Raw genomic sequence first — 144179 nt, 5'->3', positions numbered from 1 at the left:
AGTCCTGGTCGTTGCAGTACTGTCGCTCCGCCACTAAGGGGAGTGATGGTATGTCTGATGGCACTTAAGGAGTTCACCTGACCAGGTACCACAGTCACACATTACACTTCACACTCTGGCCACCAGGGGGAGCAAAGGGTTCTATGTATTAGGCCACTCCTCACAATCTGGTAAAACTGGGGGCTGGATAGGAAGTTAGGAAGAAAGCTGACTGGGTTTTGCCCAGGCAACACCTAGTGAGAGAAGAGGTTGCTTGGGAAGATTCAGGGGGGTCCCTGTCAGGGGTGGGATCCTGACAGAGGCCTAGCGAAAAGGACAGATCGTTACGGAACCGCGCCTGCACTTCATTGCGGCGGTATCTTAAGAAAGGATAAGAAGCGAGGTTTATTGTGGAGAATAGGGTTGAGCGAAACGGGTCGATCATTTTCAAAAGTCGCCGACTTTTGGCTAAGTCGGCGTCTCATGAAACCCGATCCGACCCCTGTGCTTGTCGGCCATGCGGTACGCGACTTTCGCGCCAAAGTCGCGTTTCAATGACGCGAAAAGCGCCATTTCTCAGCCAATGAAGGTGAACGCAGAGTGTGGGCAGCGTGATGACATAGATCCTGGTCCCCACCATCTTAGAGAAGGGCATTGCAGTGATTGGCTTGCTGTCTGCGGCGTCACAGGGGCTATAAAGGGGCGTTCCCGCCGACCGCCATCTCACTGCTGCTGATCTGAGCTTAGGGAGAGGTTGCTGCCGCTTCGTCAGAAGCAGGGAGAGCGTTAGGCAGGGTCCACTAACCACCAAACCGCTTGTGCTGTAGCGATTTCCACTGTCCAACACCACCTTCGGTGTGCAGGAACAGTGGAAGCTATTTTTTTTTTTTTTTCCTCAGCGCTGTAGCTCATTGGGCTGCCCTAGAAGGCTCCGTGATAGCTGTATTGCTGTGTGTACGCCACTGTGGAAACCAACTGCTTTTTTCAAAGCACATATCCTCTTGTTCCTTTCTGCACAGCTATCTTTTTTGTTTGTCCACACTTTTTATTTAATTTGTGCATCAGTCCACTCCTATTGCTGCCTGCCATACCTGGCTTAGATTACTGCAGGGAGATAGTAATTGTAGGACAGTCCCTGTTTTTTTTTTTTTTTTTTTGTGGGAGATTAAGATTGGCATTTCTGCTACAGTGCCATCCCTGTGTGTGCCATCTCTCACTGAGTGGGCCATAGAAAGCCTATTTATTTTTTCCGTGATTTGTGTTCTAAATTCTACCTCAACACAAAAACACTACATCAATCAGTGGTAGAAAAATATTGGCCTCAGTCAGGGCTTGTGTGCCACTGCTGTGTGTGCTATCTCTTATTCAGTGGGCTATAGAAAGCCTATTTATTTATTTATTTTTTTTCTTATTATTTGGTTTCTAAAGTCTCCCTGAAAAAAAATAAAATAAATAAAAAAACAGTGGGAGAGTAATATTGCCCTTTCAGCTTGTGTGCCAGTCTTGACTCCTGGGTGTGCCACCTCTCTCTCTAATTGTGGGCCATAGAAAGCCTTTTTTTTTTTTTTTTTTTTAAATATTATTGGGTTTCTAAAGTCTCCCTTAAAAAACAAAAAATACATAAAAAAACAGTGGGAGAGTAATATTGCCCTTTCAGCTTGTGTGCCAGTCTTGACTCCTGGGTGTGCCACCTCTCTCTCTCATTCAGTGGGCCATAGAAAGCCTTTTTTTTTTTTTTTTTTTTAAATATTATTGGGTTTCTAAAGTCTCCCTTAAAAAACAAAAAATACATAAAAAAACAGTGGGAGAGTAATATTGCCCTTTCAGCTTGTGTGCCAGTCTTGACTCCTGGGTGTGCCACCTCTCTCTCTCATTCAGTGGGCCATAGAAAGGCTATTTATTTTTTTGGTTTTTTTAATATTATTTGGTTTCTAAAGTCTCCCTGAAAAAAAAAAAAACATAAAAAAACAGTGGGAGAGTAATATTGCCCTTTCAGCTTGTGTGCCAGTCTTGACTCCTGGGTGTGCCACCTCTCTCTCTCATTCAGTGGGCCATAGAAAGGCTATTTATTTTTTTGGTTTTTTTAATATTATTTGGTTTCTAAAGTCTCCCTGAAAAAAAAAAAAACATAAAAGAACAGTGGGAGAGTAATATTGCCCTTTCAGCTTGTGTGCCAGTCTTGACTCCTGGGTGTGCCACCTCTCTCTCTCATTCAGTGGGCCATAGAAAGGCTATTTATTTTTTTGTTTTTTTTAATATTATTTGGTTTCTAAAGTCTCCCTGAAAATAAAAAAAAAAAAACTTAAAAAAACAGTGGGAGAGTAATATTGCCCTTTCAGCTTGTGCGCCAGTCTTGACTCCTGGGTGTGCCACCTCTCTCTCTCTAATTGTGGGGCATAGAAAGCCTTTTTTTTTTTGTTTTTTTTTAATATTATTTGGTTTCTAAAGTCTCCCTTAAAAAACAAAAAATACATAAAAAAACAGTGGGAGAGTAATATTGCCCTTTCAGCTTGTGTGCCAGTCTTGACTCCTGGGTGTGCCACCTCTCTCTCTCATTCAGTGGGCCATAGAAAGGCTATTTATTTTTTTGGTTTTTTTAATATTATTTGGTTTCTAAAGTCTCCCTGAAAATAAAAAAAAAAAAACTTAAAAAAACAGTGGGAGAGTAATATTGCCCTTTCAGCTTGTGCGCCAGTCTTGACTCCTGGGTGTGCCACCTCTCTCTCTCATTCAGTGGGCCATAGAAAGCCTTTTTTTTTTTTTTTTTAAATATTATTGGGTTTCTAAAGTCTCCCTTAAAAAACAAAAAATACATAAAAAAACAGTGGGAGAGTAATATTGCCCTTTCAGCTTGTGTGCCAGTCTTGACTCCTGGGTGTGCCACCTCTCTCTCTCATTCAGTGGGCCATAGAAAGCCTTTTTTTTTTTTTTTTTAAATATTATTGGGTTTCTAAAGTCTCCCTTAAAAAACAAAAAATACATAAAAAAACAGTGGGAGAGTAATATTGCCCTTTCAGATTGTGTGCCAGTCTTGACTCCTGGGTGTGCCACCTCTCTCTCTCATTCAGTGGGCCATAGAAAGGCTATTTATTTTTTTGTTTTTTTTAATATTATTTGGTTTCTAAAGTCTCCCTGAAAATAAAAAAAAAAAAACTTAAAAAAACAGTGGGAGAGTAATATTGCCCTTTCAGCTTGTGTTCCAGTCTTGACTCCTGGGTGTGCCACCTCTCTCTCTCATTCAGTGGGCCATAGAAAGGCTATTTATTTTTTTGGTTTTTTTAATATTATTTGGTTTCTAAAGTCTCCCTGAAAATAATAAAAAAAAAACTTAAAAAAACAGTGGGAGAGTAATATTGCCCTTTCAGCTTGTGTGCCAGTCTGGACTCCTGGGTGTGCCACCTCTCTCTCTCATTCAGTGGGCCATAGAAAGCCTTTTTTTTTTTTTTTTTTTAAATATTATTGGGTTTCTAAAGTCTCCCTTAAAAAACAAAAAATACATAAAAAAACAGTGGGAGAGTAATATTGCCCTTTCAGCTTGTGTGCCAGTCTTGACTCCTGGGTGTGCCACCTCTCTCTCTCATTCAGTGGGCCATAGAAAGGCTATTTATTTTTTTGTTTTTTTTAAATATTATTTGGTTTCTAAAGTCTCCCTGAAAATAGAAAAAAAAAAAAACTTAAAAAAACAGTGGGAGAGTAATATTGCCCTTTCAGCTTGTGTGCCAGTCTTGACTCCTGGGTGTGCCACCTCTCTCTCTCATTCAGTGGGCCATAGAAAGGCTATTTATTTTTTTGGTTTTTTTAATATTATTTGGTTTCTAAAGTCTCCCTGAAAATAATAAAAAAAAAACTTAAAAAAACAGTGGGAGAGTAATATTGCCCTTTCAGCTTGTGTGCCAGTCTGGACTCCTGGGTGTGCCACCTCTCTCTCTCATTCAGTGGGCCATAGAAAGGCTATTTATTTTTTTGGTTTTTTTAATATTATTTGGTTTCTAAAGTCTCCCTGAAAATAAAAAAAAAAAAACTTAAAAAAACAGTGGGAGAGTAATATTGCCCTTTCAGCTTGTGTGCCAGTCTTGACTCCTGGGTGTGCCACCTCTCTCTCTCATTCAGTGGGCCATAGAAAGGCTATTTATTTTTTTGGTTTTTTTAATATTATTTGGTTTCTAAAGTCTCCCTGAAAATAAAAAAAAAAAAACTTAAAAAAACAGTGGGAGAGTAATATTGCCCTTTCAGCTTGTGTGCCAGTCTTGACTCCTGGGTGTGCCACCTCTCTCTCTCATTCAGTGGGCCATAGAAAGGCTATTTATTTTTTTGGTTTTTTTAATATTATTTGGTTTCTAAAGTCTCCCTGAAAATAATAAAAAAAAAACTTAAAAAAACAGTGGGAGAGTAATATTGCCCTTTCAGCTTGTGCGCCAGTCTTGACTCCTGGGTGTGCCACCTCTCTCTCTCTAATTGTGGGCCATAGAAAGCCTTTTTTTTGTTGTTTTTTTTGTTTTGTTTTTTTTTTAATATTATTTGGTTTCTAAAGTCTCCCTGAGAAAAAAAAATAAATAAATTAGGTGGGAGATTAATATTGACATTAGTGCTTGAGTGACAGTCCTGCGTGTGTGTCATCTCTGTGATTTTGTGCCACAGAAAACAGAGTGTGTAACATTGTGCCTGATTTTCCTTGTGGTCTCACCAACCTGTTAAGGGATATTGAAATCATACTGAAGTTATAGCTCACCGTGTAAGTTGTTTGACAGCAACAAATAAAGTTACTTTGGTTAAGATTTTAAAACAATGAGGAAGTCTGGTGCAAGAGGTCGTCGTGGGCGTTCATTGTCAGCTGGTAATGATGGTAGTGGTAGTGGAGCATCAGGTGGTCGTGGGGATAAAAATATTCCACCTAAGTCTGGAGCTGTGGAGCCAGTTTCGTCGTCAGGCTACACAAGGCCTCGAACGCTCTCTTTTCTGGGAGTAGGAAAACCGCTTTTAAAGGCGGAGCAGCAACAGCAAGTTTTGGCTTACATTGCAGACTCAGCCTCTAGCTCTTTTGCCTCCTCTTCCGAAACTGGTAAATGTAAAAGCAGCGCGTCGCTTGTGGATGTTCACGGTCAGGGACAAGTCGCTTCCTTGTCCTCCTCAGCAAAAACTACAACAAGAGAGAAGGATGCAGCAGGCGACACAACGGGTCACTCCATGGAGCTCTTTACACATACCGTCCCTGGCTTAGAAAGTGAAACATTTAACAGGCCATGCCCATTACAAGTAGATTCTGACATGGAGTGCACTGATGCACAGCCACAGCCAGAGTACTATGCTGCTCCTTTGACTCAGACCACCACATTGCCCTCTCAGGGTACAGATCCACAATCAGACCCTGATGAGACTATGTTGCCCCGCCACGAACGCTATACCACCGACCGACACAGTGACACAGACGAAGTTGCACACGAGCTCGAAGAGGAGGTAATAGATGACCCAGTTATTGACCCCGATTGGCAGCCATTGGGGGAACAGGGTGCAGGCGGCAGTAGTTCAGAAGCGGAGGTGGAGGAGGGGCCGCAGCAGGCATCAACATCGCAACAGGTTCCATCTGCCGGGCCCGTATCTGGCCCAAAACGCGTGTCAAAGCCAAAACCTGTTGGAGGACAGCGTGGCCATCCGGTTAAAGCTCAGTCTGCAATCCCTGAAAAGGGATCCGAGTCTAGGAAGAGTGCAGTCTGGCATTTTTTTAAACAACATCCAACTGATCAGCGCAAAGTCATCTGTCAAAAATGTTCAACTAGCTTAAGCAGAGGTCAGAATCTGAAAAGTCTAAATACTAGTTGCATGCATAGACACTTAACCACCATGCATTTTCAAGCCTGGACTAACTACCAAACGTCCCTTAAGGTTGTAGCACCCTCGGCCAATGAAGCTAGTCAGCAACGCAACATCCCTTCCGTCACTGTAAGGCCACCATTTTCCGCACCACCGGCAGTATCTGTGCAGGTTTCTTTGCCAGCCAAAAGCAGTCAGGGTCAGGGAACCACCAGTTTTGTAGGAGGAAATATTGCATCTAGGGCACCGGCGGAAACAATACCGTCTCCAACCGTCTCTCAGTCTGCCATGTACACCGGCACACCCGAAAGTTCCACGATCTCCAGCTCTCCAGTCCAGCTCACCCTACATGAGACTCTGGTTAGAAAAAGGAAGTACTTATCCTCGCATCCGCGTACACAGGGTTTTAACGCCCACATAGCTAGACTAATCTCGTTAGAGATGATGCCCTACCGGTTAGTTGAAAGCGAAGCTTTCAAAGCCCTGATGGAGTACGCTGAACCACGATACGAGCTACCCAGTCAACACTTTATTTCCAGAAAAGCCATCCCAGCCCTGCACCAGCATGTTAAACAGCGCATCGTCCATGCACTCAGGCAATCTGTGAGTACAAAGGTGCACCTGACTACAGATGCATGGACCAGTAGGCATGGCCAGGGACGTTATGTGTCCATCACGGCACACTGGGTGAATGTGGTGGATGCAGGGTCCACAGGCGACATCAATTTAGGGACAGTTGTGCCTAGCCCACGGTCTAGGAAACAGTTGGCTGTAGGCGTTCGCACCCCCTCCTCCTCCTCCTCCTCGTCCTCCTGCAGAAGCTACAGCTCTTCCACAGAACGCAGTCTGCCAACCACTCCATCGGCAGATGACACTGTTGCACACCAGTTGTCCCATTATGGGCCAGCTACTGCCAAGCGTCAGCAGGCTGTATTGGCTATGAAGTGTTTGGGAGACAACAGACACACCGCGGAAGTTCTGTCCGAGTTCTTGCAACAAGAAACGCAGTCGTGGCTGGGCACAGTAGATCTTGAGGCAGGCAAGGTAGTGAGTGATAACGGAAGGAATTTCATGGCTGCCATCTCCCTTTCCCAATTGAAACACATTCCTTGCCTGGCTCACACCTTAAACCTGGTGGTGCAGTGCTTATTGAAAACTTATCCTGGGTTCTCCGACCTGCTCCTCAAAGTGCGTGCACTTTGCTCACATATCCGACGTTCGCCTGTACACGCCAGCCGTATGCAGACCTATCAGCGGTCTTTGAACCTTCCCCAGCATCGCCTCATCATAGACGTTGCAACAAGGTGGAACTCAACACTGCACATGCTTCAGAGACTGTGCGAACAGAGGCGTGCTGTTATTTATTTGTGGGAGGATACACGGGCAGGCAGTAGGATGGCAGACATGGAGTTGTCAGGTGTGCAGTGGTCTAAGATACAAGACATGTGTCAAGTCCTTCAGTGTTTTGAGGAATGCACACGGCTGGTTAGTGCAGACAACGCCGTAATAAGCATGAGCATCCCCCTAATGCGTCTGCTGATGCAAAGTTTGACGCACATAAAGGAGCAGGCGTCTGCACCAGAGGAAGAGGAAAGCCTTGATGACAGTCAGCCATTGTCTGGTCAGGGCAGTGTACAGGACGAGGTAGCGGGCGAAGAGGAGGTGGAGGACGAGGAGGATGATGGGGATGAGTATATTTTTAATGCCGAACCTTTCCCGGGGGCACAGGAAATTGGTTGCGTGTCACGGCCGGGTTCTGGTTTTTTGAGGGACACAAGTGACGTAGATTTGCCTGCAACTGCCCCTCAACCAATCACAACCGGAGATTTGACAACTGGAACTTTGGCCCACATGGCGGATTATGCCTTACGTATCCTAAAAAGGGACACACGCATTACGAAAATGATGAACGATGACGATTACTGGTTGGCCTGCCTCCTTGATCCACGCTATAAAGGCAAATTGCAAAATATTATGCCACATGAGAACTTGGAACTAATATTAGCAACCAAACAATCAACTCTTGTTGACCGTTTGCTTCAGGCATTCCCAGCACACAGCGCACGTGATCGTTCTCACACGAGCTCCAGGGGGCAGCAGACTAGGAGTGTTAGGGGTGCACACATCAGAAGTGGCGTTGGACAGAGGGGTTTTCTGACCAGGTTGTGGAGTGATTTTGCTATGACCGCAGACAGGACAGGTACTGCTGCATCAATTGAAAGTGACAGGAGACAACATTTGTCCAGTATGGTTACTAACTATTTTTCATCCCTTATCGATGTTCTCCCTCAACCGTCATTCCCATTTGATTACTGGGCCTCCAAATTAGACACCTGGCCAGAATTGGCAGAATATGCATTGCAGGAGCTTGCTTGCCCGGCAGCAAGTGTCCTATCAGAAAGAGTATTCAGTGCTGCAGGTTCAATATTAACCGAAAAAAGGACTCGTCTGGCTACCCAAAATGTTGACGATCTAACATTCATTAAAATGAACCACAACTGGATTTCGAAATCTTTTGCCCCACCTTGCCCGGCCGACACCTAGCTTTCCTATGAAAAGCTCTTGCCTGTGAATTACTTTTCTAATGTCTAATTTGCTGCAGCTGATTGTACAGCATACGACATGTTTACACCTCCCTAAATGGCAAAACTCCCCACACGGGGCCGTGGTATCGCGACTTGGCGCAAGCACCCGTGAGACTGCTGTTTGTCTGAAGAGGTGGGTGTGCTCGCTTTTGGTTGACGGCATTGCTACTGGGTCCCTCATAGTACAATGTAGTGTCTCTGGTGGTGGCGGTGCGCACCCAACGTCAGACACACCGTTGTAACATGAGGGGCCCTGGGGCGGTCCCGCCGGCCTCAAGAGAGTTCCCCCCTACCCCAGCTCAAAATGTGCTCTACCACGTGCAAAATTATGTCGCACAGCTCCACCAATCTTTAGTCTATTCGCTGACATCATTCAATGTCTGGCACTGACAATACAAATTTGTAGACATCTATGATGCAACTTAAAGTAGTCTGTGTCTGTGTCCTATATTGGCACCATTAAATAGTTACTGCCAAATTACTATGTCAGAAACTCAGTAGATGAGCCCACCCCTGTACCTAAGTATGCCACCTTTTTTTTTGTTTTGGTTGTTTTGCGAGACATTAACATCTATTTATATTTTGGGAGTACTGGGACAGACACTCCTTGCACTACTCCTCCACTCACCACCAAGCTGCCCGTGTATCCATGTAACCGCTGTAAAGCTGCCATGAGCCTATTGTTTGTTATTTTAGGCCTTTGATAGCCTGTCTGCGGTCCCTACTTTAAATACTCCTCCACTCATCACCAGCTGCCTGCCCGTGTATCCATGTAACCGCTGTAAAACTGCCATGAGCCTATTGTTTGTTATTTTAGGCCTTTGATAGCCTGTCTGCGGTCCCTACTTTAAATACTCCTCCACTCATCACCAGCTGCCTGCCCGTGTATCCATGTAACCGCTGTAAAACTGCCATGAGCCTATTGTTTGTTATTTTAGGCCTTTGATAGCCTGTCTGCGGTCCCTACTTTAAATACTCCTCCACTCACCACCAAGCTGCCTGTGTATCCATGTAACCGCTGTAAAACTGCCATGAGCCTATTGTTTGTTATTTTAGGCCTTTGATAGCCTGTCTGCGGTCCCTACTTTAAATACTCCTCCACTCATCACCAGCTGCCTGCCCGTGTATCCATGTAACCGCTGTAAAACTGCCATGAGCCTATTGTTTGTTATTTTAGGCCTTTGATAGCCTGTCTGCGGTCCCTACTTTAAATACTCCTCCACTCATCACCAGCTGCCTGCCCGTGTATCCATGTAACCGCTGTAAAACTGCCATGAGCCTATTGTTTGTTATTTTAGGCCTTTGATAGCCTGTCTGCGGTCCCTACTTTAAATACTCCTCCACTCACCACCAAGCTGCCTGTGTATCCATGTAACCGCTGTAAAACTGCCATGAGCCTATTGTTTGTTATTTTAGGCCTTTGATAGCCTGTCTGCGGTCCCTACTTTAAATACTCCTCCACTCATCACCAGCTGCCTGCCCGTGTATCCATGTAACCACTGTAAAGCTGCCATGAGCCTACTGTTTGTTATTTTAGGCCTTTGATAGCCTGTCTGCGGTCCCTACTTTAAATACTCCTCCACTCATCACCAGCTGCCTGCCCGTGTATCCATGTAACCGCTGTAAAGCTGCCATGAGCCTATTGTTTGTTATTTTAGGCCTTTGATAGCCTGTCTGCGGTCCCTACTTTAAATACTCCTCCACTCACCACCAAGCTGCCTGTGTATCCATGTAACCGCTGTAAAACTGCCATGAGCCTATTGTTTGTTATTTTAGGCCTTTGATAGCCTGTCTGCGGTCCCTCCTTCCACTAGGCCTCCACTGACCAGACCACTGCTGCCCGTGTACCCCTGGAACCAATTTTAAAGTGCCTACAGCCAGCCCATTTTATTGTGTTAGGCCTTCGAAGCCTGTCTGCGGTCCCTCCTTCCACTAGGCCTCCACTGACCAGACCACTGCTGCCCGTGTACCCCTGGAACCAATTTTAAAGTGCCTACAGCCAGCCCATTTTATTGTGTTAGGCCTTCGAAGCCTGTCTGCGGTCCCTCCTTCCACTAGGCCTCAACTGACCAGACCACTGCTGCCCGTGTACCCCTGGAACCAATTTTAAAGTGCCTACAGCCAGCCCATTTTATTGTGTTAGGCCTTTGAAGCCTGTCTGCGGTCCCTCCTTCCAATAGGCCTACACTGACAAAGGTACACCTGACAACAGACACATGGACCTGTAGGCATGGCCACGGAAGGTTACGTGTCCTTTGTGGCTCAATGGGTTAATGTATTGGATGCATGGTCCACACAGGGGACAGCCTGCTAAGTCTGTATGCAGTCCCTAATTCAAGTTGTCCTCAACTGAATAAAGCTGAGCTTCTACCTTCTGGCTCTCATTAAGTGTTTTTTAAAAAACAAAATGGTGGTTCCGGCCTACTAACGGTGTCTGCCCCTGCCTGGTGTTGCCCTCAACTGAATAAAGCTGAGCTTCAACCTTCTGGCTCTCATTAAGTGTTTTTTAAAAAACAAAATGGTGGTTAGGGCCTACTAACGGCTTCTTCCCCTCCCTGGTGTTGCCCTCAACTGAATAAAGCTGAGCTTCTACCTTCCGGCTCTGATTAACTGCTGTTTTTAAACAAAATGGTGGTTCCGGCCTACTAACGGTGTCTGCCCCTGCCTGGTGTTGCCCTCAACTGAATAAAGCTGAGCTTCAACCTTCTGGCTCTCATTAAGTGTTTTTTAAAAAACAAAATGGTGGTTAGGGCCTACTAACGGCTTCTGTCCCTCCCTGGTGTTGCCCTCAACTGAATAAAGCTGAGCTTCTACCTTCCGGCTCTGATTAACTGCTGTTTTTAAAAACATTGCTGGTTCCGGCCTACTAACGGTGTCTGCCCCTGCCTGGTGTTGCCCTCAACTGAATAAAGCTGAGCTTCAACCTTCTGGCTCTCATTAAGTGTTTTTTAAAAAACAAAATGGTGGTTAGGGCCTACTAACGGCTTCTGCCCCTCCCTGGTGTTGCCCTCAACTGAATAAAGCTGAGCTTCTACCTTCTGGCTCTGATTAACTGCTGTTTTTAAACAAAATGGTGGTTCCGGCCTACTAACGGTGTCTGCCCCTGCCTGGTGTTGCCCTCAACTGAATAAAGCTGAGATTCAACCTTCTGGCTCTCATTAAGTGTTTTTTAAAAAACAAAATGGTGGTTCCGGCCTACTAACGGTGTCTGCCCCTGCCTGGTGTTGCCCTCAACTGAATAAAGCTGAGCTTCAACCTTCTGGCTCTCATTAAGTGTTTTTTAAAAAACAAAATGGTGGTTAGGGCCTACTAACGGCTTCTGCCCCTCCCTGGTGTTGCCCTCAACTGAATAAAGCTGAGCTTCTACCTTCCGGCTCTGATTAACTGCTGTTTTTAAACAAAATGGTGGTTCCGGCCTACTAACGGTGTCTGCCCCTGCCTGGTGTTGCCCTCAACTGAATAAAGCTGAGCTTCAACCTTCTGGCTCTCATTAAGTGTTTTTTAAAAAACAAAATGGTGGTTAGGGCCTACTAACGGCTTCTGTCCCTCCCTGGTGTTGCCCTCAACTGAATAAAGCTGAGCTTCTACCTTCCGGCTCTGATTAACTGCTGTTTTTAAACACATTGCTGGTTCCGGCCTACTAACGGTGTCTGCCCCTGCCTGGTGTTGCCCTCAACTGAATAAAGCTGAGCTTCAACCTTCTGGCTCTCATTAAGTGTTTTTTAAAAAACAAAATGGTGGTTCCGGCCTACTAACGGTGTCTGCCCCTGCCTGGTGTTGCCCTCAACTGAATAAAGCTGAGCTTCAACCTTCTGGCTCTCATTAAGTGTTTTTTAAAAAACAAAATGGTGTTTAGGGCCTACTAACGGTGTCTGCCCCTCCCTGGTGTTGCCCTCAACTGAATAAAGCTGAGCTTCAACCTTCTGGCTCTCATTAAGTGTTTTTTAAAAAACAAAATGGTGGTTAGGGCCTACTAACGGTGTCTGCCCCTCCCTGGTGTTGTCCTCAACTGAACAAAGCTGAGCTTCCACATTCTGGCTTTCGGCCTATACTATCAGATATTAAACTGCATTTGGCCTACTAGTGTGGTTAGGCCCTTGAAACAGTGTCTGCTGCTCTTGGGTTTGCTACTCCACTGAACAAAGCAATGCCGCCTGTTTAGTCCTGTTACCAATTTTGATCTGCATTTAGCCTACTTTATTCTTTGGCCCTATATCTGTTTCCTCATCATCCTGCCCATTGCCCAGCCACTGCTAGATGAGTCTGCTGGTACATTGACCTAGACCACTACATTCCCCTTGTACTCTACACAGCCAGAATCTGACCCTGCTGAAAGTAAGGTTCCCCTTCCCGCATATTATACCACCTTACACAGGGACAAAGAGGAAGGTGCAGATGAAAGTGCAGGTTCCTTCATCAGGTGGGGGGGCATACTCGTTGGCGACGTCACTGGCACAGGGCCACTCAGAGTACGCAAAAGTGTCGCTGCTGGTGGGAGGCGCCCCCGCCATGCAAACACACCGCCGTACTTTGAGGGGCCCTGTGCCAGTGCCAATGCGAACGAGTGGGCCCCCCCTGCTTGCTCAGGATCACAGCACTTGCAACGTTGAAATACTTACCTCTCCCTGCTCCACCGCCATGACGTAGTCCATGTTTCCTGGGCCCACTAAAACCTTGAACCAGCCCTACCCCCACAACTTTTGCCAAATGACCCCCAATTTCCAGTGCCCAACTATTATTATAAAGTTAATTAAGATTGACAAGCTTCAGAAAACAAGAATGGATGTTTTTGGCAGTAAAATGTGCACTGTAGGTGTTTTCCTGGCCTCCACTCACTGCCGGCTATGCTTCCCCATTGACTTGCATTGGGTTTCGTGTTTCGGTCGATCCCCGACTTTTAGCGATAATCGGCCGACTTCACTCGACTCGACTCTGGACTAAATCGGGTTTCACAAAACCAGACTCGATCTTAAAAAAATGAAAGTCGCTCAACCCTAGTGGAGAAGTGAGAAACGAGATCACAGCACAAAGGCGAAAGAACCAGTAGAAGTCGTGCCCCGAGATCGGCAACATCCTACTGAGGCGCGTAGCCGGTGGCCGGAACGCTGAGGAAGTATTTGGCTCCACGCATTACTTCAAACCAACGGCAGAGCAGTTAATTATAGGTTGGCTGCTTCACCTAAATCACCTAATGAAGACAACGGAGTCAATTGTGGGAGAGGGGCGTCTCTAGGGTCCTTATAAAATTACTCCAGGCCTACCCCGTCATACGGGTGCGTCCTATCCATATTATCTGGGGGACGGAGAGAAAGAACAGAAACATACACGACAGTTGTGAGGACTATCCCGTGGTGCTCAGCAGGGAAGTACTACAACACACAGGTGCTAGTAGGTAGGCATTGATTTCCACCTGCAAAGGGAACTCTGGATGTGCCTTCAGACCGTCCGGTCTCAGCCTGCCCAGTTAACAGTGCTCTGGATTGCGGATGCCAAAGCCTTCAGTAAAGAGGTAAAGAGACTGCAACCCTTGTTGCCCTGCCTGCCCGTGTATCCATGTAACCGCTGTAAAACTGCCATGAGCCTATTGTTTGTTATTTTAGGCCTTTGATAGCCTGTCTGCGGTCCCTACTTTAAATACTCCTCCACTCACCACCAAGCTGCCTGTGTATCCATGTAACCGCTGTAAAACTGCCATGAGCCTATTGTTTGTTATTTTAGGCCTTTGATAGCCTGTCTGCGGTCCCTACTTTAAATACTCCTCCACTCATCACCAGCTGCCTGCCCGTGTATCCATGTAACCGCTGTAAAACTGCCATGAGCCTATTGTTTGTTATTTTAGGCCTTTGATAGCCTGTCTGCGGTCCCTACTTTAAATACTCCTCCACTCATCACCAGCTGCCTGCCCGTGTATCCATGTAACCGCTGTAAAACTGCCATGAGCCTATTGTTTGTTATTTTAGGCCTTTGATAGCCTGTCTGCGGTCCCTACTTTAAATACTCCTCCACTCACCACCAAGCTGCCTGTGTATCCATGTAACCGCTGTAAAACTGCCATGAGCCTATTGTTTGTTATTTTAGGCCTTTGATAGCCTGTCTGCGGTCCCTACTTTAAATACTCCTCCACTCACCACCAAGCTGCCTGTGTATCCATGTAACCGCTGTAAAACTGCCATGAGCCTATTGTTTGTTATTTTAGGCCTTTGATAGCCTGTCTGCGGTCCCTACTTTAAATACTCCTCCACTCATCACCAGCTGCCTGCCCGTGTATCCATGTAACCACTGTAAAGCTGCCATGAGCCTACTGTTTGTTATTTTAGGCCTTTGATAGCCTGTCTGCGGTCCCTACTTTAAATACTCCTCCACTCATCACCAGCTGCCTGCCCGTGTATCCATGTAACCGCTGTAAAGCTGCCATGAGCCTATTGTTTGTTATTTTAGGCCTTTGATAGCCTGTCTGCGGTCCCTACTTTAAATACTCCTCCACTCACCACCAAGCTGCCTGTGTATCCATGTAACCGCTGTAAAACTGCCATGAGCCTATTGTTTGTTATTTTAGGCCTTTGATAGCCTGTCTGCGGTCCCTCCTTCCACTAGGCCTCCACTGACCAGACCACTGCTGCCCGTGTACCCCTGGAACCAATTTTAAAGTGCCTACAGCCAGCCCATTTTATTGTGTTAGGCCTTCGAAGCCTGTCTGCGGTCCCTCCTTCCACTAGGCCTCCACTGACCAGACCACTGCTGCCCGTGTACCCCTGGAACCAATTTTAAAGTGCCTACAGCCAGCCCATTTTATTGTGTTAGGCCTTCGAAGCCTGTCTGCGGTCCCTCCTTCCACTAGGCCTCAACTGACCAGACCACTGCTGCCCGTGTACCCCTGGAACCAATTTTAAAGTGCCTACAGCCAGCCCATTTTATTGTGTTAGGCCTTTGAAGCCTGTCTGCGGTCCCTCCTTCCAATAGGCCTACACTGACAAAGGTACACCTGACAACAGACACATGGACCTGTAGGCATGGCCACGGAAGGTTACGTGTCCTTTGTGGCTCAATGGGTTAATGTATTGGATGCATGGTCCACACAGGGGACAGCCTGCTAAGTCTGTATGCAGTCCCTAATTCAAGTTGTCCTCAACTGAATAAAGCTGAGCTTCTACCTTCTGGCTCTCATTAAGTGTTTTTTAAAAAACAAAATGGTGGTTCTGGCCTACTAACGGTGTCTGCCCCTGCCTGGTGTTGCCCTCAACTGAATAAAGCTGAGCTTCAACCTTCTGGCTCTCATTAAGTGTTTTTTAAAAAACAAAATGGTGGTTAGGGCCTACTAACGGCTTCTTCCCCTCCCTGGTGTTGCCCTCAACTGAATAAAGCTGAGCTTCTACCTTCCGGCTCTGATTAACTGCTGTTTTTAAACAAAATGGTGGTTCCGGCCTACTAACGGTGTCTGCCCCTGCCTGGTGTTGCCCTCAACTGAATAAAGCTGAGCTTCAACCTTCTGGCTCTCATTAAGTGTTTTTTAAAAAACAAAATGGTGGTTAGGGCCTACTAACGGCTTCTGTCCCTCCCTGGTGTTGCCCTCAACTGAATAAAGCTGAGCTTCTACCTTCCGGCTCTGATTAACTGCTGTTTTTAAACACATTGCTGGTTCCGGCCTACTAACGGTGTCTGCCCCTGCCTGGTGTTGCCCTCAACTGAATAAAGCTGAGCTTCAACCTTCTGGCTCTCATTAAGTGTTTTTTAAAAAACAAAATGGTGGTTCCGGCCTACTAACGGTGTCTGCCCCTGCCTGGTGTTGCCCTCAACTGAATAAAGCTGAGCTTCAACCTTCTGGCTCTCATTAAGTGTTTTTTAAAAAACAAAATGGTGTTTAGGGCCTACTAACGGTGTCTGCCCCTCCCTGGTGTTGCCCTCAACTGAATAAAGCTGAGCTTCAACCTTCTGGCTCTCATTAAGTGTTTTTTAAAAAACAAAATGGTGGTTAGGGCCTACTAACGGTGTCTGCCCCTCCCTGGTGTTGTCCTCAACTGAACAAAGCTGAGCTTCCACATTCTGGCTTTCGGCCTATACTATCAGATATTAAACTGCATTTGGCCTACTAGTGTGGTTAGGCCCTTGAAACAGTGTCTGCTGCTCTTGGGTTTGCTACTCCACTGAACAAAGCAATGCCGCCTGTTTAGTCCTGTTACCAATTTTGATCTGCATTTAGCCTACTTTATTCTTTGGCCCTATATCTGTTTCCTCATCATCCTGCCCATTGCCCAGCCACTGCTAGATGAGTCTGCTGGTACATTGACCTAGACCACTACATTCCCCTTGTACTCTACACAGCCAGAATCTGACCCTGCTGAAAGTAAGGTTCCCCTTCCCGCATATTATACCACCTTACACAGGGACAAAGAGGAAGGTGCAGATGAAAGTGCAGGTTCCTTCATCAGGTGGGGGGGCATACTCGTTGGCGACGTCACTGGCACAGGGCCACTCAGAGTACGCAAAAGTGTCGCTGCTGGTGGGAGGCGCCCCCGCCATGCAAACACACCGCCGTACTTTGAGGGGCCCTGTGCCAGTGCCAATGCGAACGAGTGGGCCCCCCCTGCTTGCTCAGGATCACAGCACTTGCAACGTTGAAATACTTACCTCTCCCTGCTCCACCGCCATGACGTAGTCCATGTTTCCTGGGCCCACTAAAACCTTGAACCAGCCCTACCCCCACAACTTTTGCCAAATGACCCCCAATTTCCAGTGCCCAACTATTATTATAAAGTTAATTAAGATTGACAAGCTTCAGAAAACAAGAATGGATGTTTTTGGCAGTAAAATGTGCACTGTAGGTGTTTTCCTGGCCTCCACTCACTGCCGGCTATGCTTCCCCATTGACTTGCATTGGGTTTCGTGTTTCGGTCGATCCCCGACTTTTAGCGATAATCGGCCGACTTCACTCGACTCGACTCTGGACTAAATCGGGTTTCACAAAACCAGACTCGATCTTAAAAAAATGAAAGTCGCTCAACCCTAGTGGAGAAGTGAGAAACGAGATCACAGCACAAAGGCGAAAGAACCAGTAGAAGTCGTGCCCCGAGATCGGCAACATCCTACTGAGGCGCGTAGCCGGTGGCCGGAACGCTGAGGAAGTATTTGGCTCCACGCATTACTTCAAACCAACGGCAGAGCAGTTAATTATAGGTTGGCTGCTTCACCTAAATCACCTAATGAAGACAACGGAGTCAATTGTGGGAGAGGGGCGTCTCTAGGGTCCTTATAAAATTACTCCAGGCCTACCCCGTCATACGGGTGCGTCCTATCCATATTATCTGGGGGACGGAGAGAAAGAACAGAAACATACACGACAGTTGTGAGGACTATCCCGTGGTGCTCAGCAGGGAAGTACTACAACACACAGGTGCTAGTAGGTAGGCATTGATTTCCACCTGCAAAGGGAACTCTGGATGTGCCTTCAGACCGTCCGGTCTCAGCCTGCCCAGTTAACAGTGCTCTGGATTGCGGATGCCAAAGCCTTCAGTAAAGAGGTAAAGAGACTGCAACCCTTGTTGCCCTGCCTGCCCGTGTATCCATGTAACCGCTGTAAAACTGCCATGAGCCTATTGTTTGTTATTTTAGGCCTTTGATAGCCTGTCTGCGGTCCCTACTTTAAATACTCCTCCACTCACCACCAAGCTGCCTGTGTATCCATGTAACCGCTGTAAAACTGCCATGAGCCTATTGTTTGTTATTTTAGGCCTTTGATAGCCTGTCTGCGGTCCCTACTTTAAATACTCCTCCACTCATCACCAGCTGCCTGCCCGTGTATCCATGTAACCGCTGTAAAACTGCCATGAGCCTATTGTTTGTTATTTTAGGCCTTTGATAGCCTGTCTGCGGTCCCTACTTTAAATACTCCTCCACTCATCACCAGCTGCCTGCCCGTGTATCCATGTAACCGCTGTAAAACTGCCATGAGCCTATTGTTTGTTATTTTAGGCCTTTGATAGCCTGTCTGCGGTCCCTACTTTAAATACTCCTCCACTCACCACCAAGCTGCCTGTGTATCCATGTAACCGCTGTAAAACTGCCATGAGCCTATTGTTTGTTATTTTAGGCCTTTGATAGCCTGTCTGCGGTCCCTACTTTAAATACTCCTCCACTCACCACCAAGCTGCCTGTGTATCCATGTAACCGCTGTAAAACTGCCATGAGCCTATTGTTTGTTATTTTAGGCCTTTGATAGCCTGTCTGCGGTCCCTACTTTAAATACTCCTCCACTCATCACCAGCTGCCTGCCCGTGTATCCATGTAACCACTGTAAAGCTGCCATGAGCCTACTGTTTGTTATTTTAGGCCTTTGATAGCCTGTCTGCGGTCCCTACTTTAAATACTCCTCCACTCATCACCAGCTGCCTGCCCGTGTATCCATGTAACCGCTGTAAAGCTGCCATGAGCCTATTGTTTGTTATTTTAGGCCTTTGATAGCCTGTCTGCGGTCCCTACTTTAAATACTCCTCCACTCACCACCAAGCTGCCTGTGTATCCATGTAACCGCTGTAAAACTGCCATGAGCCTATTGTTTGTTATTTTAGGCCTTTGATAGCCTGTCTGCGGTCCCTCCTTCCACTAGGCCTCCACTGACCAGACCACTGCTGCCCGTGTACCCCTGGAACCAATTTTAAAGTGCCTACAGCCAGCCCATTTTATTGTGTTAGGCCTTCGAAGCCTGTCTGCGGTCCCTCCTTCCACTAGGCCTCCACTGACCAGACCACTGCTGCCCGTGTACCCCTGGAACCAATTTTAAAGTGCCTACAGCCAGCCCATTTTATTGTGTTAGGCCTTCGAAGCCTGTCTGCGGTCCCTCCTTCCACTAGGCCTCAACTGACCAGACCACTGCTGCCCGTGTACCCCTGGAACCAATTTTAAAGTGCCTACAGCCAGCCCATTTTATTGTGTTAGGCCTTTGAAGCCTGTCTGCGGTCCCTCCTTCCAATAGGCCTACACTGACAAAGGTACACCTGACAACAGACACATGGACCTGTAGGCATGGCCACGGAAGGTTACGTGTCCTTTGTGGCTCAATGGGTTAATGTATTGGATGCATGGTCCACACAGGGGACAGCCTGCTAAGTCTGTATGCAGTCCCTAATTCAAGTTGTCCTCAACTGAATAAAGCTGAGCTTCTACCTTCTGGCTCTCATTAAGTGTTTTTTAAAAAACAAAATGGTGGTTCCGGCCTACTAACGGTGTCTGCCCCTGCCTGGTGTTGCCCTCAACTGAATAAAGCTGAGCTTCAACCTTCTGGCTCTCATTAAGTGTTTTTTAAAAAACAAAATGGTGGTTAGGGCCTACTAACGGCTTCTTCCCCTCCCTGGTGTTGCCCTCAACTGAATAAAGCTGAGCTTCTACCTTCCGGCTCTGATTAACTGCTGTTTTTAAAAACATTGCTGGTTCCGGCCTACTAACGGTGTCTGCCCCTGCCTGGTGTTGCCCTCAACTGAATAAAGCTGAGCTTCAACCTTCTGGCTCTCATTAAGTGTTTTTTAAAAAACAAAATGGTGGTTAGGGCCTACTAACGGCTTCTGCCCCTCCCTGGTGTTGCCCTCAACTGAATAAAGCTGAGCTTCTACCTTCTGGCTCTGATTAACTGCTGTTTTTAAACAAAATGGTGGTTCCGGCCTACTAACGGTGTCTGCCCCTGCCTGGTGTTGCCCTCAACTGAATAAAGCTGAGATTCAACCTTCTGGCTCTCATTAAGTGTTTTTTAAAAAACAAAATGGTGGTTCCGGCCTACTAACGGTGTCTGCCCCTGCCTGGTGTTGCCCTCAACTGAATAAAGCTGAGCTTCAACCTTCTGGCTCTCATTAAGTGTTTTTTAAAAAACAAAATGGTGGTTAGGGCCTACTAACGGCTTCTGCCCCTCCCTGGTGTTGCCCTCAACTGAATAAAGCTGAGCTTCTACCTTCCGGCTCTGATTAACTGCTGTTTTTAAACAAAATGGTGGTTCCGGCCTACTAACGGTGTCTGCCCCTGCCTGGTGTTGCCCTCAACTGAATAAAGCTGAGCTTCAACCTTCTGGCTCTCATTAAGTGTTTTTTAAAAAACAAAATGGTGGTTAGGGCCTACTAACGGCTTCTGTCCCTCCCTGGTGTTGCCCTCAACTGAATAAAGCTGAGCTTCTACCTTCCGGCTCTGATTAACTGCTGTTTTTAAACACATTGCTGGTTCCGGCCTACTAACGGTGTCTGCCCCTGCCTGGTGTTGCCCTCAACTGAATAAAGCTGAGCTTCAACCTTCTGGCTCTCATTAAGTGTTTTTTAAAAAACAAAATGGTGGTTCCGGCCTACTAACGGTGTCTGCCCCTGCCTGGTGTTGCCCTCAACTGAATAAAGCTGAGCTTCAACCTTCTGGCTCTCATTAAGTGTTTTTTAAAAAACAAAATGGTGTTTAGGGCCTACTAACGGTGTCTGCCCCTCCCTGGTGTTGCCCTCAACTGAATAAAGCTGAGCTTCAACCTTCTGGCTCTCATTAAGTGTTTTTTAAAAAACAAAATGGTGGTTAGGGCCTACTAACGGTGTCTGCCCCTCCCTGGTGTTGTCCTCAACTGAACAAAGCTGAGCTTCCACATTCTGGCTTTCGGCCTATACTATCAGATATTAAACTGCATTTGGCCTACTAGTGTGGTTAGGCCCTTGAAACAGTGTCTGCTGCTCTTGGGTTTGCTACTCCACTGAACAAAGCAATGCCGCCTGTTTAGTCCTGTTACCAATTTTGATCTGCATTTAGCCTACTTTATTCTTTGGCCCTATATCTGTTTCCTCATCATCCTGCCCATTGCCCAGCCACTGCTAGATGAGTCTGCTGGTACATTGACCTAGACCACTACATTCCCCTTGTACTCTACACAGCCAGAATCTGACCCTGCTGAAAGTAAGGTTCCCCTTCCCGCATATTATACCACCTTACACAGGGACAAAGAGGAAGGTGCAGATGAAAGTGCAGGTTCCTTCATCAGGTGGGGGGGCATACTCGTTGGCGACGTCACTGGCACAGGGCCACTCAGAGTACGCAAAAGTGTCGCTGCTGGTGGGAGGCGCCCCCGCCATGCAAACACACCGCCGTACTTTGAGGGGCCCTGTGCCAGTGCCAATGCGAACGAGTGGGCCCCCCCTGCTTGCTCAGGATCACAGCACTTGCAACGTTGAAATACTTACCTCTCCCTGCTCCACCGCCATGACGTAGTCCATGTTTCCTGGGCCCACTAAAACCTTGAACCAGCCCTACCCCCACAACTTTTGCCAAATGACCCCCAATTTCCAGTGCCCAACTATTATTATAAAGTTAATTAAGATTGACAAGCTTCAGAAAACAAGAATGGATGTTTTTGGCAGTAAAATGTGCACTGTAGGTGTTTTCCTGGCCTCCACTCACTGCCGGCTATGCTTCCCCATTGACTTGCATTGGGTTTCGTGTTTCGGTCGATCCCCGACTTTTAGCGATAATCGGCCGACTTCACTCGACTCGACTCTGGACTAAATCGGGTTTCACAAAACCAGACTCGATCTTAAAAAAATGAAAGTCGCTCAACCCTAGTGGAGAAGTGAGAAACGAGATCACAGCACAAAGGCGAAAGAACCAGTAGAAGTCGTGCCCCGAGATCGGCAACATCCTACTGAGGCGCGTAGCCGGTGGCCGGAACGCTGAGGAAGTATTTGGCTCCACGCATTACTTCAAACCAACGGCAGAGCAGTTAATTATAGGTTGGCTGCTTCACCTAAATCACCTAATGAAGACAACGGAGTCAATTGTGGGAGAGGGGCGTCTCTAGGGTCCTTATAAAATTACTCCAGGCCTACCCCGTCATACGGGTGCGTCCTATCCATATTATCTGGGGGACGGAGAGAAAGAACAGAAACATACACGACAGTTGTGAGGACTATCCCGTGGTGCTCAGCAGGGAAGTACTACAACACACAGGTGCTAGTAGGTAGGCATTGATTTCCACCTGCAAAGGGAACTCTGGATGTGCCTTCAGACCGTCCGGTCTCAGCCTGCCCAGTTAACAGTGCTCTGGATTGCGGATGCCAAAGCCTTCAGTAAAGAGGTAAAGAGACTGCAACCCTGTGTCCTCGTTATTTATTGCGACCTGCACCACCACCTACACCTTATATTGGGCGCCCCTAAGCAGGACCACGGACCGGGTCAGGCCACCGTGACATCCTCAGAACTGATAGACCCGGTACCGAGTACCCCGCTGTCCTGCATCTGGGGGCCGCTCCACATGCAGATACAGTACATGTATACACAGAGAACATACAGTGGGTGTGGAAAGCATTCAGAACCCTTTACATTTTTCACTCTTTGTTTCATTGCAGCCATTTGGTAAATTCAAAAAAGTTCATTTTTATCACATGAATGTACACTCTGCACCCCATCTTGACTGAAAAAAACAGAAATGTACACATTTTTGCAAATTTAATAAAAATGAAAAACTGAAATATCACATGGTCATAAGTATTCAGACCCTTTGCTCAGACAGTCATATTTAAGTCACATGCTGTCTATTTCCTTGTGATCCTCCTTGAGATGGTTCTACTCTTTCATTGGAGACCTGCTGTGTTTAATTAAACTGATAGGACTTGAATTAGAAAGGCAGACACCTGTCTATATAAGACCTCACAGCTCATAGTGCATGTCAGACCAAATGAGAATCTTAAGGTCAAAGGAACTGGCCAAGGAGCTCAGAGACAGAATTGTGGCAAGGCACACATCTGGCCAAGGTTACAACAGAATTTCTGCAGTACTCAAGGTTCCTAAGACCATAGTGGTCTCCATAATCCTTCAATGGAAGAAGTTTGGGACCACCAGAAGTCTTCCTAGACCTGGCCGTCCAGGCAAACTGAGCAATTGTGGGAGAAGAGCCTTGGTGAGAAAGGTAAAGAAGAACCCCAAGATCACTGTGGCTGAGCTCCAGAGATGCAGTAGGGAGATGGGAGAAAGTTCTACAAAGTCAACTATCACTGCAGCCCTCCACCAGTCGGGCCTTTATGGCAGAGTGGCCCGACGGAAGCCTCTCCTCCATGCAAGACATATGAAAGTGCTCATAAAGTTTGCTAAAAAACACATGAAGGACTCCCAAACTATGAAAAATTAGATTCACTTGTCTGAAAAGATGAAGATAGACGTTTTTGGTGATAATTCTAAGCGGTATGTGTGGAGAAAACCAGGCACTGCTCATCAGCTGCCCAATACAATCCCAACAGTGAAGCATGGTGGTGGCAGCATCATGCTATGGGGGTGTTTTTCCACTGCAGGGACAGGACGACTGGTTGTCATTGAAGGAAATATGAATACAGCCCAGTACAGAAATATCCTGGATGAAAACCTCTCCCAGAGTGCTCTGGACCTCAGTCTTGGCCAAAGGTTCACCTTCCAACAGGACAATGACCCTAAGCACACAGCTAAAATAACAAAGGAGCGGCTTCAGCTCTGTGGCCATTCTTGACTGGCATAGCCAGAGCCCTGACCTAAACCCAATTGAGCATCTCTGGAGAGACCTGAAAATGGCTGTCCACCAATGTTCACCATTCAACCTGACGGAACTGGAGAGGATCTGCAAGGAAGAATGGCAGAGGATCCCCAAATCCAGGTGTGAATAACCCAAGAAGACTCATGGCTGTACTAGCTCAAAAGGTGCTTCTACTCAATACTGAGCAAAGGGTCTGAATACTTATGACCATGTGATATTTCAGTTTTTCTTTTTTAATAAATTTGCAAAAATTACTACATTTCTATTTTTTTCCAATCAAGATGGGGTGCAGAGTGTACAATAATGAGAAAAAAATGAACTTTTTTGAATTTACCAAATGGCTGGAATGAAACAAAGAGTGAAAAATGTAAAGGCATATGAATAATTTACGTACCCATTGAACATACAGAGACATGCATACGCACATACATTCATATACATACTTGTATGTACAGAGACATGCATAGACAGAGAACATACAGACACATATATACTGAGCATATATGGTTATAAAGAGCACATACATACCGATACATGTATACACAGAACAAATACATACAGTAAATATAGAATCATACAGAACACATGCATACAGATACATGTATACACAGAGCACCTAGATACAAAGACATGAATACACAGTACAAACATACAGAGACATGCATACACAGAACACATAAACATATACACATGTATATGTGGAGCACATACTCATGTGTTTGTATGTATTTGCTGTTAGTACTTGTAGTGATGTGTATGTGCTCTGTGTATACATTTCTCTGTCTAAATGTGCTCTCTGTATACATATGTGTATACGTATTTGCTTTGTATATACATGTGTCTGCATGTATGCGTTTTGTGAATACATGAGCACATACACACAGACACGTATACACAAAGCACATACGTACAACATATGTATACACAGAGCACATACATACAGAGACATATATACACAGAGAACGTGCATATATATACACAACGTATACATACAGATACGTGTATACATATCACATACACACACACATATTTACGCACACTATAGAGGACTTACCAGCCTTTCTAATCTTCAACTGTAAATTTGAGGCGTTACCGGTAAGTCACTGGATTTACCATAGACATCTACAATGCCCCTACAGTTGCTCATATTAGCTATGTGATATTACCTGTAATTTTATAATTTTTCCCAATACTAATTTACACAGTTTCTAATTTCCTACTTGATATGGTTTCCAGGTTTGTCGTGATAATTTCTTTTTTGCATTCTACTTTTTAAACACAAGGTGGCAGTGTAGTACAACGCGTGGCCGTATTTTTTTTATCCGTCTTCCAATAATTAAAATCTCTGCCATTTTTTCTCCAAGTGACTAAAAATGTGAGCTGATTATGGCAGTCCCTGCTCTCGCTGCTCTTTAGGTGGTTCTTGTTGCTACGGAAACTCACCCTGTGATAACCAGATGTTCAACTTGCCTGGTGCTCTCGCTGGAAAATTAATAAAATGTCTGAGTATCAGTCAGAAATTCAATCAAATAAACAAGGAGCTGATCGCTCAAATTAGTAGCAATTACGGTGGCGAGTGCAGCCAGGAAGGAGATGTAACTGCACCGAAGATCATTACAAATATCACAATGTTGATAGAAATGGGATTTAATGGATCGAAAGGAAAGTTTAATCATCATAAGTATAGTAAGCAGATAAACTGTACTTGTATCTATTACAGACGAGCAAAAAGATTGAACTACCCTGGTCCCACGTACAGATCGGTATTCGGTGGCAGTTGAATCAAGGTATTGATCTTCAGATCCGGCAATTCTCTGCTGAAATCCTGGGCTCATCTGATCACTAGGCCTCCATGATTTCTTGGTGTGGTGCGAGGCCTCTCTTGATGTCATGACGTACATTCTGGTGCCTGGTAAGTGTCATCCCCGGCAAAGCACCCAAGATTGCCGGCATAGGATTGCCGTGACCTCATTGCCATTGAGGGCCAAATTGAAAGCCAGACCATGAAAGTTTAAAATAAATATACTGTATATGTATGTATATATTGTATGTCAGCTCTGGCATTTGAGACTGTGATGGACCATTGGGAGGGTGCCAGATGTTGCCGAGGGGCCAGCTGGGACATGAAGTTCCACTGCCAGCAGATTTTAATGTCATGGTAGCTGAAGTGGGTGCTGGACCCCTCAACACTTCCCTCATGTCCACAATTGTCAATAGCCTGGAGGTGGCACTTGTGAAGATGGTATAAGACCATCCAGGGGCATGTGTGTAGTGTTATCTAGGTACAGCTGGTGGGGCGCCCGTGATGTTTGTGCATTTACAAGCAGCCGTACACATGGGTAAACTTACATAGTAAAACTTTACTGAAGGAGAAAACAGGGCACAGATTCTATCTTAGGCCGGGGTCACACTTGCATGTGTGATGCGAGAAACTCAAGCGAATCTCTCACATCAATACCCGGAACTCGGAACCGGAGCGTTCAGCTACATAGAAATACATGCAGCCGCAAGCTCCAATCCTGAGTGCAGGCAGCAGTGCCGGGTATTGATGCGAGAGACTCGCTCGAGTTTCTCGCATGACACTCGCAGGTGTGACCCCGGCCTTAAAGGAAAAGTGGCGGTAGTTCACAATATAGGATGCACTGTGTATTGTGCTTATGAAAGAAGGTTTAGGACCTCTAAGGGCGGCTGGAGCACAGTTCTCTTCTATTGCTAATGGAGGAAATATCATGCAGAGTCCATGTAATGTTACAGTGATGGAGGGACCCTCTCAGGTTGTCTCCCTGTGGCGACACCCCAGAACTATGGAGTTACTCATGATTTTGGCGCTACTATTTCTTATTGCAGGGGATGGGGCAGACAAATTTTGTAGCATTTACGTCATGTTGAACTGGTTTTGGCTAGAAACACATAGAAAAAACAGTATGCAGGAACGCACGTTGAGTTTGTTGCTGATTTTTTTCAGCAGGCAAAGCCTGCTCTCTTGCAGCTTACAAAAAGCAGGTTTTGCTGCGTTTTTTTGCTGCATTTTTGTTGCCTCTTGTGCATGCTGCTAAAGTTTAGTGCCCCCCCCAAAAATCATGATGCAACTTCCTAAGGGTATGGGCACACGTTGTGGATTTTGCTGCGGATCCGCAGCGGTTTTGACGCTGTGGATTCACAGCTGTTTTCCCTGAGTAAACCTATGGAAAACAAAATCCGCAGTGCACATGCTGTGGAAAAAAACACGCCGAAACATAGCGTTGTTTATTCCGCAGCATGTCAATTCTTTGTGAGGATTCCGCAGCGGTTTACACCTGCTCCATATTAGGAATCCGCAAGTGTAAAACCGCATGTGAAATCCGCACAAAAACTGCAAAAAAAAACCGCGGTAAATCCGCGGTAATTCCGCAGGTACTCCACAGTGCGGTTTACCTGCGGATTTACCAAAATCAGTCCGGAAAAATCCGCAGGAAATTCCGCAACGTGTGCATGTAGCCTTAAGGTTTTTTTCATCAAAAATGTAGCAAAACCTGATATCTGCACTTTTGCTGCTTTTTTGCACTTATTGCTTTCTGGTACTGTAAAACGCAGAATAAAATTTGCATAAAAAAGCAGCAAAAAATTGCAGCAAAAACGCTGCATGTGAACATAGCCTTATCTTTCCTGACTGTATGAAGATTCACACTTTTGTGGAGGCAATTATGTGGAGAATGATGTTCCGTCAGCCAGCGCAAACTGGAAACAATACTGTATGTGTGTGGTGTTAGTACCCCTGAAGACACAAATGGCATAATATGCATTGTGTCATGCGTCTTTGTAATTATGTCATGTGAGATTTGTAGTAGAGTAATAAGTAATCTACAGTATAGTTTGGGTAATGACATTAGGGTAAGATAGGGTTAAAATTTGGGACTAGCCCATAGTGGGAAGGGTATAGTATTAGGGCAAGTGACTGCTTCCTGTAGTGAACGAGAGTGAATAGAGCAGTGCTTCCTTGTAACCACAACATCTACAGTAAAAGGAGAACTGAGGACAAGGATAATGTGACTGAAGAAGGGTCCGTGGATAGGACGTCGAGACAGGAACCCCCAGAACTTGCAACACTGAAAGTAATGGGCTTAAAGAGGACCGAGTTGTGTGGGACTAGTAGGGGTCCTGAGCGGTAGATCCATGGCACCAGTAGTGGAAGAAATTGGATGCGGAACCACTGAGCAATTCGCTGATCAGGACTGTGATGTTGAAGCTGGGTTGTGGTGAAGTAGGGAAAACCAGTGTTCCTCACTAGCCCTGGAGTAGACTACAGAGGTTAGACACTTTTTGAAGGAGAATGCTTTATGCTTTAGAGGAAATGACTTTGTGCTGTCAGATGTTATAGTTCAGTTAAGACTCCATGTTTGATTGACAATCTCCATTAATAAACTGTGGAACTTACAGTTCCGGCCAGCCAACATCACTGGCTACAGGCAGCCTGCACGGTGTGTGATGCCCTGTGAGCACACGTCCACACACCCAGCCAGGACCCACACTTTCATGTAGGGCGCAATGGTGTAAAGGGAGATGAGTAACTCGCCCGATGCTACCACCGTCTGCCACACTACACATACATTGGCCAGCACATGGCAGCAAAGCACATTTTTGAGTCATCATCAGTGTATGCACATGAAATATATTATACATCTCCCAGTCCTAACTAACCATGCCCAAATAAATTCTGGCACACTGGTACAAATTTACTGCCACACAATAACTGATTAATTCAGCCGCAGTACACTGGGTACCAGATACCACAAAAGCACACAGTCCCATGCTGCCTGCTCCCTTTCCGTAGCTGAGGTCTCTATTACTAAGTTAATCTGCCTGTAGGAAATCGAAATGTACTACATGACCAATATGACCAATAATACTACTATATAAAATGTATTAATAATCCTATATTATTTCAAAACACTCTTTTTCGGTGATTACTTTGTATCTCTGTTCATACTGCACCTACACACACAAATGATACGCCATTTGAAAGGTAAACTTGCCCCCTTCAGGAAGAAAATAGCCTAACAAACCACACATTCACGATGTAATCACAAAATACATTTTAAACATTAATTTTCATAAAACTGCAGTAAGGAAAAATGACCTGCAGGTGGCACCACACTACCCCAAAGCATACTGCCACAAAGCTGAAACAAATCCTAACATTTGGCTTGGGGGCTTTCCAGCTTGCCGAACTCCTTGCCCAGCCAATTTCAGGCAGGTACATATAAAATATTTGCTACATATGTGGAAGTAGAATAAAAGTAAAACTTTACCAGTTTAAAACTTCAGCTTTAAAGCTGAAGATATAAATGAATGTAGCCTAAAAGGGATCGGACAGGCTCTGAACCATAAGATTTTCCACATTATTGGACAGTCATTGAAAAGTCTATCTTCCTTCTAAGGTTGCAGCTTATTGGTGACCTGGAGTCACCTCTGGTTCCAAGGAAAAAACTGCAGCGTTGACATAACTCCGACTGTACATTGTTTCCCGATGGGAGAAATGGATGGAAACAACTTTGCAAAAATAAAAAAAAATAAAAATCCAACCGTAGAGAAAAAAAGGTAAAATAATCTGCAGATATTACTTTTTTTTTTAAAAGGGATATTCCCAATTATTATACAATGGGGTAAATACGCTCAGTTATGGGGTCAATTCTCCTCCATCATTTTTACTGTCAAAGTGGCACTGCTGTACAGGGAGCTGCTCCGTTCACATACATAGGGCTGTGTTGCACTTCCCTACACTGAAGATAGATGGCAGTGCTGCTGTGGAGGGGAAAAAAATGCTGCTGCCCCTGTTCTTTTGCAAGGTCCTGACAATCAGACCCCTTCTGATCAGTAAGTAAAATACCATTATGTTTAATGTTGGGGGATCTCCTTTAGGCTGGAGTCACACACAACGTATAAAAAAATCGGTGCATTTTACACGGATGACAATCGCAGAAATGTTCCCTGAACAGTGATCCGTATGTCATCTGTGTGCAGAGCGAGGATGCGATTGCTCGCATGTAAGCATCCGTGTTACATCGGTATGGCATCCGTATGACGAGATTTTCTCCCCTGCTTGAAAAATGGACATACAATGGATCCATAGGCTCAAATATTCGTGAAAACATATATACAGTCTATATATACAGTATGTCAGTGAGGCACATAACTCTCTGTGTTCATCATCTCATTAAATACATTTAATTTTCCTGAAATTGCCTGCGCCCCCGACAACCAATGTGCGAAAATTTTGCACGGGCCAATTAATACTACCATAATAATATTACAACATACCGGACAAATACAACCAGACCATAACCAAATATTACCAGCATATACAGTAGTGATAAAGCCGCCATTGAGATCATCAATCAAAACCACTGTACTCAGACGTACAGTGGCCATATAATAGTAACAGGAGATTTAAACCAGTGCTCTGCAGACTATCTGCAGTATGAGAACAGGTTCTCACCAATGACGTTCTTGATGATTGCAGACATTAATTTTCCCTTTTGTTGTCTGTTTGGCCAAGGCCACCAAGATTTATTAATCTTTGGATAACTCATCTCTGCACACTTTAACACCCAGACATCTTTGTACTACAGCTATAGAAAGAAATGCAGTGACAGACAGGAGACAGAACAATAAGTAATCAGGTCAGGAGTGGTGTACTCTATATAATGCTGTGGTGCTCAAAGGAAAACATTCAAAATATAGTAAAGAAAACCTTAGGCACTCAACAAGTCCACAGTTCCCAACATAAGTCTACTATTAGGTGCAAACGCACCATGTTACCAGTCCCGTTTCATTTTATTTCTGCGGGACACTCTATTTCTCAATTAAAGTTTCAAGTACTTGAGAGTATTTCTTCTTCCAGGCGTGGGGGAGACAGGATTCAGAAATTAAAAGAGAGAGAAGCGTTCTGGATTTTCACTCTCCAGACGCTTCATCCACGAGGCATGAACAGGGAATATGAGGCTACATACTAGTGATATATGTTTAAATGTCTGATCTGTAAGGTATAAAATATTACACAATGCATTTGCCTCTTTGATTCCCTTTTTTCTAGGTGCCAACGTGATCTCATTTTCCTTTCAAACTGGTTCTCTTGCGGTGGTATGCCTCTTCCCACTCTCTCTACATATTACATCATATGTATATCTACTATGGGATCTTCATGAGCACGAGTTTTTACTAACTGAAATATTGGCTATTTCTTTGGTGTCTTTCGAGATTAGGCACTATATGTACATAATATATGTGGTATGGGTGTTGCTTTCCTTTTTCTGCTAGATACGGTGTGCGTCATATTGTCCATATATTTATATCATCTTCTCTTTTTTTCATAATATCTGGGCAGGTACCCCTATTCTTAGATTTTCTCCCCCATATCTCTTACCGCTGATCCTGAACGGTTTTGTGTACTCACCAGACTTTAGTGCGCATGCGTCATGATACGATGCTTCTTTAGTTGTTTACATTCTACTCAAACTTGCTTCAACATATCTGACGTACTTTGTGTGCCTTAGCATGCACACACGTTCGCTTTTTTTTTCTTCTCTCGTTAGTACCCTCATTTGTGTTATTAGTAGTTTCATTATACGTGTCTAGTGCGCATGCACCGTAATATGGCGTTTGCCTAATCTATATTAGTCTCATTTAGTTTGGTTTCAACGCACTTTGCGTAGTAACGATAACATGGTGCGCATGCGCCCACTCTCATGTTCGGCTTTTCTCGGTCCCGACACGAGTCCTCACTCGTGTTACCGGAAGTTACATCATACGTTTTACGGTATTTATGCCTGACCTACGGCACTCTTGTGGCATCTCGCTCTGGGCCACGGGATACATGCCAGCTCCGCATTTTCTACAGGTAATCAGTAGTGTTGAGCATTCCGATACCGCAAGTATCGGGTATCGGCCGATACTTGCGGGTATCGGAATTCCGATACCGAGATCCGATACTTTTGTGGTATCGGGTATCGGTATCGAAACAACATTAATGTAAAAATGTGTAAAAGAGAGCATTAAAATAAAAAATATTGCTATACTCACCTCTCCGACGCAGCCTGCACCTTACCGAGGGAAGCGGCAGCATTCTTTGTTTAAAATTCGCGCTTTTCTTTCCTTTACGTGAAGTCCCGGCTTGTGATTGGTTGTGTCGCAGTCACATGGGCGACGCAACCAATCACAGCAAGCCGTGACGTAATTTCAGGTCCTTAAGGATTTTAAAATTACGTCCCGGCTTTGTGATTGGTTGCGTCGCAGTCACATGGGCGACGCAACCAATCACAAGCCGTGACGTCACGGGAGGCTGGACACGCGCGCATTTTAAAATGCGCGCGTGTCCAGCCTCCCGGCTTGTGATTGGTTGACCGCGACGCAACCAATCACAAGCCGGGACGTCACGGGAGGCTGGACAAGCGCGCATTTTAAAATGCGCGCGTGTCCAGCCTCCCGGCTTGTGATTGGTTGACCGCGACGCAACCAATCACAAGCCGGGACGTCACGGGAGGCTGGACAAGCGCGCATTTTAAAATGCGCGCGTGTCCAGCCTCCCGTGACGTCACGGCTTGTGATTGGTTGCGTCGCCCATGTGACTGCGACGCAACCAATCACAAAGCCGGGACGTAATTTTAAAATCCTTAAGGGCCTGAAATTACGTCACGGCTTGCTGTGATTGTTTGCGTCGCCCATGTGACTGCGACGCAACCAATCACAAAGCCGGGACGTAATTTTAAAATCCTTAAGGACCTGAAATTACGTCACGGCTTGCTGTGATTGGTTGCGTCGCCCATGTGACTGCAACGCAACCAATCACAAAGCCGGGACTTCACGTAAGGAAAGAAAAGCGCGAATTTTAAGCAAACAACGCTGCCGGTTCCCTCGGAGAGGTGAGTATAGCAATATTTTTTATTTTAATTCTTTCTTTTACACATTAATATGGTTCCCAGGGCCTGAAGGAGAGTTTCCTCTCCTTCAGACCCTGGGAACCATCAGGAATACCGTCCGATACTTGAGTCCCATTGACTTGTATTGGTATCGGGTATCGGTATCGGATTGGATCCGATACTTTGCCGGTATCGGCCGATACTTTCCGATACCGATACTTTCAAGTATCGGACGGTATCGCTCAACACTAGTAATCAGCGATTTTTGTTTTGTTTTTTTGTTTTGTTCTTTTCTAGGTGGTCTCCATACAGGAGATTTGTTGTTTTTTCTTATGCCTTCTCTATATATGCCGTTATGGACATGCCCAACGTTGTTTGGGATTCCCTGTCTTTTCGGTGTGCTAATGTTGTTTGGGTACTGAATTTACCAATATGATATATTTTTCACAGGTATGCGTCCTTTTCCCAAGTCATGTCTGACAAATTAACCTAATAGGAACGCTATATACTACATGCAGGTATATTCTTTATTACTAGACCTGTTATTTCCTCTTATCCTTTTGTATGTATATGAATGGACATATGGCCTTATGCACCCTTTTATAAAAATATATATATATTTCACTGGCGCACGCCCTTTCCTTTAGTCACGTATTTAAATGTGATTCCCGGGCTTGGGATTTACTTTATTCATACTTTCTTTTGTACATCCTTTCTTCTTGCTCCCTAGATTAGTTTGGAACTCTAGCTTATTCCTAATAATAAAAATATTATTTTTCCACGGTGTCTTCTGGGTCTCACATAACTTCTACCTCATATAAAATGAATTTTTTCTATTTCCTGCACTTTTTCTGGTGGAGTTTATCCAACTAATTTCGCGGTCAGTTATTTTCTGATCTTTGCAAATGCAAATTCATATAAATCATGTAAATTTTTGTCTTGTTATTATAGACTACCTTGAGAAAGGCAATGTATGCCGAAACGTTGGATTTTTTGTCTGTTATACAGTTTTGCTGGCTGCCAAAATAAATTTGAATCTAAGAGCAAAGAATTGTGGACTTGTTGAGTGCCTAAGGTTTTCTTTACTATAGGAGACAGAACAAGGCTTAACAAATTTAACAATTTAATTTAACAGAGTATAAGCTCCTCGCAGGGAGATTAAGAGTTAACGAGTTAGTGCAGGAAACAAAACAGAGGGTAGAGGATGCAGAATAGCAGCAGCCCAATTGTCAAAACTTATTGTGTTCTTTAGGATCCTCCTCAGCTGAAGCCGCAGGGGTTGTAACGCCAGCAACGAACGGGGAATTATACACAGATAGGGTCCTTTAAAGGATGGTCTGTCTTCTAGCGGCAACAGTTCGTCTCCGGTACCTTCCGCTGAGCCCCCAGTCCATAAACTTGTGTGGCCAAAGTAAAGAGGGATGCAGTTCTTCCAGGTACCGTCGTGGGCTGAAGTACAGCAACTGACGAGGCAGGCCGTGCGTGCACCCGGCTTTCTCCCTTCCACACATGCGCGATAGTCTCGGTCATGGAGCGCATGGAGCCTCTCTCTCCAACTGCCCCGCTAAAGATGGCGGGTGCCGGCAGGCATGACTGGTCACAGCACCGGTGCTCAGGGGATGGAGCACACTATTCACCCTGCCGCACACTGCTAGTTCGCACCAAACTACCTTCCGCTGCATGCGCTGTTGATTTTATCTGGCCCCTCCTACCCAGTTCATGAGGATGGTCCGGTCCCTCATCTCTTCCCCCAGGCAACATGGGAGGCAGCCTCAACAGTTCCAGACCTGGCTCGGTACAGGTACCTGCAGCATGGTCCACCTCCTTACAACCGCACATCAAAATCATACAACATGAGGTTCTTAATTAAACATTTTGATGAGACTGCATGAAGCCCACTGCCACATCACGGTGAGTCCATAACTTTTAATAGACTTAAAGGAGCAACATCATCTTCCAACCACTACAGCAGCAACAAAGCACCAGCAGTGTTTGGTGACCTGACGCCTCACAGCACCCTTGCTGAAAGGCACAAAACAACAGCAACAATTGCCGCCACACTGCACCAATGGCAAATGAAAGGAGCAAAAAAATGATCTTCCGCAACCTCTCAGACTGTGATCTGAGAGCAAAAATGTGCCAAATTGTAGGAGTGCTGGTCCAAAAAAGCACACAGACATCTTTGGTTCACTGCTTTTCCATTCCCCTCTTTACATTTCACCACCTTTAAACACACCATATAGTGCCCTAGACAGAAATAATGCACTTTGTGTGTACTGAGTAATAGTAACATTACAATTAAATAAATATATATATACATATATATATATATATATATATATATATATATATATATATATATATATATATATATACATATATACAGGGGTTGGACAAAATAATGGAAACACCTAACGTTTTGGCATCATAATCTTCGAACATGTGATAAACATGCAAACCGTGACATATGGTAATGTTTTGTAGTTGATTATTTGTGTTATGTGATATGTGTATGTAAATTAACTGTTTGTTTTGCATAATTGTAAGAACATTGATGAGAACCTGATACCAATGGCAGACCTCTCGGATTTTCAAAGAGGCCAAATTGTTGGTGCTCGTATTGCAGGCGCTAGTGTAACAAAAAAGTGCCCAAATGCTTGGCGTGTCAAGAGGTACTGTCTCCAAAGTAATGACTGCGTTTGAAAGAGAAAGAAAAATGTCAGCAGCAAAGCACAGGTTTGGCCGAAAGTCAAAGTTAACTGAGAGAGACCATCGGACTCTAAAGCGAATTGTGAGAGAGGATCGCAAGACCACGGCTCCGAAAATCACTGCTGAGCTCAATGAACACCTTCAGTACCCAGTTTCAACGAAAACTGTTAGTCGGGAGCTGCACAAATCTGGATTCCACGGAAGAGGTGCAATTAGAAAACCGCTGCTCTCAATGACAAATGTTTCCAAGCATGTAGAGTGGTGTAGAAACCTCCAGAATTGGTCCCTTGAGCAGTGGAAACATGTGATGTTCTCAGAGGAATCATCGTTTACCCCATTTCCGACCTCCGACCGAGTGTACGTTTGGAGACAGCCGAAAGAAGCATTCCATCCAGACTGCCTTCTCCCAACCGTAAAACATGGCGTAGGTTCTGTGATGATCTGGGGTGCTATTTCGTGGAGATCCGCCGGGCCAATGATATCCCTTCATGGAAGAATTAACAGCTGAGATTATTTAGGCATTTTGGGCGACCAAGTGCATCCAATCGTTCAAGCACTGTTCCCGGAGGGGAACGCCATCTTTCAGGATGATAATGCACCAATTCATACAGCTAGAATCATTAAAGCATGGCACGAGGAACATTCTAATGAAGTTGAGCATCTCATTTGGCCCCCACAATCCCCAGACCTCCACATTATTGAACATCTATGGTCAATTTTAGAGATTCAAGTTAGATGTCGATTTCAGCCGCCATTGTCGCTCAAAAAACTGGAGGGTGTTTTAACTGCAGAATGGGCTAAAATTCCTTTGGAAACAATTCACACCTTGTATGAATCCATACCTCGGAGAATTTAGGCTGTAATTGCCGCAAAAGATGGACCTACACCATTTTAAACTAACTTTTGTTGATGTTTCCAGGTGTTTCCATTATTTTGTCCAACCCTTGTATATATATATATATATATATATATATAGATGAAAAAAGGATAAAGATATCCGAAACGTCGCCACGCCGTTCAGGCATTAAAGCCCTTTTTTTTAAATTTTTTTTGTGCTGTCTTTCTTTTTTTCATCTATTACCAAAGACCATTTCAACAGTGGTTGGGAAGACGCTGCACTACAGTTTGGTAATGTGAGATGCTGTTCCGATTTTGAACTATATATATATATATATATATATATATATATATATATATAGCGACAATAGTAACATCCCCACCCCTACTTCCCCCCTCATCTTTCCTCCCCCCTTCCTCATCTCTCTCCATCTCTCTATATCCTCTACCTGGAGCCCCCTTTCCTTGCCTCTTCTACTTTATTTCTTACTCTGGTGCTTAATATACATTTATAAACAAGAAGATAACCGTACATCATTAAAATACGGTGACCTAGTTTAATAGCGACAGATACTTGATGTATACTATACTTGTACTACATTTAACTGACTTTACACTGTCACAGTTATTATAATGGAATGTTTGTAATACGCTATTTTTCTCAATAAAAAAAAGAACATTGAAAGAAAGAGTAATAGTAACCTCCCACTGTTGGTCCCCATACAGTCCCCCATACAGTATGATGATTACCAAAGAGCTCCAATTAAAGTATAATGGTCTCCCTATACTCTTAGAGTATTATGGTCCCCACACAGCCACCATAGAGAATGTTGACCTCTTCCACACAGCCACCATAGAGAATGTTGACCTCTTCCACACAGCCCCCCATAGAGTATTATGACCCCACACAATCCCCCACAGAGTATAATTGCACCAATACAGCCCTTTGAACAACATGATGGTCACCACAAAGCCTCCAAGGGTATAATAGTCTGCACACAGCCCCGCAAAGTATGATGGTCTCCACACAGTCCCCCACAGAGTATGAAGGTCCCCACAGCCTTTCCCACTATAGTATATGATTGTCCTAATACAGCCCCAATAGAGTATGATTGTCCCCATAGAGTTTTATGTTCCATACACAGCCCTCCATAGAGTATGATTATCAAAAAAGACCCCATCCTCCAAAAAAAACCAAAAAAACCTTATACTCACCTAATCCATTGCCCTGTCCACAACAGACTCCTTCTTCTCTTCTATCTTTGGCTTGCAGTGGATACAGTCGGCATGATGCCGTGATGTCCCCGAAAGGAGCCTGCATCCTGCTGGTGTAAAGTGATGGAGCACAGAGCTGATACTGGTAACATTGTTGCAATCAATGCAGCCCACGGCTGGACATGCCCATCTGGCATTTGCTAGATTTGCCTAATGGTTGGCTTGGTCCTGCACAACATCATACATTGAGGAGCATTGCAAGGGATGTGGTGCAGATTTTCAGGTTGATGACTGATGTATGCAGAGTAGGATCAGAAATGGTTCCTCAGCTGGTCTAGTGATGGTCACGGTCAGGCCCTCAATTAGTGATGTGATGTGAGGTTTACTATAATGGTTCCATGTGACTCTACTGGTCAATCTCACACTAACCCCTTATTCAGACCCCAACAAGTCCACACACTCATGACATAGGGTATACGTGAGTTCTGTGACCCAGAAAATTCCCCCATCCCTTTTAAACAAGCCACCCCTTTTACACTTAACAACCTAAAGATTAAACTTCTTTTGTACGCAAATCAACAGACTGAGACATATGTTGGATTTAATTGGCCACAGCAGCCATTTTATTAACATAAATGATAACAGAACTTTCTTAACAACCCATAATAGGAGGGGCGGTCCTCGAAGCCCCAAAGTTATAAACCTCAGCATCCCAAATTCCACATTGTTCAGCCCAGGATAAGTCTTACCCCCAGTCATAGAGCACCAGCTCAGGGATAGATAACAACCAATCCTGGTCCACCGAACCCGCCCCCATGCTAGGGGCCCATAAATCCACCTCACGTGGGATAACCAAACCACGCCTTGTTAAATTCTCTCATGGGGGGTCCAGGACCTCTCAAGATCCCCCCCCATTGAACCGCCATTTACCATTACCACCGACTTCGAGGACCTCCAACCCCGCCATGAACACGAATGGCCTGACACCTTAGCCGTTCATGTCCCTCCAGACCTTCAGACTTAATTCGATGCCACTGAGAATAGCCAAACACCACATATCATTTCCCACCGCATTCAGGTGCACGCCATCGGCTCTCCGGTAAGCTCCTTGACCCGATTCCAAGTCCACATGCCTCACAGCCAACGCACCATTCTGAACCATAAACCTTGATATAGCCCTGTTCACTTTGATCCGAGCTCTGTTCACCCCTTCAGGGGATCTAGCACCTCGCCATACTTCACGCGGAATGATGTCAGACCAAACCAACAATACCTTTGGAAACATGACCCAAAACCTCAGGATATCAAATTTAATATCCTTAACCAGCTCCCTACAAGGCCGTTTAGCCAAATCATTCCCCCCTAGATGAATAACCACAATCTCAGGCACTCTATCCAATCTAATGAAACGATGGAATTCAGGTAACTATTCCTTCCACACCATCCCCCTTTTACCGATCCATCGTAATGTTACTGTCTCTCTGGAAAGACCTAATTGACGGCCGTCAGGACGAACCGCAGCCCGCAACGCGGCCCAAAAAATGTACGAGTGCCCCATGATCCAGACGAGCACCGGATCTGCCCCTGCAATAAAGAAAGAAAGGCAACAAACAATTAACTCACCACAGACCTGAAATCACAATAAGGTTGGGCAAACATATGACCGGAACCTAGAAGATTCCCACCTCCCAATTCTCCGTACCACATCCTCACCCAGGCCCAACTTGGCTGCTTCGGCCGCTGCCCCGATCCTGAAGGAGTGACCGCTATATTGTGTTAAAGGTAAACCAGCTGCTGACAAACATCTCCTAAACACCGTAATAAACTGAAAACGGGACAAGAAAGACCCGTTTTCATGCACCAGAAATGGCTCGTTTAACACACCGCCCTTTGACATGTACTTCTTCACGGATGCCACAGGGCATAAAGGGGAGCCCTCAACACTGAATAGCACCACTTTGCACCCCTTCCCATACGCGTCCGCTTTCGAGGACTTAACAAACACCACCACCCTATCCCCTTCAACGTTTTCTCTTAACAAAGTACCTCTTTGACTCCTGGACGGGCTAACCAATTCTCCTAGCCAAAACGCCCCAAAGAAAGCCAAAGAAAAGGCTGCCCAGAACAAAACCACTTCCCATTCAGAAAAACACACTTCCTGCAACTTATGACCAATGGCTGAAAGCACCTCAAAAGACACAGGACGCCGGCCATCAGAGGCCTTCCAACCTTTCTTCCAACCACGAACTACTTGCCGAGCCAAAAAGGATTTCGTTAAATCCTTACCACCCCTGAACTTAAGGTTGAAAGCTAGCCCCGCCAAAAACTTATTCAAACGTGTTACTGACCATCCTGCTTCCCAATGATGACCAAGGAACAACAACAAACCATACTCCTCCTCCATATCTTGATCCATACTTAACTTCCAGGATTCCCACAGGCACCAAGCCTGATTATAGTAGGACCAAGATGAGTCTTCGAGCGATTTGGCAAATAACTCCGTTACGGCCCTCGCGGCAGGTTCCACAATTCCGCTGGACAATCCAGACCCGAACTCTCCGCCTGAGGTGCCAGTTCTCGGAAAAGCCGCCACTGAAATTGAGAAAGAGCAACAACTGTTGGCTCAGGCGCTAACAAACCAACTTCAGATGCAATCCATAAATTGTACTTAAGTCCCAGGAAAACCAACTGCTGTAAAACCTTCACTACTGCGGGCGTAGCGGCTGACAGCGAGTTTACAGCCGTTACTGTTCCTACATGTTTGCAAGGAAAAGAGATCTTCAAATTCCTCAATTTGTTGCCCCATAAGGCCAACGCAACAACTCTGGGGAACAAATGCAGCAATAACCGGTTATTTGACCAACCTTCCTCTTTCCATTCAACTGGCCAAGCCGCTGCTGACCAGCTCCCGCGAAAGAAAAGACCAAAGCCACTGTCTTCGACAACATGAACCAAAATGCCCAATGAGGCGGCATATGCAACAGGCTGAATCCACAGAGATCTGCCATTGTACTCATCAAGAAAAGCCGCCCACACCTTCAAATCGTCCCAAAATTCTTTCTTTATCCTGATGAAATGCAAAGGGGACTTTACCCCTACTGTTGCCAATGATAGACGATGACAGAACACTCGACCCATCGGCATGATCCTGCAGGCAAAGTTCAGTTTCCCTAACAGCGATTGCAAACCGCGCAAACTTATCTTTTTCAAACCAATCGCATTAACCACATCCTGACGCAACGCCGTAAGCTTATCTGCAGGTAGCCTACACTCCATTGCTACCGTGTCAATCTCAATGCCTAAGAAGCTCAACAACATCACTGGGCCCACTGGCTTTTCTTCCGCTAATGGCACACCAAAGTTTTTTTCCAAGCTTTCCATTGTGTGTAACAAGATCGAGCAATCTGCTGACTCCGCTGGCCCTATAAACAAAAAATCGTCTAGATAGTGGGAACATGAATGAATCCCAGACACATCTTTCACCACCCATTCTAGGAACATACTGAAGGCCTCAAAGTAAGCGCAGGAAATTGAGCAACCCATGGGAAGACAACGATCGATAAAGAAACCGACATCCCAGAAACAACGCAATAAATGCACTGTCGGGATGAACTGGCAACAAATGAAAAGCCGATTCAATGTCGGTTTTCACCAACTTAGCCCCCCTACCGCATACTCGAACCCACTCCATCGCTGAATAGAATGATATGTACATCACTGAACTCAATTTGGGGTCAATACCATCATTAACCGAAGATCCCTTCGGAAAAGATAGGTGATGGATCAGCCTGTATTTATTAGGTTCTTTCTTAGGGACCACACCGAGAGGTGACACCCTCAGATTAGCAAAAGGGGGGTCAACATACGGACCTGCCATCCTTCCCAGAGCCACTTCCTTCTTCAACTTATCTGAGACTACTTCCAGGAATTGTAACGCTGATATCAAATTTTTTCTTTTCAAACAAACATCCTGCTCAACAAAAGGAATTTTGAAACCTTCCTTAAAACCTTTGCGCAATAAAGCCGCAGCTGACCTATCAGGGTATCTACTTAGAAAGGCCTCCATCATGACCCATTGCACCGGAGTCACTCCTTTTTGTCAGCTGAATCTCCTCCTTTTTGCTTGTTACTTCTGAAACATTTTGCAGCGCTATGCACCCCCCCATACGATGAACACTCGTGCCTGAATTTACACTTACTACCGAATCTGCATACTCCATCATTGAAGGCAAAACACAGTCCTTTCTGCAAAGCCGCCGAGTGTCCTGACTGTCCTGAACTCCCGGCGCCCCCATGAAAAGGCTGGCTGGTCTGACTTAAACAGGATGGGACCATAACTCTCATCCACAATGCTATATCCTTGTGATCCCACTGGATATTCGGTCTAAAAGCCTTCCGCTGACGAAACTGTTCGTCATAGCGTAGCCATCCCTGTCCCCCGTAAATCTGTAAGCCTCCCCTATGGCGTCTAAATAGCAAAATAGTGCCAAACTATTTTCCAGGGCCTTCTCCCCAATTACGCTAGCCAGAATAGCGAAAGCTTGCAGCCAATTTGAAAATGATCTGGGAATCAACCTATATCTCCGTTTCTCCTCATCCTCTTTTTTAGAGTCCTCCCTTCTAGGTCTGTCCAAGTTAAATCTCTCCAGGGGTAAAAGAGAAAATATTTCTATGTACTCCCCCTTCCAGATTTTTTCCCTAACTTCTTGCTTTAAGTGAGCCCCTAGCGGGCCCTCAAAGCATACATAAACCTCCCCACTGGCCGCATCGTCCAGCTGAGGCACGTCCTCTTTTTCTTTTTCCCACGAAGCTCCTTCAACTGAGGCATCTAACCCTGACCCGGGCCCTACGGACAAATCTGTAGCAGCTCCGCCACTCTCCCTTGAGGAGCCCCCAGTGTTTGACGTGGGCCCTGCACTGCCGGACGCACCCGTAATCTCCGCCAACACTCTAGACCCCTCAAACGACCCCGCATTCCCCAACCAAGCTGCTGACGGCAAAGCCCCCCTGCTAAGCCCGGACCCCCACAAGCCCGCTAGCTCACCTAAACCACTAAGGATTAATCCCATACTCCCACTAGTGACTCCCGAAGTTACCTCATTACTCCTAGCATCAGGGGAAACTATGCCTGGCTTAATTAATTAATAAAAGGAAAAACATTCTCACCTAGCTGCCTGGGTGCTGTGAACCCAGCAGCCGAAGATCCTGCTCCCAGCCAAAGGTGTCCTGGTTCAAACCCGGTCTGATCTGTTATGTTGCCTGATGAACTCCTGGTGGCCGTATGCGGGGACTGCCGTCCTAGCGATGCCGCCATCTGACCTGCCATTGCTGGTGAAGAATAGCCCCGGCCAGTGTCCTGCTGCCCGCTGGAAGATGTGTGGCTCCTTGCCGCCAATACGTCCCTGGCAGTGCCACCCAAAGCAACCACCGAATGTCGCCTGCCAGACTCCGGTAACCCCTGCCCCCTACCAGCAGAGGGTGCTGCTGCACTGTGCCTGCTGGAACTGTGTGCTGCTAAGGGCCGCACGTTGTTGGCAGAGCCAGCCGCCTGCCGCCCGCGTTGTCCCTGGCGCTGAGGGGCCGCGGTACCTGACCCCCGCCTCCTAGGCTCTCTCTGCCTCCCATGCTGAGCGGTGCCAGCAGACGTGCTGGCGCCCGCTGTACCTGCTCCTGCTCCAGCCGCACCTATCCCCACGCTCATAGATGGAGGGGAGGAAGGCTCCGCCCCCCGGTGTAGGCCCCGCCGATCTGGAGGATTCCTCCCGGTGCAGCGCCGCAATGCAGGGGGGCCAGCGCTGCTTACCGGAGGGTCCCCGGAGGGGCTCCTGTTTCGGCACCGAGCCCTGGGGATCACATCGGGGCTTAGGCGCGCCGGAGGCCTGGACCTCCGCAGCCGGTGCCCATCGTGCTGCGCCTGCAATGCTGCGTCCGCTGTCCCCTGCAGGAGGCTGTTTACGGACGCTTGCGGCCAATCTGTCCCCTGGGAGCTGGCTGCCAACCGGAGACGCTGGAGGATCGCTTCAACCTCCATGTAAGTGGTGCCTGCAGACTCCACAGAGATTCCTCACTTGTCACGCAGGCACCTAAAATGGATGCTTTCGTGAGGAGCGTGCCCCCTTTTATGTTCCCCCTCCCCCCAGTCCGTTAGCCCCACCTCCTCACAATTCAAAAAATGCCAATAACCCCCCCTCACATCACATCTAACCCTCACCTCACTACCTCAACTAAAAATGCTCCAGCTCCCCAGGTCCCACGTAACCGCGTCATGGCGGCCTCCCCTTAAGTGCTATGGGCCCCCCAGTACAGCCTTTCTAGACCCTCAATGCTGACACAACTTACTGAAAGAGCGGTATGTCCCAATGTCAAGCACAGAGTATACTCACTGTCAGCAGACAATACACAGGTCACATGCACAGACTATTGCTTAGTCTTTATGGAGACATTTAGGGGCTTTAGGGCAACAAGACAAAGTTAATAAAGTTTTAGGCTTTAATACACAAAAGGTATTATAGGCTTAATATGTATAAATAATAGAGAAATAACAGACATACATAAAAGGTGCAAAAACAGTTACAGAAACAAAAGGTGAAAAAAACAGGAAAGTTTTGTACTTAGCAGCCCTGTGTAAGAAAGTTGCTTTCATATTTCAGGTGCATGGATCAGAATATGTGCACATGTACCATTGGCTTTGGTCACCAACTTGAGTCACATCAGGTAAAAAATACAGTCCATTATTGGGGATGAGGTGGAACATTACTCTCCTCTTTAATAGGTTCACCCATGGAAAGGGTTCAGCATTACACATGCACACCGCCACCTACCGCCATCAGTTATTGCATAGGATATATTACACATATGATATGAATCTTGCCATGAAATTGATATAGTCACATGAAATCCCCAATGTCGCTCATTTGATGTAGCAGCCAAATACTTCTACTAAACTACACTCTGAATTACTATACTAAGGTGGTGAGTGAGGTGTCAGATAAGGAAGTCATGTGCTAACTGTGTTTCTACAAGCCTGGATGAGGGAGAGATTTACATTTCACAGGGATCATTAGACATTACGGAGTCAATGGAAGATATGTTGACTTAGACGGGACAGATTCTATACAATGCATAGGAATTACAGTGGTCTGTCTTGACCACCACAAACAGGCTTGGTGCAAGCTACTCTTTTTCCCAGAGTCCATGGGTTGACCTGGCCTTCATCCTTTAATCCCTGTACAGGTATCTGAACTTACAAAGGGTCCCCTGGGAGGGGCCACAGAGTCAGCCAATATTCAATGGTGCAAGCTAGTAAGAAGGATAGTCTAGTAGCCAGGTGAGATCCAGGAGGTCACGTCAGGAGTATCATCATAAAATAAGTGTGAAATATCAAGTGTTACGGGGTTACCGCAAGAGTGTGAAGCCAAAAGACCACAGCATCCAATTGCTCCTTCTCCAGCACTGACAAGAAGCAGTTCTCCTTCATTTTAATGGTGTTTATTCCTTCTAGCAGAACAGGGGCTAATCGGCCATGCTAGAAATCTCTGTGTTCGCAGGTGAGTGTTGTGAATTCCGTTCTCGGGCTCCCTCCTGTGGTCATGAGTGGTACTTTGTGAGTTCTGTTCATGGGCTCCCTCTGGTGGTTTTGAGTGATACGGCTGGTCTGTAGCTGGCCCAGCTGCCTCGTTTTCTGCTATGCTGGATGCCTATTTAACTCCACCTGGACCTTTACTTGTTGCCTGCTGTCGTTGTATTCAGTACTGGTTCAGATCTCTCTGGGACTTCCCTTGTGACCTGTCTCCTCTTGGAGAAGCTAAGTTTATGCTAGTTCATTTTTGCTCATTGTTTTTTTAAAATGTTTCTCAGTATATGATGAGTTCAGTCCAGCTTGCTTATATGCTATTTCCTAGCTAGCTGGAAGCTCTGGGGTGCAGAGTTGCGTCCCTCACATCGTGAGTCGGTGTGGGGGTCTTTTGTATTCTCTGCGTGGATAATTTTTGTAGTATTTTATACTGACCGCACAGATTCCTTGCTATCTTCTGACTATTTAGTTATTAGCGGGCCTCATTTGCTAAAACCTGTTTTCATTTCTATGTTAGTGTTTTCCCCTTAACTCACCGTTATTATTTGTGGGGGGCTGTCTATACTTTTGGGGAAATTTCTCTGAGGCAAGTGAGGCTTTGTTTCTCTCTAGGGATAGCCAGTTCTCAGGCTGTGAAGAGGCTTCTAGGCAGAGTCAGGAACACTCCACGGCTGCCTATAGTGTGTGTTGATAGGATCAGGGTTGCAGTCAGTAAAGTTTCCACATTCCCAGAGCTTGTCCTTATTTCTGGTTTACCTATCAGGTCATTTCATGTGTTCCTAACCACCAGGACCATAACAGGTGAGCTCGGTTAGCCTCTCCTTTTCCCTTTATAATCTGGGATCTGTGCAAATCCTTGTCAGAGCTAGCATTTGCTGCATGGCTAACATAGGGAGAGGTGTTCATATGAGAAGGAGAGTTGGAGGAGTTATCTGTGATTGTTGCTTGGTTTGTATGTGTGATAATTCCATAACCTTCTCTATTTTGGTTTATTCCCCTACCTCCATGCCCCCGTGCATTCCTCTATTATATGTGATTGAATTTTTTGTATGCCTGGATATTTCCGTTAACTATTGTTTGTTTTCCCTTGTTTCTCAGGTTGGTGTAATATGGTGCACAGTAATGCCCATCTTCCCTGGATTGGGGGAAGAAAACAGATGGAGAGCTGACTCAGGAGATAAGGCAAGGGTGAGGGCTCCGGCATCTTCACCTTCAGAAGTATCCCAGGGAAGAGGGTGAGCTATTGTGCCCCCTAGTGTTAGGGACAGGAAGGAGCCCCTGCTCCTGGGTCACCAGACAGCTGTGTCGTGACATCAAGGTGTAAAAGAACAGGAATAATCAACAGAACACAGGAGCACTGCATAGAGGTCCAAACCAGAATAGCAGAACTATTAACTGACAGTAAAACCACTTCTCAGGGGTCTATATAGTAGGAAAAGCCTCACCCTGTGCAGACAGCTGATAGAGATTGAAAATGATTTATCGCTGTAGCTTAATAACTGGCCGGAGCCACAAGTACCAGAAATAATGCAGGACTGATGCTGTTAAGCATCACCCATAACAAAGGTGCAGCTGTCATGAATCCCCAATGGCTAGGGATAACACAGGACAAACAAAGTACAAATAAATAACGGACGAGCTCTAGGGTGATGGAACCTGGGCTGACCGCTGCCCTACGCCTGACAAACGCAACTAGAGATAGCCAGGGAGCGTGCCTACGTTGGTTCTAGACGCCACGCACCAGCCTAAGAGCTAACTAGTACTGCAGAGAAAATAAGACCTCACTTGCCTCCAGAGGAATGAACCCCAAAAGATATAGTTGCCCCCTCACATGTATTGACGGTGAAATGAGAGGAAGGCACACACATAGAGATGATATATATAGCTTTAGCAAATTGAGGCCCGCTGTAAACTAGAAAGCAGAAAGATACAAAAGGGGACTGAGCGGTCAGCAAAAAACCCTAATCAAAAATACCATCCTGAGATTACAAGAACCCATGTGCCAACTCATGGCACATGGGGAGAACCTCAGTCCACTAGAGCTACCAGCTAGCATAGAGACATAATAAGCAAGCTGGACAAAAAACCAAACAACTGAAAATCAGCACTTAGCTTATCCTGAAAGATCTGGGAGCAGGTAGGCAGGAACCAAACAGAGCACATCTGAATACATTGATAGCCGGCAAGGGAATGACAGAAAGGCCAGGTAAAATAGGAAACACCCAGCCTCTGATGGACAGGTGGAAACCAAAGGCCGCAACCCACCAAAGTCACCCAGTACCAGCAGCAACCACCAGAGGGAGCCCACAAACAGAATCCACAACATGCAGCACTGCCTAGCAGCCAAACCAGAAACCGCCACAGATTAGTTGGAGTGGGGAAATGGCCATGGCTCCTTGTAGGTGGGGAAATTAAATAATTTTTCCTTGATGTAGTCAGATTTATGCAGAAGAGGATTAAGGAGGCCTAGACAGTTGATGAAGGTCTTCAGCCTTTACAGACTTCATGGCTGCCTTGTGGTAGGTGGTTAGCAGCCCAGGGAGTTAGAGTAAAAAGTGATAGAAAAATCTTAGCTCATTTTCACTCAAGCCAAGATTGGGATGGCACATGACAATAACTCCTGGCTGCTGATTTTGCTGCACTGTTATGGTTCATAGCTCTTTTACCCCACTAGTTGGATCATTCGCTTTTTGTAAGAATTTGGTTATTATTTATTATCATTATTTTTATTATTTATTATTTTAGCGCCATTTATTCCATGGTGCTTTACATGTAAGGAGGGGTATACATAATAAAAAACAAGTACAATAATCTTTAACAATAAAAGTCATGATTGCTACAGGAGGAGAGACGACCCTGCCCTCAAGGGCTCACAATCTGCAAGGGATGGGGAGGATACAGTAGGTGAGGATAGAGCTGGTCGTGCAGCGGTTTGATGGTTACTGCAGGTTGTAGACTTGTTGGAAGAGGTAGGTTGAAGGTTTCCATGGTGGGTGAGAGTCTGATATGTTGTGGTAGAGAGGTAGGGGGATGTGCGAGAGAAATCTTTTATGTTATTGTGGGAAGAGGAGATAAGAGGGGAGTAGAGAAGGAGATCTTGTGAGGATCGGAGGTTGCGTGCAGTTAAGTACCGGTAGACAAGGTCACAGATGTATGGAGGAGATAGGTTGTGGATGGATTTGTATGTCATGGTTAGGGTTTTGAACTGGAGTTTCTGGGTAATGCAGAGCCAGTAATGGGATTGATAGAGGGGAGAGGCCGGGAAATAGTGGGGGTATAAGTGGATTAGTCAAGCAGCAGAGTTTAGAATAGATTGGAGTGGTGCAAGACTGATAGAGAGGAGGCCACAAAGTAGGAGGTTGCAGTAGTCAAATCGGGAGATGATGAGGGCATGGACTAGGGTTTTTGCAGTTTCTTGCTTGAGGAATGCTATGAAATTATGTTATATATGTCAGTCAATAACCACCTTGGCCTTTTTCATCTAATCAAATGTGTGGTTATGATTATTTGGGTTATTGGAAATAAAGGACATTATGTTTGGCACGACACTGGTTAAGGAACGTGCCACTGACTGTGGTGCCCTTCCTCCCCCCCCCCAGCTTTCCTTGTGGTCCCCTCTCCTCCCCCTTCCTTGTTATGCTATTTGATACTGTCATGTCGGACGCTGTTCACACTAGGGCATCCAACAGACAGCGGTAATTCCTCATTCGTCCACTATATGCTCAGTGGTGCTGGCTAGATTGATCCAGATTGTCCGGGGTTAATCTGGCTGGTACTCGGGTTGGAGGCTTAGTCACGCCCATTGCCTTTAAATAGTTTTGCTGGGCTTTGGGCGTCGCCGATTAGAGCTTGTGTCTTGTGCCTGGTGATCTCGGTCTGGAGTGGTGGTCTAGGAGAGGAAACATCGTATCCGGTGGTGTATTATCCTTCGTTATATTTCTCCTTCCTATATTCGTATTGTTTTGCCCTGTGCACATTATAGTGTTTTCCTGTGTGTCTGCGGCATGGTGCGTTTTTAGTTTTCCCTGTCTGTGCTTTCTGTAGGGGTTGGTGTGAGGTCTTATCACTGGGTGGCGGGTGGAGGTTTCAGCTTAGAACTGAAACAGGACTTAGGGTCAGGCCTGGCGGCCCAGACATGCACACCTTCAGTGTAAACTCTGGGAGAGGGACAGACAGGGTTTCCCTAGTTTGAGGGATATTGCAGGGACCGGGGTAATCAGCTGTAGTCTACCCAGTACCCCCGTGACATTATAATCGGCCACATTTTTTATATTCCATGGATCCCATGACTTCCATAACCCGCCAGTTGGAGGCGCTGTCCCTGCAGGTCACTGAGCTGAAGGGGGCAGTTCAGCAACAGGGTCTAGTAGTATCTAATGTGCAAGCTGAATCTGCAGGCAGAGTTGCTGAACCAAAGTTTCCTTTACCTGAAAGGTTTGCTGGGGAACGCAGTAAATTTGTTACTTTTCGTGAATCTTGTAAACTATATTTTCGTATGCGCCCGATCTCCTCAGGTAATGAGGCTCAGCGTGAGGGCCTGGTGTTGTCATTACTGAACGGGGATCCTCAAGCATGGGCGTTTTCTTTACCATCTGATTCTGCTGCATATAACTCAGTGAAGAGTTTTTTTTCTGCTCTTGGACTCATTTATGAGGATCCTGACAAAATGGGTCTAGCAGAATCTAAAATTTGCGCTATCCGCCAGGGGGAGCGTATGGCGGAGGATTACTGTTCTGAATTTCGCTGCTGGGCGGTAGATACGCAGTGGAATGATCCCGCACTGCGGAGTCAGTTTGTTCATGGGGTTTCAGGAAGGGTTAAAAAAGCCCTTCTGATGTACGAGACTCCTGCTTCTCTAGAATCCGCTATGAGTCTTGTTATCCGCATTGATTGCCGTCTGCGTCAGGGGGTGCTAGAGACTCCGCCTATGGGAGAGAGCGTAGGTACATGTAAGGTTGCTGCAGGTGAGCCCACAGAGCCTATGCAAATCGCAGGGGTGTCACATGTGAAGCATTGTGCCCCTTTGCTCAGGAAGCAGAGAGCCTGTTTTTGCTGTAGTAAAACTGGTCATTATGTTAATACTTGTCCTCTGCTATCTAAGAAAAGCGCAACAGCGGAAAAACTACTAAGCTCAGAGGGTGTGGAGGAGGCCAATCTGAACTTATGCATATCCTCCATTGTGGTTTCTCAATGCATGCTGCCTGCCAAAGTTATGGTCGCTGGCAGAGAGCTGCCAATCACTGTGTTTGTGGATAGTGGTTCTGCCACTAATCTTATTGATGAGGAGTTTGCGCACACAGCCGGTTTCAGGATCGAAAAACTGCCTCATCCTATCCGGGTGGTCACCATCAATGCCGCTCCTCTCCCACAGGGGGAGATTACTGAGTTTGTGGCGGAGGTTAAACTCCACATTGGGGTCCTACATTCGGAGCAAGTTACATGTAGGGTGCTAAGTAATCTTCCTGCACAAATGGTTCTGGGTTTTCCATGGTTGGCTATGCACAACCCGGTGATTGACTGGAAAACCCAGGACATCATCCAGTGGAGCGGATTCTGCCAGGAGAATTGCCTGGCCACATGTGTGTCCGCTGTGACTCTTAGCATTCCTGAGTCACTTCTGGATTTCGCAGATGTGTTTTCTGAGAAGGGTTGTTCAGAATTGCCACCACATCGTCCCTATGACTGCACTATTAGGTTAAAACCAGGGGCCAAATTGCCGAAAGCTAGGATGTTTAACATCTCTGGTCCTGAGAGGCAAGCCTTAAAAGACTACATCGCTGAGAGTCTGAGCAAAGGGCACATCAGACCTTCGTCCTCGCCTGTGGTAGCAGGGTTCTTCTTCGTTAAGAAGAAAGATGGCGGTTTACGCCCATGTCTGGATTTCAGGGAGTTAAACCAGATTACGGTTCGTGACCCATACCCTATGCCGCTGATACCCGATCTGTTCAATCAGATGGCTGGTGCTAGGTGGTTCTCTAAGCTTGACCTCAGGGGGCGTACAACCTCATAAGAGTCCATCAAGGTGATGAGTGGAAGACGGCTTTTAATACTCCTGAGGGTCATTTTGAAAATTTGGTGATGCCATTTGGTTTGACAAACGCGCCTGCAGTATTTCAACATTTCATAAACGATGTGTTCTCTCATGTCCTGGGAAAATTCGTTATTGTGTACCTTGATGACATTCTCATCTATTCATGCGACCGTGATACTCATTTAGAGCATGTTAGGCAGGTGTTACAGCTACTCAGAGAAAATAAGCTCTATGCTAAATTGGAGAAATGTGTATTTTCAGTTCAGGAGTTGCCTTTCTTGGGTTATATTGTGTCCGCTTCTGGGTTTAAAATGGATGCCGCTAAGGTGCAAGCGGTGCTGCGTTGGGAACGGCCTGATAACCTAAAAGCGCTCCAGCAATTCCTTGGGTTTTCTAACTATTATAGAAAGTTTATCAAAAACTTTTCTACCATTGCTAAACCACTCACTGACATGACAAAAAAAGGTACCGATTTCTCCGCCTGGTCTGAGCCTGCTGTGCGCGCATTCGAGTTTCTGAAGAACAGTTTTGCTTCAGCTCCCATTCTGGTGCAACCGGATGTATCGAAACCATTTACCATGGAAGTCAATGCGTCTGAGGTTGGAGTGGGGGTGGTGCTGTCTCAAGGCTCATCCTTGAGCGAGTTGCGTCCATGCGCCTATTTCTCCAAGAAACTGTCGCCCGCCGAACGTAGCTACGATATCGGCAAGAGGGAGTTGTTGGCTATCAAGTTGGCTTTTGAGGTATGGTGACACTTTTTGGAGGGGTCGGTTCACCAGGTTACTGTTATTACCGACCATAAGAATTTGCTTTATTTGGAGTCAGCCAAGCGTTTGTCCCCCAGGCAGGCTCGCTGGGCATTGTTTTTCACGCGGTTCAACTTTTTTGTTACTTACCGACCTGGGTCTAAGAACACTAAGGCGGATGCTTTGTCCAGGTGTTTTCCAGGGGGAGAACCTCGGGAAGAACTGGTACCCATCCTCCAAAAAGGTGTAGTGGTCTCGGCTCTCATGACAGAGGTTGAGGCTGAGATTGCCGAGGCTCAGGAGGAAGTACCACCAGAACTTCCCGTTAACAAATCATTTGTACCGCTCCATCTTTGCCTAAAGATATTGGCAGGGCATCATGATGCTGTCCTGGCTGGTCACCCAGGGGTTAGGGGTACTTTGGAGTTGGTGTCGTGTCGGTTTTGGTGGCCCAAAATCCGACAGGACGTGGTCTCATATGTGTCAGCATGCACCACGTGCGCTAGGGCTAAGACGCCCTGCTCCCATCCTACTGGCACACTACTTCCTCTCGAGGTACCCAGTAGGCCATGGATGGAGATCTCCATGGATTTTATCACGGACTTGCCCTCCTCAGCTGGGAACACGTCATCTTGGTGATTGTTGATCGGTTCTCAAAAATGTCGCACTTTGTGTCTTTGCCTGCATTGCCTAATGCTAAGACTCTGGCTCAGGTATTTGTGCAGGAGGTGGTCAGACTTCACGGGGTCCCGTCTGACATCGTGTCTGATAGGGGTACTCAGTTTGTGGCAACATTTTGGAAAGCATTTTGCTCACGGCTGGGGATCAAGTTGTCGCATTCTTCGGTATTTTATCCTCAGTCAAATGGTCAGACCGAGCGTATGAACCAAAATTTAGAGCAGTACTTACGCTGTTTTGTTTCTGACAACCAGGAGGAGTGGTCGACGTTCCTTCCTTTGGCTGAGTTTGCCATAAATAATCACTGCCAGGAATCTTCTGTGGAGTCTCTGTTCTTTTGTGTTTACGGGCAACATCCTCAATTTTGTACTTTAAGTCAGGGGGGCTCCTCCAGCGTCCCAGAGGAGGACCTGTTAGGAGCACAACTGTCTCCCGTCTGGAGGAAAGTGAAACAGCGCCTGTTGAGCGTGGGTGCAAGGTACAAACGTGTGGCTGACAGTAGACGTGTGCCAGGTCCGGACCTGAGTGTGGGTGACTGGGTGTGGTTGTCCACAAAAAACATAAGACTCAAAATACCATCCCTTAAATTGGGTCCTAGGTTTATTGGTCCGTTTAGGGTCGCCGCCATCATTAACCCAGTTGCCTACCGATTGGAGCTCCCTACGGTATAAGATTCACAACGTGTTCCACAGATCGTTATTAAAAAAGGTGGTGGGTTCTGTGGACGCGGCGCCGATGCCTCCTCCAGTCTTGGTGGATGGCAGTTTAGAGTTTGAAGTCTCCAAGGTGGTTGACTCTCGAGTGGTGCGCCGCACGTTACAGTACCTGGTACACTGGCGTGGTTATGGGCCAGAGGAGAGGTCTTGGGTACCAGCCTCGGATATACATGCGGACCAGCTGGTCATTATGTTTCACTGCCGCCATCCGGACAAGCCAGGTCCTATAAGTCGTGAGGGCCCTGAGGTCCCTCGTAGAAGGCGGGGTACTGTCATGTCGGATGCTGTTCACACTAGGGCATCCGACAGACAGCGGTAATTCCTCATTCGTCCACTATATGCTCAGTGGCGCTGGCTAGATTGATCCAGATTGTCCGAGGTTAATCTGGCTGGTACTCGGGTTGGAGGCTTAGTCACGCCCATTGCCTTTAAATAGTTTTGCTGGGCTTTGGGCGTCGCCGATTATAGCTTGTGTCTTGTGCCTGGTGATCTCGGTCTGGAGTGGTGGTCTAGGAGAGGAAATATCGTATCTGGTGGTGTATTATCCTTCATTATATTTCTCCTTTCTATATTTGTATTGTTTTGCCCTGTGCACATTATAGTGTTTTCCTGTGTGTCTGTGGCGTGGTGTGTTTTTAGTTTTCCCTGTCTGTGCTTTCTGTAGGGGTTGGTGTGAGGTCTTATCACTGGGTGGCAGGTGGAGGTTTCAGCTTAGTACTGAAACAGGACTCAGGGTCCGGCCTGGCGGCCCAGATATGCACACCTTCAGTGTAAACTCTGGGAGAGGGACAGACAGGGTTTCCCTAGTTTGAGGGATATTGCAGGGGCCCAGGTAATCAGCTGTAGTCTACCCAGTACCCCCATGACAGATATGGTCCGGTTCGTTTTGACCAATGGTAGCCTGCTGGGTTGGTTCCTCGCCCTAAAACCACTCCTTCACCTGATATAGGTCAGGGTAATAGCCTGGTTCCTCCTCTTCCCTTTTGGGTCCCGGAGGTGCTCGTCCCACCCTCTCTCCCTTTGTATAGTTAATATTATTTAGTCTTTACAGGTTAAAGTCACAGTTTATGCGTTTTGCAATAAAGGAAGCACTGGAATACTGCGGCTATGTAGGCTGACTTGCCTGCAGCATTGCAGGGCATTTGCTACTGGTCTTTTGTAAAGTTTTAAATGCTTCAGTTTATTATTATTGTTAAAATTGTAACACAGAATTAAAGCTGTGACCGACTTCACCCATCAACTATCTGTGTTTGTCTGGTTATTTAGTGGGTTGGTTTTTGGGTGGCTTAGAGAGGGGATTCCTTGGGTTAGTGGGGCGTGTTATTCTGGAGCGGTCCCCGCAGTCTAGAAATTGTGATGGGATTACTCCCTTTAACAATATTTGAAATCATGTATTTTACCTTAGTGCCTTGCCTAACCACCACAGGAAAATGTTGTGCTTTGCAAAACAGCACAGGTTGCTTCTACACAAAAGAGAGCTCCCTCCCTCTACAGCAAGGGTGGACAACCTCAGGCCCCAGGGCCATTTATACAAGAAACACCGTGTGCACAGCTAAGGGGTGGTGCTAAGGTTAGGCTCCCAAACCGTCAATATGGTAGAAGTAAACCTAGCGCTCAACTTAAATGCGTGAGAATAAGTTTATTGTAGCACATGAGATAAACATTTCGGTCCACATGGACCTTTGTCAGTAAAGAATTAGACTGCACCTAGTAGTATATTTAAACTGAGAGAGGGAGAAAGGGCGGGTGGCCCTCGATGACCTTTTATCAGGCCTCCGAGCAGATTCTCAGGGACCGCATTCTTGGGCAAGAAGCTGTATTTTGATTGCCACAAGCTCATTAATTTCTTCTTGCTCTGTTAGCAGACCCACACAGTGTTCACTACTGAACATTGAAGGGCATGCAATGAAAGATTACGTCCTGAAACCAGTGCCAGAGTCAGGATGTACTTTATGGGTGGAGTTTGTACGGCCCCCGAAGGATGGTATAAATATCCAAATGGCCCTTGGCAGAAAAAAAGATTCCCCACCCCTGCTCTACAGGGTCGATGACATGTATGAAGGGGACTGTCTGACTCGCACAATTCAATTGCATTGCTAAGCCAGCCCCTTTTGTGAACTTTTCAACAAGTTTGATAGATAACGGGGCTGTTAACAGTACCTAAGAGGGGCCAATTCACAATTTACTGAGCTGTGGTGTCTCAGATCTGATCACTGTTTATATCCAACTGCCAGGCGACTTTGCAGAGAGATGTTCTTGGAGGTAGTGGGTGGCGGACAACACAAATCTAAAAATGATAACCAATCCTGATAAGGATAAACTATCAGCATTAATAGCCTTGGACAATCCTTTTAAACCCCAGTGCCCTGAAAGAATATTTTAAATTGAATTAATCAGCACATTCTTAGATGATAAATCATTCCCTGCTATGCAAAGTCTATAATACAATATTTATGTGATAAAATTAAACTTTATTTCTTCATGGCAGTAGTACTTTTGGCAAAATTACACTGCAAGTCTAAGGAAGTTCTGGAATATTTCCAGAGACATGAAAGTGTAGTTAGCTTTCGGGCTTTGCACGCAATCACTTTGTAAGCATCTTTGCATGTTCCATTTGGCATCCAATGCAAGAACCACGTTCCAAAAATACCACAGACACTCGTAACATTGATCCCCATCAGAGATGTTAACATGGGAAACCGGACCTCATTGAGTGTCTGTCAGCTCAAAATGCCGTGGAGTGCATACTACAGGAATCAACACGTGTCCAATATTTGAGTTTATGTATTACCAAGATGATGTCTGTTTATATGACAAAGCTTTAGGTTTAAATTAGTAATTTAAATGGAATTTGTTAGAACGTTTTTATGTAATCTGAGCAGAGCATGATGTAGGGTCAGAGACCCTGATTCCAGCGATGTGTTACTTGCTGGGCTGCTTGAAGCAGTTTGATCGTCCTTGTTTTCCATGGTGTAGATGTAGCAATGGTCAGATTTCTGAGCTGTGTATAACCCCACCTACACCATTGATTGGCAGTCTCCGATGTACACTGTGTAAGTGCAACCTGCCAATCAGTGGTATGGGTGGGGTTAATAAGTGATACATACCTGGAATCAGGGTTTCTTCCTCTTCATGATGCTGCTCTCTGAATAAATGGCGAGGGTGGGGATGCATAGCCAAATAAGTGATACATATCTGGAATCAGGGTCTTTTCCCTTACATTATGCTGAATAAATAGCAAAGATCTGACAGGGACCACTGGGGCCGACGGTGATGCAGCTAGGTTGGTCCTGCTCTCCCCAGGTGGAGTGGGGCCCCAGGGCTACCAGGCCAGTCTATGAGGGATTGTGGATGTTGGGGTGCAGGATTAATTGGAGGACACAGGGACTGTAGTTTCTTTACCTTTAATTGTAGGTGCAGTCCGGAGCACAGGTAACAGGTGGTATTGGAGATCCGGGCAGCCTGGAAGCAGTTCAGAATCCCCCTAGCCAGGTGGGGTTGGAAGCCTCCCTACTGTGCTGCTCTGTGGGTTCCTGATGCTTGTAGTTCTTCTCAAGTCCCTCTCTCAATCTGTCCAATTAATGAAACACTACCCGCATGGCAGGCAGCTTCAGCCTGTTCATAGTGTCACTCCCTTGTGGTGACACTGGGCTCTGGTCTGTGGCAGTGCCTTCGAGTGTCAGTTGTGGCCGGGAGACCTGAAATCTCCTGACCTCTGGATTTGGCTGCGGGGCTTGTAGTTCCCACACAACCACGGACTCAGGTGTCCACTCTGTTGCGCTCAATCCTGGGGTGAGCTCAGTCACAGCTCCACAACCCAGGCTTCTCCTCACATGCTTCACCTCCCTTCGCTGTCTCACGCTACACTCTCTAACCCCGCCTCCAGGCCAGAACTTGTAGGGAAGCTACACTGAAACTGGGTTTAGAGCTCACCTTCTGGTCTGGAGTCAGGAAAGGTGTTGTATGCCAGCGTACCTGCTAAGGGAATCCCATCTTTCTTCCAGGTGTGACATCACCCCCTGTGAGGGAGGCAATGCCACTGTGGTAACCAGACTCCTGGTGTGCCACACATGCTGCTATTGGCAGCATACATCAGACAACGCTCACCCATACAAGTCTACGGGTGCATGCAACATCGGACTGCACTCAGGTGTCATCCGATCAGAAGCGATGTTTGCTGCTCTGTTATGCACATGACATCTTGGCAAACATTGGATGTTCGGGCCCCCCATTAAAGTGAATGGGGTCTGGGTTTGGATCCAGGTGCTGTTCTGGTGCCAGAACCTGAACTTTTGTAACTGTTCGGCCGAACCCGCTGGATCCAAACACCGAGGTGTCCGTTCATCTCTATTCTTCTTTCAAAATGGCCATGCGAGGGCTTGTTTTTTTGTGGGACAAGTTGTACTTATGAACGTCATGATTGGTTTTAACCTATCTTGTACTGGAAAACGGGAAAGAAATTCCAAGTGCAGTGAAATTGCAAAAAACTTTTTAATGGATAAATTAAAGGTATATTTTACTCTACCATTGGACTGATTGCTGGAGAAACAAAAAGTTTTTTCTACATATATATGTGTATATATATGTATATATATATATATATATATATTTTTTTATAACCTTTTTTTTACTTTTTGGATGCTTCAATTGCGTCCTCTCCTACATACAGGCGATGATTAGATGTATGTAGCAGAAATGCTCATTTGCTATGAGCTCCAACCACAGGAGGAACTCATAGCAATCTGGCTATGACAACCATAGAGGTCTTCTGGAGATCTCTGGTTGTCATGCCAACCCATTGGTGACCCGCAATCACGTGACGGGGTCACAGATGGGTGGGATTTCCGGCATGCTTGCCGGAAGCATAAGTTAAATGCCGCTGTCAGAGATTAACAGTGACATTTAATGGGTTACTAGCAGTGGGTGCATCGCATTACCTCATTGCCTCATCAGAAGTTATAAAAGAACCTGCACAACCATGCTCAGCACACTGATGCCATTGCACAGCTAAGGAAGAGGTATGATTAGAGGGAGGGAGTAGTTATGCTGCCTGTGTGTGCACAGTTTAACTAACCAGAGTCCTCTTGTGTTGATATTGATGCTGAACCATTATACTAACAGTCCTTTTAAAGACTAATCATTTGCTTTGCTATTTGTATCAGATTCTTTATTTAGCCTAGGGACAGTTGCAGGAGCAGGGAGAGTGGCAGAACACAGCCTTATTGAAGGTTTTAGGGCTTTGCAGTCCATTGCTAAATATATAGCTGCTGCACATGACCACATTGTTTTTTAGAGGGGTGAATAACTGACTATATTGCCATCCATATAGTTTAACATGTTTAGTGTTACATTATGGTGGTATATAAAAGTTATTTTTTTTTTCTGGATTCAATTAGTCATCCATATCCTTTTACGCACTGCTTAGTGTTTTATTACAGGGTCATATATAAAACTTTAATAAAAAAGTTAAGATTTTTGTCTGGATTCAATTAGTCATCCATACAGTTTAACATGGTTAGTGTTACGTTAAGGTGGTATTTAAAACTCCAAAAGAGAGTTTTCTGGATCAAATTAGTCATCCATACATTTTAATGTGCTTTGTATAAACTTACGGTGGTTTAAAATTATTAAAAACTGCTTTGTCTGGTACAGTTCACAAAATATTTTTGTTCCAAAAATTGACTATTCTCATTCATACAGTTTAATGTGCTTTGGGGTAAATTACAGTGGTTTAAATTTTTTTAAAACTGATTGCCTGCTAAAGTTCGCAAAATATTCATTCATACTGTTTAACCTGCTTTGTGTGAAATTTTGTTGGTTTGAAATAAAAAAAAAATTGGCCTGCTACAGGTGTACAAATTTGAGTGTTTAAAAATTGACTATTGTCACAGATATTGTAGAACCTGGCTTGTGTGAAATTCCATTGATTTGAAATAAAAAGAGAAAAATTAGCCTGCTAGAGGTGTACAAATTTGTTCCCTCGGTACTCGATTCCCAGCCTTCACTAATTCTCAGTCAGTCAGTAGAAAGGTGCACCTCACAACAGATGCATGGACCAGTAGGCATGGCCAGGGATGTTACGTGTTCATCACGGCACACTGGGTTAATGTGGTGGATGCAGGGTCCACGGGGACAGCCATAGTGGGACAGTTCTGGCTAGCCCACGGTCTAGGAAACAGTTGGCTGTAGGCGTTTGCCACCCCTCCTCCTCCTCCTCCTCCAGCAGAAGAGAAAGCTCGTCCACAGAGTGCAGTCGCGTGACCACTCCATCCGCAGCTGCCAGTATTGCACACGAGGTGTCCCATTATGGAACTGCTAGTGGTAAGCGTCAGCAGGCTGTGCTGGAAATGAAGTGTTTGGGTGACAACAGACACACCGCGGAAGTTCTGGCCGAGTTCTTGCAGCAAGAAACTCAGTCATGGCTGTGCAGTGTACATCTTAAGGCAGGCAAGGTAGTCACTGATAACGAAAGGAATTTTATGGCTGCCATAGCCCTTTCAGAACTGAAACACATACCTTGCCTGGCTCACACCTTGAACCTGGTGGAGCAGTGCTTCCTGAAAAATTATCCGGGGATACCAGCCCTGCTCCTGAAGGTGCAAAGACTTTGCTCGCACATCCGCCGGTTGCCCGTACACTCCAGCCGTATGCTGAACCATCAGCGATCGCTGAATCTTCCCCAGCACGCCTAATAATCAACGTTGCAACAAGGTGGAACTCCACACTGCACATGCTTCAGAGGCTTTGCGAACAGAGGCGTACTGTAATGTCTTTGTGGGAGGATACACATACACGGGCAGGCAGTTGGATGGCAGACATGGAGCTGTCAGGTGTGCAGTGGTCAAAGCTACAAGACCTTTGTCAAGTCCTTCAGTGTTTTGAGGAATGCACACGCCTGGTTAGTGCAGACGATGCCATCATAAGCATGAGCATTCCCCTAATGCGTCTGCTGATGCAAAGTTTGACGCACAATAAGGAGCAGGCGTCTGCAGCCGAGGACGAGGGAAGCCTTGATGACAGTCAGCCATTGTCTGCTCAGGGAACTCTCCTGGACGAGTTGGCGGAAGAAGAGGAGGAGGAGGCGGATGATGGGGATGAATATTTATGGGAGGAGGATGCTTCTCAGGGGGCAATAGAAACTGGTGGCGTTGCAAGGTCAGGTACAGGGGTTTTGCGGGAGACAAGTGATGTTGATTTGCAAGACAGTGCTCCTCAACCCAGCACAAGCAGTGAATTGACACCTGGAATATTGGCCCATATGGCTGAGTATGCCTTGCGTATCCTAAAAAGGGACCCCCGCATTATCAAAATGATGACCGATGACGATTACTGGTTGGCCTGCCTCCTGGATCCACGATATAAAGGAAAATTACAAAATATCATGCCACATGAGAACCTTGAGCAAATATTGGCTACCAAACAAGCAACTCTTGTAGACGTTTGGTTCAGGCATTCCCAGCACACAGTGGCGGTGATGGTTCTCACACGAGCTGTAGGGGGCAACATGGCAGAGGTGTTAGAGGTGCACAAATCAGAAGTGGCGTTGGAAAGAGGGGTTTTATGACCAGGTTGTGGAGTGATTTTGCAATGACCGCAGACACGACAGGTACTGCTGCATCAATTCAAAGCAAAAGGAGACTGCATTTGTCCAGTATGGTTACGAACTATTTTTCCTCCCTTATCGATGTTCTCCCTCACAGGTCATTTCCCTTTGATTACTGGGCATCTAAAATAGACACCTGGCCTGAATTGGCAGAATATGCATTACAGGAGCTCGCTTGCCCTGCTGCTAGTGTGCTATCAGAAAGAGTCTTCAGTGCTGCTGGTTCAATACTGACCGAAAAAAGGACTTGTCTGGCTACCCGAAATGTTGATGATCTAACCTTCATTAAGATGAACCAATCATGGATTTCAAATTATTTTGCACCACCTTCCCCTGCTGACACATAGCTTGCCTGAAAAATGTCTTGCTTTTGGCCTCCTCTTACTGACTGCTCCAATTCCTCCATTTGCAGCTGCTGAATGTGTCCACCATAGGCCATTTTTTTACCTCCCTAAATGGGCTGATTCCCCCCACAGGGCCGTGGTCACCACCTAGCGCAAGCACCCGTGCAAGTGCCATTTGCCTGAACAGGTGGGTGTGCCCACTCTTGGGCGACGGCACTGGCACAGGGTCCCTCATAGTACAATGATGGTGATGGTGCACAACCAACATCAGACACACCGTCGTAATATGAGGGGCCCTGTGCCAGTACTGCCACCCACGAGAGAGTGTCCCCCCCAGGTCGAACAGTGCTCTACCACTTGCTAAACTTACCTCTCCCTGCTCCACCACTGTGTAGTCTGTGCTGTTAAATCCTTCAATGGCACTGTCAATACAAATTTGTTGAAATGATAGATGGTAGTAAAAATATACAGGGGCCCTGGCCTCCATTTAGATCAGTTAATACTTTGTGCAAACTACCACTGTCTGCTACTCAGCAGAGGAGCCCACCCCTGTACGTAGCTATGGCACCTGTTTATTTATGAACATTTTTTTGGCAGACATTTACCTCACTTTATTATTTTGGCCTACTGTGTCAGCCACTCCTTACAGTTGTTCTCTGCTGAACAACGCTATGCCGCCTGCGTACTCCTGTAACCAATTTTGAACTGCATTGAGCCTACTTTTTTATTTTAGGCCTACTACCTGTGTCTGTCTGCGCCACTCCTTACAATCATACTCTGCTGAACAAACCTATGCCGCCAGTTTACTCCTGTTACCAGTTTAAAACTGCATTGAGCCTACTTTTTTATTTTAGGCCTACTACCTGTGTCTGTCTGCGCCACTCTTTACAATTGTCCTCTGCTGAACAACGCTATGCCGCCTGCGTACTCCTGTAACCGATTTTGAACTGCATTGAGCCTACTTTTTTTCTTTTAGGCCTACTAAATCTGTCTGCGCCACTCCTTACAGTTGACCTCAACTGAACAAACCAATGCTGCCAGTTTACTCCTGTTACCATTTTTGAACTGCTTGGAGCCTACTTTTTTAATGTGGGCCTACAAACTGTGTCTGCACCACTCATTACAGCTGTCCTCCACTGCACAAAGCTATGCCGCCTGTTTACTCCTGTTTCGAATATTAAACTGCATTTGGCCTACTTGTTTGGTTGGGCCTACTAATGGTGTCTGCCGCTGCTTGTTGTTCTCCTCCACTGAACAAAGCTGAGCTTCAATTTTCAGCCTATATCAAATATTAAACTGCATTTGGCCTACTTGTTTGGTTGGGCCTACTAACGGTGTCTGCCGCTGCTTGTTGTTCTCCTCCACTGAACAAAGCTGAGCTTCAATTTCCAGCCTATATCAAATATTAAACTGCATTTGGCCTACTTGTTTGGTTGGGCCTACTAACGGTGTCTGCCGCTCCTTGCTTTTCTCCTCCACTGAACAAAGCTGAGCTTCAATTTTAATCCTGTTTTGGATATTAAACTGCATTTGGCCTACTTGTTTGTTTGGGCCTACTAAAGGTGTCTGCCGCTCCTTGCTTTTCTCCTCCATTGAACAAAGCTGAGCTTCAATTTTCAGCCTATATCAAATATTAAACTGCATTTGGCCTACTTGTTTGTTTGGGCCTACTAAAGGTGTCTGCCGCTCCTTGCTTTTCTCCTCTACTGAACAAAGCTGAGCTTCAATTTTCAGCCTATATCAAATATTAAACTTCATTTGGCCTACTTGTATGGTGGGGTTTACAAACGGTGTCTGCCGCTGCTTGTTGTTCTCCTCCACTGAACAAAGCTGAGCTTCAATTTTCATCCTGTTTCGGATAGTAAACTGCATTTGGCCTACTTGTTTGGTTGTACCTATTAACGGTGTCTGCCGCTCCTTGTTGTTCTCCTCCACTGATCAAAGCTGAGCTTCAATTTTCAGCCTATATCAAATATTAAACTGCATTTGGCCTACTTGTTTGGTTGGGCCTACTAACGGTGTCTGCCGCTCCATGCTTTTCTCCTCCACTGAACAAAGCTGAGCTTCAATTTTCAGCCTATATCAAATATTAAACTGCATTTGGCCTACTTGTTTGGTTGGGCCTACTAAAGGTGTCTGCCGCTCCTTGCTTTTCTCCTCCACTGAACAAAGCTGAGCTTCAATTTTCATCCTGTTTTGAATATTAAACTGCATTTGGCCTACTTGTTTGGTTTGGCCTACTAACAGTGTCTGCCGCTGCTTGTTGTTCTCCTCCACTGAACAAAGCAATGCCGCCTGTTTACTCCTGTTACCAATTTTGAACTGCATTTGGCCCACTTTATTACTTGGGCCTACTAACTGTGTCTGCCACTCATTACAGTTTTCCTACACTGAACAAAGCAATGCCGACTGTTTAGTCCTGTTACCAATTTTGAACTGCATTTAGCCTACTTTATTATTTAGGCCTATATCTGTGTTTCCTCCTCATCCTGCCCATTGCCCAGCCACTGCTAGATGAGTCTGCTGGTACATTGACCCACACCACTACATTCCCCTTGCACTCTACACAGCCAGTATCTGACCCTGCTGAAAGTCTGGTTCCCCCTCCCGCATACTATACCACCTTACACGGGGACAAAGAGGAAGGTGCAAATGAAAGTGCAGGTTCCTTTATCAGGTGGGGGGGCATACTCATTGGCAATGTCACTGGCACAGGGCTCCTCATAGTATGCAAAAGTGTCTCTGCCGGTGTGAGGCGCCCCCACCATCAAACACACTGCCGTACTTTGAGGGGCCCTGTGCCAGTGCCAATGCGAACGAGTGGGCCCCCCTGTTTGCTCAGGATCACAGTACTTGCAAAGTTTAAATACTTACCTCTCCCTGCTCCACCGCCGTGACGTAGTCCGAGTTTCCTGGGCCCACAAAAAAACTTGAGCCAGCCCTACCCACCCACAACTTTAGCCAAATGACCCCCAATTTTCAATGCCTAACTATTATTATAAGGTAAATTAAGATTGACAAGCTTAAGTAACAAGAATTGATGTTTTGGGCATTAAAATGGGCACTGTAGGTGTTTTCCTGTCCTCCACTCACTTCCGACTTTGATTCCCCATTGACTTGCATTGGGTTTCGTGTTTCGGTCGGCCCCTGACTTTTCGCAATAATCGGCCGATTTCACACGAACCGACTTTTGAGAAAGTCGGGTTTCGCGAAACACGACTCGATCCTAAAAAAGTAAAAGTCACTCAACTCTAATGACTAGTATATCAGGCAAAATTTTAAAAAAAGGATTTTAAAATATATATATATAATTTAAGTAAACCAAAATTGACTTTTATAAAAAATATTGGAAATTTGAATGTAATTGATGAAGGAATCAAGAACTTCCAAAAACTATGGACTCAGATACATCCTGTATAAGACATAAATGAGGGCCTTATACACATTCTGTTCAAATTGTCATGTATTGGTTCTCCTAGACTTATAAAGGCTATGCACTAAGTGCAAATTCTGCCAAAAATTAAAAGCAGGGTCAGCTATACACCCTTAAAGGCACCAACTATATTGCCTCATTCAAATATTGTGAACAAATTGTACAGTGGGGGAAATAAGTATTTGATTCCTTGTTGATTTTTTAAGTTTACCCACTGACAAAGACATGGACAGTCTATAATTTTAAGGGTAGGTTAATTTTAACATTGAGATACAGAATATCAAAAATAAAATCCAGAAAATCACATTGTATAAATGATATCAATTTATTTGCATTTTGCAGTGAGAAATAAGTATTTGATCTCTCTGGCAAACAAGACTTAATACTTGGTGGCAAAACCCTTGTTGGCAAGCACAGCAGTCAGATGTTTTTTGTAGTTGATGTTGAGGTTTGTGCACGTCAGGAGGAATTTTGGTCCACTCCTCTTTGCATATCATCTCTAAATCATTAAGATTATGAAGCTATCACTTGGAAACTCAGAGCTTCAACTCCTTCCATAGGTTTTCTATGGGATTAAGGTCTGGAGACTGGCTAGGCCACTCCATGACCTTAATGTGTTTCTTTTTTAGCCACTCATTTGTTGCCTTGGCTGTATGTTTTGTGTCATTGTCTTGCTGGAAGACCCAGCCATGACCCATTTTTAATGTTGTAGTGGAGGGAAGGAGGTTGTCAATCCGGAAATCATGGTACATTGCTCAATCCATTATCCTATTGATGCGGTGAAGTAGTCATGTGCCCTTAGTAGAGAAACACCTTGAAAATAATAATGTTTCCACCTGCTTGCTTGACAGTGGGGATGGTGTTCTTTCATTCATAGACAGAATTTCTCTTCTTCCAAACACGGCGAGACAAGTTAATGCCAAAGACCTTAATTTTGTCTCATATGACTACAGCACCTCCTCCCAATCACTCACAGAATTATCCAGGTGTTCATTAGCAAACTTCAGACAGGCCTGGACATGTGCCTTCTTGAACAGGGGGACCTTGCAGGTACTGCAGGATTTTAAACCTTTACGGCGTAATGTGTTACCAATAGTGTTGAGCATTCCGATACCGCAAGTATCGGGTATCGGCCGATACTTGCGGTATCGAAATTGCGATACCGAGTTTCGATATTTTTGTGGTATCGGAAATCGGAATCGGAAGTTCCCAGTGTATGGTTCCCAGGGTCTGAAGGAGAGGAAACTCTCCTTCAGGCCCTGGGATCCATATTCATGTAAAAAATAAAGAATTAAAATAAAAAAATATGGATATACTCACCCCTCCGGCGGACCCTGGACCTTACCGATTGTAATGAGGAGTTAAGGACCTGCGATGACGTCGCGGCTTGTGATTGGTCGTGTGAGCGGTCACATGAGCGGCATGCGACCAATCAAAAGCCGTGACATCATCGAGGGTCCAAAACTCTTCATTCTTAGGAACGGAGGCTGCCGGTTACAATCGGTAAGGTCCAGGGTCCGCCGGAGGGGTGAGTATATCCATATTTTTTATTTTAATTCTTTATTTTTACATGAATATGGATCCCAGGGCCTGAAGAAGAGTTTCCTCTCCTTCAGACCCTGGGAACCATCCAGGATAGCTTCTGATACTTGTGTCCCATTGACTTGTATTGGTATCGGGTATCGGTATCGGCGATATCCGATATTTTTCGGGTATCGGCCGATACTATTCAATACCGATACTTTCAAGTATCGGAAGGTATCGCTCAACACTAGTTACCAATAGTTTTCTTGGTTACTGTGCTGATGATGGTGCATGTAGATGCCTAGGACGTGTGGAAGGTGCGACTATGCCTGTTGCTGGAGCACAAGAAATACATCAATCCATGACACACAGGTTCCTGTCGTACTTTGCAGAGAGGCACAGTACATCGCTTCTTTAGCCAGAGCAGTGCGAACAGGTGTTCGGTTGGAAAGCAGATAATGCATTCAGCAGGCTTGTCAGCACCATCCAGTCTTCCACACGGTTCACTCTCACCAGATTCCAGTCTGGATCACTTTATAAATTGGAGATTCTTATTCTGTGGCCTTTATAAGAATCTCCAATTCATTAATTTTGTTTGCAACACTTCTTGCATTTGGCAGCAAACATTTAATACTATTAGCACATTTGTTACTCCTCCTCATCTCCCTACTTTCTCTGCATACCCCAGCCCCCCTAAATCCCCATTAACGCAAACTGTCTCACTCTCTGTGTACTCTTTCTTCCTATTAGCACAACTAACCTCCCTTCCCCCAGATCATAGTTTAAAAGCTCCTCCATTCATCTGATCATTGTTTCCCCATCACAGCTGCACCTTTCCCATTGAGGTGCAGCCTGTCCCTACTTTAAAGCATGTAGCCGACACAAAAGTTGACCCAGTTCTCCATGAACTCAAACCATTCCTTCATGCACCAATTCCTAAGCCACTTATTTATCTCTCTAAGCTCCAGCTGTCTTTCTAGTGATGCTCGTGGCACTGGCAGTATTTCTGAAAATACTACCTTGGAAGCCCTGGCCTTCAGCTTCTCTCCTAGTTCCCTGTAATCATTTTTAAGGACCTTGTATCTCCCTGTAAGTTTGTCATTGGTACCGATGTGCAGCATGACCACTGAATTTTCCCCAGCTCCACCCAGAAATCTGCCTATCTGATCCACAATATGCCGAACCCGAGCACCCGGCAGATAACACACTGCTATTCATAGTCTTGGTGGCAGATGAACTTGTCTGTTCACTTAATTATAGAGTCCCCTGCCACCAACATCTGTCTTGCCTTTGCTGCATTCCTATTTAGATTCTTAAAACTATCCCCTTTTACTTTGATGACAGCTTTATAACCCCTTGGAATTCTCTTAATCAGTTTCATCAGTAAGTCCCTTGGAATTGCTTCCAATGAACAGGTATGTCTCATCAAGATTTCACTTGTGGAATCACCGACCCTTAGGGTACTGTCACACAGTGCAATTTTCATCGCTACGATGGTACGATTCGTGACGTTCTAGCGATATTGTTACGATATCGCTGTGTCTGACACGCAGCAGCGATCAGGGACCCTGCTGAGAATCGTACGTCGTAGCAGATCGTTTGGAACTTTCTTTCGTCGCTTGATCACCTGCTGACATCGCTGGATCGTTGTGTGTGACACCGATCCAGCGATGTGTTCGCTTGTAACCAGGGTAAACATCGGGTAACTAAGCGCAGGGCCGCGCTTAGTAACCCGATGTTTACCCTGGTTACCAGCGTAAACGTAAAAAAACCAAACAGTACATACTCACATTCCGGTGTCTGTCCTCCGGCGTCTCAGCTTCTCTGCACTGTGAGCGCCTGCCGGCCGGAAAGCGAGCACAGCGGTGACGCGGTGACGTCACCGCTCTGCTTTCCGGCTATGGTGCTTACACAGTGCAGAGAAGCAGAACGCCGGGGGACAGACACCGGAATGTAAGTATGTACTGTTTGGTTTTTTTACGTTTACGCTGGTAACCAGGGTAAACATCGGGTTACTAAGCGCGGCCCTGCGCTTAGAAACCCGATGTTTACCCTGGTTACCCGGGGACTTCGGCATCGCTCCAGCGCCGTGATTGCAAAGTGTGACCGCAGTCTACGACGCTGGAGCGATAATCATACGACGCTGCGACGTCACGGATCGTGCCGTCGTAGCGATCAAAATTGCACTGTGTGACAGTACCCTAAGAATGTGTTTGAGACAATCAAGTGTATTTTACAGCTGCAGTGTTTGTACACAGCTCAATACAGTGTGGAGCCCTATTCCTCAAATATTTTGAGCCATAATATGGCAAGAATCAGTCAGTTAAGTAGAAAAATAACATGAAGGTCAGTCAATCCAGAAAATTACTATAAATTTGAAGGTATGCTCAAGTGCAGTCATGAAACTATCAATTGCTATAATGCAACTACCTATCATGAAGACCACTACAGGAAAGTTCATAAGATTGCCTCTGCTGCAGACGATAACTTCATCACCGTTACTAATTTCATAAACCAAAAATTAGCATAATCTCACATAACACCACTCATAAATTATTCACAGCCATAAAGCAGGCCTTCATGGTTGAATTGCTGCAAAGAAGCCACTATTGAGGACTGCAAACAACTTGTTTAGGCCAAACAACACAAGGACTGGATGTTAGATTAGATAATAATTAGATAAGATAATAATAATAATAATAATAATAATAACAATAATATCTGTGGAAATCTGTACTGTGGTATTATGAGTCAAAATTGTAGATTTTTAGTGACCTTCATGATGTCTTTTTCAGACAACAATGGTGAGTGGTGAATGAATGGTTTCTACATGTTTGGTAGCCACAATGAGTCATGTAGGAGGAGATGTGTGATAGTGTGCAGTTGCTATATTAATGACACTATTGTTGATTTTTTTTCCAAATTCAAGGCACACCACAACATTCTGCATGACATGCCCTACCATCTGGTTTGCACTTATTGGAACCATCATTTAAGCCGCAACAGAACAATGACACAAAACACATTTCCAAGCTATGCAATGGGTATGTGACCAAGAAGGAGAGGCATAGAGTGCTGCATCAGATGATCTGGCCCAAACAAACACCCAACCTCAACTCAATTTAGTAGAGTCACAATGAGTTTGACCACAGAAAATGACAAAGCAGTCAACAAGTGCTCAGCATCTCTAGGAACTCCTTCAAGACTGTTGAAAAGCCATACTAGGTGAAAACCTGATGAAACAGTTTGAGAGAATGCAAATAGGGTTTAAAGCTGTCATCAGCGTAAAAGGGGGTGGGGTACTTCGTGGAATTTAAGGTTCAATATATATTCAGATTTTTTTCACACTTGTTTCTTTACTCCTTGTTTCCATGTGTGTTCCTTTATGGTTTTTCTGCCTCCAGTCTGAATCTACAATGTTCACATTTCTATAATCTGTCATGCAGGCCTCTAACCAGACTGGGGCTGCACTTTTAAGAAAAAAATGACAGCATAACACAGATGATTTATCTAAATAAGACTTAAGCAAAAGTGATTAGAAGGGTCTTATATGCCCCTTTGGTCCAAACATCTGGAATGCCGAATCCCTGGATGCAGAATGGATATCACAACCCAAAACACATCGATGTTGTGTTACGTCTAACCTATACTGCTGACTTTGTGTGTCTTCTTTCAAACACTTTTTCAGAATAAAAGCCTGTTCACAGTCCATTGAGCCAGAAACTTCTACTTTTTGATTGCTTCACGCCTTGACACAGAATTTTCCGAGCTCCGAACACCACCAAGATGTCTCTGATGGTAAGTTGGATTTAATCTCATTTTGTACAGGCAATTTATTAGTATATGGAAGGTTTGCCAAAGGTAAATCTAAAAGTTAATGTCCACATCATTTAATTAAAGCAGTCAATCGAGATTTACATTTTGATGACCTCTCTATTGGTCAGGTCCCTAGGTCAGATTGGTGGGGATCCCACATTTGTCACTTGTACAGATATGATAATATCTGATCTAGCAGTTGACAGTAAAAAGTAATGTTGCTTGATTCTGCTGTGCTTCATAGTTAAGTAGACGTTGTTGGGTACTTCACTTTCAATAGCAGATCTCGTTTTGGCCACCGTGCACAGAAGGGTCTGGTGTCTGTTTGCCCCTTTCATCACCCAATGAGGCACTTTCTCACCCTTCTAAATGCTAACAGCCCAGTTACTATGGAGAAGGGAGCCCTTCACAGATTTCTCCCACTTATTTATAAAGCGGATGGGTCCAACCCAGACTTCTCTTCTACAATGCCCCATAACACTTGATCCCACTTTCTTGCATATCTGCCCTTGCTCAAAAGGTCTTCCCTATATCCCTATATTCAGCCAAGCTTTTCCTTTTAATTGATTTGCATATTATTCAGATGTAATGAGAAGGTCTCAATCAAGCAAAACAATTATGTAATTGCGATAATTTCTTTAGTGCCATTGGTGAGTTCATCCCCAGTTGTTCAGCAAGCGATAACAGTAATTTTATTTTTGCTGAATAACGAGCAAAAGCTTTTTGTCTGTGGATGTTAAAAAAAAAAATTAGGAAATAGATCAGGCAAATCATAAGTAAAAGCCTAATTGCTCTCCCAAGCTGCCCTGTGCTGTGCGGCTGATTGCTGCCACATTTCACTGATTTCCTGTGATAGTCACAATGGACTGAAATGTCGAAACCTAAATAGTAAAACAAAAATATCAAATCTTATCAGTCATTCATCGTATTTTCCATTACCCGTAAGAGGTGGTTATATATTAGTCTCACAGAACATCTGAAATGATACAGCTTGTTTCCCTTAAGTACCTTCCAGAATTTGTTTATGAGGAAAGAAATCTTCCTCACAGTTTTTTTTCCTCCTGTATCCATGGAAACTCTACCGAGGCTACATCTAACGAGGGAGCGAGACGAGGTTCATTAACTATGAGCAGCCAAAAAAATGTGCAACGTGAAACCCTTTAGTCTTCTCTGTTTCAGTTTTTGGATATATCATTCATTATACCAGAATATAATATATCAGGTTTTAGGCAGATTTAATTGCACTTGCTTGGATGCTTTTGATTATAAGGACACCTTTATCACATCCTTTATAAGCTTACATGGTCACAAGAGAAAAACAAATCTGTCCAAAATTGAAATTCACCAGCAATGCTAAATTTTCCTAGGAAATTCTATACATGGCAGGCAAATTGTCCTCCAAAGCCACCAATTGCCCTAAAAAAATGTGTGTGACACAATTCTCTTTTCCTCTCACACTAATCTTCTTCACTTATATGCTGTCACACACTACCTCTACACTTTCTAAATTATTTAATGGCTTTTAACTGTTAATTATTTTGCTAAGCAATGAGCTGCAACGTCTTCCCAATATTCAGATTCATCACAATATGGCTGCTGCATTTCCTGCTTCTGCTTTTATACAGGCTCTGAAAGTTACTCCTGATTGCTTGTATTGTATTATGTTATCTTATAGCTGCAAGGCATTTTGCGGAAGCCCATCTCATGCCATCCTTCACTGGATGTCGCAATCTTCTTCAATGTAAAACCAAAAAAATGAGAGGCAGCATAAGTTGGTATACATGCAATGTGTAGAAGCTCACTGTAGCCAAAATTGAGCATATACTCTCTAAGGCTGTGTGCACATGTTGCGGATTTTTCTCGTTTTTTTTTATTTTTTTCGCTATAAAAAACGCATACATTATGCATCCCGTCATTTAGAATGCATTCCACAATTTTTGTGCACATGATGCATTTTGTTCCCCGAAAAAACGCATCGCGGTTAAAAATGCAGCATGTTCATTAATTTTGCGGATTTTTCGAGTTTTTCCTGCTATTTAATGCATTGGGAAGCTCCGGAAAAAAACGGGTCAAAAACGCGCAAAAAACGCATCAAGAACGCGAAAAAAATGCATGCGGATTTCTTGCAAAAATATGTCCGGTTTTGCTAAGGAAATTTCTGCAAGAAATCCTGAACGTGTGCACATAGCCTAATAAGTAAATAAGTAAATAGTAATATTACATGTAAATAATATGGAATGGCCAGTGCCATTTTACACATTAAAGAAGATTAAACCCAAGCAAAAAAACATAATGAGCATTTACCCTGTAGCAAGTAAATAAATTGAGCCTACTAAATTAAGGCTTACAAAAGATGCCAAAAGCAATAAGAAAGGCCTTTGAGAGCATGTAAAAGGTAAAAGAAAAGTCAAAGATGCTTTAGGATTTTTACAGGATGAAAATGGTAAAGTGGTAAAAAATGATGTTGATAAAGAAGGCCAAAGTTTTAAAAAGCTATTTTGGATCTGTGTTCTCTATGGAAGTAAATGTAGTAGTAATACTGTACTACTGAAGGAATAAAATAATCCATTTTATATATAAACAGAGAGATGTTGAGGGAATACTAAGCTTACATGAATAAATTCAAATCTCCAAGTCCAGATTAATTTTATCCTTGGGTACTGAAGGAGATAGCAGAGGAAATTATTGTACTACTCTCCATAGTCTTTGAAAATTCTTGGAGAACAGGAGGAGTACCAGGAGATTAGAGAAGACCAAATGTTGTTCCTATCTTCAAAAAGGGGAAGAATAGGCCTGTCATCCTTACTTCTATACCAGGAAAGGTCTTTGAACAAATTATTAAACAACATGAATGCAAGTACATGGATGAGAAAGAAGTGATTAATCAGAGCCACCATGGGTTTCTAACTAATAAGTCATGCCAAATTAGCTTAAGTTCCTTCTATGACAGAATCACTGACTGGGTGGATCAGGGAAATGCAGTAGACATAGTATATCTTGACTTCAGTAAAGCATTTGACACACCATCCTTATTGAAAAAAATGACCAACTATGGAATGAACAAGGCAACTGTTAGGTGGATTCACAACTGAATTAGTGGTCAAACCCAAAGAGTGGGCATAAATGGCTGCACATCCAGTTGGAAGAATGTCTCAAGTGGGGTACTACAGGGCGCTCTCCTGGGCCCTGTGTTGTACAACAACTTTATCAATGATCAATGATTTAGATGAAGGAATTGAGGGTAACCTGATTAAATTTGCTGATGACACAAACCTAGGAAGGATAGGTAATAATAAAGATAGAGTAAGAATTGAAAAAAATCTATACAAACGGAAACTATGGCAGCAACTAACAACTAACAGAATGGTTTTTTAACTGATAAATGCAAAATCCTACATCTGGGCAAGAAAAATGAAAAAAGTATATACAGAATGGGAGTAATAGAACTAAGCACCAATACATGTGAAAAAGACTTGGGTATAGTAAAAGATCACAGACTGAATATGAGTCAACAGTGTGATGCAGCAACAAAAAAGGCAAACACAATCCTGGGTTGCTTTAACAGAAGCATAGAGTCTAGATCATGTGTAGTAATTATATCCATCCACTCCTCTTTGGTCAGACCCCCTCTGGAATACTGTGTCCAGTTCTGGGCACTACATATTAAAAAATACATGAACAAACTGAGCAAGTTCAGAGAAGAGCAACCAGAATAAGGATTTGAGAATGTTTAGCTTGCAAAAGAGTCTGAGAGGAGACTTAATCGCTGTGTACAAATATCTCAAGGGATGTCACAGTGTAAAGAGATCACCATTATTCTCATTTGCTCAAAGAAAGACTAGAAGCAACGGGATGAAACTGAAATGGAGAAGATCCAGATTAGATATTAGAAAAAAATTTGACAGTGAGGTGATCAATGAGTGGAACAGGCTGCCATGAGAGGTGGCTAGTTGTCCTTCAATGGAAGTCTTCAAATTGAGGCTGGAAAGACATCTTTCTCAAATTATTTAGTGAATCCTGCATTGAGCAGGGCGTTGGACCAGAGTAAGCAGAAGGTCCTTTCCAACTATACCATTCTATGATTCTAAGTAAGTAAATAAAAGTAATAGTACATGTAAATAACATAGGGTTCTTAGTTAACACTATTTTTGTCATAAAAGCCAACCCACCGGGACAAGATGTACCCTATCGGGATGATCCTTTTCATTTACAGTTGACCCACATGGTGGTGCTGATATATAGGTGATGTGTTTGGTAGCCTTTGGTACATGGACACATAAAGCAAGCACTAACATTTAGAAATAGGTGAGATTTTCTTTATCAAGAGGTGAAAATAAATCAAAATCACCACCACATGTGTACATAGGATAAATCACGACCCATCTGTGAAATTATGAATAAAAATAGAAGAAACAAACCGAACACGAGTCTTTGATGAACACAAAGTGAAATATTATTAGTTACATAGTGGTAAAAATTTGGATAGGGATGGGAGAGATAACCAGAAAGAAGTGGATGTAAAATCCAGGAACAGTTATGTATGCATTTTAAATCACAAAACACAATACCTATGATTGTATACTATATAAAGTACAAAGTGCATAAACATAGAATAGGTTAGGTGACTGGATAGAACATTTCTGAACAAGTTGTGACAAATTATTTATAGTATGGTACAGGTAATGAAAAGATGGATGTCCTAATTAGAGTGCATTATGCACAAGGTACATATCCTATATAAAGTGCAATGCATATAAATATCTCTAAGGGACAATTAATACAAAAAATAACCATGTGGTATTCCTAAGTCTCATATAAGTAAGTATACTATGTAAAGTGCATGTGTAAAAGCAAATATATCTCTATGTGCTAGTTGATACAAAAGATGACCAAGTGGTGTGCAGAAGCCCCATAAAAGATCCTATGCAAAGTGCATATACATATATATATATATATATATATATATATATATATATATTGCCCAATTAATATAAATGATAACCGAGTGGTATGCATGAGCCCCATATATAAATGCCAAAATAAGGAGAAATGTGCAAAAACTACAATTACCTGTAAGATGAGGAATGTAGGACTGTTCCCGGATGCATCCACCCCAACGCGCGTTTCAGCGTCTGCCTGATGAAGTATACAATCATAGGTAATGTATTTTTTTATTTAAAATGCATTTATAACTGTTCCTGGACTTTATGTCTGCTTCTTTCTGGTAATCTCTCAAACCCCTATCAAAATTTTTGCCACTATGTAACTAATAAAATTTCACTTCATGTTCATCAAAGACTATTGTGCTCAGTTTGTTTCTTCTCTTTTTATGTTAGTAATAAAGAAGTGTCTATTATTGTAAATAAAAAAACATCCAGAATAAAGTATTTTATTTGAAACAAAAATCCACATCCTGTTTTACAGTTTTATTTCAAAATGGCGAAGAAGTTATATTCACCATTGAATATAATTCCCTAAAGTCCATTGAAACCCTTGGCACCTGTAAAAAAAGCTGATAATAAGAAACAACAAAAATACTCATCATCCGCCTAATCCACTGATGCCCATGTCCTCTGTAAAAAAATAAAATAATAAACAACCACGTTCGTCACTTGTTCGAAGTGCAACTTATCCATACTGTCCTATGATGATTCAGATTATTTGAAAAGAGGTCACATTGGTGACCGCTCTCCCTGTCAGCCTACACATACTGACAGAAGCATAGTCGCTACTATCAGTGACTAACGCTGAGCTCACGCAGTAAGGACGTTCACCGGAGTTTATAGATGCACCCCAGTGAACTCACTTATGGCACTGTTCATTCTGTGAGAAAGTTCTCACGCAGCAGTGCAGTAAGCTATGAACTACAGTGAACTGTCTTATTGTGGGAGCACAGCACTAAACACTGACAGGAGTGGGATATGTTGAGGGACATAGTTGCTTATTATTTTTCTTTTTTTTCCAGGGACATGGGCATCAGTGGATTAGGCATAAGGTGAATATTTTGTTGTTTATTATTTTCTGTTTTTTTTACAAATGACATGGTCTTCAATGGAATGTGTGTATGGTGAGTATAATTTTGTCATTTTTAAATAAATTCGTAAAACAGGTTGTGGATTTTTTATTTACAATATGACTATGGGTTAGTAATGAATAGGTGTCTTATAATAATAATAATAATAATAATAATTGTATTTATATAGTCTTATAGACGCTTCTCCATTATTAAAATGTAGGCTTGATGTCACCTGACAATACAAAGGAGACATCAACCCCACAAATATTAACCCTTCTTGCCACTGACACTAGGCAAATGGGAAGAGCCAGGCAAAGCCCCAGAATGGGAGCATCTAATGAATGCCTCTTTTCTAGGGTGACTGTGGGCTGCAATTTTTACATTGGGGCAGGCCAATATTCATGGCCCCTTGCCAGCCTAAGAATAACAGCACCCAGCTGTCTGCTTTAGCTTGGCTGGTTGTAAAAAATCGGGTGACACCATGCCATTTTTTTTAAACTACTTATTTAAATAATTTTAAAAAATCGCCTGATGCCCCTCTTTTTAATAACCAGCCATGATATATGATTTTTACATATATAATTTGTTTTTTTGCATTAAATAAGTATTTGATACAATGGAAAAACAGAAACTAATATTTGGTACAGAAACCTATGCTTGAAATTACAGAGGTCAGACCTTTCCTGTAGTTCTTGGTCAAGTTTGCACACACTGCAGCAGGCATTTTGACCCACCCTTCCATTCAGATCTTCTTTCAGGTTTCAGTGCTGTCGCTGGGCAGAATTGAGTTTCAGCTCCCTAACAAAAGTTCTATTTCGTTCAGGTCTGGAGACTAGCTAGGCCACTCCAAGACCTTGAAATGCTTCATCCGGAGCCACTCCTTAGTTTCCCTGATAGTGGAAACTAGTTTTTAGTGGGCACCATCACACAATTTCTATTGTTATTACTAGTCTGGGATCACTACCATGCATGTAGGGCAATTATGCAACAACCATTAAGAGAACTAGGTACATGCACATACGTGTAGGATCACCACACAAAACACTGATAATTCAAAATATATAAATTTTATTATACACCAAACAGACAATACACACTTTTAAAAACATTTAAAAACTATGCCACGTTGAAAGATATTATTGAATCCATACAATACAGTGTTGCACACAGCATACACAACATATAGAGATATTATGATAATAATATTAATTGCCCAGCTGTTCATAAATAATCCTATAACGGAGCTCCAATGAGGAATATGAACTCCCTAACAGCAATGCACTTGGTATATATATAGACCATTAGGTATTTTTACTTTTATTTGACCATTCAAGACCCATACCTAATGGTCTATATATATACCAAGTGCATTGCTGTTAGGGAGTTCATATTCCTCATTGGAGCTCCGTTATAGGATTATTTATGAACAGCTGGGCAATTAATATTATTATCATAATATCTCTATATGTTGTGTATGCTGTGTGCAACACTGTATTGTATGGATTCAATAATATCTTTCAACGTGGCATAGTTTTTAAATGTTTTTAAAAGTGTGTATTGTCTGTTTGGTGTATAATAAAATTTATATATTTTGAATTATCAGTGTTTTGTGTGGTGATCCTACACGTATGTGCATGTACCTAGTTCTCTTAATAGTTTCCCTGATAGTGTTTCAGGTCATGCTGGAAGACCCATCCACGACTCATCTTCAATGCTTTTACTGAGGGAATGAGGTTGGTGTCTAATATCTCATGATATATGACTCCATCCTCCCTTCAATATGGTACAGTTGTCCTGTCACTTTTGCAGAAAACAATTCCCAAAGTATGATGTTTCCTCCACCATGCTTTACGGATGGGACCGTGTTCTTGAGGTTGTACTCATCTTTCCTCCAGTTTTTGCCTTCTCACCAAGCTGCTTGCCTTTTATCCGGTATCCCATCCCAGTCTTTTTCAGGTCTACAATTTTGTCCCTGGTGTCCTTAGACACCTCTTTGGTCTTGGCCATGATGGAGAGGTTGGAGTGTCTTTAATTGACACAGTGGACAGGTGTCTTTTATATAGGTAATGAGTTTAAACTGCAATTAATTCAGGTAATGAGGACAGAGTAGGAGGGCTTCTTAAAGAAAAATTAAAAGGTATGTGTGAGGTAGAATTCTTGCTAGTTGGTAGGTGATCAAATACTTATTTCACAAAATAAAATGCAATTTAATTATTTAAAAATCATACAATATGTTGTTTTAGTTTTTATTTTTATATTCTGTCTCTCACAGTTGAAGTGGACCTATGATAGAAATTACAGACCTCACCATTCTATGTAGGAGAAAAAACTTGAAAAATCATCAGTGTATCAAATACTTATTATCCCCATTGTATTTGGGCATGTACATCATAAGATGCTGAATAAAATGATACCTTGTTAGACGTCGAGTTCCCGACGCTGTACAGGAGGAATCTCGAACCACCTCCACTGCAGTCTCCCATGCTTCTTCAGCTGCAGTGGAGCCTGCTCAGTGGAGACGTCGGTCCCAGCGTCTGGCTCAAGCAGATACTGTGCGCTTGGTTACTGCTGATCTTCCAGGCTCAGCCATTGTAACCAGCACTGTTCTGCGGCTAGCAGATGCTCCTGGGACTAAGTTCAGCTTTTCTGCTACTGAGCATGCCCAAGGGATGACCTCTCATTGGAGGTCAGAGGTCACATGCTCAGGTCCTGAAGCAATTCCTATTGGACCACTAGGAATGTCCTGGAGAGCTTTATCTATAAAAGGTTTGCATGGCCGCGCTAGTATCAACCTATGTTTATGAGCTTAGTTACCTTGTGGTCTGTCTGCATGTGCTCAGGGTCGGCTGTATAGCCTCTAGAATTCCAGCACCTCTGGAGAGGAGTTTGTGTGAGTGAATTTAGGGCTGGCGTATAGCTACTAGAATTCTGGTACCTCCGGAGAGGAGTTGTTTGTGTGCTGATGCTGACTGTATGACCAATATATGCTATCTGCTCTGTTAGTGAGCTGTGATCCTCTGTGAAGGGCACAACATTATCCTAATCCGGGCGACTCTGTGAAGCAACAGAGTTCGCTCCTATACTGACCGGGTGACTGAACCCGTGTCTATTCAGGCATTGTACTGCCATATAGTGCTGCCATTTACTAGCAGCAGGTTCCACTCTTGCACGGTGGACCCTGGGCTGTGAACGCACCTATATTATCTCTATATTTACTTGGTGCGTTCCGCCAACCCTAACATTATACTCATAAAAAAACCTTTGGTATACGCTTCAACAGGTCCAGATACCGTATACCACGTGAAACGGCCGTAGTCCATTAACCTAACCAGTTCGTCTTGCAACTATCCTACCCTCTGTAACCATGTCCACAGCACGTTGTTGAAATAAAGGACAAAGGTTATTTTATTGGAAGACTTGTGTGGTGCTGCTATTTTCTTCCTGTCTGGATTTCCACTCATGTTTTTTCAAGCAAGCACGCCTTATTCCAGTGGATTACCGTTTGGTGGGGTTGTCGACTCAGCTCACCCTACTGGACTCTGCTAAGACTGCTCAAACAGTGAGTACTCACCTGTTTCTTCAGCTTTTTTCTTGTTTTTTATGACCTAACATTATACTATTGCCAGGGTCTGTCTAGTGATGGCGGACGAACAGCGACTGCAGTGGTACATACAGCAGCTGGAGGGCAGGTTGGTGGCTCTCGAGCACACAACCTCAGCTGTGGATGTTACCGCAGTAGCTGTCCAAGCTACTAGTGTGGCTGCAGCTAGTTTGTCCACTGCCACCTTTGTTCCGACCTTATCCCGCCTCCCGCTGCCAGATAGGTACTCTGGCAATAGCAAGTCATACAGGGGATTCGTGAACCAGTGTGCGATACACCTTGAGCTTCTGGCTGCACGTTTCCTCTCCGAGCAGGCTAAAGTGCGATTCATCATATCCCTCTTGTCGGACAGGGTGTTGGAGTGGGCTGTGCCGCAGTGGGAGCGTGACCATCCTGTGGTGCAGAGTGCTCTCCAGTTCCTGAGCACTCTGAGGCAGGTCTTTTTGGGACCTCAAGTCACTCATGATATGGTGCTCCAACTGCTGGCACTGACACAGGGCTCATTCTTGGTCAGCCATTTTTCCGTCCACTTCTGGACTTTAGCATCTGAGCTGGTGTGGCCGGATAAAGCCCTCATCCCTGTATTTTGGAGGGGGGATGGCTGACCATGTAAAGGACCCTTTGGCCACTAGGGAGATTCCTGCCACACTAGAGGAGCTAATAGCTGTTTCAACGTGCATCGACCTTCGTTTTAACGAGCGAAGGTTGGAGCGAGCAGAGGTTTCGCCCCCTGAAGAAGGAAGTTTTACTTCCGAAACGCGCGTTGGGAAGGGCGGGAGATTGTATGTGCCCTTATCACACGCCACTTGGTATGTTACTAGAAGCAGGATATTTACATTTGTATTGATGTTATTAATAATGGTCATGCTTTATTTGCTGTGATAATTTGGCACATTATGCAGTTTCCCACCGTTTGTGCTGTGGCTCGGTTCACCATTTGTAGCCTAGTCTCTGTCCATTACCTTTTTGTACTATTTAATAAACTTTGTTATATTGATATATTTGATATTCTGTTTGGAAATTTTTTCCCCTGTTTCATTCTGTGGTGTTTTTCTAATTGACTTCAGTGGGTCCTTATGGTCCTAATATTCTGACTATGGATTACCTTTATTTATGATCTATTTTTGACTATGTGATACTCCAGTAGTTGTATGTGTTTTTCTGCTTGTTACTATAACCAAGGAAAGGCAGAGAGGATTGCTCAAAGAGACACTTTTCAAATTTAGCATAAAGTCTGTTCTCCCTGAGTCTTTGCAAGACCAGAAGTACTTGTCTCCGGTGAGAGGCTAAATCTGCAGAGAAGATCAGGATATCATCCAGGTAAACACACGAGCAAAGCAGATCTCTGAAAATATAATTTACAATTTTCAGAAAAACTGTGGGTGCATTACTTAGCCCAAACGGCATTACCAGGTACTCAAAGTGTCCGTCCCGGGTGCTAAAAGCGGTCTTCCATTCGTCTCCCTTATGAATGCGTATCAGATTGTAAGCCCCTCTGAGATCCAGTTTGGTGAAAATTTTAGACCCCCTAAGACGATCAAACAATTCTGAAATTAATGGCAACGGATACGTGTTCTTTACCGTAATCTGGTTCAGCCCCCTGAAATCGATACAGGGTCATAGAGATCCATCCTTTTTCTTCACGAAGAAGAATCCAGCTCCAGCAGGCGAGGAAGACTTCTGGATAAATCCTCTGTCCAGGTTCTCCTGAATGTAATCAGACATGGACTGAGTCTCTGCTTGAGAAAGGGGATAAATCCGTCCTCGAGGAGGAGACGCTCCGGGAAGCAGATCAATGGGGTAGTCATACGACCTGTGTGGAGGTAATTTCTCTGCCTCCTTTTTCGTGAAGACATCAGCGAAGGACCAGTAAGAAGAAGGCAGGGCTTTGGGTTGTACTGGAGGAAGAGCAGGACGAACCGAAATGATACATTGATCCAAGCAGGAATCTCCCAAGCACAGGACCTCTCCCGTCCTCCAATTTAGAACAGGTTCATGCATCCGGAACCAGGGTAGACCTAGAAGCAAGGGGTGAGACAAATCTGGCAACACATAAAAGCGGATTCTTTCAGAATGAGTTAGACCTACCCGGAGTTCCAAGGGCACAGTCTGGAACCATATGGACTCCAACAGGGGTCTGCAATCCACAGATGTCACTTGCAATGGTTCCAGTAAACGCTGGACTGAAATCTGATAATGATCCACTGCCACCTGCTGAATGAGGTTCCCGGCGGCACCAGAATCCAGGTGACAGAACTCTGAAAATCTCGTCTGCCAAACGCCAAGGAGACTGTTATTTGCAGATCTGGAGAGAGATGAACCTTACCTAGGGTTGCCTCTCCTACAGACCCTAGGCACTGGAGTTTCCCAATCTCTTAGGACAAGAGCGGATATAATGCTTGGCACTGCCACAGTAGAAACAGCTCCCCTCCAGGCGACGTGCCTCCGGGTGATGGTTGACCAAATTTACTCAATCCACCTACATAGCCATAGGAGCGGGAGACAAAGTTGGAGAGTTCGCAGATTTTTAAGCACTAGCAACCAGGTGATTGGATTCTTTTTCACGTCTGATCTCATTGGACCGTTCCTGAAATCGTAGATCAACCCGAACTGCCAGGGAAATCAAGTCATCCAGGAGAGTAGGCAAGTCTTGTCCCGCCAGCTCATCCTTAATTCTTCCAGAAAGCCCCTGCCAGAAGGTAGGCACCAAAGCCTCTTTGTTCCAAGATAGTTCAGACGCAAGGGTACGGAACTGCACTGCATATGGAGCCACCGTAAGTACTTCCTGTTGTAGTCGAAGAAGAGCAGAAGCTGTTGACATAGTGCGACCAGGTTTGACAAAGGTCCTGCGGAATGCCTCTAGAAAAGACTGCAAATTAGTAGCCAACGGATCCACCCTCTCTCACAGCAGATCCATCCAGGCGAGCGCCTCTCCATCAAGGTGGGACATGATGAAGCCAACTTTGGCCCAATCAGAAGCAAACCTATGCCCCAGCTGTTTGAAGTGCAGTGTGCACTGATTTATGAACCCTCGACACAAAATCGGGTCACCTCGGAAGCGGGTGGGAGCCACCAAGCGAGAATCCTTACTTGCTGTACAGTTAGATACCTGAACACTGGTGGCAGGAGCACGTGCAGTCAGAGAAGCCAGACTATCCATGCGAGCAGAAACGTTGTGCAGGAAAGACGTGATTTTGTCCTGTTGCTCCATCAGCTGGGAGACCTCCTGGCGTAACTCCATGGCTGGTGATTTCTGGGAACCAGCGGGTTCCATGGCCGGAGCAATCTAAAACGAATGGAAACGGAGGCACAGATGTAGAAGTTCACATTCATATTTATTGAGGTTAAATGTGGAACCACTAGACCACGGTCCGGGGGGCTCCGAAGGGGGCGTTACTGTGTTAGCCTCAGACACACAAACTAAGTCCCCTCGAGCAAGGACAGAATGGAATGCCTGGAGGACACGGGTGCTACCTTCAGTTAGACTCCGTACTCGTGGCGGCTGTCCCAGCGGAACAGATGGACCAGCAGGGTTAGCAGATGCTGCAGAGCTGACAGAAAGATACCGGGTGTTCGAGTAGAAGCTGGTACCAGAAGTACTGGCGAAGTCCGGAAGAGTGGCAGACAGACTGGCGGGACTAGACATGTCCAGCGTAGGTAGTGTGGATGCAGTCCAGAATAACCGGGTAACAGGTAGCAGAGGATCTGTGGAGACAAACAGTGTAAGCGGAGTACTTGGAAGATACTTCAGAAACAGAAGCGCGTGTAAACAGGGACCGGAAGTTAGCAACAGTGGATACTTGTTGCTCCGGCGCCCTCCCTATGGTGGAGGGACTAGAAATAGTAGCCAACCACATGCTATTGGTTAGAGGCAACTTTTGGAAAATGCACACTGTCTCTTTAAGAGACCGGGAGTGAGTGCGCGTGCAACCTAAGAACCCTGCCTGGGAACCTGCTGGCCGCACGCCATAAAGCAGGAGAGGAAGGAGGGGCAGAGGCTGCATCTAGACAGCATGGAGCCGGCACAGAGCGGGAGTCCAGATGGAGACCCCTTGGAGGTACAGGAAAAGGACGGGGTGTAACACTGTATATCCACTAGAATTCCGGCACCTCCAGAGAGGAGTTCGTGTGATGAATTTAGGGCTGGCGTATAGCCATTAGAATTCCGGCACCTCCGGAGAGTTGTTTGTGTGCTGATGCTGTCTGTATGACCACTGTATGCTGTCAGCTCTGTTAGTAAGCTGTGATCCTCTGTGAAGTTAACAGGGCACAGCATTATCCTAATCCCGGCAACTCTGTAAAGCAACAGAGTTCGCTCCTATACTGACCGGGTTACTTATCCTGCATCTATTCAGGCGTTGTACCGCCATATAGTGCTGCCATTTACTAGCAGCAGGTACCACTCCTGCACGGTGGACCCCGGGCTGCGAACGCACCTATATTATTAATATATTTACTCGGTGTGTTCCACCAACCCTAAAAATCTGAATTCTGATGTTTTATTCCAGAGAAATCCACATTTTTCTTATAAGTAGATGAACTTTCCAAGCTATGAGGCAAACACAGATCTGCATGAGAATCTCCCTCTAGAATTTATTTTAAAACAAAGAGGGACTTATTAGAGTGACACATTATGAGACATTGTGACGACATTGCATTTATTCTTAATTATGCCAGATGTATTACTGAGTAGGGCCAAGGAGTTGAGCTATTGTTCATAGAAGTCTGAACTTGACTCTTGTAAGTTGAATTGATGTTTGCTGATTTGTTGAATGGTTGCTTACTACCTATTGTATCAGTCCTTTCAGCTTATTGTTCTTCTATCCTTGAGAAACAAGAGTGCAGGATAACTAATCAATCTATGTTTGTCAATTTGTTGAATGCCTGCTGACTAGGGTTGAGCGAAACGGGTCGATCATTTTCAAAAGTCGCCGACTTTTGGCTAAGTCGGCGTCTCATGAAACCCGATCCGACCCCTGTGCTTGTCGGCCATGCGGTACGCGACTTTCGCGCCAAAGTCGCGTTTCAATGACGCGAAAAGCGCCATTTCTCAGCCAATGAAGGTGAACGCAGAGTGTGGGCAGCGTGATGACATAGATCCTGGTCCCCACCATCTTAGAGAAGGGCATTGCAGTGATTGGCTTGCTGTCTGCGGCGTCACAGGGGCTATAAAGGGGCGTTCCCGCCGACCGCCATCTTACTGCTGCTGATCTGAGCTTAGGGAGAGGTTGCTGCCGCTTCGTCAGAAGCAGGGGGAGCGTTAGGCAGGGTCCACTAACCACCAAACCGCTTGTGCTGTAGCGATTTCCACTGTCCAACACCACCTTCGGTGTGCAGGAACAGTGGAAGCTATTTTTTATTTTTTTTCCTCAGCGCTGTAGCTCATTGGGCTGCCCTAGAAGGCTCCGTGATAGCTGTATTGCTGTGTGTACGCCACTGTGGAAACCAACTGCTTTTTTCAAAGCACATATCCTCTTGTTCCTTTCTGCACAGCTATCTTTTTTGTTTGTCCACACTTTTTATTTAATTTGTGCATCAGTCCACTCCTATTGCTGCCTGCCATACCTGGCTTAGATTACTGCAGGGAGATGTAATTGTAGGACAGTCCCTGTTTTTTTTTTTTTTGTGGGAGATTAAGATTGGCATTTCTGCTACAGTGCCATCCCTGTGTGTGCCATCTCTCACTGAGTGGGCCATAGAAAGCCTATTTATTTTTTCCGTGATTTGTGTTCTAAATTCTACCTCAACACAAAAACACTACATCAATCAGTGGTAGAAAAATATTGGCCTCAGTCAGGGCTTGTGTGCCACTGCTGTGTGTGCTATCTCTTATTCAGTGGGCTATAGAAAGCCTATTTATTTATTTATTTTTTTTCTTATTATTTGGTTTCTAAAGTCTCCCTGAAAAAAAAATAAATAAATAAAAAAACAGTGGGAGAGTAATATTGCCCTTTCAGCTTGTGTGCCAGTCTTGACTCCTGGGTGTGCCACCTCTCTCTCTAATTGTGGGCCATAGAAAGCCTTTTTTTTTTTGTTTTTTTTTAATATTATTTGGTTTCTAAAGTCTCCCTTAAAAAACAAAAAATACATAAAAAAACAGTGGGAGAGTAATATTGCCCTTTCAGCTTGTGTGCCAGTCTTGACTCCTGGGTGTGCCACCTCTCTCTCTCTAATTGTGGGCCATAGAAAGGCTATTTATTTTTTTGGTTTTTTTAATATTATTTGGTTTCTAAAGTCTCCCTGAAAAAAAAAAAAAACATAAAAAAACAGTGGGAGAGTAATATTGCCCTTTCAGCTTGTGCGCCAGTCTTGACTCCTGGGTGTGCCACCTCTCTCTCTCTAATTGTGGGCCATAGAAAGCCTTTTTTTTTTTGTTTTTTTTTTAATATTATTTGGTTTCTAAAGTCTCCCTTAAAAAACAAAAAATACATAAAAAAACAGTGGGAGAGTAATATTGCCCTTTCAGCTTGTGTGCCAGTCTTGACTCCTGGGTGTGCCACCCCTCTCTCTCATTCAGTGGGCCATAGAAAGGCTATTTATTTTTTTGGTTTTTTTAATATTATTTGGTTTCTAAAGTCTCCCTGAAAAAAAAAAAAAACATAAAAAAACAGTGGGAGAGTAATATTGCCCTTTCAGCTTGTGCGCCAGTCTTGACTCCTGGGTGTGCCACCTCTCTCTCTCTAATTGTGGGCCATAGAAAGCCTTTTTTTTTTTGGTTTTTTTTTTAATATTATTTGGTTTCTAAAGTCTCCCTTAAAAAACAAAAAATACATAAAAAAACAGTGGGAGAGTAATATTGCCCTTTCAGCTTGTGTGCCAGTCTTGACTCCTGGGTGTGCCACCTCTCTCTCTCTAATTGTGGGCCATAGAAAGGCTATTTATTTTTTTGGTTTTTTTAATATTATTTGGTTTCTAAAGTCTCCCTGAAAAAAAAAAAAAACTTAAAAAAACAGTGGGAGAGTAATATTGCCCTTTCAGCTTGTGCGCCAGTCTTGACTCCTGGGTGTGCCACCTCTCTCTCTCTAATTGTGGGCCATAGAAAGCCTTTTTTTTTTTGTTTGTTTTTTTAATATTATTTGGTTTCTAAAGTCTCCCTTAAAAAACAAAAAATACATAAAAAAACAGTGGGAGAGTAATATTGCCCTTTCAGCTTGTGTGCCAGTCTTGACTCCTGGGTGTGCCACCTCTCTCTCTCATTCAGTGGGCCATAGAAAGGCTATTTATTTTTTTGGTTTTTTTAATATTATTTGGTTTCTAAAGTCTCCCTGAAAATAAAAAAAAAAAAACTTAAAGAAACAGTGGGAGAGTAATATTGCCCTTTCAGCTTGTGCGCCAGTCTTGACTCCTGGGTGTGCCACCTCTCTCTCTCTAATTGTGGGCCATAGAAAGCCTTTTTTTTTTGTTTTTTTTTTTAATATTATTTGGTTTCTAAAGTCTCCCTTAAAAAACAAAAAATACATAAAAAAACAGTGGGAGAGTAATATTGCCCTTTCAGCTTGTGTGCCAGTCTTGACTCCTGGGTGTGCCACCTCTCTCTCTCATTCAGTGGGCCATAGAAAGGCTATTTATTTTTTTGGTTTTTTTAATATTATTTGGTTTCTAAAGTCTCCCTGAAAATAAAAAAAAAAAAAACTTAAAGAAACAGTGGGAGAGTAATATTGCCCTTTCAGCTTGTGCGCCAGTCTTGACTCCTGGGTGTGCCACCTCTCTCTCTCTAATTGTGGGCCATAGAAAGCCTTTTTTTTTTTTTTTTTTAAATATTATTGGGTTTCTAAAGTCTCCCTTAAAAAACAAAAAATACATAAAAAAAACAGTGGGAGAGTAATATTGCCCTTTCAGCTTGTGTGCCAGTCTTGACTCCTGGGTGTGCCACCTCTCTCTCTCTAATTGTGGGCCATAGAAAGGCTATTTATTTTTTTGGTTTTTTTAATATTATTTGGTTTCTAAAGTCTCCCTGAAAAAAAAAAAAAACTTAGAAAAACAGTGGGAGAGTAATATTGCCCTTTCAGCTTGTGCGCCAGTCTTGACTCCTGGGTGTGCCACCTCTCTCTCTCTAATTGTGGGCCATAGAAAGCCTTTTTTTTTTCTTTTTTTTTTAATATTATTTGGTTTCTAAAGTCTCCCTTAAAAAACAAAAAATACATAAAAAAACAGTGGGAGAGTAATATTGCCCTTTCAGCTTGTGTGCCAGTCTTGACTCCTGGGTGTGCCACCTCTCTCTCTCATTCAGTGGGCCATAGAAAGGCTATTTATCTTTTTGGTTTTTTTAATATTATTTGGTTTCTAAAGTCTCCCTGAAAATAAAAAAAAAAAAACTTAAAAAAACAGTGGGAGAGTAATATTGCCCTTTCAGCTTGTGCGCCAGTCTTGACTCCTGGGTGTGCCACCTCTCTCTCTCTAATTGTGGGCCATAGAAAGCCTTTTTTTGTTTGTTTTTTTTTTAATATTATTTGGTTTCTAAAGTCTCCCTGAGAAAAAAAAAAAATAAATTAGGTGGGAGATTAATATTGACATTAGTGCTTGAGTGACAGTCCTGCGTGTGTGTCATCTCTGTGATTTTGTGCCACAGAAAACAGAGTGTGTAACATTGTGCCTGATTTTCCTTGTGGTCTCACCAACCTGTTAAGGGATATTGAAATCATACTGAAGTTATAGCTCACCGTGTAAGTTGTTTGACAGCAACAAATAAAGTTACTTTGGTTAAGATTTTAAAACAATGAGGAAGTCTGGTGCAAGAGGTCGTCGTGGGCGTTCATTGTCAGCTGGTAATGATGGTAGTGGTAGTGGAGCATCAGGTGGTCATGGGGATAAAAATATTCCACCTAAGTCTGGAGCTGTGGAGCCAGTTTCGTTGTCAGGCTACACAAGGCCTCGAACGCTCTCTTTTCTGGGAGTAGGAAAACCGCTTTTAAAGGCGGAGCAGCAACAGCAAGTTTTGGCTTACATTGCAGACTCAGCCTCTAGCTCTTTTGCCTCCTCTTCCGAAACTGGTAAATGTAAAAGCAGCGCGTCGCTTGTGGATGTTCACGGTCAGGGACAAGTCGCTTCCTTGTCCTCCTCAGCAAAAACTACAACAAGAGAGAAGGATGCAGCAGGCGACACAACGGGTCACTCCATGGAGCTCTTTACACATACCGTCCCTGGCTTAGAAAGTGAAACATTTAACAGGCCATGCCCATTACAAGTAGATTCTGACATGGAGTGCACTGATGCACAGCCACAGCCAGAGTACTATGCTGCTCCTTTGACTCAGACCACCACATTGCCCTCTCAGGGTACAGATCCACAATCAGACCCTGATGAGACTATGTTGCCCCGCCACGAACGCTATACCACCGACCGACACAGTGACACAGACGAAGTTGCACACGAGCTCGAAGAGGAGGTAATAGATGACCCAGTTATTGACCCCGATTGGCAGCCATTGGGGGAACAGGGTGCAGGCGGCAGTAGTTCAGAAGCGGAGGTGGAGGAGGGGCCGCAGCAGGCATCAACATCGCAACAGGTTCCATCTGCCGGGCCCGTATCTGGCCCAAAACGCGTGTCAAAGCCAAAACCTGTTGGAGGACAGCTGTTATGGTTCTCAATGGCAAGAGAACATAGCCCAGCAAACATAAGAACTAGCTCTTGGAAGGATGGAAACTAAACTGACCATGAACTAAACCTGCCGCACAACTAACAGTAGCCGGGTAGCGTAGCCTGCGTTTTATCCCTAGACGCCCAGCGCCGGCCGGAGGACTAACTAATCCTGGCAGAGGAAAATATAGTCCTGGCTCACCTCTAGAGAAATTTCCCCGAAAGGCAGACAGAGGCCCCCACAAATATTGGCGGTGATTTTAGATGAAATGACAAACGTAGTATGAAAATAGGTTTAGCAAAATTGAGGTCCGCTTACTAGATAGCAGGAAGACAGAAAGGGCACTTTCATGGTCAGCTGAAAACCCTATCAAAATACCATCCTGAAATTACTTTAAGACTCTAGTATTAACTCATAACATCAGAGTGGCAATTTCAGATCACAAGAGCTTTCCAGACACAGAAACGAAACTACAGCTGTGAACTGGAACAAAATGCAAAAACAAACAAGGACTAAGTCCAACTTAGCTGGGAGTTGTCTAGCAGCAGGAACATGCACAGAAAGGCTTCTGATTACAATGTTGACCGGCATGGAAGTGACAGAGGAGCAAGGCTAAATAGCGACTCCCACATCCTGATGGAAACAGGTGAACAGAGAGGATGATGCACACCAGTTCAATTCCACCAGTGGCCACTGGGGGAGCCCAAAATCCAATTTCACAACAGTACCCCCCCCTCAAGGAGGGGGCACCGAACCCTCACCAGAACCACCAGGGCGATCAGGATGAGCCCTATGAAAGGCACGGACCAAATCGGAGGCATGAACATCAGAGGCAGTCACCCAAGAATTATCCTCCTGACCGTATCCCTTCCATTTGACCAGATACTGGAGTTTCCGTCTGGAAACACGGGAGTCCAAGATTTTTTCCACAACGTACTCCAACTCGCCCTCAACCAACACCGGAGCAGGAGGCTCAACGGAAGGCACAACCGGTACCTCATACCTGCGCAATAATGACCGATGAAAAACATTATGAATAGAAAAAGGTGCAGGGAGGTCCAAACGGAAGGACACAGGGTTAAGAATCTCCAATATCTTGTAAACTTGGGAGAAGAAACCCTCATAGGGACAAAACGAGAAGACAACCACACCAAGTCCCCAACACAAAGCCGAGGACCAACCCGACGCCGGCGGTTGGCAAAAAGCTGAGTCTTCTCCTGGGACAACTTCAAATTGTCCACTACCTGCCCCCAAATCTGATGCAACCTCTCCACCACAGCATCCACTCCAGGACAATCCGAAGATTCCACCTGACCAGAAGAAAATCGAGGATGAAACCCCGAATTACAGAAAAAGGGAGACACCAAGGTGGCAGAGCTGGCCCGATTATTGAGGGCAAACTCCGCTAAAGGCAAAAAAGCAACCCAATCATCCTGATCTGCAGACACAAAACACCTCAAATATGTCTCCAAGGTCTGATTCGTCCGCTCGGTCTGGCCATTAGTCTGAGGATGGAAAGCAGACAAGAAAGACAAATCTATGCCCATCCTAGCACAGAATGCTCGCCAAAATCTAGACACGAATTGGGTACCTCTGTCAGAAACGATATTCTCCGGAATACCATGCAAACGGACCACATTTTGAAAAAACAGAGGAACCAACTCGGAAGAAGAAGGCAACTTAGGCAGGGGAACCAAATGGACCATCTTAGAGAAACGATCACACACCACCCAGATGACAGACATCCTCTGAGAAACAGGAAGATCCGAAATAAAATCCATCGAGATGTGCGTCCAGGGCCTCTTCGGGATAGGCAAGGGCAACAACAATCCACTAGCCCGAGAACAACAAGGCTTGGCCCGAGCACAAACGTCACAAGACTGCACGAAGCCTCGCACATCTCGAGACAGGGAAGGCCACCAGAAGGACCTTGCCACCAAATCCCTGGTACCAAAGATTCCAGGATGACCTGCCAACGCAGAAGAATGAACCTCAGAAATGACTTTACTGGTCCAATCATCAGGAACAAACAGTCTACCAGGTGGGCAACGATCAGGTCTATCCGCCTGAAACTCCTGCAAGGCCCGCCGCAGGTCTGGAGAAACGGCAGACAATATCACTCCATCCTTAAGGATACCTGTAGGTTCAGAATTACCAGGGGAGTCAGGCTCAAAACTCCTAGAAAGGGCATCCGCCTTAACATTCTTAGAACCCGGCAGGTAGGACACCACAAAATTAAACCGAGAGAAAAACAACGACCAGCGCGCCTGTCTAGGATTCAGGCGTCTGGCGGACTCAAGATAAATTAGATTTTTGTGGTCAGTCAATACCACCACCTGATGTCTAGCCCCCTCAAGCCAATGACGCCACTCCTCAAAAGCCCACTTCATGGCCAAAAGCTCCCGATTCCCAACATCATAATTCCGCTCGGCGGGCGAAAATTTACGCGAGAAAAAAGCACAAGGTCTCATCACGGAGCAATCGGAACTTCTCTGCGACAAAACCGCCCCAGCTCCGATTTCAGAAGCGTCGACCTCAACCTGAAAAGGAAGAGCAACATCAGGCTGACGCAACACAGGGGCGGAAGAAAAGCGGCGCTTAAGCTCCCGAAAGGCCTCCACAGCAGCAGGGGACCAATCAGCAACATCAGCACCCTTCTTAGTCAAATCAGTCAATGGTTTAACAACATCAGAAAAACCAGCAATAAATCGACGATAAAAGTTAGCAAAGCCCAAAAATTTCTGAAGACTCTTAAGAGAAGAGGGTTGCGTCCAATCACAAATAGCCTGAACCTTGACAGGATCCATCTCGATGGAAGAGGGGGAAAAAATATATCCCAAAAAGGAAATCTTTTGAACCCCAAAAACGCACTTAGAACCCTTCACACACAAGGAATTAGACCGCAAAACCTGAAAAACCCTCCTGACCTGCTGGACATGAGAGTCCCAGTCATCCGAAAAAATCAAAATATCATCCAGATACACAATCATAAATTTATCCAAATAATCACGGAAAATGTCATGCATAAAGGACTGAAAGACTGAAGGGGCATTTGAAAGACCAAAAGGCATCACCAAATACTCAAAGTGGCCCTCGGGCGTATTAAATGCGGTTTTCCACTCATCCCCCTGCTTAATTCGCACCAAATTATACGCCCCACGAAGATCTATCTTAGAGAACCACTTGGCCCCCTTTATGCGAGCAAACAAATCAGTCAGCGGTGGCAACGGATATTGATATTTAACCGTGATTTTATTCAAAAGCGGATAATCAATGCACGGCCTCAAAGAGCCATCTTTCTTAGCCACAAAGAAAAAACCGGCTCCTAAGGGAGATGACGAAGGACGAATATGTCCCTTTTCCAAGGACTCCTTTATATATTCTCGCATAGCAGCATGTTCAGGCACAGACAGATTAAATAAACGACCCTTAGGGTATTTACTACCCGGAATCAAATCTATGGCACAATCGCACTCCCGGTGCGGAGGTAATGAACCAAGTTTAGGTTCTTCAAAAACGTCACGATATTCAGTCAAGAATTCAGGAATCTCAGAGGGAATAGATGATGAAATGGAAACCACAGGTACGTCCCCATGCGTCCCCTTACATCCCCAGCTTAACACAGACATAGCTTTCCAGTCAAGGACTGGGTTATGAGATTGCAGCCATGGCAATCCAAGCACCAACACATCATGTAGGTTATACAGCACAAGAAAGCGAATAATCTCCTGGTGATCCGGATTAATCCGCATAGTTACTTGTGTCCAGTATTGTGGTTTATTGCTAGCCAATGGGGTGGAGTCAATCCCCTTCAGGGGTATAGGAGTTTCAAGAGGCTCCAAATCATACCCACAGCGTTTGGCAAAGGACCAATCCATAAGACTCAAAGCGGCGCCAGAGTCGACATAGGCATCCGCGGTAATAGATGATAAAGAACAAATCAGGGTCACAGATAGAATAAACTTAGACTGTAAAGTGCCAATTGAAACAGACTTATCAAGCTTCTTAGTACGCTTAGAGCATGCTGATATAACATGAGTTGAATCACCGCAATAGAAGCACAACCCTTTTTTTCGTCTAAAATTCTGCCGTTCACTTCTGGACAGAATTCTATCACATTGCATATTCTCTGGCGTCTTCTCAGTAGACACCGCCAAATGGTGCACAGGTTTGCGCTCCCGCAGACGCCTATCGATCTGGATAGCCATTGTCATGGACTCATTCAGACCCGCAGGCACAGGGAACCCCACCATAACATCCTTAATGGCATCAGAGAGACCCTCTCTGAAATTCGCCGCCAGGGCGCACTCATTCCACTGAGTAAGCACAGCCCATTTACGGAATTTCTGGCAGTATATTTCAGCTTCGTCTTGCCCCTGAGATAGGGACATCAAGGCCTTTTCCGCCTGAAGTTCTAACTGAGGTTCCTCATAAAGCAACCCCAAGGCCAGAAAAAACGCATCCACATTGAGCAACGCAGGATCCCCTGGAGCCAATGCAAAAGCCCAATCCTGAGGGTCGCCCCGGAGCAAGGAAATCACAATCCTGACCTGCTGAGCAGGATCTCCAGCAGAGCGAGATTTCAGGGACAAAAACAACTTGCAATTATTTTTGAAATTTTGAAAGCAAGATCTATTCCCCGAGAAAAATTCAGGCAAAGGAATTCTAGGTTCAGATATAGGAACATGAACAACAAAATCTTGTAAGTTTTGAACTTTCGTGGTGAGATTATTCAAACCTGCAGCTAAACTCTGAATATCCATTTTAAACAGGTGAACACAGAGCCATTCCAGGATTAGAAGGAGAGAGAGAGAGAAAGGCTGCAATATAGGCAGACTTGCAAGATTCAATTACAAGCACACTCAGAACTGAGAAAAAAAAAAAAAAATCTTCAGCAGACTTCTCTTTTCTTTCCTTTCTCTGTCAATTAATTTAACCCTTTTAGGCCGGTCAAACTGTTATGGTTCTCAATGGCAAGAGAACATAGCCCAGCAAACATAAGAACTAGCTCTTGGAAGGATGGAAACTAAACTGACCATGAACTAAACCTGCCGCACAACTAACAGTAGCCGGGTAGCGTAGCCTGCGTTTTATCCCTAGACGCCCAGCGCCGGCCGGAGGACTAACTAATCCTGGCAGAGGAAAATATAGTCCTGGCTCACCTCTAGAGAAATTTCCCCGAAAGGCAGACAGAGGCCCCCACAAATATTGGCGGTGATTTTAGATGAAATGACAAACGTAGTATGAAAATAGGTTTAGCAAAATTGAGGTCCGCTTACTAGATAGCAGGAAGACAGAAAGGGCACTTTCATGGTCAGCTGAAAACCCTATCAAAACACCATCCTGAAATTACTTTAAGACTCTAGTATTAACTCATAACATCAGAGTGGCAATTTCAGATCACAAGAGCTTTCCAGACACAGAAACGAAACTACAGCTGTGAACTGGAACAAAATGCAAAAACAAACAAGGACTAAGTCCAACTTAGCTGGGAGTTGTCTAGCAGCAGGAACATGCACAGAAAGGCTTCTGATTACAATGTTGACCGGCATGGAAGTGACAGAGGAGCAAGGCTAAATAGCGACTCCCACATCCTGATGGAAACAGGTGAACAGAGAGGATGATGCACACCAGTTCAATTCCACCAGTGGCCACCGGGGGAGCCCAAAATCCAATTTCACAACAGACAGCGTGGCCATCCGGTTAAAGCTCAGTCTGCAATCCCTGAAAAGGGATCCGAGTCTAGGAAGAGTGCAGTCTGGCATTTTTTTAAACAACATCCAACTGATCAGCGCAAAGTCATCTGTCAAAAATGTTCAACTAGCTTAAGCAGAGGTCAGAATCTGAAAAGTCTAAATACTAGTTGCATGCATAGACACTTAACCACCATGCATTTTCAAGCCTGGACTAACTACCAAACGTCCCTTAAGGTTGTAGCACCCTCGGCCAATGAAGCTAGTCAGCAACGCAACATCCCTTCCGTCACTGTAAGGCCACCATTTTCCGCACCACCGGCAGTATCTGTGCAGGTTTCTTTGCCAGCCAAAAGCAGTCAGGGTCAGGGAACCACCAGTTTTGTAGGAGGAAATATTGCATCTAGGGCACCGGCGGAAACAATACCGTCTCCAACCGTCTCTCAGTCTGCCATGTACACCGGCACACCCGAAAGTTCCACGATCTCCAGCTCTCCAGTCCAGCTCACCCTACATGAGACTCTGGTTAGAAAAAGGAAGTACTTATCCTCGCATCCGCGTACACAGGGTTTTAACGCCCACATAGCTAGACTAATCTCGTTAGAGATGATGCCCTACCGGTTAGTTGAAAGCGAAGCTTTCAAAGCCCTGATGGAGTACGCTGAACCACGATACGAGCTACCCAGTCAACACTTTTTTTCCAGAAAAGCCATCCCAGCCCTGCACCAGCATGTTAAACAGCGCATCGTCCATGCACTCAGGCAATCTGTGAGTACAAAGGTGCACCTGACTACAGATGCATGGACCAGTAGGCATGGCCAGGGACGTTATGTGTCCATCACGGCACACTGGGTGAATGTGGTGGATGCAGGGTCCACAGGCGACATCAATTTAGGGACAGTTGTGCCTAGCCCACGGTCTAGGAAACAGTTGGCTGTAGGCGTTCGCACCCCCTCCTCCTCCTCCTCCTCGTCCTCCTGCAGAAGCTACAGCTCTTCCACAGAACGCAGTCTGCCAACCACTCCATCGGCAGATGACACTGTTGCACACCAGTTGTCCCATTATGGGCCAGCTACTGCCAAGCGTCAGCAGGCTGTATTGGCTATGAAGTGTTTGGGCGACAACAGACACACCGCGGAAGTTCTGTCCGAGTTCTTGCAACAAGAAACGCAGTCGTGGCTGGGCACAGTAGATCTTGAGGCAGGCAAGGTAGTGAGTGATAACGGAAGTAATTTCATGGCTGCCATCTCCCTTTCCCAACTGAAACACATTCCTTGCCTGGCTCACACCTTAAACCTGGTGGTGCAGTGCTTATTGAAAACTTATCCTGGGTTCTCCGACCTGCTCCTCAAAGTGCGTGCACTTTGCTCACATATCCGATGTTCGCCTGTACACGCCAGCCGTATGCAGACTTATCAGCGGTCTTTGAACCTTCCCCAGCATCGCCTCATCATAGACGTTGCAACAAGGTGGAACTCAACACTGCACATGCTTCAGAGACTGTGCGAACAGAGGCGTGCTGTTATTTATTTGTGGGAGGATACACGGGCAGGCAGTAGGATGGCAGACATGGAGTTGTCAGGTGTGCAGTGGTCTAAGATACAAGACATGTGTCAAGTCCTTCAGTGTTTTGAGGAATGCACACGGCTGGTTAGTGCAGACAACGCTGTAATAAGCATGAGCATCCCCCTAATGCGTCTGCTGATGCAAAGTTTGACGCACATAAAGGAGCAGGCGTCTGCACCAGAGGAAGAGGAAAGCCTTGATGACAGTCAGCCATTGTCTGGTCAGGGCAGTGTACAGGACGAGGTAGCGGGCGAAGAGGAGGTGGAGGACGAGGAGGATGATGGGGATGAGTATATTTTTAATGCCGAACCTTTCCCGGGGGCACAGGAAATTGGTTGCGTGTCACGGCCGGGTTCTGGTTTTTTGAGGGACACAAGTGACGTAGATTTGCCTGCAACTGCCCCTCAACCAATCACAACCGGAGATTTGACAACTGGAACTTTGGCCCACATGGCGGATTATGCCTTACGTATCCTAAAAAGGGACACACGCATTACGAAAATGATGAACGATGACGATTACTGGTTGGCCTGCCTCCTTGATCCACGCTATAAAGGCAAATTGCAAAATATTATGCCACGTGAGAACTTGGAACTAATATTAGCAACCAAACAATCAACTCTTGTTGACCGTTTGCTTCAGGCATTCCCAGCACACAGCGCACGTGATCGTTCTCACACGAGCTCCAGGGGGCAGCAGACTAGGAGTGTTAGGGGTGCACACATCAGAAGTGGCGTTGGACAGAGGGGTTTTCTGACCAGGTTGTGGAGTGATTTTGCTATGACCGCAGACAGGACAGGTACTGCTGCATCAATTGAAAGTGACAGGAGACAACATTTGTCCAGTATGGTTACTAACTATTTTTCATCCCTTATCGATGTTCTCCCTCAACCGTCATTCCCATTTGATTACTGGGCCTCCAAATTAGACACCTGGCCAGAATTGGCAGAATATGCATTGCAGGAGCTTGCTTGCCCGGCAGCAAGTGTCCTATCAGAAAGAGTATTCAGTGCTGCAGGTTCAATATTAACCGAAAAAAGGACTCGTCTGGCTACCCAAAATGTTGACGATCTAACATTCATTAAAATGAACCACAACTGGATTTCGAAATCTTTTGCCCCACCTTGCCCGGCCGACACCTAGCTTTCCTATGAAAAGCTCTTGCCTGTGAATTACTTTTCTAATGTCTAATTTGCTGCAGCTGATTGTACAGCATACGACATGTTTACACCTCCCTAAATGGCAAAACTCCCCACACGGGGCCGTGGTATCGCGACTTGGCGCAAGCACCCGTGAGACTGCTGTTTGTCTGAAGAGGTGGGTGTGCTCGCTTTTGGTTGACGGCATTGCTACTGGGTCCCTCATAGTACAATGTAGTGTCTCTGGTGGTGGCGGTGCGCACCCAACGTCAGACACACCGCTGTAACATGAGGGGCCCTGGGGCGGTCCCGCCGGCCTCAAGAGAGTTCCCCCCTACCCCAGCTCAAAATGTGTTCTACCACGTGCAAAATTATGTCGCACAGCTCCACCAATCTTTAGTCTATTCGCTGACATCATTCAATGTCTGGCACTGACAATACAAATTTGTAGACATCTATGATGCAACTTAAAGTAGTCTGTGTCTGTGTCCTATATTGGCACCATTAAATAGTTACTGCCAAATTACTATGTCAGAAACTCAGTAGATGAGCCCACCCCTGTACCTAAGTATGCCACCTTTTTTTTTGTTTTGGTTGTTTTGCGAGACATTAACATCTATTTATATTTTGGGAGTACTGGGACAGACACTCCTTGCACTACTCCTCCACTCACCACCAAGCTGCCTGTGTATCCATGTAACCGCTGTAAAACTGCCATGAGCCTATTGTTTGTTATTTTAGGCCTTTGATAGCCTGTCTGCGGTCCCTACTTTAAATACTCCTCCACTCACCACCAAGCTGCCTGCCCGTGTATCCATGTAACCGCTGTAAAACTGCCATGAGCCTATTGTTTGTTATTTTAGGCCTTCGAAGCCTGTCTGCGGTCCCTCCTTCCACTAGGCCTCCACTGACCAGACCACTGCTGCCCGTGTACCCCTGGAACCAATTTTAAAGTGCCTACAGCCAGCCCATTTTATTGTGTTAGGCCTTCGAAGCCTGTCTGCGGTCCCTCCTTCCACTAGGCCTCCACTGACCAGACCACTGCTGCCCGTGTACCCCTGGAACCAATTTTAAAGTGCCTACAGCCAGCCCATTTTATTGTGTTAGGCCTTCGAAGCCTGTCTGCGGTCCCTCCTTCCAATAGGCCTACACTGACAAAGGTACACCTGACAACAGACACATGGACCTGTAGGCATGGCCACGGAAGGTTACGTGTCCTTTGTGGCTCAATGGGTTAATGTATTGGATGCATGGTCCACACAGGGGACAGCCTGCTAAGTCTGTATGCAGTCCCTAATTCAAGTTGTCCTCAACTGAATAAAGCTGAGCTTCTACCTTCTGGCTCTCATTAAGTGTTTTTTAAAAAACAAAATGGTGGTTCCGGCCTACTAACGGTGTCTGCCCCTGCCTGGTGTTGCCCTCAACTGAATAAAGCTGAGCTTCAACCTTCTGGCTCTCATTAAGTGTTTTTTAAAAAACAAAATGGTGGTTCCGGCCTACTAACGGTGTCTGCCCCTGCCTGGTGTTGCCCTCAACTGAATAAAGCTGAGCTTCAACCTTCTGGCTCTCATTAAGTGTTTTTTAAAAAACAAAATGGTGGTTAGGGCCTACTAACGGCTTCTGCCCCTCCCTGGTGTTGCCCTCAACTGAATAAAGCTGAGCTTCTACCTTCCGGCTCTGATTAACTGCTGTTTTTAAACACATTGCTGGTTCCGGCCTACTAACGGCTTCTGCCCCTCCCTGGTGTTGCCCTCAACTGAATAAAGCTGAGCTTCTACCTTCCGGCTCTGATTAACTGCTGTTTTTAAACACATTGCTGGTTCCGGCCTACTAACGGTGTCTGCCCCTGCCTGGTGTTGCCCTCAACTGAATAAAGCTGAGCTTCAACCTTCTGGCTCTCATTAAGTGTTTTTTAAAAAACAAAATGGTGGTTCCGGCCTACTAACGGTGTCTGCCCCTGCCTGGTGTTGCCCTCAACTGAATAAAGCTGAGCTTCAACCTTCTGGCTCTCATTAAGTGTTTTTTAAAAAACAAAATGGTGTTTAGGGCCTACTAACGGTGTCTGCCCCTCCCTGGTGTTGCCCTCAACTGAATAAAGCTGAGCTTCAACCTTCTGGCTCTCATTAAGTGTTTTTTAAAAAACAAAATGGTGGTTAGGGCCTACTAACGGTGTCTGCCCCTCCCTGGTGTTGCCCTCAACTGAATAAAGCTGAGCTTCAACCTTCTGGCTCTCATTAAGTGTTTTTTAAAAACAAAATGGTGGTTAGGGCCTACTAACGGCTTCTGCCCCTCCCTGGTGTTGCCCTCAACTGAATAAAGCTGAGCTTCTACCTTCCGGCTCTGATTAACTGCTGTTTTTAAACACATTGCTGGTTCCGGCCTACTAACGGTGTCTGCCCCTGCCTGGTGTTGCCCTCAACTGAATAAAGCTGAGCTTCAACCTTCTGGCTCTCATTAAGTGTTTTTTAAAAAACAAAATGGTGGTTCCGGCCTACTAACGGTGTCTGCCCCTGCCTGGTGTTGCCCTCAACTGAATAAAGCTGAGCTTCAACCTTCTGGCTCTCATTAAGTGTTTTTTAAAAAACAAAATGGTGGTTAGGGCCTACTAACGGCTTCTGCCCCTCCCTGGTGTTGCCCTCAACTGAATAAAGCTGAGCTTCTACCTTCCGGCTCTGATTAACTGCTGTTTTTAAACACATTGCTGGTTCCGGCCTACTAACGGCTTCTGCCCCTCCCTGGTGTTGCCCTCAACTGAATAAAGCTGAGCTTCTACCTTCTGGCTCTGATTAACTGCTGTTTTTAAACACATTGCTGGTTCCGGCCTACTAACGGTGTCTGCCCCTGCCTGGTGTTGCCCTCAACTGAATAAAGCTGAGCTTCAACCTTCTGGCTCCCATTAAGTGTTTTTTAAAAAACAAAATGGTGGTTAGGGCCTACTAACGGCTTCTGCCCCTCCCTGGTGTTGCCCTCAACTGAATAAAGCTGAGCTTCTACCTTCCGGCTCTGATTAACTGCTGTTTTTAAACACATTGCTGGTTCCGGCCTACTAACGGCTTCTGCCCCTCCCTGGTGTTGCCCTCAACTGAATAAAGCTGAGCTTCTACCTTCCGGCTCTGATTAACTGCTGTTTTTAAACACATTGCTGGTTCCGGCCTACTAACGGTGTCTGCCCCTGCCTGGTGTTGCCCTCAACTGAATAAAGCTGAGCTTCAACCTTCTGGCTCTCATTAAGTGTTTTTTAAAAAACAAAATGGTGGTTCCGGCCTACTAACGGTGTCTGCCCCTGCCTGGTGTTGCCCTCAACTGAATAAAGCTGAGCTTCAACCTTCTGGCTCTCATTAAGTGTTTTTTAAAAAACAAAATGGTGTTTAGGGCCTACTAACGGTGTCTGCCCCTCCCTGGTGTTGCCCTCAACTGAATAAAGCTGAGCTTCAACCTTCTGGCTCTCATTAAGTGTTTTTTAAAAAACAAAATGGTGGTTAGGGCCTACTAACGGCTTCTGCCCCTCCCTGGTGTTGCCCTCAACTGAATAAAGCTGAGCTTCAACCTTCTGGCTCTCATTAAGTGTTTTTTAAAAAACAAAATGGTGGTTAGGGCCTACTAACGGCTTCTGCCCCTCCCTGGTGTTGCCCTCAACTGAATAAAGCTGAGCTTCTACCTTCCGGCTCTGATTAACTGCTGTTTTTAAACACATTGCTGGTTCTGGCCTACTAACGGTGTCTGCCCCTGCCTGGTGTTGCCCTCAACTGAATAAAGCTGAGCTTCTACCTTCTGGCTCTGATTAACTGCTGTTTTTAAACACATTGCTGGTTCCGGCCTACTAACGGTGTCTGCCCCTGCCTGGTGTTGCCCTCAACTGAATAAAGCTGAGCTTCAACCTTCTGGCTCTCATTAAGTGTTTTTTAAAAAACAAAATGGTGGTTAGGGCCTACTAACGGCTTCTGCCCCTCCCTGGTGTTGCCCTCAACTGAATAAAGCTGAGCTTCTACCTTCCGGCTCTGATTAACTGCTGTTTTTAAACACATTGCTGGTTCCGGCCTACTAACGGCTTCTGCCCCTCCCTGGTGTTGCCCTCAACTGAATAAAGCTGAGCTTCTACCTTCCGGCTCTGATTAACTGCTGTTTTTAAACACATTGCTGGTTCCGGCCTACTAACGGTGTCTGCCCCTGCCTGGTGTTGCCCTCAACTGAATAAAGCTGAGCTTCAACCTTCTGGCTCTCATTAAGTGTTTTTTAAAAAACAAAATGGTGGTTCCGGCCTACTAACGGTGTCTGCCCCTGCCTGGTGTTGCCCTCAACTGAATAAAGCTGAGCTTCAACCTTCTGGCTCTCATTAAGTGTTTTTTAAAAAACAAAATGGTGGTTAGGGCCTACTAACGGCTTCTGCCCCTCCCTGGTGTTGCCCTCAACTGAATAAAGCTGAGCTTCTACCTTCCGGCTCTGATTAACTGCTGTTTTTAAACACATTGCTGGTTCCGGCCTACTAACGGCTTCTGCCCCTCCCTGGTGTTGCCCTCAACTGAATAAAGCTGAGCTTCTACCTTCCGGCTCTGATTAACTGCTGTTTTTAAACACATTGCTGGTTCCGGCCTACTAACGGTGTCTGCCCCTGCCTGGTGTTGCCCTCAACTGAATAAAGCTGAGCTTCAACCTTCTGGCTCTCATTAAGTGTTTTTTAAAAAACAAAATGGTGGTTCCGGCCTACTAACGGTGTCTGCCCCTGCCTGGTGTTGCCCTCAACTGAATAAAGCTGAGCTTCAACCTTCTGGCTCTCATTAAGTGTTTTTTAAAAAACAAAATGGTGTTTAGGGCCTACTAACGGTGTCTGCCCCTCCCTGGTGTTGCCCTCAACTGAATAAAGCTGAGCTTCAACCTTCTGGCTCTCATTAAGTGTTTTTTAAAAAACAAAATGGTGGTTAGGGCCTACTAACGGTGTCTACCCCTCCCTGGTGTTGTCCTCAACTGAACAAAGCTGAGCTTCCACATTCTGGCTTTCGGCCTATACTATCAGATATTAAACTGCATTTGGCCTACTAGTGTGGTTAGGCCCTTGAAACAGTGTCTGCTGCTCTTGGGTTTGCTACTCCACTGAACAAAGCAATGCCGCCTGTTTAGTCCTGTTACCAATTTTGATCTGCATTTAGCCTACTTTATTCTTTGGCCCTATATCTGTTTCCTCATCATCCTGCCCATTGCCCAGCCACTGCTAGATGAGTCTGCTGGTACATTGACCTAGACCACTACATTCCCCTTGTACTCTACACAGCCAGAATCTGACCCTGCTGAAAGTAAGGTTCCCCTTCCCGCATATTATACCACCTTACACAGGGACAAAGAGGAAGGTGCAGATGAAAGTGCAGGTTCCTTCATCAGGTGGGGGGGCATACTCGTTGGCGATGTCACTGGCACAGGGCCACTCAGAGTACGCAAAAGTGTCGCTGCTGGTGGGAGGCGCCCCCGCCATGCAAACACACCGCCGTACTTTGAGTGGCCCTGTGCCAGAGCCAATGCGAACGAGTGGGCCCCCCCTGCTTGCTCAGGATCACAGCACTTGCAACGTTGAAATACTTACCTCTCCCTGCTCCACCGCCATGACGTAGTCCATGTTTCCTGGGCCCACTAAAACCTTGAACCAGCCCTACCCCCACAACTTTTGCCAAATGACCCCCAATTTCCAGTGCCCAACTATTATTATAAAGTTAATTAAGATTGACAAGCTTCAGAAAACAAGAATGGATGTTTTTGGCAGTAAAATGTGCACTGTAGGTGTTTTCCTGGCCTCCACTCACTGCCGGCTATGCTTCCCCATTGACTTGCATTGGGTTTCGTGTTTCGGTCGATCCCCGACTTTTAGCGATAATCGGCCGACTTCACTCGACTCGACTCTGGACTAAATCGGGTTTCACAAAACCAGACTCGATCTTAAAAAAATGAAAGTCGCTCAACCCTACTGCTGACTATTGTATCAATCCATACAGTTTGTTGATCTGCAAATATTGAAGGACAAAATGTACACATTAATTGAACACTCGAACAATAAGAGATTACCTCCTCCTACCTCTTGTGGGTATAAAAAGGAACCTCTCTCTATCTATAGACAGTCTCTAGAGAATATCAGCCAAGGCACCATGCCTCTAAATGGAGAAATACATATTTGATACACTACCCATCACTGAACCCATGGAGATGTATGGAGAACCCAGGATAGAACAATCAGTTCACCTGGCCACATACATCAATGGACTGTCAGCTTCCTAAGCTGCCACTACCCCCTCTCTGTGGGTGCCAGCCAAAAGATGGGTGCTACTGGTGGGGGTAGTTGGCCCTGGAAGCCCTAAAGTCACAGATGTTCTATTTCCCAGGAAGGCAGAGGAGGAGTGAGACATTTTCACCATCTAATGTACTTGCTGGGACTGTACTATATGTTCTTGTCTATTTGTGGTTTAATAAAGTATTACCACAGTGTGTTACCCTCACCCTGTATTGTCTGAGTGGTATTCTCCGCACAGAAAAAGGAATACAGGTGTTCAGTTGGGCGAGCCCTGGTCCATTTAGTCTTTCTAAACACAGCCAGGACAGCGGACGAGAGCACTCACTGACCCTCTTGTCCCCACACTTGATAGCAATGGGATGCTACTAACCTTGGCGGATACATGGAATCTGCAAGGGACTGGTGTTCGTAGACACTTCAAAGGGTTCCACAACCAAAGAGGCAGATAGACAGACCCAGAAAACCATAGGTGAGGCATACACAGCAGGTTTCTTATGCCATCATGTCCAACCTTCCAAGCTCTCCCTTGAGAAGAGGACTTGATTGGATATACAGCCTCAGTAGGAAACACCACTCATCTGAGTAGCCGAGTGTCATAGTGAGTAGTGTAACTCGGCGACGCTGATGAGCAGTATAGTTACTGATGTCACTACTGTTCAGAGCCACCGGGTCTCATGGAAGCCAGCAACTTTGATTCTGCACTGCAATCTATGGAGTGTTGTTCTGAGATTAATTCCTCATAGGTCACTCCCGGTCATGTCTCACGAGTGATGACGTTATTGAGTTACTGACATCATCGCTCATGAGACATGATCAGTAATGACCTATAAAGCGTCTTTCTGAGGTCTCTCCATAGGTTGCAATACAGAATCAGTGGACATCGTGGGAACGCCATGGATGATGTTGGAGGTGCTGACATTATTTTTTAATATTACATTGGTGAATGAGGGACTAATATAGGGGGGACCCCATGTCATTTTGGTTTTAATCATTTATTTAGCTAATATGTTAAATAAGGCTAAAAACACTTTAGTGCCACTTAAAAGGTACTAAAGGGGGCTAGTTTATTATCTTTCAGGGTCTTATGACATTAAATATCTACAGATTGATAGTAAGATACCTAGCACTCAACTTTAGGTAAGATGCAGCAGGAAAAATTTATTGTAGTAAATACAGGAAAATGTTTCGGTCAAATGTGACCTTCATCAGTTACAGGAGGTTATTAAATAAAAGCCGGTAACGGGAATTATACTCGCTGCACGATCATATATCAAAATTAGCTCAGCGTGGTTGTTGTAGGCAAACCTGGAGCTGCAGTGCTCTCCGACACGGCATCCACCCCTTGTCTCAAGCATCCACCGGCTTTTATTTAATAACCTCCTGTAACTAATGAAGGTCACAATTGACCGAAACGTTTTCCTGTATTTGCTACAATAAATTTTTCCTGATGCATCTTACCTAAAGTTGAGTGCTAGGTCTCTTACTATTAATCTATATGGTTTGGGAACCTGTCCTTAGCACCCCTTCTCTAGTAGTGCTCACGGTTAAATTTTCCATGAAATATCTACAAGACATCTATTTATTCTATATATCTATTCTACATATCAGTTCTATCTGTTCTATTCTGACAGTTCAGACTTTGAATTTACTGTACTTGGCTGATGAATTGTCGAGTTACCTTGCAGATGTCTTTAACAAGGATGCGGAGGGCACCACTGAATATAACAGTATTGGGGCTCACCATGGACAGGAGAAGCAACAGATAATGACCAAAGAAAAAAAGATCATGTCCATACAAATGGGAGCACCACAAACCAAATTCAAAAGAATTATTATACACAATAAACACTTTTATTAATAAATAGCACAGCAAAACACACAGAATACAAGATTAAAACCGCCACAAGAAAATTGCCAAAAGGTGAGCAAAATGTCAGATGAAAAGGGTATACATACGCCCTATGGATCCAATACTGAGCCTGGCAAATGCAATTCATGCAAGAGCAGATGGAAACAAAACAGTAGTATGAGAGAGGGAAAGGGATGTGGGGTGCGAACCCACGCGTATCGCCGCAACTATGGCGGCTTCCTCAGGGAAAAAATAGCAACAATACAATAGCTATTTTTTCCCTGAGGAAGCCGCCATAGTTGCGGCGATACGCGTGGGTTCGCACCCCACATCCCTTTCCCTCTCTCATACTGCTGTTTTGTTTCCATCTGCTCTTGCATGAATTGCATTTGCCAGGCTCAGTATTGGATCCATAGGGCGTATGTATACCCTTTTCATCTGACATTTTGCTCACCTTTTGGCAATTTTCTTGTGGCGGTTTTAGCAGGCCAGGTGATACTGTGATACAGATAGGGCCCTGTGTATGGGCATATTGGGTGTATATATATATATGTATATTTCCATAGTCATGGGTCCAGAGTTGTAGGTCGATTATTTATACTCCTGCCCTCTCTAATCACAGCATGTCTTGTCTATAACATTCCAGCTATTGCACCTTAACTTATTCAGTGGGAGAGGGTAGGGATGTGGTTCGTCATTTTTCCCTATATTAGGAAATGACCAATGTGCAGGTTGTTGTTGCATATTGCACTTTTAAATGTTTTTAATCTTGTATTCTGTGTGTTTTGCTGTGCTATTTATTAATAAAAGTGTTTATTGTGTATAATAATTCTTTTGATTTTGGTTTGTGGTGCTCCCATTTGTATGGCATGATCTTTTTTTCTTTGGTCATTACCTTGCAGATGTCTGTGTAAAAATCGGGCAGTGCATGCATGGTCAGTGTGTCATCTGATTTTTTTCTCATACCCATTGACTTGCATTGGCGAGTGCAATTGGATTCTCGCGTCCAGTCAGAGCATGCTGCTATTTTTTCCTCAGTCCGATTAGAGCTGAGGAAAAACTCACAGATGACCATTGACTCATTTAATAACATTGGTCAAAGTGCAATGACATGTTCCTTGCATTGCACTCCTCCGTATTATAAACAAGTGTAATCGAGCTTTTACCTTGTCTCTCATAGGTCCTGCTGCCACAGCTCCATAACCAATCTACCGCTTGCTCTCCGCTGCTATGCACCATGCTTGTCCAATGCAGATTATGCCCCTTGCATGTCATTAATGTCTATGACCTACATTGTGAAACTGCCACATGGGGCGTGACACAAAATCATTGACTGAAATGCAAAATTCACATGATTTAAAGATGAGTTATGAAGATTTTGGCGGGCGCTTTTGCTGCAAATCCTTTGCAGATATTTTTGATCGATTGCAAGAGAAACATGAGGTGGCAGTCTAGAGCATAACGTCACATGCTATGGATTTATGACATATTACAGGTCATTCATTAATTAATTTGTGAAGATTTTTTAAGCAGTGTGTTATTGAGGTTTGGACCAATCTCATTCTCCTTGCTGAGTCCATAATACCCTATGGACAATCTGTTTGGAAATTGTATATTTAATATCTGCAGAGTATCTTTCCTATATGAACATATGGGTAAAGACATAATTTAATAATAATATTAGTAATGATATTTAGAGAACACTCTCTATGACAGTTTTCAATTTGCACCACTGTTTTGATTGAGACAGCGCTATCAATCAACTGAGGGGTAGAACCACCCAGGCAATTTATTGGACAATGGATCATCAAGATCTTCCTTGCTTCAATTTTAACACTTCTTTCACAAATTAACCTAAATGAGTTTTCCTACAAGGCATACACACATATTTTAAACCTAAAGATATGGCTCTTTTTTGATGCAAAGTTCCCTTTAAGGACTGTAAGAGTCATGTCGGTCTGGTAGTCGGGGGCAGGTATATCTCGCCCAGGTATTTGTCCTATGTGAATTAGGCTGCTCAGTATCTTCAGGATAATGATGGGTTAATAAGTGCAGGAATAAAGGATGACCAGCTGGGGGTTTCCGGCGTCAGCCTGGGGCACACAGATTGCCTGTCTGTGTGAGACAAACGTGAGTGAGAGCAGTGCTCAAGGACTGTGTGTTGTTAGCTGGGAGGGAGAAGCCCCCCCAGTTGTTAAGATAGCAACGTGTTGTTTAGTTAGTGCTGGACAGGCTAGGATTTATTTTTATGTTTTGTTTTTCCTATGTTGCTTTCACTCTAATAAATCTGACCTGAGGTCAGCTTACTCGGAAACCTGCTGTATGCCTCAGAATTCAATGCACAAACCACGTGACCTTTTACCCCAGCAAAGGCGATCCCGGAGTGTTTTGTCACATTGTGGTGGAGAATGCGGGCATAACGTGGCACCGGCGACAGTATGGAAGACGTAGTGAAAGCCCTAGTACAGTCCACTGCCGTACAGCAGCAGGCCACTGCCGCGCAGCATGAAGCTAATCGCTTGATGGCCGCACAGCTGAAGGAGTTAGTGGACATGACGGCTGCAGACTGCCAGCTTCTCCAACAGGTGGCGCAGCGCCTGGTGAGCATGCCTGAGGCAGACCCGGAAGCAGAGTCCAGAAGGATCCATGTGAGTCGATACTGGCAAAAGCTGACTGCAGAAGATGACGTCGAGGCATACCTGACAACGTTTGAGCGGACGGTGTTAAGGGAGAAGTGGCCGAAGGCACGATGGGCCGATTTGATTGCTCCGTTCCTCTCCGGCGAGGCCCAAAAAGCGTACCATGACTTGGACCCGGAAGTCGCTCAGGACTTTGAGAAGCTGAAAGCTGAGGTCCTGGCCCGGCTGGGTGTGACGACCGCTGTCCATGCACAGAGGGTACACCAGTGGACATACCAGCCAGATAAACCACCGCGGTCTCAGATGTTCGACCTGATCTACCTGACAAAGAAATGGCTGCAACCCGAGGTACTGACAACCCCAGAAAATAATCCAGCGGGTTGTCCTGGACAAGTACCTGAGAGTACTACCACCAGCGCTGAAAAGGTGGGTAAGCCAAGGAAATCCCACGACAGCGGATCAACTTGTGGAGTTGGTCGAGCGTTATTCCGTGGCGGAAGGACTTCGCGACGAAACTGCTAGCACCCGGTGTGTGCCTTCTCCTCGTGGAACCGGTAAGACTGTTCCAGGGACTACGGGTGAAGGAAAATTGCCTAAAACTGTGGGGGAGGAACACGGGACTGCTCGCACTCCGAGACCGAGAATGTTGGACGGTGGTCTCAATAGGGGGCCTGTTAGGTGTTTCCGCTGCCATGAAAAGGGCCATGTTTCTGCGAACTGTGCTGTTACCACTGAACCCATGCAGTGCGACGTTACGGACTCTAAGAAACGCATGTCTTTGGTTACACGGCTAGTGAGTGTGAATGCGGGTCAAAATGATACAGCGAAACACCTGTGTGAATTATCTGTTGAGGGGAAAAATGTTGTGGCATTACTAGACTCTGGAAGTGTGGTGACTCTGGTGAAAGCTAGTCTGGTGGCACTTCCATCTGGTTCGTCTGACAAATTTTCTGTAACGTGTGTGCATGGTGACACCTGCTCGTACCTAACAGCGGTCATATCGATTTCCACTCCCTACGGGTCTGTGCAGCACAAAGTGGGACTCGTTCCCGCATTGTTACAGGATGTAATCCTGGGCAGGGACTTTCCCCATTTCTGGCAGTTGTGGGAGAATCAGTTGCTCCTTCACGGTAGCTGTACCCGTGAATCTTTCCCCGTGCCATCTGGAGGTCCCGAGTTCCTAGAGGAGACCCCACAGGAAGATGTTGCTGGGGAGGTTGTTGAATCTAACCTTCAGTACCCCTTCTCAGTTATGGCAGGGGAAACTGAGGAAACTGAGGAAACTCAGCGAGAGGCGGTGGCAGACAGCCATCCGGAACCCTGCCTGCCAGATTTGGGAGTCCAGTTGGATGACTTCCACAGCGAGCAAATGAAAGATCCTACCCTGACTCCGGCTAGGAAAAATGTAAAAATGATAGATTGGGTACCCGTAGAACCTGACACTAGGCTAGCGTACCCGTACATGGTTCTTGAAAATGATTTGCTCTACCAGGTAGGAAAAAAAGGAGAAGACACTGTGCAACGGTTAGTGGTACCCAAATCTTATCGGCGGAAGGTACTGGACCTAGCCCAAGGACATATAATGGGGGGACATCTGGGGGTACAGAAAACCACAGAAAGGATATCGCATTGTTTTGTGTGGCCCGGAATACATAATGATGTGCGTAACTATTGTGAGTCCTGTCCAGAGTGCCAAATCTCTGCGCCTAAAACTCGGTTCTGTAGCCCTTTGGTACCCTTCCCTATCATTGGAGTCCCTTTTGAGAGGATTGGGATGGATCTGGTTGGGCCCCTTCCCCGGTCCGCACGTGGGCACCAACATATCCTCGTCATTATGGACTATGCCACTCTTTACCCGGAAGCCATCCCTTTGCGTAACACTGCTACCAAAACGATCGCCAAATAATTGGTACAAGTGTTTAGTCGGGTAGGAATTCCAAAACAGATACTCACCGACCAGGGGACTCCCTTTATGTCGAGGGTGATGAAGGAGCTCTGCAGACTCTTACAAATAGACCCGTTGCGTACGTCTGTCTATCACCCTCAAACAGATGGCCTGGTTGAGCGGTTCAACAAAACCTTAAAACAGATGCTCCGGAAGGCGATAGACAAAGATGGGAAGAACTGGGATTACTTGCTACCCTATTTGCTGTTTGCCATTAGGGAAGTTCCCCAGTCTTCCACAGGATTTTCGCCTTTCGAACTGTTGTATGCCCATCGTCCCCGGGGACTGTTGGACGTCGCAAAAGAAACCTGGGAAGGTCAAGTCACTCCCTTTAAAACGGTGATTGACCATGTAACACAGATACAGGACCGTATTGCAGCTGTCATGCCCATTGTTAGGGACCATATGTTACAGGCCCAGGGAGCCCAGAGGCAAAGTTATGATAGAGGTGCTAAGGTCCGTACATTTGCATCCGGGGATAGGGTGTTGATCCTAATCTCTACGGTGGATAGTAAATTTCTGGCGAAATGGCAGGGCCCCTTTGAGGTCGTGGAAAGAGTTGGTGAAGTGAAATATAAAGTTTACCAGCCCGGTAACAGAAAACCAGAACAGATTTATCATGTGAATCTGATAAAACCCTGGAAAGACCACTCTGCCCTAACGGCGGATCTGCCCCGTCCGGTTTGCGAACCTACCGTATCGGAGGTGCAGATTGCCGAGACTCTCTCGGAACAACAAAAATCTGAGGTTAAGCAGTTTTTGTTACAGAACCGACAGTTTTTTAAGAGACCGGGAGTGAGTGCGCGTGCAACCTAAGAACCCTGCCTGGGAACCTGCTGGCCGCACGTCATAAAGCAGGAGAGGAAGGAGGGGCAGAGGCTGCATCCAGACAGCATGGAGCCGGCACAGAGCGGGAGTCCAGACGGAGACCCCTTGGAGGTACAGGAAAAGGACGGGGTGTAACACTGTATATCCACTAGAATTCCGGCACCTCCAGAGAGGAGTTCGTGTGATGAATTTAGGGCTGGCGTATAGCCATTAGAATTCCGGCACCTCCAGAGAGTTCTTTGTGTGCTGATGCTGTCTGTATGACCACTGTATGCTGTCAGCTCTGTTAGTTAGCTGTGATCCTCTGTGAAGTTAACAGGGCACAGCGTTATCCTAATCCCGGCAACTCTGTGAAGCAACAGAGTTCGCTCCTATACTGACCGGGTTACTTATCCTGTGTCTATTCAGGCGTTATACCGCCATATAGTGCCGCCATTTACTAGCAGCAGGTACCACTCCTGCACGGTGGACCTCGGGCTGCGAACACACCTATATTATCTCTATATTTACTCGGTGTGTTCCACAAACCCTAAAAATCTGAATTCTGATGTTTTATTCCAGAGAAATCCACATTTTTCTTATAAGTAGATGAACTTTCCAAGCTATGAGGCAAACACTGATCTGCATGAGAATCTCCCTCTAGAATTTATTTTAAAACAAAGAGGGACTTATTAGAGTGACACATTATTATGAGACTGTTGTGAAATTGGATTCTGGGCTCCCCCGGTGGCCACGTGTGGAATTGTACTTGTGTGCATCATCCCCTCTGTTCACCTGCTCCTATCAGGATGTGGGAGTCGCTATATAACCTTGCTCCTCTGTCAGTTTCATGCCGGTCAACAATGTAATCAGAAGCCTTTCTGTGCATGTTCCTGCTACTAGACAACTCCCAGCTAAGTTGGACTTTTGTCCTTGTGTGTTTTTGCATTTTGTTCCTGTTCACAGCTGCTGTTTCGTTACTGTGTCTGGAAAGCTCTTGTGAGCGGAAATTGCCACTCTGGTGTTATGAGTTAATGCTAGAGTCTTAAAGTAATTTCTGGATGGTGTTTTGATAGGGTTTTCTGCTGACCATGAAAGTGCCCTTTCTGTCTTCTTGCTATCTAGTAAGCGGACCTCGATTTTTGCTAAACCTATTTTCATACTACGTTTGTCATTTCATCTAAAATCACCGCCAATATATGTGGGGGCCTCTGTCTGCCTTTTGGGAAAATTTCTCTAGAGGTGAGCCAGGACTGTCTTTTCCTCTGCTAGGATTAGGTAGTTCTCCGGCTGGCGCTGGGCATCTAGGGATAAAAAAACGTAGGCATGCTACCCGGCCACTTCTAGTTGTGCGGCAGGTTTAGTTCATGGTCAGTATAGTTTCCATCTTCCAAGAGCTAGTTCTCATATATGCTGGGCTATGTTCTCTCGCCATTGAGAATCATGACAGTTTGACCGGACCAAAAAAAAGGGTTAAATTACTGGCTGAGAAAGGAGAGAAAAAAGAAGTCTGCTACAATTTTTTTTTTTTTTTTTTTTCCTCTAGTTCTGAGTGTGCTCTTAATTGAATCACTTGCTAGTCTGCCTATACTGCAGCCTTCCTCTCTTTCTCTCCTTCTAATCCTTGAATGGCTCTGTGTTCACCTGTTTCAAATGGATCTTCAGAGTGTAGCTACAGGTTTGAATAATCTCGCCACAAAGGTACAAAATTTGCAAGATTTTGTTGTTCATGCACCTATGTCTGAGCCTAGAATTCCTTTGCCTGAATTCTTCTCGGGGAATAGATCTCACTTTCAAAATTTTAAAAATAATTGCAAATTGTTTTTGTCCCTGAAGTCTCGCTCTGCCGGAGACCCTGCACAGCAGGTCAGGATTGTAATTTCCTTGCTCCGGGGCGACCCTCAAGACTGGGCTTTTGCATTGGCACCAGGGGATCCTGCGTTGCTCAATGTGGATGCGTTTTTTCTGGCCTTGGGGTTGCTTTATGAGGAACCTCATTTAGAGCTTCAGGCGGAAAAGGCCTTGATGTCCTTGTCTCAGGGGCAAGATGAAGCTGAAATATACTGCCAAAAATTCCGCAAATGGTCTGTGCTTACTCAGTGGAATGAGTGCGCCCTGGCGGCGATTTTCAGAGAAGGTCTCTCTGATGCCATTAAGGATGTTATGGTGGGGTTCCCTGTGCCTGCGAGTCTGAATGAGTCCATGACGATGGCTATTCAGATCGATAGGCGTCTGCGGGAGCGCAAACCTGTGCACCATTTGGCGGTGTCTACTGAGAAAACGCCAGAAAATATGCAATGTGATAGAATTCTGTCCAGAAGCGAGCGGCAGAATTTTAGACGAAAAAATGGGTTGTGCTTCTATTGTGGTGATTCAACTCATGTTATATCAGCATGCTTTAAGCGTACTAAGAAGCCTGACAAGTCTGTTTCAATTAGCACTTTACAGTCTAAGTTTATTCTATCTGTGACCCTGATTTGTTCTTTGTCATCTATTACCGCGGACGCCTATGTCGACTCTGGCGCTGCTTTGAGTCTTATGGATTGGTCCTTTGCCAAACGCTGTGGGTATGATTTGGAGCCATTGGAGGCTCCGATACCTCTGAAAGGGATTGACTCCACCCCATTGGCTAGTAATAAACCACAATACTGGACACAAGTGACTATGCGTGTTAATCCGGATCACCAGGAGGTTATTCGCTTTCTGGTGCTGTATAATCTACATGATGTTTTGGTGCTGGGATTGCCATGGCTGCAATCTCATAACCCAGTCCTCGACTGGAGAGCTATGTCTGTGTTAAGCTGGGGATGTAAAGGAACTCATGGGGACGTACCTTTGGTTTCCATTTCATCATCTATTCCCTCTGAGATTCCTGAATTCTTGTCTGACTTTCGTGACGTTTTTGAAGAACCCAAGGTTGGTTCACTACCTCCGCACCGGGAGTGCGATTGTGCCATAGACTTGATCCCGGGTAGTAAATACCCTAAGGGTCGTTTATTTAATCTGTCTGTGCCTGAACACGCGGCTATGCGAGAATATATAAAGGAGTCCTTGGAAAAGGGACATATTCGTCCTTCGTCATCTCCCTTAGGAGCCGGTTTTTTCTTTGTGTCTAAGAAAGACGGCTCTTTGAGGCCGTGTATTGATTATCGACTTTTGAATAAAATCACGGTTAAATATCAATATCCGTTACCACTGCTGACTGATTTGTTTGCTCGTATAAAGGGGGCCAAGTGGTTCTCTAAGATTGATCTCCGTGGGGCGTATAATTTGGTGCGAATCAAGCAGGGGGATGAGTGGAAAACCGCATTTAATACGCCCGAGGGCCATTTTGAGTATTTGGTGATGCCTTTTGGTCTTTCAAATGCCCCTTCAGTCTTCCAGTCCTTTATGCATGACATTTTCCGCGATTATTTGGATAAATTTATGATTGTGTATCTGGATGATATTCTGATTTTTTCGGATGACTGGGACTCTCATGTCCAGCAGGTCAGGAGGGTTTTTCAGGTTTTGCGGTCTAATTCCTTGTGTGTGAAGGGTTCTAAGTGTGTTTTTGGGGTTCAAAAGATTTCCTTTTTGGGATACATTTTTTCCCCCTCTTCCATCGAGATGGATCCTGTCAAGGTTCAGGCTATTGGTGATTGGACGCAACCCTCTTCTCTTAAGAGTCTTCAGAAATTTTTGGGCTTTGCTAACTTTTATCGTCGATTTATTGCTGGTTTTTCTGATGTTGTAAAACCATTGACTGATTTGACTAAGAAGGGTGCTGATGTTGCTGATTGGTCCCCTGATGCTGTGGAGGCCTTTCGGGAGCTCAAGCGCCGCTTTTCTTCCGCCCCAGTGTTGCGTCAGCCTGATGTTGCTCTTCCTTTTCAGGTTGAGGTCGACGCTTCTGAAATCGGAGCTGGGGCGGTGTTGTCGCAGAGAAGTTCCGACTGCTCCGTGATGAGACCTTGTGCTTTTTTTTCCCGTAAATTTTCGCCCGCCGAGCGGAATTATGATATTGGGAATCGGGAGCTTTTGGCCATGAAGTGGGCTTTTGAGGAGTGGCGTCACTGGCTTGAGGGGGCCAGACATCAGGTGGTGGTATTGACTGACCACAAAAATTTAATTTACCTTGAGTCTGCCAGGCGCCTGAATCCTAGACAGGCGCGCTGGTCGTTGTTTTTCTCTCGGTTTAATTTTGTGGTGTCTTACCTACCGGGTTCTAAGAATGTTAAGGCGGATGCCCTTTCTAGGAGTTTTGAGCCTGACTCCCCTGGTAATTCTGAGCCCACAGGTATCCTTAAAGATGGAGTGATATTGTCTGCCGTTTCTCCAGACCTGCGGCGGGCCTTGCAGGAGTTTCAGGCGGATAGACCTGATCGTTGCCCACCTGGTAGACTGTTTGTTCCTGATGATTGGACCAGTAGAGTCATCTCTGAGGTTCATTCTTCTGCGTTGGCAGGTCATCCTGGAATCTTTGGTACCAGGGATTTGGTGGCAAGGTCCTTCTGGTGGCCTTCCCTGTCACGAGATGTGCGAGGCTTTGTGCAGTCTTGTGACGTTTGTGCTCGGGCCAAGCCTTGTTGTTCTCGGGCTAGTGGATTGTTGTTACCCTTGCCTATCCCGAAGAGGCCTTGGACGCACATCTCGATGGATTTTATTTCGGATCTGCCTGTTTCTCATAAGATGTCTGTCATCTGGGTGGTGTGTGACCGTTTCTCTAAGATGGTCCATCTGGTTCCCTTGCCTAAGTTGCCTTCTTCTTCCGAGTTGGTTCCTCTGTTTTTTCAAAATGTAGTTCGTTTGCATGGTATTCCGGAGAATATCGTTTCTGACAGAGGGACCCAATTCGTGTCTAGATTTTGGCGGGCATTCTGTGCTAGGATGGGCATAGATTTGTCTTTTTCGTCTGCTTTCCATCCTCAGACTAATGGCCAGACCGAGCAGACTAATCAGACCTTGGAGACATATTTGAGGTGTTTTGTGTCTGCGGATCAGGATGATTGGGTTGCTTTTTTGCCTTTGGCGGAGTTCGCCCTCAATAATCGGGCCAGCTCTGCCACCTTGGTGTCCCCGTTTTTCTGTAATTCGGGGTTTCATCCTCGATTTTCCTCCGGTCAAGTGGAATCTTCGGATTGTCCTGGAGTGGATGCTGTGGTGGAGAGGTTGCATCAGATTTGGGGGCAGGTGGTGGACAATTTGAAGTTGTCCCAGGAGAAGACTCAGCTTTTTGCCAACCGCCGTCGTCGTGTTGGTCCTCGGCTTTGTGTTGGGGACTTGGTGTGGTTGTCTTCTCGTTTTGTCCCTATGAGGGTTTCTTCTCCTAAGTTTAAGCCTCGGTTCATCGGCCCGTACAAGATATTGGAGATTCTTAACCCTGTGTCCTTCCGTTTGGACCTCCCTGCATCCTTTTCGATTCATAATGTTTTTCATCGGTCATTGTTGCGCAGGTATGAGGTACCGGCTGTGCCTTCCGTTGAGCCTCCTGCTCCGGTGTTGGTTGAGGGTGAGTTGGAGTACGTTGTGGAAAAGATCTTGGACTCTCGTGTTTCCAGACGGAAACTCCAGTATCTGGTCAAATGGAAGGGATACGGTCAGGAGGATAATTCTTGGGTCACTGCCTCTGATGTTCATGCCTCCGATCTTGTCCGTGCCTTTCATAGGGCTCATCCTGATCGCCCTGGTGGTTCTGGTGAGGGTTCGGTGCCCCCTCCTTGAGGGGGGAGTACTGTTGTGAAATTGGATTTTGGGCTCCCCCGGTGGCCACTTGTGGAATTGAACTGGTGTGCATCATCCCCTCTGTTCACCTGCTCCTATCAGGATGTGGGAGTCGCTATATAACCTTGCTCCTCTGTCAGTTTCATGCCGGTCAACAATGTAATCAGAAGCCTTTCTGTGCATGTTCCTGCTACTAGACAACTCCCAGCTAAGTTGGACTTTTGTCCTTGTGTGTTTTTGCATTTTGTTCCTGTTCACAGCTGCTGTTTCGTTACTGTGTCTGGAAAGCTCTTGTGAGCGGAAATTGCCACTCTGGTGTTATGAGTTAATGCTAGAGTCTTAAAGTAATTTCTGGATGGTGTTTTGATAGGGTTTTCTGCTGACCATGAAAGTGCCCTTTCTGTCTTCTTGCTATCTAGTAAGCGGACCTCGATTTTTGCTAAACCTATTTTCATACTACGTTTGTCATTTCATCTAAAATCACCGCCAATATATGTGGGGGCCTCTGTCTGCCTTTTGGGAAAATTTCTCTAGAGGTGAGCCAGGACTGTCTTTTCCTCTGCTAGGATTAGGTAGTTCTCCGGCTGGCGCTGGGCATCTAGGGATAAAAAAACGTAGGCATGCTACCCGGCCACTTCTAGTTGTGCGGCAGGTTTAGTTCATGGTCAGTATAGTTTCCATCTTCCAAGAGCTAGTTCTCATATATGCTGGGCTATGTTCTCTCGCCATTGAGAATCATGACATGAGACATTGTGACGACATTGCATTTATTCTTAATTATGCCAGATGTATTACTGAGTAGGGCCAAGGAGTTGAGCTATTGTTCATAGAAGTCTGAACTTGACTCTTGTAAGTTGAATTGATGTTTGCTGATTTGTTGAATGGTTGCTTACTACCTATTGTATCAGTCCTTTCAGCTTATTGTTCTTCTATCCTTGAGAAACTAGATTGCAGGATAACAAATCAATCTATGTTTGTCAATTTGTTGAATGCCTGCTGACTATTGTATCAATCCATACAGTTTGTTGATCTGCAAATATTGAAGGACAAAATGTACACATTAATTGAACACTCGAACAATAAGAGATTACCTCCTCCTACCTCTTGTGGGTATAAAAAGGAACCTCTCTCTATCTATAGACAGTCTCTAGAGAATATCAGCCAAGGCACCATGCCTCTAAATGGAGAAATACATATTTGATACACTACCCATCACTGAACCCATGGAGATGTATGGAGAACCCAGAATAGAACAATCAGTTCACCTGGCCACATACATCAATGGACTGTCAGCTTCCTAAGCTGCCACTACCCCCTCTCTGTGGGTGCCAGCCAAAAGATGGGTGCTACTGGTGGAGGTAGTTGGCCCTGGAAGCTCTAAAGTCACAGATGTTCTATTTCCCAGGAAGGCAGAGGAGGAGTGAGACATTTTCACCATCTAATGTACTTGCTGGGACTGTACTATATGTTCTTGTCTATTTGTGGTTTAATAAAGTATTACCACAGTGTGTTACCCTCACCCTGTATTGTCTGAGTGGTATTCTCTGCACAGAAAAAGGAATACAGGTGTTCAGTTGGGCGAGCCCTGGTCCATTTAGTCTTTCTAAACACAGCCAGGACAGCGGACGAGAGCACTCACTGACCCTCTTGTTCCCACACTTGATAGCAATGGGATGCTACTAACCTTGGCGGATACATGGAATCTGCAAGGGACTGGTGTTCGTAGACACTTCAAAGGGTTCCACAACCAAGGAGGCAGATAGACAGACCCAAAAAACCATAGGTGAGGCATACACAGCAGGTTTCTTATGCCATCATGTCCAACCTTCCTAGCTCTCCCTTGAGAAGAGGACTTGATTGGATATACAGCCTCAGTAGGAAACACCACTCATCTGAGTAGCCGAGTGTCATAGTGAGTAGTGTAACTCGGCGACGCTGATGAGCAGTATAGTTACTGATGTCACTAGTGTTCAGAGCCACCGGGTCTCATGGAAGCCAGCAACTTTGATTCTGCACTGCAATCTATGGAGTGTTGTTCTGAGATTAATTCCTCATAGGTCACTCCCGGTCATGTCTCACGAGTGATGACGTTATTGAGTTACTGACATCATCGCTCATGAGACATGATCAGTAATGACCTATAAAGCGTCTTTCTGAGGTCTCTCCATAGGTTGCAGTACAGAATCAGTGGACATCGTGGGAACGCCATGGATGATGTTGGAGGTGCTGGCATTATTTTTTAAGATTACATTGGTGAATGAGGGACTGTTTCTTGTTTTTATTTCTTTTCTTTACCTCTCTCTTTTTATGTCTTTCATGTTCCCATATGTGGACTACTTCAGATTCGGTAGACTACTTCAGAATCCCTGGAATGGATAGCTTTTTAATATAATTTGGTGAAACAGTGCTAGGGTCGAGGGGTGATTTTTAAAATAAAATATTTGTGTGTGTTTTTTTTTCCTTTTGACTTACTGGGTTAGTAATGGGGGTGTCTGATGATTACTAACACCAGGGCTTGATGCCAGCTGACATTACACAGGTGACACCAAACCCATAAACCATTACATCGATTGCCACCGTACCAGGGAAATTGGGAAGATTCAGAGCAAAGTGCTAGAAATAATGTATCTAATGTGATGTGCCAATTCTTGGGCTATTGCAGGCTTATATTTTTAGACTGGGAAGGCCCAATAACCAGGAACATGCTCTGCCTAATAACATAAGCCCACAACTGTCTGCTTTTTCTTTGCTGGTTATCAAATATAGGGGGGACCCCATGTCATTTCGGTTTTAATTATTTATTTAGCTAATATGTTAAATAAGGCTAAAAACACTTTAGTGCCACTTAAAAGGTACTAAAGGGGGCTAGTTTATTATCTTTCAGGGTCTTATGACATTAAATATCTACAGATTGATAGTAAGATACCTAGCACTCAACTTTAGGTAAGATGCAGCAGGAAAAATTTATTGTAGTAAATACAGGAAAATGTTTCGGTCAATTGTGACCTTCATCAGTTACAGGAGGTTATTAAATAAAAGCCGGTAACGGGAATTATACTCGCTGCACGATCATATATCAAAATTAGCTCAGCGTGGTTGTTGTAGGCAAACCTGGAGCTGCAGTGCTCTCCGACATGGCATCCACCCCTTGTCTCAAGCATCCACCGGCTTTTATTTAATAACCTCCTGTAACTAATGAAGGTCACAATTGACCAAAACGTTTTCCTGTATTTGCTACAATAAATTTTTCCTGATGCATCTTACCTAAAGTTGAGTGCTAGGTCTCTTACTATTAATCTATATGGTTTGGGAACCTGTCCTTAGCACCCCTTCTCTAGTAGTGCTCACGGTTAAATTTTCCATGAAATATCTACAAGACATCTATTTATTCTATATATCTATTCTACATATCAGTTCTATCTGTTCTATTCTGACAGTTCAGACTTTGAATTTACTGTACTTGGCTGATGAATTGTCGGGTTTCCTTGCAGATGTCTGTGTAAAAATCGGGCAGTGCATGCATGGTCAGTGTGTCATCTGATTTTTTTCTCATACCCATTGACTTGCATTGGCGAGTGCAATTGGATTCTCGCGTCCAGTCAGAGCATGCTGCTATTTTTTCCTCAGTCCGATTAGAGCTGAGGAAAAACTCACAGATGACCATTGACTCATTTAATAACATTGGTCAAAGTGCAATGACATGTTCCTTGCATTGCACTCCTCCGTATTATAAACAAGTGTAATCGAGCTTTTACCTTGTCTCTCATAGGTCCTGCTGCCACAGCTCCATAACCAATCTACCGCTTGCTCTCCGCTGCTATGCACCATGCTTGTCCAATGCAGATTATGCCCCTTGCATGTCATTAATGTCTATGACCTACACTGTGAAACTGCCACATGGGGCGTGACACAAAATCATTGACTGAAATGCAAAATTCACATGATTTAAAGATGAGTTATGAAGATTTTGGCGGGCGCTTTTGCTGCAAATCCTTTGCAGATATTTTTGATCGATTGCAAGAGAAACATGAGGTGGCAGTCTAGAGCATAACGTCACATGCTATGGATTTATGACATATTACAGGTCATTCATTAATTAAATTGTGAAGATTTTTTACGCTGTGTGTTATTGAGGTTTGGACCAATCTCATTCTCCTTGCTGAGTCCATAATACCCTATGGACAATCTGTTTGGAAATTCTATATTTAATATCTGCAGAGTATCTGCCCTATATGAACATATGGGTAAAGACATAATTTAATAATAATATTAGTAATGATATTTAGAGAACACTCTCTATGATAGTTTTCAATTTGCACCACTGTTTTGATTGAGACAGCGCTATCAATCAACTGAGGGGTAGAACCACCCAGGCAATTTATTGGACAATGGATCATCAAGATCTTCCTTGCTTCAATTTTAACACTTCTTTCACAAATTAACCTAAATGAGTTTTCCTACAAGGCATACACACATATTTTAAACCTAAAGATATGGCTCTTTTTTTATGCAAAGTTCCCTTTAAGGACTGTAAGAGTCATGTCGGTCTGGTAGTCGGGGGCAGGTATATCTCGCCCAGGTATTTGTCCTATGTGAATTAGGCTGCTCAGTATCTTCAGGATAATGATGGGTTAATAAGTGCAGGAATAAAGGATGACCAGCTGGGGGTTTCCGGCGTCAGCCTGGGGCACACAGATTGCCTGTCTGTGTGAGACAAACGTGAGTGAGAGCAGTGCTCAAGGACTGTGTGTTGTTAGCTGGGAGGGAGAAGCCCCCCCAGTTGTTAAGATAGCAACATGTTGTTTAGTTAGTGCCGGACAGGCTAGGATTTATTTTTATGTTTTGTTTTTCCTATGTTGCTTTCACTCTAATAAATCTGACCTGAGGTCAGCTTACTCGGAAACCTGCTGTATGCCTCAGAATTCAATGCACAAACCACGTGATCTTTGACCCCAGCAAAGGCGATCCCGGAGTGTTTTGTCACATTGTGGTGGAGAATGTGGGCATAACGTGGCACCGGCGACAGTATGGAAGACGTAGTGAAAGCCCTAGTACAGTCCACTGCCGTACAGCATGAAGCTAATCGCTTGATGGCCGCACAGCTGAAGGAGTTAGTGGACATGACGGCTGCAGACCGCCAGCTTCTCCAACAGGTGGCGCAGCGCCTGGTGAGCATGCCTGAGGCAGACCCGGAAGCAGAGTCCAGAAGGATCCATGTGAGTCGATACTGGCAAAAGCTGACTGCAGAAGATGACGTCGAGGCATACCTGACAACGTTTGAGCGGACGGCGTTGAGGGAGAAGTGGCCGAAGGCACGATGGGCCGATTTGATTGCTCCGTTCCTCTCCGGCGAGGCCCAAAAAGCGTACCATGACTTGGACCCGGAAGTCACTCAGGACTTTGAGAAGCTGAAAGCTGAGGTCCTGGCCCGGCTGGGTGTGACGACGGCTGTCCGTGCACAGAGGGTACACCAGTGGACATACCAGCCAGATAAACCACCGCGGTCTCAGATGTTCGACCTGATCTACCTGACAAAGAAATGGCTGCAACCCGAGGTACTGACAACCCCAGAAATAATCCAGCGGGTTGTCCTGGACAAGTACCTGAGAGTACTACCACCAGCGCTGAAAAGGTGGGTAAGCCAAGGAAATCCCACGACAGCGGATCAACTTGTGGAGTTGGTCGAGCGTTATTCCGTGGCGGAAGGACTTCACGACGAAACCGCTAGCACCCGGTCTGTGCCTTCTCCTCGTGGAACCGGTAGGACTGTTCCAGGGACTACGGGTGAAGGAAAATCGCCTAAAACTGTGGGGGAGGAACACGGGACTGCTCGCACTCCGAGACCGAGAATGTTGGACGGTGTTCTCAATAGGGGCCTGTTAGGTGTTTCCGCTGCCATGAGAAGGGCCATGTTTCTGCGAACTGTCCTGTTACCACTGAACCCATGCAGTGCGACGTTACGGACTCTAAGAAACGCATGTCTTTGGTTACACGGCTAGTGAGTGTGAATGCGGGTCAAAATGATACAGCGAAACACCTGTGTGAATTTTCTGTTGAGGGGAAAAATGTTGTGGCGTTACTAGACTCTGGAAGTGTGGTGACTCTGGTGAAAGCTAGTCTGGTGGCACTTCCATCTGGTTTGTCTGACAAATTTTCTGTAACGTGTGTGCATGGTGACACCTGCTCGTACCTAACAGCTGTCATATCGATTTCCACTCCCTATGGGTCTGTGCAGCACAAAGTGGGACTCGTTCCCGCATTGTTACAGGATGTAATCCTGGGCAGGGACTTTCCCCATTTCTGGCAGTTGTGGGAGAATCAGTTGCTCCTTCACGGTAGCTGTACCTGTGAATCTTTCCCCGTGCCATCTGGAGGTCCCGAGTTCCTAGAGGAGACCCCACAGGAAGATGTTGCTGGGGAGGTTGTTGAATCTAACCTTCAGTACCCCTTCTCAGTTATGGCAGGGGAAACTGAGGAAACTGAGGAAACTCAGCGAGAGACAGTGGCAGACATCCATCCAGAACCCTGCCTGCCAGATTTGGGAGTCCAGTTGGATGACTTCCACAGCGAGCAAATGAAAGATCCTACCCTGACTCCGGCTAGGAAAAATGTAAAAATGATAGATTGGGTACCTGTAGAACCTGACACTAGGCTAGCGTACCCGTACATGGTTCTTGAAAATGATTTGCTCTACCAGGTAGGAAAAAAAGGAGAAGACACTGTGCAACGGTTAGTGGTACCCAAACCTTATCAGCGGAAGGTACTGGACCTAGCCCACGGACATATAATGGGGGGACATCTGGGGGTACAGAAAACCACAGAAAGGATATCGCATTGTTTTGTGTGGCCCGGAATACATAATGATGTGCGTAACTATTGTGAGTCCTGTCCAGAGTGCCAAATCTCTGCGCCTAAAACTCGGTTCTGTAGCCCTTTGGTACCCCTCCCTATCATTGGAGTCCCTTTTGAGAAGATTGGGATGGATCTGGTTGGGCCCTGTTGTGAAATTGGATTTTGGGCTCCCCCGGTGGCCACTGGTGGAATTGAACTGGTGTGCATCATCCTCTCTGTTCACCTGTTTCCATCAGGATGTGGGAGTCGCTATTTAGCCTTGCTCCTCTGTCACTTCCATGCCGGTCAACATTGTAATCAGAAGCCTTTCTGTGCATGTTCCTGCTGCTAGACAACTCCCAGCTAAGTTGGACTTAGTCCTTGTTTGTTTTTGCATTTTGTTCCAGTTCACAGCTGTAGTTTCGTTTCTGTGTCTGGAAAGCTCTTGTGATCTGAAATTGCCACTCTGATGTTATGAGTTAATACTAGAGTCTTAAAGTAATTTCAGGATGGTATTTTGATAGGGTTTTCAGCTGACCATGAAAGTGCCCTTTCTGTCTTCCTGCTATCTAGTAAGCGGACCTCAATTTTGCTAAACCTATTTTCATACTACGTTTGTCATTTCATCTAAAATCACCGCCAATATTTGTGGGGGCCTCTGTCTGCCTTTCGGGGAAATTTCTCTAGAGGTGAGCCAGGACTATATTTTCCTCTGCCAGGATTAGTTAGTCCTCCGGTCGGCGCTGGGCGTCTAGGGATAAAACGCAGGCTACGCTGTTGTGAATTTGGATTCTGGGCTCCCCCGGTGGCCGCTTGTGGAATTGGACTTGTCATCCTCTTTCCTGTTTCACCTGATTCCATCAGTAGTGGGTGTCGCTATTTAAGCTCATTTCTCTGGTGGTTTCTTGCCGGTCATCAATGTTATCTGATGCCTCTCAGTGCTTGTTCCTGCTTCTAGACAACTACTGATAAGTTGGACTTTTGTCCATGTTTTGTTTGCCTATTTGTTCCAGTTCGCAGCTGAAGTTTTGTTACTGTGTCTGGAAAGCTCTCGTCGATCAGGGATTGCTACTCTGGCGTTATGAGTTAATGCCAGAGTTTAAGGTAATCTCTGGATGGTGTTTTGTTAGTATTTTTCTGCTGACCATGAAAGTATACTATCTGTCTTCTGCTATCTAGTAAGCGGACCTCAAATTTGCTAAGACTATTTTCCTGCTGCGTTTGTTGTTTCATCTGAACTCACCGTCATTATATGTGGGGGGCTACTGTCTTCTTTGGAATATTTCTCTAGAGGTGAGCCAGGTCTTATATTTCCCTCTGCTAGCTATTTAGGTCTTAGGCCAGAGCTGGGCATCTAGCGATAAATAGGAAATGCTACCTGGCTATTTCTAGTTGCGCGGCAGGCTTAGTTCATGGTCAGTATAGTTCCATCTTCCGAGAGCTTGTTCCTCTATAGGCTTGCTATGATCTTTGCCTGCAGAGATCATGATAGTTTGACCGGACCAATAAAGTGTTAAAGACCCAGGTTGAGAAAGGAGAGTTATAAGAAGTCTGCTGGAATTTTTTTTTTTTTTTTTTTTTCCTCCAGTCTGCCTTGCTGCAGTCTTTTTTCTCTCTCTCCTCCTAATCTCTGTATGCTCTGTGTGCACCTGACAATAATGGATCTCCAGAGTGTAACTGCGGGTTTGAATAATCTCATCACGAAAGTACAAAATTTACAAGATTTTGTGGTACATGCTCCGGTATCTGAGCCGAGAATTCCTTTGCCGGAGTTCTTCACAGGGAATAGAGATAGCTTCCAGAATTTCCGAAATAATTGTAAGCTTTATTTGTCCCTGAAGTCTCGTTCAGCTGGAGACCCTGCTCAGCAGGTTAGGATTGTGATTTCCTTGCTCAGGGGTGACCCTCAAGATTGGGCCTTCTCATTGCCAGCAGGGGATCCTGCGTTACGCGATGTGGATGCGTTTTTTCTGGCCTTGGGCTTGCTTTATGAGGAACCTCATTTGGAACTTCAGGCAGAAAAAACTTTGATGGCACTATCTCAGGGGCAAGACGAAGCTGAAGTTTTCTGCCAAAAATTCCGTAAATGGTCTGTGCTTACTCAGTGGAATGAGTGCGCCTTGGCGGCAATTTTCAGAGAAGGTCTCTCTGATGCCGTTAAGGATGTTATGGTGGGGTTCCCTTTGCCTGCAGGTCTGAATGAGTCCATGACAATGGCTATTCAGATTGATAGGCGTCTGCGGGAGCGCAAACCGATGCACCATCTGGCGGTGTCTATGGAAAAGACGCCAGAAAGTATGCAGTGTGATAGAATTCTGTCCAGGAGCGAGCGACAGAATTTTAGACGGAAGAATGGATTGTGTTTCTATTGTGGGGATTCTACTCATGTTATATCGGCATGCTCTAGGCGTACAAAGAAGCTTGATAAGTCTGTTTCCATTGGCACTATTCAGTCTAAGTTTATTTTGTCTGTAACCCTGATTTGCTCTTTGTCATCCATTGCCACGGACGCCTATGTTGACTCTGGCGCCGCTCTGAGTCTTATGGATTGGTCCTTTGCCAATCGTTGTGGTTTTGATTTAGAGCCTTTGGAGACTCTTATTCCTCTGAAGGGGATTGACTCCACCCCATTGGCTAATAATAAACCACAATACTGGACACAAGTAACCATGCGTATCAATCCGGATCACCAGGAGATTATTCGTTTCCTGGTGCTGTATAATTTACATGACGATTTGGTACTGGGATTGCCATGGTTGCAGTCTCACAACCCAGTCTTGGACTGGAGAGCTATGTCTGTGTTGAGCTGGGGATGTAAGGGTATTCATGGGGACGTACCTTTGGTTTCTATTTCGTCGTCCATTCCCTCTGAAGTCCCTGAGTTCCTCTCTGATTATCAAGACGTCTTTGACGAACCCAAGCTTGGGTCGTTACCTCCGCACCGTGAGTGCGATTGTGCCATAGATTTGATACCGGGTTGTAAATATCCAAAGGGTCGTTTGTTTAATTTGTCTGTGCCGGAACATGCTGCTATGCGGGAATATATAAAGGAGTCTTTGGAAAAGGGACTTATTCGTCCATCTTCTTCTCCCTTGGGAGCTGGGTTTTTCTTTGTCTCAAAAAAAGACGGCTCTTTGAGACCATGTATTGATTATCGGCTTCTAAATAAGATCACTGTTAAGTATCAATACCCATTGCCATTGCTTACTGATTTGTTTGCTCGTATAGAGGGTGCTAAGTGGTTCTCTAAAATTGATCTTCGTGGGGCGTATAATTTGGTGCGGATCAGGCAGGGGGATGAGTGGAAGACCGCATTTAATACGCCCGAGGGCCACTTTGAGTATTTGGTCATGCCTTTTGGTCTTTCTAATGCCCCTTCAGTTTTCCAGTCTTTTATGCATGATATTTTCCGCGATTTTCTGGATAAATTTATGATAATATATCTGGATGATATTCTGATTTTTTCTGATGACTGGGACTCTCATGTCCAGCAGGTCAGGAGAGTTTTTCAGGTTCTGCGGTCTAATTCTTTATGTGTGAAGGGGTCTAAGTGCGTTTTTGGGGTCCAGAAAATTTCCTTTTTGGGGTATATTTTTTCTCCCTCTTCCATTGAGATGGATCCCGTCAAGGTGCAAGCTATTTGTGACTGGACTCAGCCCTCCTCTCTTAAGGGTCTTCAGAGATTTTTGGGCTTTGCCAACTTTTACCGCCGATTTATTGCTGGTTTTTCGGATGTCGTTAAACCACTGACTGATTTGACCAGACAAGGCGCTGATGTTGCTAATTGGTCCCCTCATGCTGTAGAGGCCTTTCAGGAGCTTAAGCGCCGTTTTGCCTCTGCCCCTGTGTTGCGTCAGCCTGATGTGAATCTGCCTTTTCAGGTTGAGGTTGACGCTTCGGAGATCGGAGCTGGGGCAGTGTTGTCGCAGAAAGGTTCCGACTGCTCCGTCATTAGGCCTTGTGCCTTCTTTTCTCGCAAATTTTCGCCCGCAGAGCGGAATTATGATGTTGGGAATCGGGAGCTTTTGGCCATGAAGTGGGCGTTTGAGGAGTGGCGCCATTGGCTCGAGGGGGCTAGGCATCAGGTGGTGGTATTGACTGACCACAAAAATTTGATTTATCTTGAGACTGCCAGACGCCTGAACCCTAGACAGGCGCGCTGGTCTTTATTTTTTTCTCGCTTTAATTTTGTGGTGTCATACCTACCGGGTTCTAAGAATGTTAAGGCAGATGCCCTTTCTAGGAGTTTTGACCCGGACTCTCCTGGTAATTCTGAACCCACAGGTATCCTTAGGGAGGGAGTAATTTTGTCGGCCGTTTCTCCTGATCTGCGGCGGTCCTTGCAAGAGTTTCAGGCGGATAGACCGGATCGTTGTCCGCCTGATAGACTGTTTGTTCCGGATGATTGGACCAGCAGAGTCATCTCTGAGGTACATTCTTCTGCATTGGCAGGTCATCCCGGAATTTTTGGTACCAGGGATTTGGTGGCAAGATCCTTCTGGTGGCCTTCTCTGTCACGAGATGTGCGAGTCTTTGTGCAGTCATGTGACGTTTGTGCTCGGGCCAAGTCTTGTAGTTCTCGGGCTAGCGGACTGCTGTTGCCCTTGCCTATTCCTAAGAGGCCTTGGACACACATCTCGATGGATTTTATTTCGGATCTGCCTGTTTCCCAGAAGATGTCTGTCATCTGGGTGGTCTGTGACCGTTTCTCTAAAATGGTCCATTTGGTTCCTCTGCCCAAGTTGCCTTCTTCTTCTGAGTTGGTTCCTCTGTTTTTTCAGAATGTTGTCCGATTGCACGGTATTCCTGAGAATATTGTTTCTGACAGAGGTACCCAATTTGTGTCTAGATTTTGGCGGGCATTCTGTGCTAGGATGGGCATAGATTTGTCTTTTTCATCTGCTTTTCACCCTCAGACTAATGGCCAGACCGAGCGGACTAATCAGACCCTTGAGACATATCTGAGGTGTTTTGTCTCTGCTGACCAGGATGATTGGGTTGCTTTTTTGCCATTGGCAGAGTTCGCCCTCAATAATCGGGCCAGTTCTTCCACCTTGGTGTCCCCGTTTTTCTGTAATTCGGGGTTTCACCCTCGATTTTCCTCCGGTCAGGTGGAATCCTCGGATTGTCCTGGAGTGGATGCGGTGGTGGAGAGATTGCATCACATCTGGGGGCAGGTTATGGACAATTTGAAGTTGTCCCAGGAGAAGACTCAGCGTTTTGCCAACCGTCATCGTCGTGTTGGTTCTCGGCTTTGTGTTGGAGATTTAGTGTGGTTGTCTTCTCGTTTTGTCCCTATGAGGGTCTCTTCTCCTAAGTTTAAACCTCGGTTCATCGGCCCTTATAGAATATTGGAGATTCTTAATCCTGTTTCTTTCCGTTTGGACCTCCCTGCGTCCTTTTCCATTCATAACGTTTTTCATCGGTCGTTATTGCGCAGGTATGAGGTACCTGTTGTACCTTCTGTTGAGCCTCCTGCTCCGGTGTTGGTTGAGGGTGAGTTGGAGTACGTTGTGGAGAAAATTTTGGACTCTCGTGTTTCCAGACGGAAACTCCAGTATCTGGTCAACTGGAAGGGTTACGGCCAGGAGGATAATTCTTGGGTCAATGCATCTGATGTTCATGCTTCTGATCTTGTTCGTGCCTTCCATAGGGCTCATCCTGGTCGCCCTGGTGGATCTGGTGAGGGTTCGGTGCCCCCTCCTTGAGGGGGGGGTACTGTTGTGAATTTGGATTCTGGGCTCCCCCGGTGGCCGCTTGTGGAATTGGACTTGTCATCCTCTTTCCTGTTTCACCTGATTCCATCAGTAGTGGGTGTCGCTATTTAAGCTCATTTCTCTGGTGGTTTCTTGCCGGTCATCAATGTTATCTGATGCCTCTCAGTGCTTGTTCCTGCTTCTAGACAACTACTGATAAGTTGGACTTTTGTCCATGTTTTGTTTGCCTATTTGTTCCAGTTCGCAGCTGAAGTTTTGTTACTGTGTCTGGAAAGCTCTCGTCGATCAGGGATTGCTACTCTGGCGTTATGAGTTAATGCCAGAGTTTAAGGTAATCTCTGGATGGTGTTTTGTTAGTATTTTTCTGCTGACCATGAAAGTATACTATCTGTCTTCTGCTATCTAGTAAGCGGACCTCAAATTTGCTAAGACTATTTTCCTGCTGCGTTTGTTGTTTCATCTGAACTCACCGTCATTATATGTGGGGGGCTACTGTCTTCTTTGGAATATTTCTCTAGAGGTGAGCCAGGTCTTATATTTCCCTCTGCTAGCTATTTAGGTCTTAGGCCAGAGCTGGGCATCTAGCGATAAATAGGAAATGCTACCTGGCTATTTCTAGTTGCGCGGCAGGCTTAGTTCATGGTCAGTATAGTTCCATCTTCCGAGAGCTTGTTCCTCTATAGGCTTGCTATGATCTTTGCCTGCAGAGATCATGATACTACGCTACCCGGCTACTGTTAGTTGTGCGGCAGGTTTAGTTCATGGTCAGTTTAGTTTCCATCCTTCCAAGAGCTAGTTCGTATGTTTGCTGGGCTATGTTCTCTTGCCATTGAGAACCATAACAGTTTGACCGGCCTAAAAGGGTTAAATTAATTGACAGAGAAAGGAGAGAAAAGAGAAGTCTGCTGAAGATTTTTTTTTTTTTTTTTTTTTTCTCAGTTCTGAGTGTGCTTGTAATTGAATCTCTTGCAAGTCCGCCTATATTGCAGCCTTTCTCTCTCTCTCTCCTTCTAATCCTGGAATGGCTCTGTGTTCACCTGTTTAAAATGGATATTCAGAGTTTAGCTGCAGGTTTGAATAATCTCACCACGAAAGTTCAAAACTTACAAGATTTTGTTGTTCATGTTCCTATATCTGAACCTAGAATTCCTTTGCCTGAATTTTTCTCGGGGAATAGATCTTGCTTTCAAAATTTCAAAAATAATTGCAAGTTGTTTTTGTCCCTGAAATCTCGCTCTGCTGGAGATCCTGCTCAGCAGGTCAGGATTGTGATTTCTTTGCTCCGGGGCGACCCTCAGGATTGGGCTTTTGCATTGGCTCCAGGGGATCCTGCGTTGCTCAATGTGGATGCGTTTTTTCTGGCCTTGGGGTTGCTTTATGAGGAACCTCAGTTAGAACTTCAGGCGGAAAAGGCCTTGATGTCCCTATCTCAGGGGCAAGACGAAGCTGAAATATACTGCCAGAAATTCCGTAAATGGGCTGTGCTTACTCAGTGGAATGAGTGCGCCCTGGCGGCGAATTTCAGAGAGGGTCTCTCTGATGCCATTAAGGATGTTATGGTGGGGTTCCCTGTGCCTGCGGGTCTGAATGAGTCCATGACAATGGCTATCCAGATCGATAGGCGTCTGCGGGAGCGCAAACCTGTGCACCATTTGGCGGTGTCTACTGAGAAGACGCCAGAGAATATGCAATGTGATAGAATTCTGTCCAGAAGTGAACGGCAGAATTTTAGACGAAAAAATGGGTTGTGCTTCTATTGCGGTGATTCAACTCATGTTATATCAGCATGCTCTAAGCGTACTAAGAAGCTTGATAAGTCTGTTTCAATTGGCACTTTACAGTCTAAGTTTATTCTATCTGTGACCCTGATTTGTTCTTTATCATCTATTACCGCGGATGCCTATGTCGACTCTGGCGCCGCTTTGAGTCTTATGGATTGGTCCTTTGCCAAACGCTGTGGGTATGATTTGGAGCCTCTTGAAACTCCTATACCCCTGAAGGGGATTGACTCCACCCCATTGGCTAGCAATAAACCACAATACTGGACACAAGTAACTATGCGGATTAATCCGGATCACCAGGAGATTATTCGCTTTCTTGTGCTGTATAACCTACATGATGTGTTGGTGCTTGGATTGCCATGGCTGCAATCTCATAACCCAGTCCTTGACTGGAAAGCTATGTCCGTGTTAAGCTGGGGATGTAAGGGGACGCATGGGGACGTACCTGTGGTTTCCATTTTATCATCTATTCCCTCTGAGATTCCTGAATTCTTGACTGAATATCGTGACGTTTTTGAAGAACCTAAGCTTGGTTCATTACCTCCGCACCGGGAGTGCGATTGTGCCATAGATTTGATTCCGGGTAGTAAATACCCTAAGGGTCGTTTATTTAATCTGTCTGTGCCTGAACATGCTGCTATGCGAGAATATATAAAGGAGTCCTTGGAAAAGGGACATATTCGTCCTTCGTCATCTCCCTTAGGAGCCGGTTTTTTCTTTGTGGCTAAGAAAGATGGCTCTTTGAGGCCGTGCATTGATTATCGGCTTTTGAATAAAATCACGGTTAAATATCAATATCCGTTGCCACTGCTGACTGATTTGTTTGCTCGCATAAAGGGGGCCAAGTGGTTCTCTAAGATAGATCTTCGTGGGGCGTATAATTTGGTGCGAATTAAGCAGGGGGATGAGTGGAAAACCGCATTTAATACGCCCGAGGGCCACTTTGAGTATTTGGTGATGCCTTTTGGTCTTTCAAATGCCCCTTCAGTCTTTCAGTCCTTTATGCATGACATTTTCCGTGATTATTTGGATAAATTTATGATTGTGTATCTGGATGATATTTTGATTTTTTCGGATGACTGGGACTCTCATGTCCAGCAGGTCAGGAGGGTTTTTCAGGTTTTGCGGTCTAATTCCTTGTGTGTGAAGGGTTCTAAGTGCGTTTTTGGGGTTCAAAAGATTTCCTTTTTGGGATATATTTTTTCCCCCTCTTCCATCGAGATGGATCCTGTCAAGGTTCAGGCTATTTGTGATTGGACGCAACCCTCTTCTCTTAAGAGTCTTCAGAAATTTTTGGGCTTTGCTAACTTTTATCGTCGATTTATTGCTGGTTTTTCTGATGTTGTTAAACCATTGACTGATTTGACTAAGAAGGGTGCTGATGTTGCTGATTGGTCCCCTGCTGCTGTGGAGGCCTTTCGGGAGCTTAAACGCCGCTTTTCTTCCGCCCCTGTGTTGCGTCAGCCTGATGTTGCTCTTCCTTTTCAGGTTGAGGTCGACGCTTCTGAAATCGGAGCTGGGGCGGTTTTGTCGCAGAGAAGTTCCGATTGCTCCGTGATGAGACCTTGTGCTTTTTTCTCGCGTAAATTTTCGCCCGCCGAGCGGAATTATGATGTTGGGAATCGGGAGCTTTTGGCCATGAAGCGGGCTTTTGAGGAGTGGCGTCATTGGCTTGAGGGGGCTAGACATCAGGTGGTGGTATTGACTGACCACAAAAATCTAATTTATCTTGAGTCCACCAGACGCCTGAATCCTAGACAGGCGCGCTGGTCGTTGTTTTTCTCTCGGTTTAATTTTGTGGTGTCCTACCTGCCGGGTTCTAAGAATGTTAAGGCGGATGCCCTTTCTAGGAGTTTTGAGCCTGACTCCCCTGGTAATTCTGAACCTACAGGTATCCTTAAGGATGGAGTGATATCGTCTGCCGTTTCTCCAGACCTGCGGCGGGCCTTGCAGGAGTTTCAGGCGGATAGACCTGATCGTTGCCCACCTGGTAGACTGTTTGTTCCTGATGATTGGACCAGTAAAGTCATTTCTGAGGTTCATTCTTCTGCGTTGGCAGGTCATCCTGGAATCTTTGGTACCAGGGATTTGGTGGCAAGGTCCTTCTGGTGGCCTTCCCTGTCTCGAGATGTGCGAGGCTTCGTGCAGTCTTGTGACGTTTGTGCTCGGGCCAAGCCTTGTTGTTCTCGGGCTAGTGGATTGTTGTTGCCCTTGCCTATCCCGAAGAGGCCCTGGACGCACATCTCGATGGATTTTATTTCGGATCTTCCTGTTTCTCAGAAGATGTCTGTCATCTGGGTGGTGTGTGATCGTTTCTCTAAGATGGTCCATTTGGTTCCCCTGCCTAAGTTGCCTTCTTCTTCCGAGTTGGTTCCTCTGTTTTTTCAAAATGTGGTCCGTTTGCATGGTATTCCGGAGAATATCGTTTCTGACAGAGGTACCCAATTCGTGTCTAGATTTTGGCGAGCATTCTGTGCTAGGATGGGCATAGATTTGTCTTTCTCGTCTGCTTTCCATCCTCAGACTAATGGCCAGACCGAGCGGACGAATCAGACCTTGGAGACATATTTGAGGTGTTTTGTGTCTGCAGATCAGGATGATTGGGTTGCTTTTTTGCCTTTAGCGGAGTTTGCCCTCAATAATCGGGCCAGTTCTGCCACCTTGGTGTCTCCCTTTTTCTGTAATTCGGGGTTTCATCCTCGATTTTCTTCTGGTCAGGTGGAATCTTCGGATTGTCCTGGAGTGGATGCTGTGGTGGAGAGGTTGCATCAGATTTGGGGGAAGGTAGTGGACAATTTGAAGTTGTCCCAGGAGAAGACTCAGCTTTTTGCCAACCGCCGGCGTCGGGTTGGTCCTCGGCTTTGTGTTGGGGACTTGGTGTGGTTGTCTTCTCGTTTTGTCCCTATGAGGGTTTCTTCTCCCAAGTTTAAGCCTCGGTTCATCGGCCCGTACAAGATATTGGAGATTCTTAACCCTGTGTCCTTCCGTTTGGACCTCCCTGCATCTTTTTCTATTCATAATGTTTTTCATCGGTCATTATTGCGCAGGTATGAGGTACCGGTTGTGCCTTCCGTTGAGCCTCCTGCTCCGGTGTTGGTTGAGGGCGAGTTGGAGTACGTTGTGGAAAAAATCTTGGACTCCCGTGTTTCCAGACGGAAACTCCAGTATCTGGTCAAATGGAAGGGATACGGTCAGGAGGATAATTCTTGGGTGACTGCCTCTGATGTTCATGCCTCCGATTTGGTCCGTGCCTTTCATAGGGCTCATCCTGATCGCCCTGGTGGTTCTGGTGAGGGTTCGGTGCCCCCTCCTTGAGGGGGGGGTACTGTTGTGAAATTGGATTTTGGGCTCCCCCGGTGGCCACTGGTGGAATTGAACTGGTGTGCATCATCCTCTCTGTTCACCTGTTTCCATCAGGATGTGGGAGTCGCTATTTAGCCTTGCTCCTCTGTCACTTCCATGCCGGTCAACATTGTAATCAGAAGCCTTTCTGTGCATGTTCCTGCTGCTAGACAACTCCCAGCTAAGTTGGACTTAGTCCTTGTTTGTTTTTGCATTTTGTTCCAGTTCACAGCTGTAGTTTCGTTTCTGTGTCTGGAAAGCTCTTGTGATCTGAAATTGCCACTCTGATGTTATGAGTTAATACTAGAGTCTTAAAGTAATTTCAGGATGGTATTTTGATAGGGTTTTCAGCTGACCATGAAAGTGCCCTTTCTGTCTTCCTGCTATCTAGTAAGCGGACCTCAATTTTGCTAAACCTATTTTCATACTACGTTTGTCATTTCATCTAAAATCACCGCCAATATTTGTGGGGGCCTCTGTCTGCCTTTCGGGGAAATTTCTCTAGAGGTGAGCCAGGACTATATTTTCCTCTGCCAGGATTAGTTAGTCCTCCGGCCGGCGCTGGGCGTCTAGGGATAAAACGCAGGCTACGCTACCCGGCTACTGTTAGTTGTGCGGCAGGTTTAGTTCATGGTCAGTTTAGTTTCCATCCTTCCAAGAGCTAGTTCGTATGTTTGCTGGGCTATGTTCTCTTGCCATTGAGAACCATAACAGGGCCCCTTCCCCAGTCCGCACGTGGGCACCAACATATCCTCGTCATTATGGACTATGCCACTCGTTACCCGGAAGCCATCCCTTTGCGTAACACTGCTACCAAAACGATCGCCAAAGAATTGGTACAAGTGTTTAGTCGGGTAGGAATTCCAAAACAGATACTCACCGACCAGGGGACTCCCTTTATGTCGAGGGTGATGAAGGAGCTCTGCAGACTCTTACAAATAGACCCGTTGCGTTTGTCTGTCTATCACCCTCAAACAGATGGCCTGGTTGAGTGGTTCAACAAAACCTTAAAACAGATGCTCCGGAAGGCGATAGACAAAGATGGGAAGAACTGGGATTACTTGCTACCCTATTTGCTGTTTGCCATTAGGGAAGTTCCCCAGTTTTCCACAGGATTTTCGCCTTTCGAACTGTTGTACGCCCTTCGTCCCCGGGGACTGTTGGACGTCGCAAAAGAAACCTGGGAAGGTCAAGTCACTCCCTTTAAAACGGTGATCGACCATGTAACACAGATGCAGGACCGTATTGCCGCTGTCATGCCCATTGTTAGGGACCATATGTTACAGGCCCAGGGAGCCCAGAGGCAAAGTTATGATAGAGGTGCTAAGGTCCGTACATTTGCATCCGGGGATAGGGTGTTGATCCTAAGGCTGGGGTCACACTTGGCGTAAGACAATACGCCACGTATTATACGTCCGTACTACGGTCGTAATACGGAGAAATGTTCCCAAAATATTGATCCATAGTCAGGGTGTTTCAGCGTATTTTGCGCATGGCATCCTCCGTATGTAATCCGTATGGCATCCGTACTGCGAGATTTTCGCGCAGGCTTGCAAAACCAACATCTAATGGATTTATGTGCTCAAATGTTCGGGAAAACATATATACAGTATATATATATATATATGTATATATATATATATATATATATATATATATATATATATATGTCATTGAGACACATATATATATATTCTGTATTTAGATTTCATTCAGCGCGATATATGTGAAAAGTCGGTAATTCAATTGCCGGCTTTTCATTTCTCCTTCCCAAACCCGACAGGATATGAGACATGGTTTACATACAGTAAACCATCTCATATCCCCTATTTTTTTGCATATTCCACACTACTAATGTTAGTAGTGTGTATGTGCAAAATTTCAGCGCTGTAGCTGCTGAAATAAAGGGTTAAATGGCGGAAAAAATTGGCGTGGGCTCCCGTGCAATTTTCTCCGCCAGAATGGTAAAGCCAGTGACTGAGGGCAGATATTAATAGCCAGGAGAGGGTCCATTGTTATTGGCCCCCCCGTGGCTAAAAACATCTGCCCCCAGCCACCCCAGAAAAGGCACATCTGGAAGATGCGCCTATTCTGGCACTTGGCCACTCTCTTCCCACTCCCTGTAGCGGTGGGATATTGGGTAATGAAGGGTTAATGCTACCTTGCTATTGTAAGGTGACATTAAGTCAGATTAATAATGGTTTGTGCAGGAGAGATGAAAAGCCGGCAATTGAATTACCGACTTTTCACTAACACCGCTGCGTATTTCTCGCAAGTCACACTGCTGGTCCGTGTGGAATCAGTATTTTTCTCGCCCCCTATAGACTTTCATTGGCGATTTTTTTGCGCAATACGCTGACAAACTCAGCATGCTGCGATTTTGTACGGCTGTAGAAAACTGAACCGTAATATACGGCTAATAGGAGCAGCCCCATTGAGAATAATTGTGCCGTATGTTATGCGAGTTTTACGGACGTAGTTTCTGCGCTCTTACGTCCGTAAAACTCGCATGTGTGACCCCGGCCTAATCCCTACGGTGGATAGTAAATTTCTGGTGAAATGGCAGGGCCCCTTTGAGGTCGTGGAAAGAGTTGGTGAAGTGAACTATAAAGTGTACCAGACCGGTAAGAGAAAACCAGAACAGATTTATCATGTGAATCTGATAAAACCCTGGAAAGACCGCTCTGCCCTAACGGCGGATCTGCCCCGTCTGGTTTGCGCACCTACCGTACCGGAGGTGCAGATTGCCGAGACTCTCTCGGAACAACAAAAATCTGAGGTTAAGCAGTTTTTGTTACAGAACCGACAGTTTTTCTCGGAAAAACCTGGCCGGACTAAGCTGGTGAAACATGAGATTGTCACAGAGCCTGGTGTCACAGTTCATGTGATGCCCTACCGGATTCCGGAAGCACGCCGTGAAGCCGTCTCCCAGGAAGTGATGGCAATATTGGACTTAGGAGTCATTGAGGAGTCGCATAGCGCCTGGTCCAGTCCAATCGTGTTGATACCTAAGCCGGTTGGCTCCATACGGTTTTGTAATGACTTTAGGAAATTTAGGAATGCGGTTTCTAAATTTGATGCGTACCCTATGCCCCGGGTCGATGAGTTGATCGACCGGCTTGGTAAAGCCCGATACATTACGACCCTGGATCTAACAAAGGGGTACTGGCAGATCCCTCTGGCCGAGGCGGCCAGAGAGAAGATGGCGTTTGCTACACCGGAAGGTCTGTTCCAGTATGTCTACATGCCATTTGGACTTCACGGAGCTCCAGCAACGTTCCAGAGATTGATGGATCGAGTCTTGAGGCCCCACAGGCAGTACACTTCTGCCTACCTAGATGACATCGTAATTTACAGCATGGACTGGGAAGCTCACCTCCGGAAGGTACAGGTAGTGATTGATGACCTGCGAGACGCAGGCTTAACGGCAAACCCCAAGAAATGTCACATCGGGCTTGAAGAAGCCCGATACTTGGGCTACGTGATTGGCAGAGGAGTGGTTAAACCCCAGATCGACAAAATACAGGCCATTCAGGGCTGGCCGCAACCAGTGAACTAGAAACAAGTACAAGCTTTCCTGGGGATTGCCGGCTATTATCGCCGGTTCATACCCAATTTTGCAGCCATGGCTACCCCCTTGACGGATCTTACCAAAGGGAGGGATTCCATCATGGTAAAATGGACCTCAGCGGCTGAAGAGACCTTCCACAGCCTGAAACGGGCTTTGTGCTCTCAGCCCGTACTAGTGACTCCTGATTTCAGCAGCGAGTTTGTGGTGCAAACTGATGCTTCTGATACTGGTGTCGGAGCTGTACTTTCCCAGGTGAGGGACGGAGTCGAACACCCGGTCCTCTACCTCAGCCGGAAACTGAATGTACATGAGCGGAGGTATGCCGTGGTTGAAAAAGAGTGCCTAGCCATTAAATGGGCTCTCGACTCCCTCAAGTATTACCTGGCAGGTAGGAAGTTTAGGCTGGTCACGGACCATGCCCCTCTCAAATGGATGCACCTCCACAAGGACCGTAATAGTCGGGAAACCCGGTGGTTCCTTGCCCTGCAGGCTTACTCTTTCACGGTGGAGCACCGCCCCGGGGTGCAGATGGGGAACGCTGATGCCCTGTCCCGAGTACACTGTTTCGAGAGTGTTTTTGCTCGACCTGAGTGGTCTGAGCAGGGGGGGAGGATATGTAAGAGTCATGTCGGTCTGGTAGTCGGGGGCAGGTATATCTATCATGACTAAGGGTGCTATGTCACCAGAAACGCATAGATAGTGTTTTTAATTATATTGTGCTGTTGTTTTATCCTCTATTTTTTGATATGAAGTGAATAAAGTACCAAGACTTTGCTTTTTCACCACCTCGTTGAGCTGGATTTTTTTCTATTTCCTGCATTCCTCACGCCTTGACACAGTGTTTCCGTGCTCCGAGCCTCCAGGGACTACAACTATGGTGAGCTGGATTTTTTCTTTTGTCTTTGCAGGTATATCTCGCCCAGGTATTTGTCCTATGTGAATTAGGCTGTTCAGTATCTTCAGGATAATGATGGGTTAATAAGTGCAGGAATAAAGGATGACCAGCTGGGGGTTTCCAGCGTCAGCCTGGGGCACACAGATTGCCTGTCTGTGTGAGACAAATGTGAGTGAGAGCAGTGCTCAAGGACTGTGTGTTGTTAGCTGGGAGGGAGAAGACCCCCCAGTTGTTAAGATAGCAACGTGTTGTTTAGTTAGTGCCGGACAGGCTAGGATTTATTTTTATGTTTTGTTTTTCCTATGTTGCTTTCACTCTAATAAATCTGACCTGAGGTCAGCTTACTCGGAAACCTGCTGTATGCCTCAGAATTTAATGCACAAACCACGTGACCTTTGACCCCAGCAAAGGCGATCCCGGAGTGTTTTGTCACAGACCTATTATTACTTTCAAATGGATGTCTAACCTGGTAGACCCCTACTACAAGTTATCAAGGACATTTAGGTGAGATCTCTCCCAGAACTTACCCTTGGTTGAGGTGAACGAGCTAAAGTCACTACTTGTAAACTATTACAACCTGAAAACAGGAGATGGCAGCAGATCATTGCACATCTTTGACATCTCATGTATCATTAATCATATATACCATGTTTATTACATAAGAAAATGGGGACTACAGCAATTCTTCCATAGAAAATCATACAGACTTTTTTTTAATTTACCGCTATATTTTAATTACTGAAATGTTGATTGGTGTTATGATAGGGCTAGCGGAAAGCACCTAATGAAAGTATATATTTTATTAGGATAGATGCGTTTGCAGCCCGGGGTCCACCGTGCAGGAGAACCTGCTGCTAGTAAATAGCGGAACTAATGGCAGTGTTAGCTAACCCTGTTACTTCACAGAGCAGCCGTGAACTCAAAGCGCTGCACCCTGTTAGACTCCATAGAGGCACAGGCTAACTGTCTAAACAAGAGCAGTCAGTGGTCTTGCATGCACACGAAACTCCTCGCCGGAGGTGCCAGCATTCTAAGGGCTTATTTCGGCCAGGTCCCTGAACACACAAGCATACGAACTCCTCGCCGGAGGTGCCATCATTCTAGGGGCTTATTTCAGCCGGGTCCCTGAACACACTCATACAAGACCACACTGCAAAGTACACAAAAGAAAGCAATACTTTACCTTGAGCATCCTTTTGGAAGAGGACTGTTCCTGCACCAACAGATGAGGCATCCACCTCCATGATAAAGGGTTTGTCTACATCGGGGCGATGTAGGATGGGAGCGCTAGCGAAATGTGACTTTATGGAATTAAAGGCCGTGGAGACCTCCACAGACCACAATTTGGGATTTGCTCCCTTCTTGGTAAGGGCAACCAAGGGAGCTACCAAAGTTGAGAAGTGTGGAATGAACTGTCAATAGTAGTTAATGAACCCCATAAAGCGCTGCACCGCTTTAAGAGAATGGGGTTCCTGCCAGTCCATCACAGCCTGTAGCTTGGCAGGATCCATAGCCAAACCCTGGGCAGAGATGATATAACCAAGAAATGGCAAGGACTCCTGCTCAAACACACACTTCTCCAATTTGGCGTAGAGGGAGTTTGCCCGTAAGAGGTCAAAGACTTTGCGAACATATCTCCGATGGGAGTCGATATCTGGAGAGTAGATGAGATTATCATCCAGATAGACTATGACCGAGGTGGTGAGCATATCCCGGAAGATGTCGTTCACAAAGTCTTGGAAAATGGCTGGGGCATTACAGAGCCCGAAGGGCATCACCAGATATTCATAGTGCCCATCCCTGGTGTTAAAAGCCGTCTTCCATTCGTCCCCCTCACGGATGCGAATCAGATTGTAAGTACCCCGCAGATCTAATTTTGTAAATACCCTTGCTCCTCGTAGCCTATCAAAAAGCTCAGATATGAGGGGTAATGGGTATTTGTTCTTAACGGTGATGGCGTTAAGACCCCTGTAGTCAATACATGGACGCAGTTGCCCATTCTTCTTCTGAACAAAGAAGAACCCAGCCCCAGCAGGCGACACTGACTTCCTGATGAACCCTCTTGCCAGATTTTCTTGGATGTACTGAGACATAGCCTCCATCTCCAGGAGAGATAATGGATAAACTCGACCCCGGGGAGGCTCAGCACCAGGCAAGAGGTCAATAGGACTGTCATAGGGGCGGTGAGGCGGAAGGGTCTCCGCTGCCTTTTTGGAGAACACGTCCGCATGAGACCAGTATTGCTTGGGGAGAGAGGATAGATCTGCAGGTACCTCAGTAGTAGCAACCTGAACGCACTCCCTTTGACACCTACCCTCACAAGACTCACCCCATCCCAAAATTCTGCCAGAAGACCACTCGATATGTGGAGAGTGGTACTGTAACCAAGGTATCCCCAACAGGACCTCATCAATACCCTCAGGTATGACGAGCAGAGATATTGTCTCCTTATGGGATGGCGACATGGACAGAGTAAAAGGAATTGTCTGGTGAGTTATCTGTGAATGTAGTGTCGACCCATTCACCACTCGTACCGTAACTGGTTGCGCTAGCATAACCAGGGGTATTGCGTGACGTTGGGCAAAGCCGGAAGACATGAAATTGCCCTCTGCCCCAGAATCCACGCAGAGCTCTACTGAGTGGGAAGATGAGCCAATGTTAATTGTCCCCTTAAAGGACAATTTTGAGGCAAACGTCGCCGTATCTAGTGTACCTCCCCCGACTACCACTAGAGGCAGATGTCTCCTCGACCGCTGGGAACATCTGGTGGCAAGATGTCCAGACTGCTGGCAAACATGACGAACCTTGGATGCCCAAGCGGTCCGGGACTTAGAACCCGCTTGTGACACCTCCCTGGCCTCATGTGACTCAGGAACCAGGACCGGAGATTCCAGAGGTCTGGTGAAGGTGGGAGCCAGCCGAAACCTCTGCCTACACTGGGCTTGCTCAAACCTCCGCTCCTTAAAACGGAGGTCAATGCTGGTAGAGACAGATATTAACTCCTCCAGTGTGGCTGGAATCTCCCTAGTGGCCAGAGCATCCTTAAGGTGATCAGCCAGCCCCCTCCAAAATATGGGGATAAGGGCTTTATCCGACCACTCCAGCTCTGAAGCTAAAGTTCAGAAACGGATGGCGAATTGGCTGACCAAGGACTCACCCTGAGTTAATGCCAGCAGTTGGAGCGCCGTATCATGTGTGACTTGAGGTCCTAGGAAGACCTGTTTCAGAGTGCTCAGAAACAACGGGGCACTCTGCACCACATGATCACCACGCTCCCACAGCGGCGTAGCCCATTCCAACGCCCTGTCCGACAAGAGGGACACTATAAATCCCACCTTAGCCCGCTCTGTGGGGAAGCGTGCAGCCAGAAGCTCAAGGTGAATAGAGCACTGACTCACAAATCCCCTACAAGATCTGCTTTCTCCAGAAAATTTTTCTGGGAGTGGGAGGCGCGAAAATGTCAGAACAGGGGTGGCAGTGGACAAAGTTGCTGCAGCCACGCTAGCAGCCTGTACAGCAACTGTGGAAATATCCACAGCTGAGGTTGAGCTCTCGAGAGCCGCCAATCTACCCTCCAGCTGCTGGATATACCGCAAAGATTGCTGTATGTCCGCCATTTAATAGCCAGACCCTGGCGCTAGTATAATGTTATGATAGGGCTAGCGGAACGCACCTTATGAAAGTATATATTTTATTAGGATAGATGCGTTCGCAGCCCGGGGTCCACCATGCAGGAGAACCTGCTGCTAGTAAATAGCGGAACTAATGGCAGTGTTAGCTAACCCTGTTACTTCACAGAGCAGCCGTGAACTCAAAGCACTGCACCCTGTTAGACTCCACAGAGGCACAGGATAACTGTCTAAACAAGAGCAGTCAGTGGTCTTGCATGCACACGAAACTCCTCGCCAGAGGTGCCAGCATTCTAAGGGCTTATTTCGGCCAGGTCCCTGAACACACAAGCATATGAACTCCTCACCGGAGGTGCCAGCATTCTAAGGGCTTATTTCAGCCGGGTCCCTGAACACACTCATACAAGACCACACTGGCGCAAAGTACATAAATGAAAGCAATACTAGCGCATGGCCGTGCGGCCATGCGAGCCTTATATAGCTGCAGCAAGTAAAAGACCTTCCTAGAAGGACCAATGAGAGGCTGCTGCAGTGCCCCAGAGTCCTGGTCGTTGCAGTACTGTGGCTCCGCCACTAAGGGGAGCCATGGTACGTCTAATGGCACTGAAGGAGTTCATCTGATCAGGTATCACAGACACCAATACATTTCACCGCCGGGCCTCCAGGGGGAGCTAAGGGTTCTATTTACTAGGCCACTCTCCACACACTGGTAAAACTGGGGGTCAGGCAGGAAGTTAGACAGAAAGCTGACTGGATGGGAACCAGGCAACACCTTGTGGCAGAGGGTGTTGCGGGAGAAGATTCGGTAGGGTCCCTGTCAGGGGTGGGATCCTGGCAGGGGCTTAGCAACTTGAGCGAACGTAACGGGACCGTGCCTGCTCAGCATAGCGGCGGTGCCCGAGAAGGGATTGGAAGCGAGATAGATTGTGCTGAGTGAGAAACGAGATCAAAGCAAGAAGGAGAATACCAGTAGGGGTTGTGCTGTAAGACCGAGGCAACATCCTACTGAGGCGCAAACAACCGGTGGCCGGAACGCCGAAGGAAGTATTTCTACATACAGCTTCAGGCAATACTTCGAACCTACGGCAGGACAGTCAGTCTCAGGCGGGCTGTCTCACCTAAATCACCTATGCAGTCTTGGGGGGCAACTTGTGGAGAGGGGCGACTCTAGGGTCCCGGAAGAGCTCCGAGCCTACCCGTCAAACGGGTGCCGTCCTAACCGTAACATCAGGGAGGGACGGAAGATTAGCAGAACATCATCTAATCGAGTTGTGAGGGAACTTAAGAAACAGACACAACAGTTGTGGGGACTTTCCGTAAGCACAGCAGGGAAGGACCGCAACACATAGCGCTAGAAGGCACAGATTTCCACCTGTTAAGAGAACTCTGGAGGTGCCATTGGACCGGCCGGACTTGCGCAGCCTGGCTAACCAGATTCCGGACTGAGGACCCAGAGATCTTCAGTAAAAAGGTAAAGAGACTGCAACCTGGTGTCCTCGTTATTTACTGCACCGCACCACTACAGCCTCACTACTACCATCATCTAACCAAGTCTATCATCACCGACTGTGCGCCCCTCGGCAGGGTCATGGACCGGGCCTGGCCACCATGACAACC

The sequence above is a fragment of the Ranitomeya variabilis genome, chromosome 1 (genome assembly GCF_051348905.1).
Source record: "Ranitomeya variabilis isolate aRanVar5 chromosome 1, aRanVar5.hap1, whole genome shotgun sequence".
In the NCBI taxonomy this organism is placed as follows: Eukaryota; Metazoa; Chordata; class Amphibia; order Anura; family Dendrobatidae; genus Ranitomeya; species Ranitomeya variabilis.
Note: the sequence above shows the minus strand (reverse complement) of the source record.